The sequence below is a fragment of the Oncorhynchus nerka genome, linkage group LG15, assembly GCF_034236695.1.
Source record: "Oncorhynchus nerka isolate Pitt River linkage group LG15, Oner_Uvic_2.0, whole genome shotgun sequence".
NCBI lineage: Eukaryota > Metazoa > Chordata > Actinopteri > Salmoniformes > Salmonidae > Oncorhynchus > Oncorhynchus nerka.
The window spans coordinates 25,659,314-25,803,492 of record NC_088410.1 but is presented as its reverse complement, the minus strand read 5'-3'; the positions used below and the strand labels follow the sequence as shown (position 1 = coordinate 25,803,492).

Below are 144,179 nucleotides of genomic sequence, written 5' to 3'. Positions count from 1 at the left end.
TTCAGGTGGAGCTAGTCTCCCAGGTAGTGGAGGAGATGTCCCCTATGAGTAATGGGGTTGAGGTGGGGCTAGTCTCCCAGGTAGTGGAGGAGATGTCCACTACGAGTAATGGGGTTCAGGTGGAGCTAGTCTCCCAGGTAGTGGAGGAGATGTCCACCATGAGTAATGGGGTTCAGGTGGAGCTAGTCTCCCAGGTAGTGGAGGAGATGCCCACTATGAGTAATGGGGTTGAGGTGGGGCTAGTCTCCCAGGTAGTGGAGGAGATGCCCGGTACAAGTGATGGGGTTCAGGTGGAGCTAGTCTCCCAGGTAGTGGAGGAGATGCCCACTACGAGTAATGGGGTTCAGGTGGGGCTAATCTCCCAGGTAGTGGAGGAGATGCCCGGTACAAGTGATGGGGTTCAGGTGGAGCTAGTCTCCCAGGTAGTGGAGGAGATGTCCCCTATGAGTAATGGGGTTGAGGTGGGGCTAGTCTCCCAGGTAGTGGAGGAGATGCCCGGTACAAGTGATGGGGTTCAGGTGGAGCTAGTCTCCCAGGTAGTGGACGAGATGTCCACTACGAGTAATGGGGTTCAGGTGGGGCTAATCTCCCAGGAAGTGGAGGAGATGTCCACTACGAGTAATGGGGTTCAGGTGGAGCTAGTCTCCCAGGTAGTGGAGGAGATGTCCACTACGAGTAATGGGGTTCAGGTGGAGCTAATCTCCCAGGAAGTGGAGGAGATGTCCACTACGAGTAATGGGGTTCAGGTGGGGCTAGTCTCCCAGGTAGTGGAGGAGATGTCCACTACGAGTAATGGGGTTCAGGTGGAGCTAGTCTCCCAGGTAGTGAAGGAGATGTCCACTATGAGTAATGGGGTTCAGGTGGAGCTAGTCTCCCAGGTAGTGGAGGAGATGCCCACTATGAGTAATGGGGTCGAGGTGGGGCTAGTCTCCCAGGTAGTGGAGGAGATGCCCGGTACAAGTGATGGGGTTCAGGTGGAGCTAGTCTCCCAGGTAGTGCAGGAGATGTCCACTACGAGTAATGGGGTTCAGGTGGGGCTAATCTCCCAGGAAGTGGAGGAGATGTCCACTATGAGTAATGGGGTTGAGGTGGGGCTAGTCTCCCAGGTAGTGGAGGAGATGCCCACTACGAGTAATGGGGTTCAGGTGGGGCTAATCTCCCAGGTAGTGGAGGAGATGCCCGGTACAAGTGATGGGGTTCAGGTGGAGCTAGTCTCCCAGGTAGTGGAGGAGATGTCCCCTATGAGTAATGGGGTTGAGGTGGGGCTAGTCTCCCAGGTAGTGGAGGAGATGCCCGGTACAAGTGATGGGGTTCAGGTGGAGCTAGTCTCCCAGGTAGTGGACGAGATGTCCACTACGAGTAATGGGGTTCAGGTGGGGCTAATCTCCCAGGAAGTGGAGGAGATGTCCACTACGAGTAATGGGGTTCAGGTGGAGCTAGTCTCCCAGGTAGTGGAGGAGATGTCCACTACGAGTAATGGGGTTCAGGTGGAGCTAATCTCCCAGGAAGTGGAGGAGATGTCCACTACGAGTAATGGGGTTCAGGTGGGGCTAGTCTCCCAGGTAGTGGAGGAGATGTCCACTACGAGTAATGGGGTTCAGGTGGAGCTAGTCTCCCAGGTAGTGAAGGAGATGTCCACTATGAGTAATGGGGTTCAGGTGGAGCTAGTCTCCCAGGTAGTGGAGGAGATGCCCACTATGAGTAATGGGGTCGAGGTGGGGCTAGTCTCCCAGGTAGTGGAGGAGATGCCCGGTACAAGTGATGGGGTTCAGGTGGAGCTAGTCTCCCAGGTAGTGCAGGAGATGTCCACTACGAGTAATGGGGTTCAGGTGGGGCTAATCTCCCAGGAAGTGGAGGAGATGTCCACTACGGGTGATGGGGTTCAGGTGGGGCTAGTCTCCCAGGTAGTGGAGGTGATGTCCACTACGGGTGATGGGGTTCAGGTGGAGCTAATCTCCCAGGTAGTGGAGGAGATGTCCACTACGAGTAATGGGGTTCAGGTGGGGCTAATCTCCCAGGAAGTTGAGGAGATGTCCACTACGGGTGATGGGGTTCAGGTGGGGCTAGTCTCCCAGGTAGTGGAGGTGATGTCCACTACGGGTGATGGGGTTCAGGTGGGGCTAGTCTCCCAGGTAGTGGAGGTGATGTCCACTACGAGTAATGGGGTTCAGGTGGGGCTAATCTCCCAGGAAGTGGAGGAGATGTCCACTACGGGTGATGGGGTTCAGGTGGGGCTAGTCTCCCAGGTAGTGGAGGTGATGTCCACTACGGGTAATGGGGTTCAGGTGGGGCTAGTCTCCCAGGTAGTGGAGGTGATGTCCACTACGGGTGATGGGGTTCAGGTGGAGCTAATCTCCCAGGTAGTGGAGGAGATGTCCACTACGGGTGATGGGGTTCAGGTGGGGCTAGTCTCCCAGGTAGTGGAGGTGATGTCCACTACGGGTGATGGGGTTCAGGTGGAGCTAGTCTCCCAGGTAGTGGAGGTGATGTCCCCTATGAGTAATGGGGTTCAGGTGGAGCTAGTCTCCCAGGTAGTGGAGGTGATGTCCACTACGGGTAATGGGGTTCAGGTGGGGCTAGTCTCCCAGGTAGAGGAGGAGATGTCCACTACGGGTGATGGGGTTCAGGTGGAGCTAGTCTCCCAGGTAGTGGAGGTGATGTCCACTACGGGTGATGGGGTTCAGGTGGGGCTAGTCTCCCAGGTAGAGGAGGAGATGTCCACTACGGGTAATGGGGTTCAGGTGGGGCTAGTCTCCCAGGTAGTGGAGGTGATGTCCACTACAGGTGATGGGGTTCAGGTGGAGCTAATCTCCCAGGTAGTGGAGGAGATGTCCACTATGGGTGATGGGGTTCAGGTGGAGCTAATCTCCCAGGTAGTGGAGGAGATGTCCACTACGGGTGATGGGGTTCAGGTGGGGCTAGTCTCCCAGGTAGTGGAGGAGATGTCCACTATGGGTGATGGGGTTCAGGTGGGGCTAGTCTCCCAGGTAGTGGAGGTGATGTCCACTACGGGTGATGGGGTTCAGGTGGAGCTAGTCTCCCAGGTAGTGGAGGTGATGTCCACTACGGGTGATGGGGTTCAGGTGGAGCTAGTCTCCCAGGTAGTGGAGGAGATGCCCGGTACGAGTGATGGGGTGCAAGTGGGGAGTGTTCAGAGGGATGTAGCTGAGGGGAATCAGTGGTCTGTGGCCTCAGTTGAGGAAGATCAGGAGAAGGATATGGACATCTCTGTTGATATGATAGCAGCTGGTGACGACTCAATTTAGAGGATGTAAATGGGTTCCTGGATCAGACTTTAATGATAAGTTTGTGAGGTCAGTTGTGGTGTTACAGGTGACAGTGTGGTTAGACCAGCTGAGTGAGAAGAAACGGTTCCGCTTGAGGAAATGTGTTACTGCTGTCACGGCAGAAAAAGGTAGTGGGAAACGTGGTCAGGTTCAGAGAACATTAAAACAATGATGATGATCATGCCTCATGGGGTGTTTTTCTCTCATTTCTCTGTGGTTTCTTCTGTTTTTTCCTTTCACTTTTCTATTCGGCAATCAATTACAAGGATCCTCAATCAACGTAGACAAACTGAGCGTGATATATAATCGTACAGTACACAGCAAACTCACTTGGATTACATTGGCTTTGAAGCCTTGCATTTAGTTTTCAAAGTGGGTGACAGAAGCAAAACGGCCACATTTTTACCGAGATGTGCTCGGCATGAAGATTTTGCGTCACAATATTTGCGTTTCAAAGAGTTTAAAGAAGGCAACTTGTAAGGGCCGTTATGATGGAAAATGGTCGGCTTCAGGCCAGAGGATGATGACTTTATGGCTGAACTGATCTACAATTATGGAGTGGGAGGATATCGCCTAGGCAATGACTTCCTCGGTTTGACTCTGCAGTCTAGCCAGGCTGTCAGCAATGCTAAGTGGCTTGGTTGGCCCCTCACTGAGGTTGGAAAGGGCCTCTGGCTGAGGCCCCAGGAGGTTATCGCTTCTACCTTCTACCTAGGTTCATGCTCTACAACATCCGCAGAGTACGACCCTGCCTCACACAGGAAGCAGCGCAGGTCCTAATCCAGGCACTTGTCATCTCCCGTCTGGATTACTGCAACTCGCTGTTGGCTGGGCTCCCTGCCTGTGCCATTAAACCCCTACAACTCATCCAGAACGCCGCAGCCCGTCTGGTGTTCAACCTTCCCAAGTTCTCTCACGTCACCCCGCTCCTCCGCTCTCTCCACTGGCTTCCAGTTGAAGCTCGCATCCGCTACAAGACCATGGTGCTTGCCTACGGAGCTGTGAGGGGAACGGCACCTCAGTACCTCCAGGCTCTGATCAGGCCCTACACCCAAACAAGGGCACTGCGTTCATCCACCTCTGGCCTGCTCGCCTCCCTACCACTGAGGAAGTACAGTTCCCGCGCAGCCCAGTCAAAACTGTTCGCTGCTCTGGCCCCCCAATGGTGGAACAAACTCCCTCACGACGCCAGGACAGCGGAGTCAATCACCACCTTCCGGAGACACCTGAAACCCCACCTCTTTCAGGAATACCTAGGATAGGATAAAGTAATCCTTCTCACCACCCCCCTTAAAAGATTTAGATGCACTATTGTAAAGTGGCTGTTCCACTGGATGTCTTAAGGTGAACGCACCAATTTGTAAGTCGCTCTGGATAAGAGCGTCTGCTAAATGACTTAAATGTAAATGTACCTGGTGGACAAAGAACAGCCTCCCAATGATCCTGTACAGAAGGTGTGTCTAGCAGGGTCTGACCTGCAGAAATCAATACGCTGCTCCTCCCTTCTGGGGATGAAGGTGAAAGAGAGAAATGAGGAGAAGAAGACTGTGCTGATGGGATGCACAGACACTCCGTGTAAACTAGAGATTCACAACATTGTTGGGACTGTAGATCATGGGACAGCCTTCGAGTGGATAGCATTCCAGTGTCCATGTGAGCAGTTGGCAGATCTTGAACCCTTGATGACAAAAATCTGTACTCTCTTGGTTAGCCTGGAAACCCCTGGGAAGGCTATAGTAGAAGTGGTCATTTGGGCTAACTCTCTCTCTCTCTCTCTCTCTCTCTCTCTCTCTCTCTCTCTCTCTCTCTCTCTCTCTCACTCACTCACTCACTCACTCACTCACTCACTCTCACTCACTATCTCTGCTTTATGGGTAAATATGGGTTGTATTTACAATGGTGTTTGTTCTTCACTGGTTGCCCTTTTCTTGTGGCAACAGGTCACACATCTTGCTGCTGTTTTGGCACACTGGTATTTCACCCAAAAGATATGGTAGTTTATCAAAATCGGGTTTGTTTTTCGAATTCTTTGTGGAACTGTGTGATCTGAGGGAAATATGTGTCTCTAATATGGTCATACATTTGGCAGGAGGTTAGGAAATGCAGCTCAGTTTCCACCTAATTTTGTTGGCAGTGTGCACATAGCCTGTCTTCTCTTGAGAGCCAGGTCTGCCTACTGTGACCTTTCTCAATAGCAAGGCTATGCTCACTGAGTCTCTACATAGGCAAAGCTTTCCTTAAGTTTGGATCAGTCACAGTGGTCAGGTATTTTGCCACTGTGTACTCTCTGTTCAAGGCCAAATAACATTCTTGTTTGCTCAGGTTTTCTGTTAATTCTTTCCCAATGTGTCAAGTAATTATCTTTTTGTTTTCTCATGATTTGGTTGGGTCTAATTGTGTTGCTGTCCTGGGGCTCTGTGGGGTCTATTTGTGAACAGAGCCACACGACCAGCTTGCTTAGGGGACTCTTCTCCAGGTTCATCTCTCTGTAGGTGATGGCATTGTTATGGAAGGTTTGGGAATCGATTCCTTTTAGGTGGTTGTAGAATTTAACGTTTTTTTTCTATATTTTGATATTTAGTGGATATCGGCCTAATTCTACTCTGCAGGCCTTATTTGGTGTTTTACGTTATACACTGAGGATATTTTTGCAGAATTCTGTATGCAGAGTCTCAATTTGGTGTTTGTCCCATTTTGTGAATTCTTGGTTGGTGAGCGGACCCCAGACCTCACAACCATAAAGGGCAATGGGTTCTATAACTGATTCAAGTATTTTTTAGCCAGATCCTAATTGGTATGTCACATTTTATGTTCCTTTTGATGGCATAGTAGGCCCTTCTTGCCTTGTCTCTCAGGTCGTTCACAGCTTTGTGGAGGTTACATGCGCTGATGTTTAGGTCAAGGTATGTGTGCTCTAGGACAACGGTGTCTAGATGGAATTTGTATTTGTGGTCCTGGCGACTGGACAATTTTTGGAACACCATTATTTTTGTCTTACTTAGATTTACTGTCAGGGCTCAGGTCTGGCAGAATCTGTGCAGAAGATGTAGGTGCTGCTGTAGACCCTCATTGGTTGGGGACAGAAGCACCAGATCATCAGCAATAGACCCTTTGACCTCAGATTCTAGTAGGGTGAGGCAGGGTGCTGCAGACTGTTCTAGTGCCCTCGCCAATTCGTTGATATATATGTTGAAGAGGGTGGGGCTTAAGCTGCATCCATGTGTCACCCCACTGCCATGTGGGAAGAAATGTGTGTTTTTGCCCATTTTAACCGCACACTTGTTGTTTGTGTACATGGAATTTATAATGTCGTATGTCTATCTATCTCTCTATCTATCTCTCTATCTATCTATCTCTCTCTGCTTCTCTTTCTCTCCCACAGTCTATCTCTCTTACACACACTGTCCTTTAATTCAATTTGATTCAAAGGGCTTTACAGGCATAGGAAACATATGTTTACATTACCATAGCAAGTGAAATGGATAATGAACAAAAGGAAAATAAACCATCAGAAATTAACAGTGAAACATTACCCTCACAAAAGTTTTGAAATAATATAGACATTTCAAATGACATTATTGGCTATGTGCGGTGTTGTAACAATGTGCAAATAGTTGAAGCACGAAAGGGAAAATCAATAAACCGATATAAATAGGTTGGATTTACAGTGGTGTTTGTGCTCTACTGGTTGCCCTTTACTTGTGGCAACAGGTCACAAATCTTGCTGCTGTGCTTGCACACCTAATAGATATGGGAGTTTATCAAAATTGGATTTGTTTTCAAATTCTTTCTGGGTCTGTGTAATCTGAGGGCAATATCTGTCTCTGATATGGTCATACATTTGGCAGGAGGTCAGGGAGTGCAGCTCAGATTCCATCTAATTTGTGCACATAGTCTGTCTTTTCTTGAGAGCCAGCGGTCTCTATCAGCGGCCTCTATCGATAAGAGGCTATGCTCACTGAGTCTACAACTGAGTCTACAACGACACAGGATGAGACCCAGATGCAGACACAGGATGTGACCCAGATGCAGACACAGGATGAGACCTAGATGCAGACACAGGATGAGACCCAGATGCAGACACCGGATGAGACCCAGATGCAGACACCGGATGAGACCCAGATGCAGACACCGGATGAGACCCAGATGCAGACACCGGATGAGACCCAGATGCAGACACCGGATGAGACCCAGATGCAGACACCGGATGAGACCCAGATGCAGACACCGGATGAGACCCAGATGCAGACACCGGATGAGACCCAGATGCAGACACCGGATGAGACCCAGATACAGACACCGGATGTGACCCAGATGCAGACACCGGATGAGACCCAGATGCAGACACCGGATGAGACCCAGATACAGACACCGGATGAGACCCAGATGCAGACACAGGATGAGACCCAGATGCAGACACAGGAAGCAGATGGTTCGAGTCTCAGAGAGGTATTAGATACAGTTGAAGTCGTAAGTTTACATACACTTGGAGAGCCTTTGTTGCTGCCTTATTTTTTAAATGTATTTATTTACCTTTATTTTGACAGGGAGACATGCTGAGACCAAGGTCTCTGTTACAGATGAGCCCTGAATATACATCAATACACTATACATATCAATATTCACATCAATACACTATACATATCAATATTCACATCAATACACTATACATATCAATATTCACATCAATACACTATACATATCAATATTCACATCAATACACTATACATATCAATATACACATCAATACACTATACATATCAATATTCACATCAATACACTATACCTATCAATATACACATCAATACACTATACATGTCAATATACACATCAATACACTATACATATCAATATTCACATCAATACACTATACATATCAATATTCACATCAATACACTATACATATCAATATTCACATCAATACACTATACATATCAATATTCACATCAATACACTATACATATCAATACACACATCAATACACTATACCTATCAATATACACATCAATACACTATACATGTCAATATACACATCAATACACTATACATATCAATATACACACCAATACACTATACCTATCAATATACACATCAATACACTATACATGTCAATATACACATCAATACACTATACATATCAATATTCACATCAATACACTATACATATCAATATTCACATCAATACACTATACATGTCAATATACACATCAATACACTATACATATCAATATTCACATCAATACACTATACATATCAATATTCACATCAATACACTATACATATCAATATTCACATCAATACACTATACATGTCAATATACACATCAATACACTATACATATCAATATTCACATCAATACACTATACATATCAATATTCACATCAATACACTATACATATCAATATTCACATCAATACACTATACATATCAATATTCACATCAATACACTATACATATCAATATTCACATCAATACACTATACATATCAATACACTATACATATCAATATTCACATCAATACACTATACATATCAATATTCACATCAATACACTATACATGTCAATATACACATCAATACACTATACATATCAATATTCACATCAATACACTATACATATCAATATTCACATCAATACACTATACACATCAATATACACATCAATACACTATACATATCAATATTCACATCAATACACTATACATATCAATATTCACATCAATACACTATACATATCAATACACTATACATATCAATATTCACATCAATACACTATACATATCAATATTCACATCAATACACTATACATATCAATATTCACATCAATACACTATACATATCAATACACTATACATATCAATATTCACATCAATACACTATACATGTCAATATTCACATCAATACACTATACATGTCAATATACACATCAATACACTATACATATCAATATTCACATCAATACACTATACATATCAATACACTATACATATCAATATTCACATCAATACACTATACATGTCAATATTCACATCAATACACTATACATATCAATACACTATACATATCAATATTCACATCAATACACTATACATATCAATACACTATACATATCAATATTCACATCAATACACTATACATATCAATATTCACATCAATACACTATACATATCAATATTCACATCAATACACTATACATATCAATATACACATCAATACACTATACATATCAATATACACATCAATACACTATACATATCATCAATCACATCAATACACACAATATCAATACACTATACATATCAATATTCACATCAATACACTATACATATCAATATTCACATCAATACACTATACATATCAATCAATACACATCAATACACTATATCAATACACTATATTCAATATTCACATCAATACACTATACATATCAATATTCACATCAATACACTATACATATCAATATTCACATCAATACACTATACATATCAATATTCACATCAATACACTATACATATCAATATTCACATCAATACACTATACATATCAATATTCACATCAATACACTATACATATCAATATTCACATCAATACACTATACATATCAATATTCACATCAATACACTATACATGTCAATATTCACATCAATACACTATACATGTCAATATACACATCAATACACTATACATATCAATATTCACATCAATACACTATACATATCAATATTCACATCAATACACTATACATATCAATATTCACATACAATATTCACTATACATATCAATATTCACATCAATACACTATACATATCAATATTCACATCAATACACTATACATGTCAATATTCACATCAATACACTATACATGTCAATATACACATCAATACACTATACATATCAATATTCACATCAATACACTATACATATCAATATTCACATCAATACACTATACATATCAATATTCACATCATCACTATACACAATATCACATCAATACACTATACATATCAATATTCACATCAATACACTATACCTATCAATATACACATCAATACACTATACCTATCAATATACACATCAATACACTATACCTATCAATATACACATCAATACACTATACATATCAATATTCACATCAATACACTATACATATCAATACACAAAAGCGAAATACAGTCATAGAAAATAAACACATTGTTCAGTAAAAAAGGTTTTCAATCAGCCTTCTGAATGACCCTAGAGACACCAATTCATCCAGTTTCAGAGCGAGTCTGAGATGATTCCAGTAAGGTGAAAGAAGTAGAATTAACTCTAAAAGTAGATTTAACTCGGTGTCGAGTGAAGGGACATGTCCATACATGTAACATTTGAAGTCAGAAGTTTACATACACGTAGGTTGGAGTCATTAAAACTCATTTTTCAACCACTCCACAAATGTCTTGTTACAAACTATAGTTTTGGAAAGTCGGTTAGGACATCTACTTTGTGCATGACACAAGTCCTTTTTCCAACAATTGTTTACAGACAGATTATTTCACTTATCATTCACTGTATCACAATTCCAGTGGGTCAGAAGTTTACATACACTAAGTTGTGTGCCTTTAAACAGCTTGGAAAATTCCAGAAAATGACGTCATGCTTTAGAAGCTTCTGATAGGCTAATTGACATTATTTGAGTTAATTGGAGGTGTACCTGTGGATGAATTTCAAGGCCTTCCTTCAGACTCAGTGCCTCTTTGCCTGACATCATGGGAAAATCATAAGAAATCAGCCAAGACCTCAGAAAACAATTGTAGACCTCCAGTAGTCTGGTTCATCCTTAGGAGCAATTTCCAAATGCCTGAAGGTACCACATTCATCTGTACAAACAATAGTACGCAAGTATAAACACCATGGGACCACGCAGTCGTCATATCAGTCAGGAAGGAGACGCGTTCTGTCTCCTAGAGATGAACGTACTTTGGTGCGAAAAGTGCAAATCAATCCCAGAACAGCAGCAAAGGACCTTGTGAAGATGCTGGAGGAAACGGGTACATAAGTATCTATATCCACAGTAAAACGAGTCCTATATCGACATAACCTGAAAGGCTGCTCAGCAAGGAAGAAGCCACTGCTCCAAAACAATCATAAAAAAGCCAGACTACGGATTGCAACTGCACATGGGGACAAAGATCGTACTTTTTGGAGAAATATCCTCTGGTCTGATGAAACAAAAATAGAACTGTTTGGTCATAATGACCATCGTTATGTTTGGAGGAAAAAGGGGGCTTGCAAGCCGAAGAACACCATCCCAACTGTGAAGCACGTGGTTGGCAGCATTATGTTGTGTTGGTGCTTTGCTACAGGAGGGACTGATGCACTTCACAAAAGAGATGGCATCATGAGAAGAAAATGATGTGGATATATTGAAGCAACATCTCAAGACATCAGTCAGGAAGCTAAATCTTGGTCGCAAATGGGTCTTCCAAATGGACAATGACCCCACATACTTCCAAAGGTGTGGCAAAATGGCTTAAGGACAACTAAGTCAAGGTATTGGAGTGGCCATCACAAAGCCCTGACCTCAATCCTATAGAACATTTGTGGGCAGAACTGAAAAAGCGTGTGCGAGCAAGGAGGCCTACAAACCTGACTCAGTTACACCAACTCTGTCTGGAGGAATGGGCCAAAATTCACCCAGCTTATTGTGGGAAGCTTGTGGAAGGCTACCCGAAATGTTTGACCCAAGTTAAACAATTTAAAGGCAATGCTCCCAAATACTAATTGAGTATATGTAAACTTCTGACCCACTGGGAATGTGATGAAAGGGAACTGGGAAGACTAAAGAGAAGGAAAAACACGCTGGGACAACTTGACGAACTGGCAACAGACCAACAGAAAACGCAGGTATAAATACACAAGGGATAATGGGGAAAATAGGAGACACCTGGTGGGGGGTGGAGACAAGCACGAGACAGGTGAAACAGATCAGGGTGTGACAGAGTCTGTACATCGTCAAAGCTTTTCTTAATTTTGGGTCAGTCACAGTTGTCAGGTGTTCTGCTACTGTCTACTCTCTGTTTAGTGCCAAAAAGCTTTCCAGTTTGCTCAGTTTTTAGGTGCAGTAATTATCTTTTTGTTTTCTCATGATTTGGTTGGGTCTAATTGTATTGCTGTCCTGGGGCTTTGTGGGGTCTGTTTTTGTTTGTGAGTCCCAGTACCTCTTTCTCTATCTCCCTCTCTCTTGCTCTTCCTGTCTGTAACTCCACTCACAAGGACAGAACAAGCTGCTCCTTCCATGTCACTGTGATACTGTAGATATCTCCCCAAACAAAAATATATTCCTACCACCCCTCCTCTGATTCTAAAATTGGTCTAATGCCCAAGTCTTCTCCCTTACAAAATATGTTGTTGGTTTTAGAAGGCAAGAGGTGGAGCAACAGAAAGTGATAGTGAGTGAGCAAAAGAAAGGGAGAAGGAAAGAGAGAGCGAGTTGTCTAGACACCCTACTCTTCTCGAAACTCTTCACCATATGTCACGTTATGTACAGAACATCCTAACCCTAATCATGGAGCAGGGGATGCATCCCAAATGACACCGTATTCCCTATATTGTGCACTTCTTTTGACCAGAGCCCCATGGGCCTGTGTAGTGAATAGGGTGCCAATTGGGAGTCCGCCTCCTTCCTCCTAGCTCGCCAGTGTTTACCCAATCTGTTTAATCAGGAAGTGACTACCCACGGATTGGAACTGGGGATGGGGACAGGAGTACAGGTTCAAATTCATTTGACACACTGTAGCAAAATGTTTTGCAACAGGAAATTAAAACGAGCATTTCTTATTGGACTAGTTCAGGTAAAGACCTCCCATTTGTCTGTTTTTTGTTGTTGTTGAAACATTTGATGCATAATGAACCAGACCCAGAAGAACAGGAGTACAGAGTACCTTCTAGAGCTGCCAAATGAAGCAGTGTATATGTGTGTGTTAATGTACGATGTGTACTAGACCTACTAGAGCTGCCAAATGAGCCAGCAGAATCAGGCTAATCTATATGAGCTGCGCTTACAATGCTACGGGTGAGGGTTCCCCTTACATTCTCGCCCATTTTTGTTCTCTTGCTATATTTTCTCTATCGTATCTCTCTCTCTCTCTCTCTCTACCCATCTCTTTCTTTCTCTACCTCAGTCTCTCTCTTATCCTCCTTCACCATCCATCTTTCTCTCTATTTTACTCTCCCCTTCCATCGTTGTCTTTCTCTCCAAAATAGACTTTGAAATGTGTCTTTCAAATCTGAGGACAAGTGTCTCCTGTCGCCTGATTCACCATAGAACATTGTTGATTCCACCCCCCTTTCAGGACAAGACAGACAGGTAGGACTATCTGTCTGTTTGATGCTGCTAGGTGTAAATTGCAGGAAATTACATTTACCGCCATTCCCCCACGAGTATTGACAATACCTCTCCCTTTATTCAAATACCGCTTTTATGTTTGACTTCGTCCCAAATGGCCACCTATTCACTATATGGTGTTCTAGGGCCCACAGGGTTCTGGTCAAAAGTAGTGCACTATATAGGCAATAGGGTGCCATTTGGGATGCTACCCTGTAAATTGAGTGGGGGGAGGAAGGGAGGAAAGAAAAATGGTATAAAAACTGAATGCTCACACCGCATGAATGATAATTGTGTTTCTGTGGGTTGCTTGGTTACCGTTCACATGAAATTGGAGGTTGTGGAGAATTGTGATTCCGCTGTGGGTTTCCTTGCGCTGCTGTGCGTGAGCCGGCGCAAACACACTCCAGGAAATAGCACCATCACTTTGATATCATTTTTGAAAACAGTTTATGGGAGAAAGAGAGTTTGCAGAGAGGCAGAATAGGCTGTCTGACCTGTCTGTGCAGACAGATCAGACATTCTTCAACTGTTGTTTAGTCATTTCGTGGAGAAAGCTGGCGTGCCAAAACTTGGATCACATTTTCAGTAGCATAAAGACACATGGATATTTATGATAATATATTCTGTGCTCTTTCATGTCAGTCCAGAGAACAAACTAAAGGACCCAATGTACCATCCAGACAATGCATTTGTTATTGGCATTGACATACATATACACACACACACACACACACACACTTCTGTTAATGACTGGCATCCTTTAACGAAGTACGACTCGCATCGCACCTCATTTGCACATTCTAACCTTCACCCATAGACCCAATACATCTCCTCTCTCAGTATTTCTGCCAGGAAGATCAATAATTTAGGAGAGGCGAGGGAGATGAGAACAGGGGGGGAGGAGGGGAGAGATAAAGAGGAGGGGAGAGATAAAGGGAGGAGAGGAGAGGGGAGGAGGAGGAGAAGAGGACAGGACAGCCCAGGCGACGGAGAGGAGGGGAGAGATAAAGGGAGGAGAGGAGAGGGGAGGAGGAGAAGAGGACAGGACAGCCCAGGCGACGGAGAGGAGGGGAGAGATAAAGGGAGGAGAGGAGAGGGGAGGAGGAGAAGAGGACAGGACAGCCCAGGCGACGGAGAGGAGGGGAGAGATAAAGGGAGGAGAGGAGAGGGGAGGAGGAGAAGAGTAAAGAAGAGGAGATGTAACATTCTAAATGTTCTGTCTGGTACAGTGATCTAATGACCAGTGGTATTTTCTAATAGGCACAATACACCTATTCCCCCCCCAAAAGTATTTGCCTATTTGAGGTCAAGTAGTCCACCTACCGAATGTGATGAAAATGTATGGTAATCATAATTAACTTAAGTTAATGAGAACTACTTATTGACATATTCACATTCAACTTCCCTCATCTCTTTTGTCTAATTGTGTGCCTGTTTTTTTTATATATATGTGTGTGTGTGTGTGTGTGTGTGTGTGTGTGTGTGTGTGTGTGTGTGTGTGTGTGTGTGTGTGTGTGTGTGTGTGTGTGTGTGTGTGTGTGTGAGAGAGAATGAGTGCATGCCTGCGTCCCCGTGTTTGGGTATAAGACCAGTATTGCTGGATGATTGAACCCAATTGATGAGGCCAAGAGCCTTTGCTGCATAACATTACTGGGGACTCGGGGTGGTTTGGGTCGTGGGTAGATTCCAGTGGAGGCTGGTGGGAGGAGCTATAGAGGGGCGGGCTCATTGAAATGGCTGGAATGGAATCAACGGAACGGTATCAAACATATTGAAACCACATGTTTGACTCCATTACATTTATTCCACTCCAATGAGCCCGTCCTCCTATATTTCTTCCCACCTGCCTCCACTGGTAGATCCTTGGCATGGGAATAAGGTATTGCTGGATTCCCACGTGACTAACCTAACAGCCTTTGTAGCCTAGCTAGCATTATTGTGCCTTGGTTGTGCTGGAATCCCAGGTGACTAACCTAACAGCCTTTGCAGCCTAGCTAGCATTACTGTGCCTTGGTTGTGCTGGATTCCCAGGTGACTAACCTAACAGCCTTTGCAGCCTAGCTAGCATTACTGTGCCTTGGTTGTGCTGGATTCCCAGGTGACTAACCTAACAGCCTTTGCAGCCTAGCTAGCATTACTGTGCCTTGGTTGTGCTGGTGGTGGTGGTGGGAAGTACATTCTGGACATAAGAATAGTAATATTGGATGATGCATATTGGTTTATCCCACTATATGGCTCTGGTCTTGGGGTATCACTTCTTCCTATTGGAACATCTTTCATGACTATCGGAGCTCTGCTGCTTGCATCATAATCCATTTCTCAGAAAAAATTGAAATGACAAAATACTGTTCTTGGAAATAGTGACAAGATACACTATGTGAATATAAAAAACGATGTCCTAATGCAACCTGCCAGCCCATATGGAAAAGCGAATTTAACAGGATTCTTATGTTTTCCTGAAACTTGTACATATGGCAGCAAATACACATGCAAGATTCATAGAATGTTCTAGTAATATATACTTATATGAGTAGATAAAATGTATACTTTACAAAATGCTGCGTGTATTATAAAAAAACATACAAGCTAAGCCTTCTGAGGTCTCACATACATGGGACACTGTCTGATACATTGAAGAAAGGAGAGGAGGAGGAGGAGGAGGAGCCAGAAAAAGGAGGAGAAGAGGGAGAAGAGGAGGAATGACTTTCATAGCAGTAGTGAATCTATTTCTATTTAGTGGATATCTCTCAACAATCATTCTCATGAAAGCACATTGGTCAGCAACAATGACAAATATCAAGGCTAAGCAGGGCTAGGTTAGGGAGACCGTAGATAAATGAACTGTCCAGTAGAAGGTGTTGCCCAGCTTTAACCATGGAAACTCATATCTGAAAATGTACACTGAGTGTACAAAACATTAGGAACACCTGCTCTTTCCATGACATAGACTGACCAGGTGAATCCAGGTGAAAACTATGATCCCTTATAAATGTCACTTGTTAAATCCACTTCAGTCAGTATATATGAAGGGGGGGAGACAGGTTAAAGGATTTTTAAGCCTTGAGACGATTGAGACATGGATTGTGTATGTGAGCCATTCAGAGGGTGAAGGAGCAAGACAAACGATTTAAGGGCCTTTGAACAGGGTATGGTAGTAGGTGCCAGGCACACCGGGTTGAGTGTATCAAGAACTGAAATACTGCTGGTTATTTCACGCTCAACTGTTTCCTGTGTGTATCAAGATGGTCCACCTCCCAAAAGACATCCAGCCAACTTCACACAACTGTGAGAAGCATTGGAGTCAACAGAGGCCAGCATCCCTGAGGAAGGCTTTCGACACCTTGTAGAGTCCATGCCCTGACGAACTGAGGCTGTTCTGAGGACAAACTCAATGTGTTCCTAATGTTTTGTACACTCAGTGTATATACAAATATTGGAATGTTCTTATAGTTTTTTATATGTTAAATTATAAAAACAATGTTAAACCTATAACGCATTTATTTTGTAGAATTGACATTGTCAGAACATACAATTGTATTATAATATTCATAGATGACTCATGTAATTAATATATTTTGTCTCAAATATGTCATACCATGTTCATGTAGGAAATTCACCACAATCGTGTAATCAATTGTGTTTAAGGCATATAAGTTAACACATAATCAACTACACCCCTGACAATCAGCGCCTTCGGAAAGTATTCAGACCCCTTGACTTTTTCCACATTTTGATACATTACAGCCTTATTCTGAAATGGATTAAATAAAACAATTTCCTCACCAATCTATACACAATACAATCTACACACAATACAATCTATACACAATACAATCTATACACAATACAATCTATACACAATACAATCTACACACAATACAATCTACAATCTATACACAATACAATCAATACAATCTACACAATACAATCTACACACAATACAATCTATACACAATACAATCTATACACAATACAATCAAATCTATACACAATATCTACACAATACAATCTATACACAATACAATCTATACACAATACAATCTATACACAATACAATCTATACACAATACAATCTATACACAATACAATCTACACACAATACAATCTACACACAATACAATCTATACACAATACAATCTATACACAATACAATCTATACACAATACAATCTATACACAATACAATCTCTACAATCTATACACAATACAATCTATACACAATACAATCTACACAATACAATCTATACACAATACAATCTATACACAATACAATCTACAATCACAATACAATCTATACACAATACAATCTATACACAATACAATCTATCACAATACAATCTATACACAATACAATCTATACACAATACAATCTATACACAATACAATCTACACAACACACAATACAATCTACACACAATACACACAATCTATACACAATACAATCTATACACAATACAATCTACACACAATACAATCTACACACAATACAATCTACACACAATACAATCTATACACAATACAATCTATACACAATACAATCTACACACAATACAATCTATACACAATACAATCTATACACAATACAATCTATACACAATACAATCTATACACAATACAATCTACACAATACAATCTATACACAATACAATCTACACACAATACAATCTACACACAATACAATCTACACACAATACAATCTATACACAATACAATCTACACACAATACAATCTATACACAATACAATCTACACACAATACAATCTATACACAATACAATCTATACACAATACAATCTATACACAATACAATCTACACAATACAATCTATACACAATACAATCTACACACAATACAATCTATACACAATACAACACACTACAACACACAATACAATCTATACACAATACAATCTATACACACAATACACAATACAATCTATACACAATACAATCTATACACAATACAATCTATCTACACACAATACAATCTATACACAATACAATCTATACACAATACAATCTATACACAATACAATCTATACACAATACAATCTCAATATCTACACAATACAATCTACACACAATACAATCTATACACAATACAATCTATACACAATACAATCACACAATACAATCTACACACAATCTATACACAATCTACACACAATACAATCTATACACACATACAATCTATACACAATACAATCTATACACAATACAATCTATACACAATACAATCTATACACAATACAATCTATACACAATACAATCTATACACAATACAATCTATACACAATACAATCTACAATCTATACACAATACAATCACACAATATCTACACAATACAATACAATCTATACACAATACAATCTATACACAATACAATCTATACACAATACATCTATACACAATACAATCTATACATAATAATCTATACACAATACAATCTATACACAATACAATCTATACACAATACAATCTCTATACATCTATACAATCTATACACAATAATCTACACACAATACAATCTACACACAATACAATCTATACACAATACAATCTACACACAATACAATCTATACACAATACACTATACACAATACAATCTACACACAATACAATCTATACACAATACAATCTATACACAATACAATCTATACACAATACAATCTCATAACAATCTACACAATACAATACACACAATCTACAATACAATCTACACACAATACAATCTATACACACACAATACAATCTACACACAATACAATCTATACACAATACAATCTATACACAATACAATCTATACACAATACAATCTACACACAATACAATCTACACACAATACAATCTACACACAATACAATCTATACACAATACAATCTATACACAATACAATCTATACACAATACAATCTACACACAATACAATCTACACACAATACAATCTATACACAATACAATCTACACACAATACCCCATAAAGACAAAGCGAAAACAGGTTTTTGAAAATGTTGGCAAATGTATTAAATCCAAAAACCAGAAATACCTGATTTACATAAGTATTCAGACAATTTGCTATGGGACTCGAAATTGAGCTCAGGTGCATCCTGTTTCCATTGATCATCCTTGAGCCATTTCTACAACTTGATTGAAGTCCACCTGTGGCAAATTCCATTGATTGGACATGATTTGGAAATGCACACACCTGTCTATATAATGTCCCACAGTTGACAGTGCATGTCAGAGCAAAAACCAAGCCGTGAGGTCGAATGAATTGTCCTTGGAGCTCCGAGACAGGATTGTATCGAGGCACAGATCTGGGGAAGGGTACCAAAATATTTCTGCAGCATTGAAGGTCCTCATGAACACAGTTGCCTCCATCATTCTTAAATGGAAGAAGTTTGGAACCACCAAGACTCTTCCTAGAGCAGGCCACCCGGCCAAACTGAGCAATCGGGAGAGTAAGGCCTTGGTCAGGGGGGTGACCAAGAACCCGACGGTTACTCTGACAGAGCTCCAGAGTTCCTCTGTGGAGATGGGAGAACCTTCCAGAAGGACAACCATCTCTGCAACACTCCACCAATCACACCTTTTATGGTAGAGTGGCCAGACAGAAGCCACTACTCAGTAAAAGGCACATGACAGCCCGCTTGGAGTTTGCCAAAAGGCACCTAAAGACTCAACAAGATTCTCTGGTCTGATGAAACCAAGATTGAACTCTTTGGCCTGAATGCCAAACGACACGTCTGGGGAAACCTGGCACCATCCCGACGGTGAAGCATGATGGTGGCAGCATCATGCTGTGGGAATGTTTTCCAGTGGCAGGGACTGGGAGACTTATCAGGATTGAGGCAAAGATGAACTGAGCAAAGTACAGAGCGATCCTTGATGAAAACCTGCTCCTGGGTTCTCAGGACCTCAGACTGGACTGAAGGTTCACCTTCCAACAGGACAACGACCCTAAGCACACAGCCAAGACAACGCAGGAGTGGCTTCGGGACAAGTCTCTGAATGTCCTTGAGTGGCCTAGCCAGAGCCTGGACTTGGACCAGATCGAATGTCTCTGGAGAGACCTGATAATAGCTATGCAGCAACGCTCTCCATTCAACCTGACAGAGCTTGAGAGGATCTGCAGAGAAGAATGGGAGAAACTCCCCAAATACAGGGTCTGAATACTTTCTGAAGGCACTGTATCAGGAAAACCATTCAACATCTTACCAGATACTTATTAGATTTTTGTACAAATCCTCTCCTGCAATACAAGGCTCTAATTTGATTTTCAGGATTCGTTTCCTTAAAATCTATAGTATATGATCAAATGCAGCTGGTCATCGGGGTCCATAGATACACATATAACAACTAATAAACAATGCAAAAAAAATGACAGATGATAAAATTCCACCAGGTGGGTCCATATTTAATAACCACACCACGAGATCAAATGACCAACCAGGTCCACACATTTTACATCAACTGATAAACAATGAAAATGTAATAGTAGATTATCTAATGCCAACAACAGTGAACGAGTGACCTTTCAACCCTCTCTAGCATTAGTGGAGGAGGATGCTAAAGGTGGATGAAGTCCAAGAGTCTGACAAAGTCCCAGCGCAAATCAGCCGCTGATGTCTGAATCATCTGTCACCTCTCCTTATAATGTACCCTTCCCTTTACTGAACATAATGGCTGGAAGGCTTAGCTGAATATAACACAACTATTACACACACACACACTGTCATCTCATATCTCAAGTATGGAACATACTGTACATAAGAGAGAGAGAGAGAAATATGTGTACATGCCTGCGTGTGTGTTCACACACGTGTTCTGTATGCAAGGTGCACGTATGCGCTTGCATGTGTGTGTGTGTGTGTGTGTGTACTAGCGAACCTAATGGAGGTCGTAGCACCTGGGTGATTACACCCCTCCAAGTATCCCTCTCATGGGTAATTTGGAGCTGCGTGTTCTAGAACACGCTGACAGACAGGAAACGTAACCATGACAAATAAGGCATTTCTCCAAGTTGTAATGTGGGGATAATGGGCCTGCTACAGGTCCACTCCATTATGGATGGATGGTTGGTTCTCCCCCTCAGTGTTGTGTGTTGATATGAATCACCATAATGGCTGTTGTTTTAGACTGATGAATTAGACTTGGCGTTTTAATGGATTATGTACAAGTTCAGTGAGTGTACGTGTGTTTGGTTGTCAGGCTGAATTTAAGATGGAAATGAGTATTTTTGTGTCCTGTAGAGTCGAGGACTTGTATGAGTCATTGTAATAGATGTTGTTTTCAACAAGATGTATGTGTTCGACACGTGACAGACTGAAATTCCTATTATTTAACATACACTGCTCAAAAAAATAAAGGGAACACTAAAATAACACATCCTAGATCTGAATGAATGAATGAAATATTCTTATTAAATACTTTTTTCTTTACATAGTTCAATGTGCTGACAACAAAATCACACAAAAATGATCAATGGAAATCAAATTTATCAACCCATGGAGGTCTGGATTTGGAGTCACACTCAAAATTAAAGTGGAAAACCACACTACAGGCTGATCCAACTTTGATGTAATGTCCTTAAAACAAGTCCAAATGAGGCTCAGTAGTGTGTGTGGCCTCCACGTGCCTGTATGACCTCTCTACAACGCCTGGGCATGCTCCTGATGAGGTGGCGGATGGTCTCCTGAGGGATCTCCTCCCAGACCTGGACTAAAGCATCCGCCAACTCCTGGACAGTCTGTGGTGCAACGTGGCGTTGGTGGATGGAGCAAGACATGATGTCCCAGATGTGCTCAATTGGATTCAGGTCTGGGGAACGGGCGGGCCAGTCCATAGCATCAATGCCTTCCTCTTGCAGGAACTGCTGACACACTCCAGCCACATGAGGTCTAGCATTGTCGTGCATTAGGAGGAACCCAGGGCCAACCGCACCAGCGTATGGTCTCACAAGGGCTCATCTCGGTACCTAATGGCAGTCAGGCTACCTCTGGCAAGCACATGGAGGGCTGTGCGGCCCCCCAAAGAAATGCCACCCCACACCATGACTGACCCACCGCCAAACCGGTCATGCTGGAGGATGTTGCAGGCAGCAAAACGTTCTCCACGGCGTCTCCAGACTCTGTCATGTCTGTCACATGTGCTCAGTGTGAACCTGCTTTCATCTGTGAAGAGCACAGGGCGCCAGTGGCAAATTTGCCAATCCTGGTGTTCTCTGGCAAATGCCAAACGTCCTGCACAACCCCCACCTGTGGACGTCGGGCCCTCATACCACCCTCATGGAGTTTGTTTCTGACCGTTTGAGCAGACACATGCACATTTGTGGCCTGCTGGAGGTCATTTTGCAGGGCTCTGGCAGTGCTCCTCCTGCTCCTCCTTGCACAAAGGCGGAGGTAGCGGTCCTGCTGCTGGGTTGTTGCCCTCCTACGGCCTCCTCCACGTCTCCTGATGTACTGGCCTGTCACCTGGTAGTGCCTCCATGCTCTGGACTACGCTGACAGACACAGCAAACCTTCTTGCCACAGCTTGCATTGATGTGCCATCCTGGATGAGCTGCACTACCTGAGCCACTTGTGTGGGTTGTAGACTCCGTCTCATGCTACCACTAGAGTGAAAGCACCACCAGCATTCAAATGTGACCAAAACATCAGCCAGGAAGCATAGGAACTGAGAAGTGGTCTGTGGTTACCACCTGCAGAACCACTCCTTTATTGGCGGTGTCTTGCTAATTGCCTATAATTTCCACCTGTTGTCTATTCCATTTGCACAACAGCATGTGAAATGTATTGTCAATCAGTGTTGCTTCCTAAGTGGACAGTTTGATTTCACAGAAGTGTGATTGACTTGGAGTTACATTGTGTTGTTTAAGTGTTCCCTTTACTTTTTGGAGCAGTGTAGTTGTATGAAGCACTGTTAAGAACGACTGTTGTTTTGGACTCAACCAACAGTCAACGAATCATATTCCTGAACTTTACAGTCGTCACATTGAAGTTGAGAATGAAACCCCTAGAACTTTATGCCGTTGTAGAGTTCAGTGACTGTACGTTTTGTCACGTTCCTTTTTCACATTCCTGTCACGTACACAAAAAACATAGTATGTCACAGCTGTGTTCAAATCCAAGGGTTCCTTCATCTTGGAGCTGTGGAGCATCTTACTCATTTGAAATAATTATGCAAAAATGTAACGTAGAGAGTATGCAAATATAATGTATCCACTGAGTAAAATGTGACAAATTTCAACCCTGTTAGCACACTCAGTACCATGTTTTCATGAAATTCAGAGTAAACTGACATGTACAGCTAATCTCTCTACGTATTAAGCCCTTTACACACACACACACACACACACACACACACACACACACACACACACACACACACACACACACACACACACACACACACACACACACACACACACACACACACACACACACACACACACACACACACACACACACACACACACGTGGGTGTGCATAATCACACACCTTCCTTTGGGATCCCTTTTAGTCCAGTATGATTCCTTCCAAGTATACTGTGTTCGGGTTGTGGTGTGGGTCTGGCTTGCTATTGGTCTGGAGATAGCTGAATAGGCCAATCGGTGACGTGCAGAGGTTGTCTCAGTGGGGGCAGGTTCATCCTGTAGACATGGTTTATTGTTACTGGCACTGCTGTCGGTTCTTTGCGGCGTGCTCTTTTCCCGTTAAACCCCCTAGAGTCTAAGGGCCCGGGGCTGGGTTTCTAATAAGCTAACATATGTAATTGTTTTAAGATGGTCATACCAAGGAATTTTTTGAATTTTAGGACCCAACTAAAATAATAATTTGATGAAACATTACATTTGGCTTTCCTGCTATTAGCCCATAACAACACATTGAATAACATAGTCAAAAAATACATGAAAAGGAAGCATATTTTGAAGTGTCTGTCCTATATCTGAGAGCTATAAGAAAGCTCAGGAAATTATTACATATATTTTTACCCATATTTAACTCTTTTTTTGGCACTAAAGTACCTCCATACTTCCAATCCTTTTTAAAAACTGGTACAGGGTCACTTCAGACGAAGCTTGTGAAACTTGTAAGCATCGTAGAGCAAAATCTGACATGTACGTGTTCGTGAGAGTCTCCTCTTTCTACAGTGGGGTAATTAGTTTGTAGCGCGTACGGTTTGGTCGCTACAGACATTTACATGAGAAGACAGACTTCCGGGATGTCTCCTGGTGTAGCTCTACCAGCTTCCACCGCAGATGGAGGGCTGACGGTCTGCGGACAGTAGGCCATGCAGAAACAGATATCTCTATCTAAAACGGATGGATTTTGATGAGGATTACATGTATTATGCTAATTAGATTAGAGTCAATCGACTCTAGGAGGTAGTTCTCTTCTTTGAGTTCCATTAGTGATTTTAGTCCTCCGCACACACACACACACACACACACACACACACACACACACACACACACACACACACACACACACACACACACACACACACACACACACACACACACACACACACACACACACACACACACACACACACACACACACACAGCCCACCCTGTCCTCATATGACACATACAGTTGAAGTCGGAAGTTTACATACACGTAGGTTGGAGTCATTAAAACTCGTTTTTCAACCACTCCACACATTTCTTGTTAACAAACTATAGTTTTGGCAAGTCGGTTAGGACATCTATTTTGTGCATGACACAAGTGATTGTTCCAACAATTGTTTACAGACAGATTATTTCACTTATAATTCACTGTATGACAATTCCAGTGGGTCGGAAGATTACATACACTAAGTTGACTGTGCCGTGCTTCTACACCTGCATTGCTTGCAGTTTGGAGTTTTAGGCTGGGTTTCTGTACAGCACTTTGAGATGATGTACGAAGGGCTATATAAATACATTTGATTTGATTTGATTTGATTTAAACAGCTTGGAAAATTCCAGAAAATAATTCCATGGCTTTAGAAGCTTCTGATAGGCAAGTTGACATAATTTGAGTCAATTGGAGGTGTACCTGTGGATGCATTTCAAGGCCTACCTACACAGTGCCTCCTTGCATGACATCATGGGAAAATCAAAATAAATCAGCCACGGCCTCAGAAAAAAAATTGGAGACCTCCACAAGTCTGGTTCATCCTTGGAAGCAATTTCCAAACACCTGAAGGTACCACTTTCATCTGTACAAACAATAGTACGCAAGTATAAACACCATGGGACCAACGCAGCCGTCACACCGGTCAGGAAGGAGACGCGTTCTGTCTCCTAAAGATGAATGGACTTTGGTGCGAAAAGTGCAAATCAATCCCAGAACAACAGCAAAGGACCTTGTGAAAATGCTGGAGGAAACGGGTACAAAATCATCTATATCCACAATAAAACTAGTCCTATATCGATATAACCTGAAAGGATGCTCAGCATGGAGGAAGCCAGACTATGGTTTTCAACTGCATATGTGGACAAAGATTGTACTTTTTGGAGAAATGTCCTCTGGTCTGATTAAACAAAAATAGAACTGTTTGGCCATAATGACCATCATTATGTTTGGACGAAAAAGGGGGAGGCTTGCAAGCCGAAGAACACCATCCCAACCGTGAAGCACAGGGGTGACAGCATCATGTTATGGGGGTGCTTTGCTGCAGGAGAGACTGGTGCACTTCACAAAAGAGATGACATCATGAGAAATGAAAACTATGTGAATATATTGAAGCAGCATCTCAAGACATCAGTCAGAAAGTTAAAGCTTGGTGGCAAATGGGTCTTCCAAATGGACAATGACCCCAAGCATACTTCCAAAGGTGTGGCAAAATGGCTTAAGGACAACAAAGTCAAGGTATTGGTGTGGCCATCACAAAGCCCTGACCTCAAGCCTATAGAAAATTTGTGGGCAGAACTGAAAACGTGTGTGCGAGCAAGGAGGCCTACAAACCTGACTCAGTTACACCAGCTCTGTCAGGAGGAATGGGCCAAAATCCACCCAACTTATTGTGGGAAGCTTGTGGAAGGCTACCCAAAATGTTTGACCCAACTTAAACAATTTAAAGGCAATGCTACCAAATACTAATTGAGTGTATGTAAACTTCTGACCCACTGGGAATGTGATGAAACAAATAAAAGCTGAAATAAATCATTCTCTCTACTATTATTCTGACATTTCACATTCTTAAAATAAAGTGGTGATTCTAACTGACCTAAAATAGGGAATTTTTACTAGGATTAAATGCAGGAATTGTGAAAAACTGAGTTTAAATGTATTTGGCTAAGGTGTATGTAAACTTCTGACTTCAACTGTACATAGTTGATAAGGTTGGCATGATAAACCTAAACCTATCCGGATATAGAGCAGGATCTGTAGCACTTTGTGATGATTAAATTGACTGAACAAGCAGTAATAAATCAACACACACAACTGTGTGAACGACTGCCCATGCTTGGCTTATAGTGGTCTATGAAGTGTGACCATACACACACACACACACACACACACACATACACACACACACACATACACACAGTGTTGGCAAATAGTGTGAAGCGTGGCACTGTACTAAGAGTTCTTGCATGTGTCAACATTGAATGCAATGTTAAATTGTGTGTGTGTGTGTGTGTGTGTGTGTGTGTGTGTGTGTGTGTGTGTGTGTGTGTGTGTGTGTGTGTGTGTGTGTGTGTGTGTGTGTGTGTGTGTGTGTGTGTGTGTGTGTGTGTGTGTGTGTGTGAAGAAGAAGCAACCAGATCAATGCGAAAAAAAATGAATGTATATATTTTATTTTACCTTTATTTCACCAGGTTCATTGAGATTAAACAAATGTTTTCCAAGAGAGACCTGGCCAAAAGAACCGCACACAAAGTTTCAGTCGTTTACAACGTAAAACACAAAGCACTACAGTTGAAAAACATCAGTTTACACATTGAACAGGCACATATGGTTTGGGAGGAGGGTTCAAATAAGGGTCAAAACATTGACAGCACACTAAATCATTTCCCATAATAGATTTCACCCTAAATAAACTATATGACCAAAAGTATGTGGACAACTGCTCACTGAACATCTCATTCCAAAATCATGGGCATTAATATGGAGTTGTCCCCCCTTGCTGCTATAACAGCCTCCACTCTTCTGGGAATGCTTTCCACTAGATGTTGAAATATTGCTGTGGGGATTTGCTTCCATTCAGCCACAATAACGTTAGTAAGGTCAAGCACTGATGTTGGGCGATTAGGCCTGGCTCGCAGACGGCGTTCCAATTCATTCCAAAGGGCTTTGTGCAGGCCAGTCAAATTCTTCCACATCAGTTTTGTCAAACCATTTCTGTATGGACTGCGTTTTGTGCACGGGGGCATTGTCATGCTGAAACAGGAAAGAGCCTTCTCCAAACTGTTGCCACAAAGTTAGAATCATAGAATCGTCTAGAATGTCATTGTATGCTGTAGCGTTAAGATTTTACTGGAATTAAGGGGGATAGCCAAACCATGAAAAACATCCCCAGACCATTATCCCTCCTCCACCAAACTTTACAGTTGGCACTATGCATTAGGGCAGGTAGCGTTCTCCTGGCATCCGCCAAACCCAGATTCGTCCGTCGGACGGCCAGATGGGGAAGCGTGATACATCACTCAAGAGAACACGTTTCCACTGCTCCAGAGTCTAATGGCGGTGAGCTTTACACCACTCTAGCTAACGTTTGGAATTACGCATGGTGATCTTATGCTTGTGTGCGGTTCTCGGCCATGGAAACCCATTTCATGAAGCTCCCGACTAACAGTTATTGTGCTGATTTTGCTTCAGAGGCAGTTTGGAACTCGGTACTGAGTGTTGCAACCGAGGACAGACTATTTTAAGTCCCTATGCGCTTCAGCAGTTGGCGTTCCCATTCTGTGAGCTTGTTTGGCCTACCACTTCACGGCTGAGCCGTTGTTGCTCCTAGACGTTTCAACTTCACAATAACAGCACTTACAATTGACTGGGGCAGCTCTAATAGGGCAACATTTTAACGAACTGACTTGTTGGAAAGATGGCATCCCATGACTGTGCCACGTTGAAAGTCACTGAGCTCTACAGTACGGGCCATTCTACTGACAATGTTTGTCTATGGCATAACATGGCTGTGTGCTCGATTTTATACACCCATCAGCAACGGGTGTGGCTGAAATAGCCAAATCCACACATTTGAATGGGGTCCACATCCATCTAGCCTGTTTTTGAGAAATGTCATCATCGAATATTGTAAGTTCTTTCATTATCTGCTTATATTCCCCTTTATTTGTCCCACGATTCTGACTCGGTGTACAGGGAGAATACTGTACGAACGGCCCATGTTCTGAATTCTGACACTGTACATTTCAAAAGGGCTGAACAAATAGTTGTATTGACTATGTCAATCGAAATGACGGATTACCTCTTATCCGCTCGTTGTCCCATTATGCCATAGTTTGTACATCTCAATTGTCAGTAGAAACCACATTTGTTTAACCTCTTTGTTAGGCAAGTAAGCCATATCAGCTATGTTTTAAAAAAAGGCAGTAAATGAGGCTGAATGAACTGTTTCGCTGATAGCCAGGTGTAGCAGTAGCTGAAAAGAAAGCTCTGCTGCTGGGACAGCTTTATGTCGGACCTAACAGCTTGTGGGCACTTTGACACCGTTATAGTGCAATTCATGTATTGTTTAGTGTTGCATTTGTTTGCCCCACCAAGATTTACACACACACAGACACATGGTGTTGGCAAATAGTGTGATGGGTGGCTGTCTAACGTGAGAATAGGAGCAGGGAAGGGGATACCTAGTCAGTTGCACAACTGAATCCATTCAACTGAAATGGGTCTTCATTTACCTGACTGACTAATTCTGTTGTTTCAGCACTGTACTAAGAGTTCTTGCATGTGTCAACAGTGAATGCAATGTTAAATATTGATTGTGTGTGTGTGTGTGTGTGTGTGTGTGTGTGTGTGTGTGTGTGTGTGTGTGTGTGTGTGTGTGTGTGTGTGTGTGTGTGTGTGTGTATGTTATTGAGAAAGAGCAAACAGAACAATGCACAAAAAAAATATATATATAATTGATTATTTTACCAGGTTCATTGAGATTAAACAAATGTTTTCCAAGAGAGACCTGGCCAAAAAAGCAACACAAAGTTTCCGTAACTTACAACGTAAAACACAAAGCACTACAGTTGAAAAACATCAGTTTACACATTGAACAGGCACATGTGGTTTGGGAGGAGGGTTCAAATAAGGGTCAAAACATTGACAGCCCACTAAATCATTTCCCATAATAGATTTGACCCTAGCTGTAAAATCATTTGAGGAGACGATCTCCTGTGCTTTCAGGTCTTTTTGTAGCTCGTTCCAAGTAGAGGGGGCAGAGAGAGCTACTGGGATGCTTTTTTACCTAGCTGTACGGGCCTTCGATACATTCCTGTGAGCGTAGGAGATAATTGCCGTTAGCCTGCTGGACAATGTAGATTCACAGGTAAAATGGGAGCTGTCTCAGTATGGCCTTGTAAATGAAAACATACCAATGACATAGTCTCTGTCTCCCTGAAGAGCTAAGGAAGGCCAGCCACTGTCACATAGAGGGTACAGTGATGAGTGAGGGTTTTGGTGTTCGTGATAAACCTCAGTGCTCCATGATACACAGTGTCAAGCACACGTAATGATGCAACAGGGGCATACATGTACAAGGTATCACCATAGTCGGATACAAGCAAGAAGGTAGAGGAAGCAAGTCTCTTTCTCGCTTCAAGTGAAAAACGTGACTTACTTTGAAAAATGTAAAACTTCTTATCTTCTTTTATTAGCACCAGCTAAATGTTCAAATTCACTATTTCTCATTAGCATTACAAATGGTTCCCCTTCCTTTCTGACAGCAACACACACACATATATATATACACACACAGGCATACGTATACGGCATACGGTACGTTTAGTGTAAATGACGTTGGAATGTTGGTACTGTAGGAGTGTATGACCTTTATAAAAGCGAGAACAAAACCTTCTGTGGCCAACGATAATGGCTGCATCCCAAACAGCACCCAATATTGTGCCTGGAGGCCCTATGGGCCCTGGTCAAATGTAGGGTACTAAAAATGAAATGGGGTGCCATTTGGGTCATAGATCATGTGTTTTAATGTCTTCATGCTCAAATACCAGTGTGGGTGTGACAAAAAAAACTGTAAAATCCTCCAATGTTGGTTCGGGTCGTCCATGACCAACCGAATGGCTTAAGAGTAATTACATCAAAAATTACATTTTCTTTAAAAAAGTAACATTTATTTTTCAAAAAGGAACATTGTTTGCATCCCAAATTGCAACCTTTCCCTATATAGTGCACTACTTTTGACCAGGTCCCATAGGGAATAGAAAAACATTTGGCACGCAGACATTGAAATGCAATGCAGCTATGACTGTAACGTTATTACTCTCTGACGTGTGTGTGTGTGTGTGTGTGTGTGTGTGTGTGTGTGTGTGTGTGTGTGTGTGTGTGTGTGTGTGTGTGTGTGTGTGTGTGTGTGTGTGTGTGTGTGTGTGTGTGTGTGTGTGTGTGTGTGTGTGTGTGTGTGTGTGTGTGTGTGTCAGTGGAGGCTCCTCAGAGGAGGAAGGGGAGGACCATCCTCCTCAGTGAATTTCATAAAAATAAAAATAGTGAAACATCATCATTATTATCCTTTTTAGATAAAACTATACGAAATATATTTACGTCTTACACAGTAATTATGACAACTTCCGAAGAATTTCCTCCAACCTATCAGAGCTCTTGTAGCATAAACTGACATGTTGTCCACTCAAGCAAAGGATCAGAGAATAAATCTAGTGCTCAGACCATAAGCTACAACTAACTAGCACTGCAGTTTATAAAATGTGGTGAGTAGTCGACTCAAAGAGCGAGAAAGACAATAGTTGAACAGTTTTGAACAAATGTATTTATTTAAAAATGAATGAGAAGCAGGAGAGAGAGCTAGCTTTATGTCGTTGTATTTATTTCACTTTCACTTAGCTAGAGAATGCAGCTAGCTAGTTTAGCCTACTCAAACACCTGGCTCAACCCGAAAGGGATGCTATGTTAGCTAGCTAGCTATGGCTATCTAACATCGGCATTCTTCCAAGTTAAGGTCATCTTTCGGTTTTATTCATTTATTGCCAGCAGGGCCCGCCGGTGTAACCGCTAAACTGCTTGCTGACTACACTGTACTGCATGATTGTAGTGAGTTTACTAATGTGTTAGTTCCAATAGCTATGTTCACTAATATGATGTTAGTTAATTAGGTGACAACAATGTAGGCTGTGTGTAGCGGTTAGCGGTTATGATATAAAGTGAACCATGTCTGCGTGTGATCAGGGGTGTATTCATTCCGCCAATTCGGTTGGAAACTGATATTTTGGAACTGTTGGGCTAATAATTACACGCTAGATGCATGCAAGTGTGTGCAAGGTGTTATTGAATGTGTCACTGTCTGTCACTTTGATTACTCAAATGTTTCTCTCGACCTGTGCACCTACGTCGTAAACTTTCATTCATATGCTAGGTTGTAGCAACCTCATGATGGGTATAGAGAAACTGTATCCTGTAGTAGCCTAAACCTATCGATGTTTACATTGAGGTGGGTTAATGGAATATGACTGACAGTCATCCAATATGCTGTAATGGAAATAAGGCCAGGCTCATAAAAACACAGACCGCAATTAGTGTACTGTATGTATGTGTGTGTGAGTGTGTGTGCACTGTTGTTAAGACAATATTAATTTAGTCACCCCCTTATGGGACAATGAGAATGGAGTTGAATAGAAAAACATCCAACCAATGCATTTCAGCGTTACTTAAGCTTCATGTTCTAGTATTCATCAAGTTCCCTTAACATTTCACATGTGGAAAATCACACGATTACACATGAACTTTCACATGTGAAATCATGTGAAAACGTTCATTTGGAACACTTCATATGTGATCACATCTATTAACACGTACAGTTCCATGTTATCACGTTGGTTTACATGTTGTCACATTATCATATAGACATTACATAAGACCACGTGATCACATGAAAACATGTGTTTTTGGAACACTTCACATGTGATCAAGTGAAATTCAAAATGTTTTTTCTGTAAGGGTTGTTTCCCCTCTCTCTTCTCTTTCTCTCTCTGTCGCTCTGTCTCTCTCACTCTCGCTCTCTTTTTCTCATGCTCCCTCTCTCTCACGCTCTACACTCACTCTCTCAACCTGTGACGCTGTGTGTGTGTGTTTACGTGCATCTGTATGTGTGTGTGAGAGAGAGAGAGAGAGAGAGAGAGAGAGAGAGAGAGAGAGAGAGAGACAAAAGAGAGAGAGACAAAAAGAGAGAGAGACAGAGAGAGAGAGAGAGAGAGAGAGAGAGAGAGAGAGAGAGAGAATATATATATATATATATATTAAGACACACACCACAGGAGGTTGATGGCACTTTATTTTAATAATGTGTTTTTAGGGGGTGGATCAGCTTTAATATTGCAGATAGATTTAATTGTCTCCGTCATTTCCAATCCCCCATATACTCTACCGGTCAAAAGTTTTAGAACACCTACTCATTCAAGTGTATTTTTTTATTTGTACTATTTTCTACATTGTAGAATAATAGTGAAAACATCAAAACTATGGAATAACACATATGGAATCATGTAGTAACCAAAGAAGTGTTAAATAAATCCAAATATATTTATATTTGAGATTCTTCAAAGTAGCCTCCCTTTGCCTTAATGACAGCTTTGCACACTCTTGGCATTCTCTCAGCCAGCTTCATGAGGTGGTCACCTGGAATGCATTTCAATTAACAGGTGTGCCTGAAAAGTTAATTTGTGGAAGTTCTTTCTTTTTTAATGCGTTTGAGTCAATCAGTTGTGTTGTGACAAGGTAGTGGTGGTATACAGAAGATATCTCTATTTGGTAAAAGATCAAGTCCATATTATGGCAAGAACAGCTAAAAAAAACAAAGAGAAACGACAGTCCATCATTACTTTAAGTTAAGACATGAAGGTCAGTCAATACGGAAAATGTCAAGAACTTTGAAAGTTTCTTCAAGTGCAGTCACAAAAACCATCAAGCGCTATGATGAAACTGGGTCTCATGAGGAACGCCACAGGAAAGGAAGACCCAGAGTTACCTCTGCTGCAGAGGATAAGTTCATTAGAGTTACCAGCCTCAGAAATTGCAGCCCAAATAAATGCTTCACAGAGTTCAAGTAACAGGCACATCTCAACATCAACTGTTCAGAGGAGACTGTGTGAATTAGGCCTAGGTGATCGAATTCCTGCAAAGAAACCACTACTAAAGGACACCAATAAGAAGAGGAGACTTGCTTGGGCCAAGAAACACGAGCAATGGACATCCATCAATTCTTTAATTTTTTTAGTAGATTTTTCACCCCTTTTTTCTCCCCAATTTCGTGGTATCCAATTGGTAGTAGTTACAGTCTTGTCTCGTCGCTGCAACTCCCATACGGACTCGGGAGAGGCGAAGGTCGAGAGCCACGCATCCTCCGAAGCACAACCCAACCAAGCCGCACTGCTTCTTGACACAATGCCCATCCAACCCGGAAGCCAGCCGCACCAATGTGTCGAAGGAAACACCGTACATCTGGCGACCGCGTCAGCGTGCACTGCGCCCAGCCCGCCACAGGAGTCGCTAATGCGCGATGAGACAAGGATATCCCTGCCGGCCAACCTCTCCCTAACCCAGACGACGCTGGGCCAGTTGTGCGCCGCCCGTGGGCCTCCCGGTCGCGGCCGGCTGTGACCTGGGCTCGAACCCAGAATCTCTAGTGGCACAGCTAGCACTGTGATGTAGTGCCTTAGACCACTGCACCACTCTGGAGGCGACCGGTGGAAATTTGTCCTTGGGTCTGGAGTCCAAATTGGAGATTTTTGGTTCCAACAGCCGTGTCTTTGTGAGACGCGGTGTGGGTGAATTGATGATCTCCGCATGTGTATTTCCCACTGTAAAGCATGGAGGAGGAGGTGTGATGGTGTGGGGGTGCTTTGCTGGTGACACTGTCTGTGATTTATTTAGAATTCAAGGCACACTTTACCAGCATGGCTACCACAGCATTCTGCAGCGATACACCATCCCATCTGGTTTGGGCTTATTGGGACTATGATTTGTTTTTCAACACGACAATGACCTAACACACCTCCAGGCTGTGTAAGAACTATTTTACCAAGAAGGAGAGTGATGGAGTGCTGCATCAGATGACCTGGCCTCCACAATCCCCCGACCTCAACCAAATTGAGATAGTTTGGGATGAGTCGGACCGTAGAGTCAAGGAAAAGCAGCCAACAAGTGCTCAGCATATGTGGGAACTCCTTCAAGACTGTTGGAAAAGCATTCCATGTGAAGCTGGTTGAGAGAATGCCAAGAGTGTGCAAAGTTGTCATCAAGGCAAAGGGTGGCTATTTGAAGAATCTCAAATATAAAATATATTTTGATTTGTTTAATAACATTTACTACATGATTCCATATATGTTATTTCATCGTTTTAATGTCTTCACTATTATTCTACAATGTAGAAAATAGTAAAAGATAAAGAAAAACCCTTGAATGAGTAGGTGTTCTAAAACCTTTGACCGGTAGTGTATAAATATAGTGTATATATCATGTTAAAAATATAGATACAGATATATTATAATTTATTTATATATATTTTCCTTTATTATTTCCCCCTAACACTACCACTCCTTCCGTAATTGGAGTAAACTAATGAACAACAACACTTAGGCTTCTACTTCCAGTTTATACGTACTATATGCATTTTACAGACACAGTATATTTTACATTAGTTATTTTTTGTTTGTTTTTAGTCCCATCCTTCAGCTCCACTCAACCCCTCTGATCTATTTCTGACCACCATCCAGTTGTGATTTCTATTTGCCATATAACTTTCCAACTGTGCCGTTTCACAAAAGTTCTCTCTATTCTCATAGTTTCCACAAATTATAAATGAAAGAAAAAAAACATTTCTGCTTAGAGTATTATTATGTTATTGATCGATTGACTCTGACTTTTCAGATCACCCTATCTCCAGAGTTAACTCCAGGTACGTGTTGCAATTCTTCATCTGTTCCTGGACCTGCAACCAACAACCAGCTACGTATGGACAGTATCAAAACAGATCGAAGGATTCTGTCTCGTTGCAGCAAAATCTGCAGAGCTGGGATTGTTGTATCCCCCATATATACGGTATACCATTCTATTGGTTGCCATATCTTTTTATAATAATTTATATTGAAAAAAGGAAAACTCTAAATTGATTTGGTTGGTGGCACCTTCATTGAGGAGGACGGGCTCGTGGTGATGGCTGGAGTAGAATAGGTGGAATGGTATCAGATACATTAACCCTGTGTTTTCCATGTGTTTGATGTCATTCCATTGTCCTCCCCTCAGCAGCCTCCTGTGGCACACACACACACTGTGTACATCATCTAAATAATTGTATTTCCTGGAAAAAAGCGACTGACCATGTTTCACGTTGATACCAGTCACATACCAGGCTGTGTGTCATTGCTGTTACAGGATGAAAGGAAAACACACAATATAAATGTCATTGCTGTTATGAGTACACCAGACAGACATGTAATATAAGATTGATCTTAAATTACTTCACTGATCCACAAAAGGGTAAATGTAGACAAGAATATTTAAAAAATCACAAAACATAAAGGAATATGATGTAAAATTGAGCATTAGTATAATTTTTATCGTACACAAATGTTCATATCTATCAAAGAAAGAGGATATAAACAGTGAGGGGTGTTGTATTTGTGCTGGTTTTTGGAGTGCTGCTTTGTGCTGCGCTACATGAGAGAGCACGAAAGAGATGCTTCCCAAACGGCACCCTATCCCCCACATAGTGCACTTCTTTTGACCAGAGCCCTATTGGCCATTTGGGACATAATCTAAGAGAGGTGGTTACTGGTACATGTTATTTAATGCACCTCAGAGAGCTAGAAGAACAATGCGGATGTTAAACCTACATGACGAGCAAATATTTAAACTGGGAATGAGCCTTGTCGCGTGGCACTTAAAACGAAAAACAGGTGCATTAGTAAATATACATTTGTTACAAGACTGTGTGTCTCTCTCTCTCTCTCTCTGTGTGTGTGTGCCTCTCTCTCTCTCTCTCTCTGTGTGAGTGTGTGCCTCTCTCTCTCTCTCTGTGTGTGTGTGTGTGTGTGCCTCTCTCTCTCTCTCTCTCTCTCTCTCTCTGTGTGTGTGTGTGCCTCTCTCTCTCTCTCTCTCTCTCTCTCTGTGTGTGTGTGTGTGTGTCTCTCTCTCTCTCTCTCTCTCTCTCTCTCTCTGTGTGTGTGTGTGCCTCTCTCTCTCTCTCTCTCTCTCTCTCTCTCTCTGTGTGTGTTTATACTGTACGTTTATTTGATCTGGAAAATGGGTGGCAAATAGGTTCAGTTGGACGCTTTTATCAATCTTTAGATTGAATTAGCAATGACAGTTGGCTACTGTTTAATAGGACCTAATCCACATCAAATAATAATCAATTGTCATAAACCAGAGATGATCATATGCTGTAAAATAGTTGATCCACAGTAACTACGTAGTCTATTGCCTCAACTCCAAGACTACTAGACAACCCTAATGAAACAATCTCTCACTTTTCTTTCAAAAGCTTTGTTCTGTTCTTCAGATAGACTTGTTCACAGTGTCATTTGATTATTCTATTCCACTTGATAGCTCAACTTTGATCCAGAACCATCCATTATTATTAGCCAGGCTGCATCACATCCGGCTGGAATTGTAATCCCATAGGGCGGCGTACAACTGGCCCAGTGTCGTCCGGGTTTGGCCGGGGTAGGCCGTCATTGTAAAATAAATAAGAATTTGTCCTTAACTGACTTGTCTAGTTAAATAAAGGATAAAATAAAATCTTCAAATACTTCTGACAGCTAGTGGAAAACTGTATTCCATCCCACTGTATTCCATCTGTATTCCATCTGTATTCCATCCCACTGTATTCCATCTGTATTCCATCTGTATTCCATCCCACTGTATTCCATCTGTATTCCATCCCACTGTATTCCATCCCACTGTATTCCATCCCACTGTATTCCATCTGTATTCCATCCCACTGTATTCCATCTGTATTCCATCTATATTCCATCCCACTGTATTCCATCCCACTGTATTCAATCTGTATTCCATCCCACTGTATTCCATCTGTACTCCATCTGTATTCCATCCCACTGTATTCCATCCCACTGTATTCCATCTGTATTCCATCCCACTGTATTCCATCTGTATTCCATCCCACTGTATTCCATCTGTATTCCATCCCACTGTATTCCATCTGAATTCCATCCCACTGTATTCCATCTGAATTCCATCCCACTGTATTCCATCTGTATTCCATCCCACTGTATTCCATCCCACTGTATTCCATCTGTATTCCATCCCACTGTATTCCATCTGTATTCCATCTGTATTCCATCCCACTGTATTCCATCCCACTGTATTCCATCTGTATTCCATCCCACTGTATTCCATCTGTATTCCATCCCACTTGTGAGCCCATGTATTTATTTACTATTTGGGAAGAAAAGGCTTTTAAACTATGCCGATGTATTGGTTGCATGGCAGCACAGGTCATAGTAAAGAGAAGCTCTTGTAGAGAGTCTGCAGGGAGTCACTTTGTTTGTATCTCTCTTTGAGCAACACATTGTTAATCAATACAGGTGTGTGTGTGTGTGTGTGTGTGTGTGTGTGTGTGTGTGTGTGTGTGTGTGTGAGAGAGAGAGAGAGAGAAACAAAGAGTGCATTTTAGAAATAAGCCTTGGCCCCTGAAGCAACTCCATGCTCTCTCTCTCCTCTCCTCTACCGCTCCAACCACATCTGCCCTCTATCCTCTTATCCTTCCATCCTCTCACCCCTCCCTCAATCCCTTCCCACAGGGAAAGACAAATGGGAAGCTTTTAAATACATCTTCTACATCAACAATCGCTGAGAAAAAGGCAGAAATATGCCTCATGTTTTTGATTTACAAAGAAGCCTTATATCCTTAGAGCTTATGGTTAGTGGATGGGTGGGTGGATGGGTGGATGGAAGGATGGGTGGGTGGATAGATGGGTGGGTGGGTGGATGGATGGAAGGATGGATGGATGGGTGGGTGGGTGGGTGGGTGGAAGGATGGGTGGGTGGATGGAAGGATGGGTGGGTGGGTCGGTGGATGGAAGGATGGGTGGGTGGGTGGATGGAAGGATGGGTGGGTGGGTGGGTGGGTGGATGGAAGGGTGGGTGGGTGGGTGGGTGGGTGGGTGGGTGGGTGGGTGGGTGGGTGGAAGGATGGGTGGGTGGGTGGGTCGGTGGATGGAAGGAAGGAAGGGTGGGTGGGTGGGTGGGTGGGTCGGTGGATGGAAGGATGGGTGGGGGTGGGTGGGTGGGTGGGTGGGTGGGGAGACGGATGGGTCAAATCAAATCAGATTTTATTGGTCACAAACACATGGTTAGCAGCTGTTAATGCATGTGTAGCGAAATGCTTGTGCTTCTAGTTAGTGGAAGGATGGATGGATGGATGGATGGATGGATGGGTGGGTGGGTGGGTGGATGGGTGGGTGAGTGGGTGGGTGGATGGGGGAATATAAAAAATAAGACACAGAGCAGGTCAAATGCTAATTATTTGACACAACGGTTGTGTTACAACTGGTATTGTTGTGTCTGACAACGGAGAGCTTCACTGCACAAAAGCGATTACACAACCATTGATTCTTGACAACCTTTGTTTACGTAAAATTGTGCAGACAAACTCTCTGCTGTATTAAAACAGTTGTGTCAAATGTGTTGTATGTCAGTTGTACAACCTGAGTGTGTACGGGGCCATATACAGGGAGAGGAGTGAGAGAATCAGTTGTCCGTATGAGTTGCTCCGTGGAATGCTGATGAAGTAATCATTTGATCCTTCTTTCCTCACAACAGGCAGATCTGTCCATCCGAGCAGCGGCAGGAAAAGTGGAGAGGAGAGCTTAGGGGATGGAAACCATCTGCTCTGCTCTCTAAACTCTCTCTTGCTCTCTCGTTCTCTTTCTCTCTCTTTCTCTGCTCACATGTTGGTAGTTTTGTTTGTTTCATGGGGAATTACTCAGACCATGGGGGATTTTCTCAGCAAAGTAGTGAGATCGAATCTTTCACGAAATGAAAAATGACCCCAGAAAGCAGCAGATAGTCCGTGGTAATTCCATTTGTCATGAACTACTATGTGGTACAGTATGATGTCCAGTCAGATGCCTCATTTAAACATTCACACACTTTTAGTTCTCTTATAACTGGAGTATTTTCCTGATCTCATGTCTCATGGGTCAAGGAAAAGTGCTGATCCCATATTGATATATATAAACAGAAACATTACCCCATAGCCCACTTTAAGGATGTGATCTTAGAGAGAGGAACGTTTTCCTGGATGTGTCATCCCCCAGTGATTGGTCCAGAGTGTGTGTGTGTGTTATCTCTCTGACCCACTCAGCATGGAGCCAGATGGAGCCTGTCCAGAGTTCCTAGTAGTCTATCCTCAGGGTCCCTGGGGGGCCAACATAACAAACAGCCAGCTTATTCTGGTCCCTCTTACAAACAAACCCCTCTCCCTCTTCTCCCCCCCCCCAGTCGTTCTCCAGCTCCACCATCCCTCCCTCCATTGCTCTCACATCTGGGGACCTCTCCTCCCCCCTGCTAAGTGGCTAAGTGGGAACTCTCAGCTGAAAACAACACGTAGCAGCCTGAGATGTAGTAAGTAAAGTAAGTAGCCTCGCTTGAGAACGGCCCATAGGGCAGGAGCCAGAACGGCCCATAGGGCAGGAGCCAGAACAGCCCATAGGGCAGGAGCCAGAACGGCCCATAAGGGCAGGAGCCAGAACGGCCGATAGGGCAGGAGCCAGAACGGCCCATAGGGCAGGAGCCAGAACGGCCCATAGGGCAGGAGCCAGAACGGCCCATTGGGCAGGAGCCAGAACGGCCCATAGGAAAGGAGCCAGAACAGCCCATTGGTCAGGAACTTATCTCTTGTTGTAACTTGAGGCAATTTGATGTATAAGTACACCCCCTGGACAGGACACAGATTGGCCTGATTTGGCATGGGATCAAACTCTACCCAGTCCCCTTCTGTCTCACACTCATACCTTTATTGTCTTCTTTTCACAGTCCTATCGTCCAATAAAACCACACAAACATGGAAGAGAGAGTGGGACTCAAGGCTGTACTGTAGGCTATACAGGCCTGCCACCGTCGTCACCGGCTGGTGTCGGCGCGGCAGCGCTTGAGGAGATAAGCGATAACGAGTATTTGTTCTTTCAGGAGCTCCTCATCCTTGGAGAGACACACACACCCAGAAGGTAATGCAACAGGAAAAGATTACAGATGTGCTTCAAATGGTTGAAATTAGAGGCAGTCAGGCAACCGACAGAGGTTCAATTGCCGGCATCCTTCTTAGGTTTGCAGAGACTCCCGGAGGAGGATGTCTCACCGCGCCATCATTACATCAGGGTTATTGCAAGGTGTGGAAGGAGATGGTTATGATCATTACCAGCATGTGATTGAGATTCATTGAACCAATAAGGAGAAGCCTAGACAGTGATAATTGTTGTTTTGCTCTAATCTCCAACATAGATGGTCTACGAGATGTTTGTAATGTGTGATTACTTGGACTAACGGTGGCAGGTTTTGTCGAGTTTATCGAAGGACAGACAAACGGCTCGTTCTACAGGGACAGACAGGAAATACAAAAGAACATGTCTGAGGAATCGTCAATATCCCGATTGTTGTTTTGTCCTCATCGCCAACATAGACGGTAGAACATTACATGATGTTATGTTTGGTTGTGGGCTTGGAAACATATTGATAAACAGATTATCGATGAACAACCGAACAGCTCTTTTTCTCAGTGACAGCCAGGAGAAAATGAGTGTAAAAAAACAGACCCATTTTTTGTATAGTTGTGGCAGCAGAGGGTAGAGACCAGACAGACTCAGTTATTAGCTATTTGCTGTAAAAGCCCAAACAAAGCAATAAAGGTGGGGAGTGGGGACTGCCTGGCAGCATGGCATCTTCAGGACTGTGAGTTATCCCATCTGGATGAGGCCCTCTGGCTGTATTTGATTGAGCAGAGATTACTGTGTTTACTCTGGGGGATGCTGTGTGTGCGCGTGTGCGCATGTGTGCTCTGTGGATGGTCTGCGAGTCATAAAACAGTTGTAATTGAATGAGTGAGAGACTGGAGCCCCCCCTTCAGACAGATAGGTAGTAAATCACAGGCTGTGACAGGAAGGTTATCCTCTAGTATCTTCCTCCTACACTGTGGTGCTGTGAACAGGCCCATGAAGACATCTCTGACAGGCTCGGGCCCAACCTGCACTCAAGGCTCTATCCCAACTGACATACAGGTAGTGAGTCGGACTATGACAGTAAGGCTATCTTCCTCCTACTATATATTGACCTAGACTAGGGGCCTGAATTGCATTCTAGGAAGCACCCCAAATAACACCCTATTCCCTATATAATGCACCCTATTCCCTATATAATGCACCCTATTCCCCATAACGTGCACAAAAAATACAGTGTCAGTTGAAATGGAGCAATGTTGTAAAACTTCTTTTTTTTTTTTTTAAGTTTACCAAAGATGAGTGAAAATATCTAATTTGTTGAATAATACATTCATCATGACACGCTTGGCCCTCTTCAATATCTGTTTGCCACTTCACAATATCTGTTTCATTCATGTCATCCCATTAAGAGCTTTCTGCTCCTGGCTGATTGTTGTCCATCACACACATTAACACACACATCCCTCCCTCAGGTGCATCAGGTTCCAGCTACAACAAGATACTCATAGAAAAATGCAGTTGTATAAAAAAATCTGCATTTATGAATCACCGGCATGATTTTTTTCTAGATGACGCATTGCGATGACAGAGGGAAGTGGTGTGTGTGTGTGTGTGTGTGTGCCTCCAATACTTTCCACAGGCCATTGGGTTCTAATAGGATAAGAAGGCATTCCATTAATTTCTAGCATTCTCTTTTAGTAGGTACCAGTAATGAAAAAGCCCATAGAGAATGTGGAGAGAGAATGACAGGAGAGATTTGTATAATATAATATAATATAATATAATGCTTTATGGGCTGGAGACCAGAGACGGACTGGGACCAGAAATTGGCCTGGGCATTTCTAACACACCGGTTTTCCTCAAGGCCCCCAAACTAGCCCATTGTTTTCTTCAAGGCCCCCATAATGGCCCATTGTTTTCTTCAAGGCCCCCACACTGGCCCATTATTTTCTTCAAGGCCCCCATAATGGCCCATGGTTTTCTTCAAGGCCCCCATAATGGCCCATGGTTTTCTTCAAGGCCCCCAGTATTAGCCAAATAATTATAATTCTGCTCAAGAAAAAACTAGACAGGCCCACTCAGCTAACAATGGACCAGCCCATCTGGCATTTGCCAAACAGCCCTACGGCCGGTCTGTTTCTGCTGGAGACTGGAGCGCTAGGCTGGTGTATAGATTCATTATAAAACGGACAGAGAGGAAGAGTTACCGTGGTAAATTTGCCGACTGTGTCTGAATAGGACAGAGACGGACTGTTTCAACTGTGTCAGGAAAGGCGAGTTGTGTGTGTGTGTGTGTGTGTGTGTGTATGTAACAGGAGATTGAGATGAGTTATGATCACAATGCATCTCAGTAGGAAGTATAAGAGACGTATCTTTGATAGGAAACTTTCCTCTAACAACATAACAGATACAGAATCAAGGTGTCGGGTTCCAATATGAAAGATAACACCATTACATTCAACCCCAATAAAATGACACAGAGATGCTTTCTGTGGGTATCTGTTCCAGCCCGGTAGCACACGGTACAAGTCAGTATTCTACGTCCATCCATCTGAGGACGTCAAGAGATTACGTGGAAATCAGCCACTAGGGGCAACAGTGAGCGCTGTTACCTTCAAGTAGGTTTTAGTTTTGCTAGGGTGTTGTGGACGGGGATAGCCAGGAATTTCATCACAATGCAAGCACACACACACACACCTGTTGGCTGTGAACCTGAATCTCTTTGCGTTTGGTTTGAATTATGTGAAGGAATTCTTTGGCAATACAATCTCTGCCTGAGAGTTTACAGTTATGTGAATGTTAGTCTAGCCCTAGCTATAAATGTTAGTCTAGCCCTAGTTATGAATGTTAGTCTAGCCCTAGCTATAAATGTTAGTCTAGCCCTAGCTATAAATGTTAGTCTAGCCCTAGCTATAAATGTTAGTCTAGCCCTAGCTATAAATGTTAGTCTAGCCCTAGCTATAAATGTTAGTCTAGCCCTAGCTATGAATGTTAGTCTAGCCCTGGCTATAAATGTTAGTCTAGCCCTAGCTATAAATGTTAGTCTAGCCCTAGTTATGTTAGTCTAGCCCTAGCTATGAATGTTAGTCTAGCCCTAGTTATGTTAGTCTAGCCCTAGCTATGAATGTTAGTCTAGCCCTTGCTATGAATGTTAGTCTAGCCCTAGCTATAAATGTTAGTCTAGCCCTAGCTATAAATGTTAGTCTAGCCCTAGCTATGAATGTTAGTCTAGCCCTTGCTATGAATGTTAGTCTAGCCCTAGCTATAAATGTTAGTCTAGCCCTAGCTATAAATGTTAGTCTAGCCCTAGCTATGAATGTTAGTCTAGCCCTAGCTATAAATGTTAGTCTATCCCTAGCTATGAATGTTAGTCTAGTGCATGTTGCGTTGAATGACACTGCATGTTACGAGCCTGATCAAGGTTTTGCATCCGTCTAGCTAGTATCTATAAGGTTCTTCCGAGGATCTCTTGGGGGGGATTGTCATCACCACAGCAGCCTTACTACCACAGCCTGACGGGGACGTCTACCTGAGACTCCAAGCCAAACTCTACAGGGTCAACCCTCTGGATCCTTCATCTGCGGCCCTCTGCTTCATCGATTCCATTCTCATTGACTTCCTGAATCCTCATTATCACATCCATTCTGTTTCCACAATAAATGTTCTAAACTGGTCCTTTAACTAATGAATAGTCATTTCCTCTGTCTTGCTAACTCTGCCAGCAGTCCTCAGCCTTATCATAAGTTGTCAGCTGCTGTCTTCATTTCCCACCATAGTAGATGCCTGATACACAATAGTCTGCCTTTTGGGTTGTTAGTCTAGCCCTAGCTAGGAATGTTAGTCTAATCCTAGCTAGGAATGTTAGTCTAACCCTAGCTATGAATGTTAGTCTTATCCTAGCAAGGAATGTTAGTCTAGCCCTAGCTAGGAATGTTAGTCTAATCCTAGCTAGGAATGTTGGTCTAGCCCTAGCTAGGACTGTTAGTCTAGCCCTAGCTAGGAATGTTAGTCTAGCCCTAGCTAGGAATGTTAGTCCAGCCCTAGCTAGGAATGTTAGTCCAGCCCTAGCTAGGAATGTTAGTCCAGCCCTAGCTATGAATGTTAGTCTAGCCCTAGCTATGAATGTTAGTCTAGACCTAGCTAGGAATGTTAGTTTAACCCTAGCTATGAATGTTAGTCTTATCCTAGCAAGGAATGTTAGTCTAGCCCTAGCTAGGAATGTTATTCTAATACTAGCTAGGAATGTTAGTATAGCCCTAGCTAGAAATGTTAGTCTAGCCCTAGCTAGGAATGTTAGTCTAGCCCTAGCTAGGAATGTTAGTCTAACCCAAGCTAATAATGTTCATCTAGACTTAGCTATAAGTGTTAGTTTAGCCCTAGCTATGAATATCAGTGTCACGACCGTCGTATGGAATGGACCAAGGTGCAGCGTGGTGAGCGTACATTTTCCTTTATTTGCAAATGTCGCCAACAAAACAATAATTCAACAAAAACGACCGTGAAACTCCGTAAGGCTTTACATGCACAAACAAAGACAACTACCCACAACTACCAAAAGGAAAAAAGTATGATTCCCAATCAGAGACAACCATAGACATCTGTCCCTGATTGAGAACCATACCCAGACAAAACATAGAAACAAACAACATAGAATGCCCACCCCACATCACATCCTGACCTAACCAAACAGAGAAATAAAATGGCTCTCTAAGGTCAGGGCGTGACAGTCAGTCTAACCCTAATGATGAATTAAGGTCAGTAGTTATGTTTGGCAACACTGCTTCCTGTCAATGTATTTGTTCAGTCACATTGGTAATCAGAGATCCTTTACCACCTACTGTTCACCACCTCTGTGTTCATCATAAGACAACCATATCAGGGGCCCGTATCCACAATGTCTCAGAGTAGGAGTGCTGATCTAGGATCAGTTTTGGTTTCTGGATCAAAATGTCAGTTTATGTTTAATGCCATTACAGACTGCCAAATTTGAGAGTTCTTAGGTCTAATCTCCATCACACGCCCACAAGCTGTCCATCATCACCCACTCAATGTGACTTCAGATTAGAATAATAATATCTCTCCCTGAATATGAATTTGAGAACACAGTGAAGCTCTGTCCCTCCTTTACACCAGTCTTTATACTGTATGCCCTCACACAGTGAGGAAGGAACACCCGGAACACTGGATCAGAGGGCACCAATAGGAATGGGTCTTAATATAACTGTTATAATCATCTATCATTATTATATCAGAATTAAACCCTATAATATAATATACTCTACAGTAATATCCATGATTGACGTTTGTTCATGGGAAGAATCTCCTTTATGATTCTCTGTGTGTGTGTGTGTGTGTGTGTGTGTGTCTTTGCTGCATTCTGTTAAAGCCTCATTAATGCAACTGTGAGCGACTGTGTAACGGTTTTCTTCTATCTCCTCCTCGGAAGAGGAGGTGTAGCAAGGATCGGACCAAAATGCAGCGTGGCTATTGCAATCCATGTTTATTAAATAATAAAGAAACACGAACTTTACAAACTCAACAAAACAATAAACGTAATGAAAACCGAAACAGCCTAAACTGGTGTAAACTAACACAGAATCAGGACATCAAGACACTAAGGACAATCACCCACAATACAACCAAAGAATATGGCTGCATAAATATGGTTCCCAATCAGAGACAACGATAACCACCTGCCTCTGATTGAGAACCACTCCAGACAGCCATATACTTTCCTAGAACACCCTACTAAGCTACAATCCCACTAACATACACACCAAAACCCCCAGACAAAACACACCACAATACAAAAACTCCATGCCACACCCTGACCTGACCCAATACATGAAGAAAAACACAAAATACTTAGACCAGGGCGTGACAGAACCCCCCCCCCCCTAAGGTGCGGACTCCCGAACGCACCTCAAAACAAATAGGGAGGGTCCGGGTGGGCGTCTGTCCATGGTGGCGGTTCCGGCGCGGGACGTGGACCCCACTCAATAAATGTCTTAGTCCCCTCTCCTCGCGTCCCTGGATAGTCCACCCTCGCCGCCGACCATGGCCTAGTAGTCCTCACCCAGAACCCCACTGGACTGAGGAGCAGATCGGGACTGAAGGACAGCTCGGGACTGAGGCAGCTCGGGAGTGAGAGAAAGCTCGGGAGTGAGAGAAAGCTCGGGAGTGAGAGGAAGCTCGGGAGTGAGAGGAAGCTCGGGAGTGAGAGGAAGCTCGGGAGTGAGAGGAAGCTCGGGCAGGTAGATAGATCTACCAGATCCTGGCTGGCTGGTGGTCTCAGCAGATCCTGGCTGACTGGCAGATCCTGGCTGACCGGTGCCACCGGCAGATCCTGGCTGACCGGTGCCACCGGCAGATCCTGGCTGACCGGCGCCTCCGGCAGATCCTGGCTGACCGGCAGATCCGGCAGATCCTGGCTGACCGGCAGATCCGGAAGAGTCTGGCTGACCGGCAGATCCGGAAGAGTCTGGCTGACCGGCAGATCCGGAAGAGTCTGGCTGACCGGCAGATCCGGAAGAGTCTGGCTGACCGGCAGATCCGGAAGAGTCTGGCTGACCGGCAGATCCGGAAGAGTCTGGCTGACCGGCAGATCCGGAAGAGTCTGGCTGACCGGCAGATCCGGAAGAGTCTGGCAGATCTGGAAGAGTCTGGCTGACTGGCAGATCTGGAAGAGTCTGGCTGACTGGCAGATCTGGAAGAGTCTGGCTGACTGGCAGATCTGGAAGAGTCTGGCAGATCTGGAAGAGTCTGGCAGATCTGGAAGAGATCTGGAAGAGTCTGGCAGATCTGGAAGAGTCTGGCTGACTGGCAGATCTGGAAGAGTCTGGCTGACTGGCAGATCTGGAAGAGTCTGGCTGACTGGCAGATCTGGAAGAGTCTGGCTGACTGGCAGATCTGGAAGAGTCTGGCTGACTGGCAGATCTGGAAGAGTCTGGCTGACTGGCAGATCTGGAAGAGTCTGGTTGACTGGCAGATCTGGAAGGGTCTGGTTGACTGGCAGATCTGGAAGGGTCTGGCAGACTGGCGGCGCTGGGCAGACTGGGAGCACTGGCGACGCTGGGCAGACTGACAGCGCTGAGCAGACTGGCGGCGCTGGGCAGACTGGGAGCACTGGCGGCGCTGGGCAGACTGGGAGCACTGGCGGCGCTGGGCAGACTGGGAGCACTGGCGGCGCTGGGCAGACTGGCGGCGCTGGGCAGACTGGCGGCGCTGGGCATACTGGCGGCGCTGGGCAGACTGGCGGCACTGGGCAGACTGGGAGCACTGGCGGCGCTGGGCAGACTGGAGACTCCGGCAGCGCAGGAGAAGAGAAAGGCTCCGACAGCGCTAAACAGGCGGGAGGCTCCGGCAGAGCAGGAGAGGAGACAGGCTCTGGCCGTGCTAAACAGGCGGGAGGCTCCGGCAGCGCAGGAGAGGAGACAGGCTCTGGCCGCGCTAAACAGGCGGGAGGCTCCGGCAGCGCAGGAGAGGAGACAGGCTCTGGCCTCGCTAAACAGGCGGGAGACTCCGGCAGCGCAGGAGAGGAGACAGGCTCTGGCTGCGCTAAACAGGCGGGAGGCTCCGACAGCGCAGGAGAGGAGACAGGCTCTGGCCGCGCTAAACAGGCGGGAGACTCCGGCAGCGCAGGAGAGGAGACAGGCTCTGGCTGCGCTAAACAGGCGGGAGGCTCCGACAGCGCAGGAGAGGAGACAGGCTCTGGCCGCGCTAAACAGGCGGGAGGCTCCGGCAGCGCAGGAGAGGAGACAGGCTCTGGCTGCGCTAAACAGGCGAGGCGCACTGAAGGCCTGGTGCGTGGTGCTGGAACCGGTGGTACTGGATCGAGGACACGCACAGGAAGCCTGGTGCGGGGAGCTGCTACCGGAGGACTAGAGTGTGGAGGTGGCACAGGATGGGCTAGACCGTGAAGGCGTACTGGAGATCTTGAGAGCAGTGTTGGCACAGGACGTGTAAGGCTAGGGATGTGCACAGGAGGCCTGGTGCGTGAGGCTGGCACCAACTTCACCAGCCGACTAACACGCACCTCAGGACGAGTATGGAGCGCTAACCCAGGTGCCATCAAATCCCCGACACGTTCCGTCGGTCGAATTCCATGCAAAAAGCACCAACACAGCAACTCCCTCATTTCTCTCTCCTCCAATTTCCCCATTAACTCCTTCACAGTCTCTGTTTCGCTCACCTCCAACACCGGCTCTGGTTCTGGTCTCCTCCTTGGCTCCTCACGATAAACAGGGAGAGTTGGCTCAGGTCTGACTCCTGACTCTGCCACACTCTCCCTTAGCCCCCCCCCAAGAAATTTTTGGGGCCGATTCTCAGGCTTACGTCCGCGTCGCCGTGCTGCCTCCTCATATCTGCGCCTCTCAGCTTTCACCGCCTCCAGTTCCTCCTTGGGGCGGCGATATTCTCCAGCCTGAGCCCAGGGTCCTTCTCCGTTTAGGATTTCCTCCCATGTCCAGAAATCCTTATAGCGCTTCTCTTCTTTGGGCTGCTCCTGCCTGTTGACACGCTGCTTGGTCCGTTTGTGGTGGGTGATTCTGTAACGGTTTTCTTCTATCTCCTCCTCGGAAGAGGAGGTGTAGCAAGGATCGGACCAAAATGCAGCGTGGCTATTGCAATCCATGTTTATTAAATAATAAAGAAACACGAACTTTACAAACTCAACAAAACAATAAACGTAATGAAAACCGAAACAGCCTAAACTGGTGTAAACTAACACAGACTCATGACATCAAGACACTAAGGACAATCACCCACAATACAACCAAAGAATATGGCTGCCTAAATATGGTTCCCAATCAGAGACAACGATAACCACCTGCCTCTGATTGAGAACCACTCCAGACAGCCATAGACTTTCCTAGAACACCCTACTAAGCTACAATCCCACTAACATACACACCAAAACCCCCAGACAAAACACACCACAATACAAAAACTCCATGCCACACCCTGGCCTGACCCAATACATGAAGAAAAACACAAAATACTTAGACCAGGGCGTGACAGACTGAAAACATCAATTTTATGTCTCTTATCAGAGTGAACAGGAAATCTTCCTGTTTCCATCGACGACACAGAGAGAGAGGAGAGAAAAAACGTCTGAGTATGTGTGTCTGTTTAGAGTTTGTGTCTGTGTGTGTATGAATGTGTGCATGTGCTCCTGTGTGTGTTTCAGAATGGCAGGAAGGCTCAATAATCAAATCCCCAAATGTCCTCTGTTTGTCTGTGAGAGGATGAGAGATAATTGTGTTGGGTAATAATGAGCTCTGGAAAATAGATTGTCCACCCAAATAGTTTCCCGGGAAATCTGTGTTTAGGGAATTTGGCATCATGGTAACAATACACCCAGCCTAATACAGTACTATCCATAGAAATATAGATCTATTCATTTGATAGTACCATTATATTTCTATGGTACTATCATATACAGGTAACTGACAACATAAAGGAAACACCAACATGAAGTGTCTTAATAGGGAGTTGGGCCACGACAAGCTGCCAGAACAGCTTCAATGCACCTTGGCATAGATTCTAGAAGTGTCTGGAACTCTTGGAGGGATGCGACACCATTCTCCCACGAGAAATTCCATCCTTTAGTGGAAAAGACTGTCTCAGGTGCTGCTCCAGAATCTCCCATAAGTGTTCAATTGGGTTGAGATCTGGTGACTGACTGACACACACGCACACACACACACACACACACACACACACACACACACACACACACACACACACACACACACACACACACACACACACACACACACACACACGTACACACGTTACACACGTACACACGTACACACATACACACATACACCCACACATACTTTATACTCCCTATGCTACAGTAATGGGCAACTGGGCATTTTTATACATGACTCTAAGCATGATGGGATGTTAATTGCTTAATTAACTCAGAAAACCACACCTGTGTGGAAGCACCTGTTTTCAATATACGTTGTATCCCTCGTTTACTCAAGTGTTTCCATTATTTTGGCATTTCCCTGCATTTATCATAGAGATTATTAAGGTTATTATTAAGGTTAACCATAAACTGGTGTTGGCATATATTCATCATGTGTTGGACATACAGCCCAATCCATTACCAAATAGATTATTCCAGTTGAAGTGAACAATAGCTTTATGTGTTCACCCAGACTAGAATACAGTAGCTACCATCATTATAAATAAGAATTTGTTCTTAACTGACGGGCCTAGTTACATAAAGGTTAAATTAACAAGAAAATATATAATGTAGTTGTCATGGAGATTATTATTAAGGTTACCATGACCTATTGTTGGTATGTCCAACCTCTATGCTACAATCTCAGTGTACGAACAGTACTAATTGCAAATAGATTGTTGCCGTTATTAAGCTCACATATTTAATAATAGGTATTAAGTTAGGCCTACTGGAAGTTAATAACAGGTTTTAAATCCGATGAATCATCAACATTTTGGGGGGCATTCTACTGCCACGTAGACTACATTCTCATTGTGGAAAACACAGGTAGCCAAATACATTCATGTATCTCTTTCTCTCTCTCTCTGTCCTTTTTGATTTATTCTTTAAAAAAATTTTTTTACAATTCGTCCGTTTAAAAAAAATCCTTGTTCCATTTACAGTTGAAGTCGGAAGTTTACATGCGCCGTCGCCAAATACACAATTCCTGACATTTAATCCGAGTAAAAATTCCCCGTCTTAGGTCAGTTAGGATCACCACTTTATTTTATCAATGTGAAATGTCAGAATAATAGTAGAGAGAATGATTTTATTTCAGCTTTTAATTCTTTCATCACATTCCCAGTGGGTCAGAAGTTCACATACACTCAATTAGTATTTGGTAGCATTGCCTTTAAATTGTTTAACTTGGGTCAAACATTTCGGGTAGCCTTCCACAAGCTTCCCACAATAAGTTTGTTGAATTTTGGCCCATTCCTCCTGACAGAGCTGGTGCAACTTGAGTCAGGTTTGTAGGCCTCCTTGCTCACACACGCGCTTTCAGTTCTGCCCACAAATTTTCTATGGGATTGAGGTCAGGGCTTTGTGATGGCTACTCCAATACATTGACTTTGTTGTCCTTAAGCCATTTTTCCACAACTTTGGAAGTATGCTTGGGGTCATTGTCCATTTGGAAGACCCATTTGTAACCAAGCTTTAACTTCCTGACTGATGTCCTGATGTTGCTTCAATAAAACCACATAGTTTTCATTTCTCATGATGTCATCTATTTTGTGAAGTGCAGCAGTCCCTCCTGCAGCAAAGCACCCCCACAACATGATGCTGCCACCCCGTGCTTCATGGTTGGGATGATGTTCTTTGGCTTTCGTACCCCTTTTTCCTCCAAACATAACGATGGTCATTATGGCCAAACAGTTCTATTTTTGCTTCATCAGACAAGAGGACATTTCTCCAAAAAGTACGATCTTTGTCCCCGTGTGCCGTTGCAAACCGTAGTCTGACTTTTTTTTATGGCGGTTTTGGAGCAATGGCTTCTTCCTTGCTGAGCGGCCTCTCAGGTTATGTCAACATAGGACCTGTTTTACTGTGGATATAGATACTTTTGTACCTGTTTCCTCCAGCATGTTCACAAGGTCCTTTGCTGTTGTTCTGGGATTGATTTGCACTTTTCGCACCGAAGTACGTCTCTAGGAGACAGAACGTGTCTCCTTCCTGAGCGCTATGACAGCTGCGTGGTCCCGTGATGTTTATACGTGTGTACTATTGTTTGTACAGATGAACGTGGTATCTTCAGGCATTTGGAAATTGCTCCCAAGGATGAACCAGACTTGTGGAGGTCTACAATTTTGGCAGATTTCTTTTGATTTTCCCATGATGTCAAGCAGAGAGGCACTGAGTTTGAAGGTAGGCCTTGAAATGCATCCACAGGTACACATCCAATTGACTCCAATGATATCAATTAGCCTATCAGAAGCTTCTAAAGCCATGACATAATTTTCTGGAATTTTCCAAGCTGTTTAAAGGCACAGTCAACTTAGTGTATGTAAACTTCTGACCACTGGAATTGTGATACAGTGAATTATAAGTGAAATAATCTGTCTGTAAGCAATTGTTGGAAAAACTACTTCATGCATGTGTCATGTGTCATGCACAAAGTAGATGTCCTAACCGACTTGCCAAAACTATTGTTTGCTAACCTAAGTGTATGTAATCTTGCGACTTCAACTGTACCTGAAAATTCTACTCTGTGTACTTTTGATGTTACCAGTCTATATACTAACATCCCCCATCAGGGCAGCCAAGAGGCCCTCATGTTCTACCTCAATGTAATTTCCCCTAATGCTCTACCCAGCACCAATTGTATGGTGGACTTGGCTGAACTGGTACCTCCAACTATCTTCTCTTCAGAGGAGACTTCTTCCTCCAGACCAAAGGGACAACAATGGGGAGCACTATGGCTCCTATTTATACTAACCTGTATCTAGGTATGTATGAAAAACAGGTGGTGCTGAATCCAGACCGTAACCCTTTTCTCTCCAATATTCTCCTAATTTGTAGATATTTGGATGACATTTTTGTGATCTATACAGGCACCCAGGAAGAACTTTTGGAATTCCATGCTTACCTAAACTCTATGAATGAACACCTTCCCTTCAGCATTAACTATGACCTATCGAAATCAGTTTTCCAGATGTGATGGTTATTCAGGACAAAACCTCCCTCTCTGCAGATCTCTATAGGAAACCTATGGACAGAATTACCCTACTTAGTGGTGACAGCTTTCATCCACGTCCACTTATTCAAAATCTCACTATCAGTCAATTCATGCTTTATCCAATACTCACCATTGGAGAAGGCATTTAAGGACATTATGAGGAAGCACTGGTACATTATTGATACCGACCCACAATTGAAACCCATTTTAAATATCCCCAACGTATGGTTTTTAAAAGACCCCCAAGCGTGAGAGATATTGTGGTTAAATCTGATTACCCACGAGAGGAAAGGGAAACGTTTTTGGACAAGGTTCCAGAGGGTAATCACAAATGTGGCCGATGTGCTCAATACAGCTTCACGTACAAATGCAACTCATTCACCCCCCCCCCAAAGATTTAAGATTAAGGGCCTGATTACTTGCATGTCCACCAGTGTTATTTACATGTTGAAATGTCCTTGTGGTCTGTCTTACATAGGGAAAACCCATAGAAGCCTTAAGACACAGATCAGTGAGCACCTCAGCAACATATGGACAGGTGAGACAACAATCTGGTTGCTGCTCATTTTGTACAAGCTGGACTTCCTATTAGTTCTCTGTGATACATTGAAATAGAAATGGTCAAGATGTCACACAGGGGAGGGGACACTGAGAGGAAACTTCTTCAAAGGGAATCTTTCTGGATTCACAGGCTGAACACACTGTCTCCTCTTGGCCTTAATGACGAGTTTGACTTGAAACCGTTTTTATAGTTTCAATATGTCTAAACTGTGTTAAAAAAAATCCCAATTGAATATTGTATGTATGTATATTCCTGTAAATATTGATCACATTCCCTGTGTACGATCATATATTTTAATATATTGAATGTTAATAATGGGAAACTATGTTATCATTTCTTTTACTTCCTGTTTCAGGAAGTGATGTCACTGAGTACTGCCCCTATATATAGGACCTTCCACCCCCACCTGGGTTATGGATGCCTGATGAAGACCTAGGGGTCGAAACGTTGTTGTTAATAAATATCACCTGGGAGCATGAGTAGCAGTGTGCAGCGTTTTCCTTCCTGTTGTCCATTAGTTTGCCTACAACTCCAGTACCTGAGGAAAGTACCTGGATGTGCGTATGTTTTTCAGCTTTGTACAATTCATCATCACACCAATGCCCATAATCCTATTTCCCTATTCTGCCCCGATTATATTGTTTGGTATGTTTGGGTAGGAACCTTGAAAAAGCTGATGTTTTTTGCTGAAAGTGCATTGGAGGTCAGAATATTACGCAGGTGTGTTGGATTCATCATCATTTCCCTCCTCCACTATACGGTATTATGACATCACCAGTGAGGCAGTCAGGTCAAATGTGATTCCAGCTCCACAGCATCTCCTCCTAACTTCAATTGATATGTCTGAGATGGCAGGAAAGAGGGTGACATTGATTCCTTTATTTTGATTGGTTGGGCCCTCTTGGTGACAAATGAGCACTCAGGTTTGTTGATCTATCACCATGAGGGATGTGTGTGCGTTTGTGTGTGCGTTTGTGTGTGTGTGTGTGTGTGTGTGTGTAGGGAGGGCTGTAGACTTACCAGCAGGTCTGTTAGTTGAGCTCATATGAGGTTCTTGTTATGTGGCCCAAGTGAACGAACACAGAGCGTGGTGGTTTGTTTGGAGTAAAAAATCTACAAAAAAAGTCTATGGTCTGTTTCTCTGCCTGAAAATGAGGGAACATAGCCAATATCTTCACACAGACAATATTGGCATTTAAAAATCATGCTATGCTCCTCTATGAGCTAGGTATAGACTAACATTCTTAGCTAGGGCTAAACTAACATAACTAAGGCTAGACTAACATTCATAGCTAGGGTTAGACTAACATTCATAGCCAGGGCTAGACTAACATTCACAGCTAGGTCTAAGCTAACATTCATAGCTAGGGTTAGACTAACATTCATTTGATGTCTTCTTTAAATGTGAGCTCAGTAGTTAGAAAGAGTGAGAGAGAGTGTGTGTTTGTTTGTGAGTGTTCTGCCCATGACCAGTCTATCAGGTTCTGGTTTGATGAGCCAGCTAGATCCACATCCTGGGTTTAATGATGCGTGAGGCGGCGGTACGTGGAACTCTAAATGATATGTTACTCTGCAACATAGATGAGACCTGCTCTCATAACTGCCTAACTACCAGTGTGTGTGTGTGTGTGTCAGTCTGAACAGACTGGGAATTAACATTGTTCCTTTGATTACAGCTGCTAGGCTATGTTCAAAATGGAACGCTATCCTTATACAGTGTGCTACTTCTGAAATGACACACTATATTCTCTGTCCTCACACTGAAGCAGTGTCTTTCAGCTCTTTCGTAAAACAATGATCAGTCTCACTTCTTTCTCCCGATCCCATTGTCTGTGTTCTCTCCCTAGCCATGAACTTAATGCATTATTATTATTTTCATCAGAAGTAACACTGCTCTGTGTGTGTGTGTGTGTGTGTGTGTGTGTGTGTGTGTGTGTGTGTGTGTGTGACCACGTATACTATTGTGATGCTGTCATCTCAGAGTTGACCTTCATATAAGAGTTCAGAAACCATGACAATGGTCATTGAGAGATGTTTATTCTTTAACATAACTATGGTAAACCTTTCTCCCAGTTGCAGCTTGATATCATATGAAATGGTCGTGTGTTTCAATAACAAGGAATACAACACACCAAGGTGGCTCAGAAAGAGACAATTATTTCAACATCATATCAACATATCATAAAATACTACATATAGTATCATACTCCTGGCCACGTTTATCCAATATTGTGATTCAAACATTCACAAAACTGTAGAAAAACATTGGTTGAATGTTGGATGAACGTGGCTGGAATGTCTGTATTCACAGGATAGTTTGTTTCCAAGCTGTGGTGTGGCGTAGTGCTGCCGACCTTTTGGAAAAACAACATTTTGATGCTTTTACTGCACGTACTGTAGTGGGTTTTAGTCTTTCCCCCAAAAGCCTTTGCAACATAAAACATGTAGATGTTTTGTCACAGGTAGGTACATTATTTGTTTAAAGCCACGGATCCGACCATGCACGATAACAATTTATATTTAAAAAAAACAACATATAAACAACCAAAAAGTCCCAAGTCTAATCATACCATTCTTCGTTTATCCCTGCAGAGAATCTTTTTAAAAGATCTTCGGAAGTCATTGTTGAAGATTGTATAGATAATGGGATTGGCTGAACTGTTACAGTAGCCGAACCAGAAGAAGAATTTAAACAGTGTGTCAGGTATGTAACACGAGTCACAGAGCGCCGTCAGAGTGTAGGTAAAGAAGAAGGGGAACCAGCAAACGACAAAAACTCCAATAACCACAGCCAAGACGAAGGTGAAACGTTTCTCCCTGTTCTGTCTCCCCTTCCATCGACTCCCCTTAGAGCTCTGTCTCACCACCAGTTTAGGCAGCGCCGGGTGGTCCACTCCTGGTTTGATCTGGCTCAGTTTGGTTTTAGCCGTGCGTTTCTTCTTCTTGATAGAACAGGGGTTGTTGACCTGGTGGTCAGACGACGAGGAGTCCTCCATGTCCACGCCGTTTATCTCCCCTTCTTTCTCGTCCTCTCCTCTGTGTTCATCCCCCTCTCTGTCTCCTTGCTCTCCGTTGAGCGTCTCGTGACAAGCGTGTTGGTCACCTCCGACTCCCCCATCTCCGTTCTCCTTCTTGCCCGTCACCGGCGACACTGCGGCCGCCATTTTGGGTTTCCGGTCGCCCGGTGGTACCCGCGTCCGTTTCTTAGCGATCTGATAGATCCGGATGTAAACGAGGATCATGATGATGCAGGGCACGAAGAACGAGCCGATACTGGACGAGATCATGTACCACTTGTCTTCGTTGATCTTACACACCGGCCCCTCCTCTTTATCGCTCTCCTTCTCCATGCTGATGAGGGGCGGGAACGAGATCACCGCGGCGATGACCCACACGATGACAATGATGCACTTGATCCTGCGCGGTGTCCGTTTCAGGTTGTACTCGATGGCCTTGGTGATTGACCAGTACCTGTCCAGACTAATGGCGCACAGATGGGCGATGGATGCCGTACAGAAGAGAACGTCTAGTGCAAGGTAGATCTCGCACCAGACTTTACCAAAGTACCAGTAGCCCATGAGTTCGTTGGCCAGGGAGAAGGGAATGACCAGGGTTGCAACCAAAATGTCAGCCGACGCCAACGAAACCAGGAAGAGGTTCTGAGGGGCCTTCAGGGCCCGGCTAGTAAACACAGCGATGACCACTAAGACGTTGCCGAAGACTGTCAATAGGATGAGCATCCCGACCAGGATTGTTAGGGGCAACGAGATCTGGAGGCTATAGGGCGGACCCCAAAGGATGGTCTCATTGGTCATGTTGCTCATGATGGTCGTGCTTGTAAGTGTCTCATTGGTCACGTTCGTCATGTTATCCCACCCCGCCATTGATTCTCCTTAGATCCTTACAATCATGTAAGGTCAGCAAATGTCGTCCAGGAGACCATGTAGTTTGCAACTGGAAGACTGGAAAGTGAGGGTGTGGGACTCTTCAGTGTTTTTGTTTTTGTTATGTTTCGCTCCATTGCATGTTGGTCGATCAAGAACAGTTTAGGTTGAATACAGCTGATTGTCACTTCATCTGAAAAATAGGAGGTGCAGAAGTAAGAATTTTAGCAGGAACTGGAGATGCCTTAACTGTCAATTTACACAAATACAACATAACTCTCTAGTTATACTTTCCAAGAATATAGCAAGTACACACTAAATATAACTCTTACCTCAAGCATTGTGCTGTGTCACTTGGGTCCTTTTGAGTGGCCGACAATAGAATGGACAGTGAGCAACTTCTTCATGCAGGTCAGTTACCCAAATCAGCTGGCTTCTCACGCATCTCTTCTGTGTTCCATGGACGAGCGCGAGCTAAGGTTTCACAGTCAGTTTTCCTCTGCACAGCTCTGTATCTAAGTCTGTCTCACTAGCGGAGAGCTAATAGAGCCGTAATCACGTTATCCTGTGGCTGCTGCTCCTGCTGCCGCTCTCGGTTCTATCAGTGGAGACTATCGCCCTACTATGCTACTGTTGGCCGCTCCAAACTCAGTTCCGCCACGCCCTCTATTTATAACCCCAACCTCCCAGAACTGCGTTGCTATAGCAGCACCCGGAGCCTACACCACGTGGAAATTAAACACGGGCTTTTTATTTACTTGGCGCGCGCCAACTCCATTCCGTTCACGAACCAACCCATTTTAAGCACCATTTATTGTCACACCAACCATTCTAAAACTGTTAAAACGATATAGAAAAAAACGAAAGGGGCTGGGGTTCATAGTCAATGGTAAGATAATTATAGGCTAGGCCTACTAAGCAGTAAACTATTGACCAGTTAACATTGGCTTTAGCCTAAGCTTAATAGTTAGCCAATAGGGTAAAATAACCAATGTCAGCCCATGTGATGATCATTGATGGATCAACATTGATGGGACGACCGTGAAATGTGAGTTACAGATCTGTCATTTTCATTGAAAGCAAGTCTAAGACGCGACAGATCTGTTCCATGTGCGCTACTTCTATGCTTCCTGTTCTTACGTTTAGTTTTCGTGTATTTTATTTTCGGTTTTGCACACCCGCTTTAAACAACTGAAAAAACAATATTTGTGGTTATTGAAAACATATTTCATAGCAGTTTAGACGATACAATTGCTTGTTTTGTCACAAACTGAAATTAGGCTATAAGGATTTTAGCAACCAGGAAATGGCAGAGCGATTTCTGCATATTGTAACATATGTCATTGAGACAGACCGCATTGGATCAACTTGAAGAGTGATAACACCAAGAGGTAAGCTTTGCCCAATGTTTCCATTTTAGAACAGGTGCTTTCAATAACATAGCCTTTTATCAGTATAAAGCTTTTCTATCATATCATGTGTAGTTGGGGAGTGGAGGAAGGTGTTGTTAGTGTGATATCATATGACAGCGGAATCCTGTGTTTTGAGTAAACATCACTGCTAGTGATCATGCGTCAGCGTGCGGATGGAGCGCGAGGACACAGTGACACCTGTCGTCTTCTGAAAAAGCTTCCCGCGCCCGGCGTCGGTCTCTCTGATTCGCTTTGGAAGAAATAGCCTGAGGCGCGCCATCATCACTGATGTTATGTGACATTCAGGATTGTAAAACCTACCGTTAAGTATCGAATGATACCACATAGTACTCTATGCTTTTACTGAAAACAATATGAACTATTATGCGTTTTAACTTTAACCTTTTCTAATAAGACCATAGGTGCTTCCAACTTCTGTTCTCCCATAAAACATTTTTCAAAATGTAAAAGCGTCACATATTTGACATAATTTAAATCGGTTAAGAAAGGATTATCCTAGGTAAATCTTTAGGCAAGGTATTTGGTTAATGCACTAAATTGTAATGTACTCCGATGCAACATCATCATCACGTGCTCAAGTGCAGTCCAAATTTGGACTTCCAGTTCAGATGACACATGAAGTATTGTGATACTTTACCAGATACTTTCTCCATTTTCTCGTGGTGGCTTAAATGGCAAACGACAAGACAGAAGAGAAAAAAACGTACCTCACTTGTAATATGTCTAATGTAATGTATTCTGAAACCCCAGTCAAAAACCTCAATCTGACTAGAATTCAAATACATTTAGAAGTTGAAGGGTGAAAGTAATTGATGTTGACTGGAGTCGAGATGTGAGGGACCATGTTTTCAATGATCCAGTAGGGGACGCTCTTGTATTGGGACAGGCAGAGCCTTTTTCGCCTCTCTGGGTACAGGTGCAATAGAATGGAACGTGTCGAGATTGAGAAGTACAATTTCCAGTTTTATTACAGACCATATCCATCTACTTATTCATAATTCATCAACTGTAATATTGAATCAAAGTCAGACGTACCCATCCATATAAATAGAAAGTGTAATTTATGTATATATCGTTTTTATTTAGACAGTTTGGAAACAGAGTGGGAGGCAGGGAAGCATCAGTACAGAAGAATGAGTGGATGTGAGATTGAACAGTGGGGAGTTGTACATGTGCCATGAATGTCACCACTCGACTACAGCTCTACACAAAGTTAGTCATTCAGATATTCTACGTGCCTGTTATTGCTCTTCGATTGCGGTTTAGACCTTTCATTGGTCAGTCTGACGTAACCTTACTGTATGTATGCATCCCAAATGGCACGCTTTTCCCAATATAGTGCACTACTTTTGACCGTAACCCTAGGGACCCTAGTCAAAAGTAGTGCAGTGCATTGTATAGGGTGCCATTTGGGATAAACGGTCATGTGCCATAAGTGAAATAAGAGGAAAATATTGAACTAATGTAAGACTGTATTGAAACAGAAAGACACTACCAGTCTATGAATTTGTTATCGCTTTATCCAATTGGACAATATAGGGGCAGTCTCCCACACACTAATTAAGCCTAATTGAGTTAGCTTTTAGTCCATGACCAGGCTTAATCTTTGGCGGGGAAACTGATATAGTGGTCAGTTATATTTAGTCATTTGAAAGAACAACACATCCATACAACATCATTTATACATTCAAGACAGGGTAACCCTTTTCTTTATATTGAACAAGTAACAAACTGCACATTACATTTACATTTACATTTAAGTCATTTAGCAGACGCTCTTATCCAGAGCGACTTACAAATTGACATTACAATTCATTGGATTAAAAGTACATTTATCAGGGTTTTTTCAGAGCTTAAATTCCACAATTTGACAAATAGTGGGAAAACCTCAAATAGAAAATGAAAACCAAAGCATTGTGCAGGCATAACGGGAGTAATATACAAACATCAGAACATTCTGAAATGATGAAGTTTGTACACTCGAATGACAACAAATCACGTTTTTCTAGGTACAAAAGAGACATTTGAGAGAGAACAGCCCAGTCCTGAACATATGAAAAAAGGCACAATATTGCCTCTTTTTCAGATATGGGAAACATTTCAACTGCTTTTTCTGGGGGGGGGGTTGGTTAACTGACTAACATGATAATAAAGCAATTCCATTTTAAATGAAGTCAAATTCCAATTTCCCTCAATGCTCCTCTATGTAATTTCAGCAAACATCAGGAATGAACTGAATTGAAATGGATCCCTGCTGACTAACATACTTGTAAGTCGCTCTGGATAAGAGCGTCTGCTAAATGACTTAAATGTAAATGTTCAACGGTCTCCAGCTGATACTGCTGTCTATAAGAGACAGAGATATTGAATGCACTTCACTACCAAAGATATATACTGAACTCATTTTTACCTTTAGCAAAAGGGCCAGACAATGTAGCTAGTACCGGACAATGTAGATAATGCTTCTAGAATCTACGTAGCCCAAAAACATTCTGGGCCTAGACGGTATAGCAACAATCCAAAGCCTATATGAGTTTAGTTTTTAATTTAGCTTCAGGCAACAAGTTTGGGCACCCTACGTATCAAGTGTTCCAGAGTAGGTGTGCTGCTGATGTAGGATCCGTTTCACCCTTTACATCATACTGAATAAGATTACATGGACAGGTGGGACCCTGGGCCAGTGTTCAAAAAGCATCTCACAGTAGGAGTGCTGATATAGGATCAGGTCTCCACCTGTCCATATAATCTTATTCAATATGATCTAAAGGATGAAACGGACCCTACATCAGCACTCTTACTTTGAGACAGACACTTGGGCTGCGTTTAGACAGGAAGCCCAATTCTGATCTTTTCACTAATTGGTCTTTTGACCAATCAGAGTAGTTTTGAAAAAGAGCTGATGTGAAAACAACTTGTGTGATTGGTCAAAAGACCAATTACTGGGAAAAAAGATCAGAATTGGGCTGCCTGTGTAAACAGTCTAAGTGCCATTCTCTTCTGTATGATTGGGATTTTGAAATTGTGCCATTGCTGTGCTTGTGCAAATCATTGCTGAAAGGTCATATACTGTGCAGGACTCTTGGCTTAAATGCTGCTTCATGTGTTTTGAAAATAAATACAAATTCAGTTACAGAGAAGAAAAAAAATAACAAAGACAAAAATAGGAATTACTTGAGGACATAGGCAGCTCTGTTCTGCTCTCTCAATGTGACCGGCAAACAACCATGTTCATTTTGCAGTACTGTTTGGTGAAAGCAACAAAACAAAAAAAATTACAAGTCACTTTTTTTTTTCAATTTTTCAATGTTTATAGGTTTATTAATTAAAAAGATGTATGTACATGCAGAACGTCAAACATTGCAGTTTGTCACCCATTTTGCAAACTTGAGTCTGAATAATCTTCTTTACAATGGGTCGGCTTTGATTAAAAATTGTGTCATTTACAACCAAGCAAACAAATCCTTTTTCTAATTTCATTTGCCAAGTAATATTTAGTAAAGGCATGTCTCGCGGTACTAAACAGTAGGCTGTTAAGGTAAAATAAATATGTCATGTCACCATTTTTCCAATTCTCTTACATACGCTACTTGGACCATGGTGGCCACCGTAGTCAGGTAGTCACGTCTGCATATACTGTACTCATATTGGTAGACAGAAAAGAGAACCTTTAAAAAAGAACGTGGTGTTCTGGAACATAGTCGATCAATCTCATTTCTGACCATTAAACAGTCAACTCACTTGTTATGTATAGGCCTAGGGCCAGGAGTTATTCCTAACCCTGCTGTGACCTGAGAAGGGGGGGGGGGGGTCCTGGGCCATATAGAATATTAGCCTTAGTTTTTCCTGGTCAGGTGACTGGTCACATAAAAGGTTGGGGAAACATTTTCCCCGATTTTATATCAAACTGATGTTCTGTTTTACGTGAGTAAAAAGAGCCAAGTGACTGAAGGTCTGACTGGGTGAAAGTTGAGGGAGAGGTGATGCTTGGTGCACGACTTAAGGCAAATGAATGTTGGTTTTTGCTCCAACCCCCGTTGTAACTAACCTGATTCAGTTTATCAACCAGCTAATTATTAGAATCAGGTGCGTTAGTTTAGGGTTGGAGCTAAAACCTACAAGACAGTAGCACTCCAGGAGCAGGGTTGGAGACCACTGGTATAGGGATTGTTTGGGGTGGCCTGTAGCTAGCATGGAATCTGAACTGAATAGTGTTGTTTCACTATTGCTCACTAGTGTTGCAGAATAATGAAACTGAACACAGAATTCAGTTTGGAGAGTGCTTATGTGAACTGTCAATCATCAGGTCAGGTTAAAATATGCACAGAGCAAGAAAGGACAGAAAATGAAAATGATCTACTACAGCCACAGACACAAAGAAGGGTTAATAACAAAAATGTTTAACGGTTAAGGCTGCTTGATAAAGAATAGGTAGGTAAAGCATTGCTGGCTGCACAATGTTTCAAATACTGTGAAATGTACAAAAAAAATCTACAGGAAACATTTTTGCAGATACCAAATAGTAGCAACATTAGCTGGTCTTCTATATACAACGACTCGCCACACCAACGTAGTTCCAACCCAGACAAAAAAAAACATGTCAAATTATTTTTCAACATGCTTGGTTTCCTACACAAATAGTCAGGCAAGAAAAAGGATTGAGACACAAAATACATTTTGCTAAAATAAAAAAATGGCCATGATTATTACACTTTCTATGACCCAAAATCAGACGATTGAAAAATAAACACCACCTAGTTGTCTCCAAATCATTAGGATGCATCAGAACAATACCTCTTCGTCATCAACCTCAGATACAACAATCCAAAATATGACCACCCCCAAACCTAGACTGTCACACATTTTTTTTCCAAAAAGCGCATTTAAACTTACATTCCTTGTTTTGATAAATGCTTTTCTGAATAATGACGATTATGTCTCAGGTTCTCTAGACATACGTCCCCTCACCTTGCAAATGGCACATAGATACAAATATGAACAAAAACAGACTCAACATTATAGGGGATAACAGCGTTTCTCTCGCTGCATACACTAATGCACATCTCACTGAAGACATTTTCACAATGATTCCATTTTGTTTATAGCTAAAACATACACAACCAATCCCCCAAAACAATTTACATTTTTTTTTTCATTTCTTCCGAAGCTTTTTTAAAATATAAAACCAGGAATGCAATGCCTCTGGTGGTGTTCTTTGAGCGTGAACGAGAAGAAAGCCCTTTTTACATGTTTTTGTCTTTTCAAAAAAGTATTGTGTTGTAACTGCGTCGTTATAGGCTCAAATATGCACCTTGGTTTTTCCTTGTTGTACATCGGTCCAAACAATTTGATCTGTTTGAAAACCACCAGACCTCGTGTGACCCCAAACTCAGAGGTCAAGGGCAGAGGTCAATCTTCCCAGCCAGGCTACTGTACGAGTCTTGTATATGGATGTTGATTTTGTTTAGGATAGATCTCACTTTTCCCGCCCCATCAATCGTTTACAGCATATTTTTCAAGCAGCAACAGGTTCTGCTGGTAGGATTAGAAGCAGCAATACATTTTGTCTGGGTGTGTGCTCTGCCCAGGCCTCGTTTTTCTTAGCAGTCCACAACCCACATCGAAACTGTAATCGTAAGCTGCTGCCAAAAAACTAGACCCACACTTGATTGAAAATAAATACTAAAAGATGATTGAGTACAAAGCTTGGACGCAACACATTCATTTCCAAAACCAAAAAAGCTTTTGGTTTGATCTACCTTAGTTGGGATTTTAATGTACAGTCACGTGATATAATACTAACCCAATACAGTGTCAAAAAAATTATAGTAACAGAAAATGATTTACATTTTACAATGTGGATCTCAATGAATTGCAATAATTTGACAAAACATTTTTGCTTGTAGTACATATGAGCAAGATATGGGGTACTTTAATACATTTTGAAACATATCAATAAGACCCTTATTGGACATACACAGTTCAAGCTAATATTTTCCATCAAGATTGATAGGACGAAAGCCAAAACGTTTGAATTCGACGCTCCACATACTTACTAGTTTAGATTTATTTTGAGCTTGTCATCTCATCCTTAATATTCATTTGACACCATTATAAAATATACATGATAAACTGTTCAGAGATAAAATACTTCTTCACTGTGAAACAAAAATGCCCCAGTTCAACGTAACCATGGAGATAAGGATATTGTCATTGTTAAGAGGATGATGCCAATGTCATTTAGAAAGTGCATAAGAACAGCATCATTGCTGGGACAGTGTGGGACAACAAAAAAAAGGAAGCCAAGTAACAAACTTTCAGATCTCGTGAAGAGGCGTATTAAAAAAGCAGTCAAAGAAACTGGATGTAAAATGACAACAATGGGTTTTGATTCGTGTTTTTGGCATACCTTAACGACCGTAACCATGGCAACGTTAGTCATTAGCTATATTGACACCTTTCCTTCAACGTTCCTGATATGTTGTTGTTGGTCAATCGTTTCCACGTTGTATGACAGCCCCAACACTGAAGACATAGCAAAAAAGTAAACATTACAATGACTCAATTGCACTCAAGGCAACAATCAGTATTTATAGAATATATAAAAATCACTACAGATCACCTGTCTTTTTATAGTTTAACTATTTTTGTTATTTTTTCTCAAAGCAAAAACAAATCTAATATCTTAAAACATGAGGGCAACATTACTGCCTATTTTGGAAAGGTTTGAGTCAAACTTGTTAAGTCCATTTTTTAAAGCATTAAAGATTTCACATTTATTTTATATATTACTAGCTTACTGTTTAAAGATGACTGCTTATTTTTTAAATGTAAAACCTCCGAACGCCATTGATTCAAATGTATACTTTACCGCTTTATTACATAGAATCATTGTCATCCAACTATGATAGAACTAATATAAAACAAATGGAAAAAGTAATACCATAATTCTAGAAAGAATTTGTTTTACTAAATGATACCTTTGTATAATGGACAATTGTGTTTAGAGCGTCAGAAAAACCAGTGGACCTTCCCGGGCATATAGGCACTGTTTTTTTACGTATTAATGTGAAATTAAAAACATTAGACCTTTGTTCTTTAACCTCAAACCTCACGATAACAAATCTTTAGTCGAGTGGTAAAAATATATACACATATCAAAAAGAAAAAGACATGACAAAATGAACATTGATAATGGCAGCAGCAGTAAAAATTACAGTTTCAAAGATTTTTGCATACAATAGTTGTATCCTAAGCTCTCCTAATATACATACCTAATTACTGTAAATATGTTGGCATTGGGAATCTGGTTTCTATGTTAAAAGAATCATAGCCACTTTAGCTCACTGTTACTCAATATACATGATCCGGTTTGGCAAAAGGTGGTAGAGATATTAAAGGGCAATTCCACCACTTGTTAATCTCCTATTCATTACCTCCAGCACTATACCAGTGTCTTCATATGCATGAAAACAGATTATGTATCATATGGTGCTGGAATTAATGAATATAATGTAAAAAAAAAAAAAAGTTATGTAATGACCCTTTAAGTTGTCTTACATGATTCGGGAATAAAATATTGGAGAAGTTGGCCTTCTAAATGGCTATGATTCCTCAACAGGAACGCTGGAGCACAGTCTCAATATAAATGTACTTGTTTAGTTTTTTTCCGCATATAGATAGATAATGTATGAACCGAAAATGTTTTCCTCTTTTTGTACATTTAGTTTGTTTTTGTTATGATGTATTTGTAAATATTTTTTTTACAGTGTATGACACACGTAGTTGGATAGGTAAGTGATTGGGTGGGCTTCGGCCTTCAGAATATGGGCGTGGTCTATCCAATTATGGGCGTGGTCCGTTGTCAGATCATGGGCCCTGCGTGGGCCTGGTATATCTGCCATCAAATCAGCTCTCAGACCATGGCCTCCTTCTGGGCCCTCAGACCACAATCTTGGCCTCCGGGCCCTATCAGACCATGGCCCGGTAGGGCCCCTGCATCTTGAGGAACTGGATAATGAAGGAGGGGCCCCCAGCGACGATCTGCGGGGGCAGATGGCTGAGAGGACAGTTCTCGATGCTCATGATGGACAGCTTGCTGCACAGGGCCAGCTCAAACGGGAGGCTGTGCAGGTTGGGGTTGTCATTGAGGTACAGCTCCTCCAAGTTCTCCAGTGTACCTAGGATGGAAAGAAAGGATAGAGAGAGGGATGAAGGGAGATAGGAGGGGTGGAGGATACAGGAGTGTTATATTCTACCTGGAGGCACAGACAGATCAGGTACTTACAGTAATTATTGCTGGGGCTAAAATATGCTAATTAAACTGTTTAGCTGAAGTTACGTTTTATATGTAATATATAAATATATGCCATCTAGCAGACGCTTTTATCCAAAGCGACTTAGTCATAGTCGTATATAGACTTATTTTTCTACTGTATGTTTGTTTTACTCCATGTGTAACTCTGTTGTTGTTCGTGTCTAACTACTTTGCTTTATCTTGGCCAGGTCGCAATTGTAAATGAGAACTTGTACTCAACTTGCCTACCTGGTTAAATAATGTTAAATAATGGTTTCACCTACCTGGTGAAATAAATGCGTGCATACATTTTAAGTATGGGTGGTCCCGAGAATCTAACCACCACCCTGGCGTTACAAGCACCATGGTCTACCAACTGACCTACAAAGGACCACATGTAGTTCTCTCTCTCTTCTGTATCCAAATGAAAGCTTGTGACCTCCTCCAATAAGCTCCTTGTTTCTCAATGACATTTGGAGTTCAGGTGAGGATGGAAGGAATCAAGGAAGTACTGTTGAGATTCACTCCTAGTCTTAGTTGTTTGTAGCCTGGGTACCAGTCTTTCTGTATATTTGGCAAATGACAGAGTACAACGAGTGGCCTCAGCAGAAACAGACCGGTACCCAGTGGTATGAGGTAAAATGTACTTACCGATCTCCTCTGGCAGGTGCTGCAGCAGGTTCTCTCCCAGACCCAGGTGGGTCAGGTTGGTGAGGTGACCGATCCCACGGGGCAACGTGGTCAGCTGATTATTGGTCAACACTAGTTTCTGATAGGATACAAGCCAAAATGGAATGTCAATATCACATGATGAAAACAGCTTAGCTGTCTTAACGTTGGTGAATAAATTATTCTATCTGAGCTCCATCGTTAAAACCCTGGATATAAAAAATGGTTTATTTAAAAAGTCCAATGCAGCAGATCAATATCAAATTGTTTTCAATAAATTAAAATAGATTATTATCCAAGAGCAATTTCTCCAGCAAAAAATGTGCTAGGAGTGTCGGAGTGGTCTGAGTGGGGAGGGGACAAGTGAAAGATTGCTCTTATTGGTTTGGGACTCTTTCTTATTGGTCTATTAACTCATTTACCACTTGGTGATGTCAGGCCAAAACTCCAATCCACCAAAACAGGCTTACAGTCTTTTCAAACAGCTCTTACACTAAGAGCATTATCATAATTTTTTACAATTTCACAGTATTATTCCAACCTTAGTGTGGAAATACAAAAGTATGTGGACACCTGTGCATCAAACATCTCATTCCAAAATCATGGGCCTTAATATGGAGTTGGTATCCCCTTTGCTGCTAGAACAGCCTCCACTCTTCTGGAAAGGCTTTCCACTAGATGTTGGGACTGGCTTCCATTCAGCCACAAGAGCATTAGTGAGGTCAGGCACTGATGCTGGCCGATTAAGCCTGGCTCACAGTCGGCGTCCCAATTCATCCCAAAGGTGTTCGATGGAGACTGCCAGATGGTGAAGCATGATTCATCGCTCCAGAGAATGCGTTTCCACTGCTCCAGAGTCCAATGGCGGCGAGCTTTACACCACTCCAGACGCGTGGCATTTTGCATGGTGATTTTAGGCTTGTGTGCGGCTGCTTGGCCATGGAAAGCCATTTCATGAAACTCCTGACCGACAGTTGTGCTGACGCTGCTTCCAGAGGTAGTTTGGAACTCTAGTGAGTGTTGCAACTGAAGACAGATGATTTTTACACTCTATACGCTTCAGTACTCGGCGGTCCCATTCTGTGAGCTTGTGTGATCTACCACTTCACAACTGAGCCGTTGTTGCTCCTAGACATTTTCGCTTCACAATAACATCACTTACAGTTGACCGTAGCAGCTCTAGAAGGACAGAAATTTTACGAAATGACTTGTTGGAAAGGTGGCATCCTATAACGGTGCCACGTTGAAAGTCAGAGCTCTATACTAAGGCCATTCTACTGCCAATGTTGTGCTATGGAGATTACATGGCTGTGTGCTCAATTTTCTACACCAGTCATCAACAGGTGTGGCTGAAATAGCCAAATCCACTCATTTGAAGGGGTCCATGTATTTCTGTATATACAGTGCCTTCGGAAAGTATTCAGACCTGGACTTTTCACATTTTGTTAGATTCAATTGTTTTTCCCCCCTCAATCTACACACGATACCCCATAATGACAAAGCAAAAACAGGTTTTTAGAAAATAACACATTTACATAAGTATTCAGACCCTTTACTCAGTACTTTGTTGAAGGACCTTTGGCAGTAATTACAGCTTTGAGTCTTCTTGGGTATGACGCTACAAGCTTGGGAGTTTCTCTCAGTCTTCTCTGTAGATCCTCTCAATCTCTGTCAGGTTGGATGGGGAGCGTTGCTGCACAGCTGTTTTCAGGTCTCTCCAGATGTTCGATCGGGTTCAAGTCCGGGCTCTGGCTGGGTTACTCAAGAACATTCAAGAGACTTGTCCCGATGCCACTCCTGTGTCATCTTGGCTGTGTGCTTAGGGTCGTTGTCTTGTTGGAAGGTGAACCATCGCCCCAGTCGGAGGTCCTGAGCGCTCTGGACCAGGTTTTCATTAAGGATCTCTATGTTCGTCTTTGCCTCGATCCCAACCAGTCTCCCAGCCCCTGCAGCTGAAAAACATCCCCACAGCAGGATGCTGCCACCACCATGCTTCACCATAGGGATGGTGCCAGGTTTCCCCAGATCTGTGCCTCGACACAATCCTGTCTCTGAGCTCTTCGGACAATTCCTTCAACCTCATGGCTTGGTTTTCGCTCTGACATGCACTGTCAACTGTGGGGGCTTATATACACCTTTCCCAATCATGTCCAATCAATTGAATTTACCACAGGTGAACAATCAAGTTGTAGTTTATTTTTATTTTACCTTTATTTAACTAGGCAAGTCAGTTAGGAACAAATTCTTGTTTACAATAACGGCTTACCACGGCCACACCCTAACAACACTGGGCCAATTGTGCGCCGCCCTTTGGGACTCCCAATCACGGCCGGTTGTGATACAGCCTGGAATCGAACCAGGGTCTGTTGTGACATCTCTAGCACTGAGATGCAGTGTCTTAGACCACTGCACCACTCAGGAGTAGTAATATCAAGGACGATCAATTGAAACCGGATGTACATGAGCTCAATTTCGAGTCTCATAGCAAAGGGTCTGAATACTTCCGTAAAAAAACTTTCACTTTGTCATTGTGGGGTATTGTGTCTAGATTGATGAGGGGAAAAAAACGATTTAATCAATTTCAGAATAAAGCTGTAAAGTAACAATGTGGAAAAAGTCAAGGGGTCTGAACTTTCCGAAGGCACTATAAAGTATATATAAATCTCTGTTTTGAATGCATAGGGCCTTTAAAAGTAGAAGAAAGATTACATCACAGCACTACGGTATCACTACATCTGTCAGTGGTCTTTGAATGGTTTATAACTCAACACATTTTAGTTAAAGGTAGGCCTAAATGCTTACGTGACAGTGTAGGGAAATAACGGAATAGTATCAAACCTGTAAATCTTTCAGGTAAGCGATTTCATTCGGGAGCGATTCCAGCTTGTTCTCCTCCAAGTCGAGCTCCCGTAGTTTCCTCAGGTTGCCAATACCATGTGGCAACTTCTTGAGAAGATTGTTAGACAATATCAAGACCTGTGAAAAAAAACAAGATGTTTCAGAACACTGAAGCGAACGGTCACAACCTGTAGCTTGTGTTACAGACCTATAAATCACTAAATAGTTGATCACCTACTGGATGCTGAAATGAGTGATAGTCATTTAGATTTTCTGGTCCGTTTGAATAATGTATGAATTGATGACGGCATCAGAAAAGTAGTACGTCCACATTTCTCAGGAAAGATCCCATCTGGGAATTCTATCTAGGCCTCACCTCAAGCGAAACGAGACCGCAGATGTCCTCAGGGATTTTTGTCAGCTGATTGGTGGCCAGGTTGAGCTCCACCATACTGGTCCACGTGCCAAAGTCTAGAGGCAGAGACGTCAACTGGTTGTCCTGAAAAAAAAAAAACAATGACATTGACAACAATTCCAGAACCAGAACAGAAAGACGACATGATGAGCAACACCTTATTGAACAATGTCACCTCTTTACCTGAGCCACCACCATCACCAACAATTGTCAACCTTAAAGGGATAGTTCGGGATTTTGGCAATGAGGCCCTTTATCTACTGTTAAAGTCAGAAGAAAGAGACGTTGTCCTGCCTACATAATGTCTGGGACTATCGTCTTGGTCCACTTTACTAGAAGTCATCAAAACAGAGGGAAGGAGATGACAACACATAACAATGGACAGCATCCTTACCTTCATGTTGAGTTTGCTGAGGACTTTGGCCCTGGAGAAGATTCCAAAGGGGATCTTGTTGATGCGGTTGTGCTCCATGTTGAGAGAGTAGATGGTGGAGAACTGGGAGGGTCCTCCCACCGGGTAGGACTGGAAACAGTTCCTCGCCAGGGTTAGACTGGTCAGATTCACCAGACTAGACAGGAGACCCTGGGATAGAGAGAAGGAGGTAGATAGATATGCTATATCCCTAACAATACCATTAAATGCAGCAATCAATAAAAGCACCACTCACTTCTGGTAACACGGAGATGTTGTTGTTTTCTAGGTTGAGCTCTTCCAGTTCTCTGCACTTGGCTAACGACCTGGGGATGGCTGACAACCGGTTGTACCGCAGACCCAAGCGGTTTATGCTTGCCAAGTTACCTGCAACGAGAGATGGTTAAATACGAAAATGACAATCAACAAAGTCAGATATTAGATATCATGTTAAGCATTTCAAGTGTATGTATGTATTGGCTGGTGCAATCAAATTTTCCCTCTGGGGGATCAATAAAGTACCATCTTATATTAAATACCAGCACTTGCAGTTCCTAAAACTGTAGATTATACAATTAGTGACAATTCTCAAATGTTTTATCGTCACAATGTACAGTTAAGAATGTGCACTGTGCAGCTGTGTCAGTATTGGTATCCTGTAGGCAGAGTATAGGCAGATGATTGCATTGAGGAGAGAACATTTCTGACTGCTGAGGTCCCGGTCAGTCTCACCTATAGTTTCTGGTAGGTCCAGTAGCTCGTTGTGCTGTAGGTCCAGGTTTGTGATCTGGGTGCAGTTGCCGATCTCCTTGGGTAGATGTTCCAGCTGGTTATGAGCTACGTCCAGGGTGATGAGGTTACAGAGCTCCCCTGCAGAGAGGCAGGGCCAATACAACAGTCAACACACAAACGTGACTAATCTGGACAAGAAGCGCAATCAGAGTTATTAAAAGACTGGTTTAGCTGATGGCTTTAGCTTATTGACAACACTGCAGCTATGTCTTCTGTAATGCCGGGTTTACACGAGACGACTTTCAAAATCCTAACGTCGCTGAGCTGCTCACGCTTAACCAACGTCTTTCCTGTAGTTTTTTTGGTCTGGCTAACGTAGTGGTGAGCACACTAAACCATGTGGCTCAGACAAGCCTCAAACGTTTTCAGTCAGACAATCACGCTTGCCATACAGAGTTGAAATGTCTAGCCAATACATTTGGAATTGAATAACACTGGTAGTGAACTTCAGAGCTGTAACGATTTGATACTTTGGCTTTGGTTAAAGGCAAGTACAAACGCATACTAGTAGTAGTCATCACTCCTGCTGGAGAGTCCACACATTCTGGGTGATGTGATGCATCATCATCATCTCCCTGACGAGCTCACGTTGGCTATTGCTGATCACTGTTCTCAAAACTTGTCATTGCACCTCTCACACTACAAGAGCATTGGAGATTTAGAAAATATTTGGACGTCTGAAAGACGGGATCGGTAGCCCTCAGATTGCGTCACTGAACTGAGCGTCGGTGACGGCCGTGCGCCCCAAGTACGCAACGACATGGAGATTTTGTCTCCGATCTCAAAAACGTGTCTGGGACAGCTAAAATCAGGGCCAAAAGTGTGTGTACGCCCCCGGCTTATGTTAGGCAAAAATGACGACGCATCGTCATCACCCAATCTGCCAGCCTCAACTCCCTCCTCCTCAACACTCATCTGTTTGATCTGGTTCTCATGGATGACTCTCCTCCCACTCCTTCCCCCATTCACATTTCCCTCCCTCCCTCCCCACACTCACCACTCTCTCCCATTTCCCTCACCCCAACCCCCCATTTCCCTCCCTCCTCCTCCCTCATTCACCTATCTCGGCAGGCAGCTGTTTGATCTTGTTCTCATGGATGACTCTCCTCCCACTCCTTCCCCCATTCACATTTCCCTCCCTCCCTCCCCACACTCACCACTCTCTCCCATTTCCCTCACCCCAACCCCCCATTTCCCTCCCTCCTCCTCCCTCATTCACCTATCTCGGCAGGCAGCTGTTTGATCTTGTTCTCACGGATGCTGAGCATGGTCAACTTCGCCAGGTTCCGGATGTCCCTCTCCACCGCCGTGATCCGGTTGAACCTCAGGTACAGTGTGGTCAGTGACGTCACCCGGTAAACCACCGCCGGTATCTCCCTCAGTTTGTTATGCCTCAGGTCCAGCATCCTCAACTTCTTCAGGGAGTCCAAGGACTCTGGGAGGCTGGTTAAAGAGTTCTCACTCAGGGCTAAGGTGACCAGGCCAGACAGGCAGCCCACTTCTGAGGGGAGGCTCTGGAGCTTGTTGCTGTACAGGTAGAGCTCTGCCAGCTGGGTGAGTTCCTTGATGGAGGTGGGTAACATGTGGATGGAACGCTTGGACAGGTCCAGACGCATGGAGTTCTCCTCACGGCACTTGTTGAGCTCTTTGATCACCTGGGAATGGGAAAGTTGTGTGTCCATGTTATTGAAGACATGTTATGGGTTTCCAAAACTCAGTCTTGTGGACCCACGGTTAGTTTGCCTTAGCACTACACAGCGGATTTAAATAAATCGACTCATCGACAAGCTTTGATTATTTGAATGAATGGTGCAGTGCTAGAATAAAAAAAGATGTGGCCCCCTTGGGGTCCCCAGGACTGAGTTTGAGAAACACTTGTGTGATGTAGAATAATAATAATAACATTTTTTTCTGGATCAAATTGGGCTTAGGTGGTGGGTGTGGCCATGGTGTGGACGCCAACCAATTTTTTTTTACATTTCTACACAATTTGCCATGTAGCGGAGACGAAAATATGCAATTTTAAACCTAATTTCCTGCAATTCTACACATTTTGCCATGGCTTATGCTATCGGAGTGACTCAAACATTAATTTTAGACATTTGTAATAATATCTATAGATATTTGTTCTCAAAGATGATCTTATTGAAAATGAATATTGGTCTATTATCTTTTATACATATTTTACATCTGTATCCGAAAGCTACACAACGCCATACATGTGGTCTGCGGTTGAGAGGCCTGTTGGACGTACTGCCAAATTCGCTAAAATGACATTGGATGTGGCTTATGTTAGAGAGATTAACATAAAAATTCTCTGGCAACAGCGCTGGTGAACATTCCTGCAGTCAGCATGCCAACTGCAAGCCCCCTCAACTTGAGACAACCATGGCATTGAGTGACAAAACTGCACATTTTAGAGTGGCCTTTTATTGTACCCAGCACAAGGTGCACCTGTGTAATGACCATGCTGTTGAGTCGGCTTCTTGATATGCCCCACTTGTCAGGTGGATGGATTATCTTGACAAAGGAGAAATGCTCACTAACAGGGATGTAAACAAATGTGTGCACAAAATTTGAGAGAAATAATATTTTGGTGCTGTGGAACATTTCTGGGATCTTAATTTTTTCCCAGCTGATGAAACATGGGGCCAACACTACATGTTGCATTTTATATATATATATATATATATATATATATAAAATATTTATTTATATTTTTTGAATATATAAGACAGATTGTTCAGCAGTCGGATGGCATGCACTGCTATAAGTCACTTTGTGTTAAAGTGTCTTCTAAATGGCATATATTACAGGTTTGTTACTGCAAATAAAAGTCCTGGGCGGGCCGCCCAAGTGGCTTTTTTTTTGGGCTGCCCATGTCCAAACAGTACCCCCCCCCCCCCCCAAAAAACATTTTAAAAAACAAATTTTCAACCACAAATAATGTGTACGTTATGATACATTAGGCTGTGTGTTTTGTGATAAAGTGTCTTCATCTCACCTCGGCGTTGCTGGACTTCTTGCGTGTCCCCGGCGCCGGGTTGGGCCTCTTTATCGTGTTGTCCACGGAGAAGGCGACGGCAGGCGACGCGGAACCTGCATCCTTCTTTCCTTCTTTGGCGTCTTTCCCTTTGGCCTTGGGATCCTTGCCGCCTAAACCAGCCAGAGCCTTGGCCTCTTTTTCCTTTTCTTTCCCTCCTGTCGGACCTCCTTTCAGGTCCTTCTCTTTCCAGTCTTTGTCTTTGTTCCCTAAAGTACTACTCATGGCGTCGCCGTGATTGTCGGTCCCCCTGCGGAGTCTCTCATGGGACCGCAACTCCCCAACTGTCACTCTCCTTGGTTTGTTTGGAGTTTTCCCTCAAAAAAGCAGTCAACCGACAAGTAGGCGTGGAGAGGGATAAGAGTAGGAGACGACCTTTATAAACACACCAGCTGATACATACCTGTGTGGGCCTATACATTTACTTCACAAATCAATCCCTGTGATCCAAGCGGTTTCGTTTCTCAGAACGCCATAGGGGAGTAAATCCTTTGAAGCTGTGACTTGACAGGAGTGGTGATGGCAGCCATGGGCCACCTAGTTGTTTGAACTGCAGACGATTCCCCTCAGTTCGGTTTGAAGCCAGTTCAGACTAGAAAGGTCATCGAGGTTCTCATCATCCTTTGGGTTTTTTGAATGCTGTTGAATAAAACATAGACAATGAGTCAAAAGGCTGTTCAACGTGATCATATTTGAAATGACGAGTCAAAATCACATTTGATATCTTAGTGAATAGCCGTAAAAAATAACTATTTTAAAAAATGAGGCAGGTGGATGATATTTTAGGCCGATATTCAATATCATTAAAGGGGCAATCAGCAGTTGCTACATTCATTTTTGGACTAATGATATGTACCCATTGATTCTTGATGAATATACACTTATAAATGCCTCATGATCTTAATTCAACTGTCACACCCCAACAGAACCCGAAACATAAGCTTGTTTCAATCCAATGTTAAAACAAAGTAAAATGTAAACAAACACTATATAGCCTCAAAACATGGTTAAAACGAATGTTGATATCATGGATGACTAATCCTTGCATCCAAAGTTCTGTCTATGAATTTGAGAGTGAGTCAATGTCTCCAGCCCCATGCCTCAGGTTTTTACCTAACCAGGGGTGGGGAGTACGCATTACTATTGTTTCTACTACTGATTGCCACTTTAAAATGTGAACATTTTGATAACAGAATTTCCCCAGAGAGCCATGTACGCATTCATGTATCAATTTAAAAAATCAAACAATACATTTTACTTTGTTTTTACCAATCTAACTACAAAACATAATGGTAATAATTTTATTTGAATGGTAAATCTCTTGTAAATGAAGATGGCATACGCCTACTCACAATACAGGTAAATGCATATTCAATAGGGGCGTCGAGTTATTGGGCTAGTTTTGGCTGATCAGTGGAGTCGTACCTTATTTACATAAGTATTCAGACCCTTTGCTCAGGTGCATCCTGTTTACAATGATCAACCTTGAAATGTTTCTACAACTTGATTGGAGTCCACCTGTGGTCAATTCAATTGATTGGACAGGATTTGGAAAGGCACATATAAGGCCCCGCAGTTGACAGTGCATGTCAGAGCAAAAACCAAGCCATGAGGTTGAAGGAATTGTCCGAAGAGCTCAGAGACAGGATTGTGTCGAGGCACAGATCTGGGGAGGGGTACCAAAAAATTTTGCACCATTGAAGGTCCCCAAGAACACAGTGGCCTCGGAGAAGGGCCTTGGTCAGGGAGGTGACCAAGAACCCACACACTGACAGAGCTCCAGAGTTCCTTTGTGGAGATGAGAACATTCCAGAAGGACAACCATCTCTGCAGCATTACACCAATCAAACTTTTATGGTAGAGTGGCAAGACAGAAGCCACTCCTCAGTAAAAAGGCACATGACAGCCCACTTGGAGTTAGCCAAAAGGCACCTAAAGACTCTCAGACCATGACAAACAAGATTCTCTGGTCTGAACCAAGATTGAGCTCTTTGGCTTGAATGCCAAGCGTCACATCTGGAAGAAACCTGGCACCATCCCTACGGTGAAGCATGGTGCTGTCATGCTGTGGGGATGTTTTTCAGCAGCAGGGACTGGGAGACTAGTCAGGATTGAGGGAAAGATGAACGGAGCAAAGTACCAAGAGATCCGTGATGGGGTGAAGGTTCACCTTCCAAAAGGACAACGACCCTAAGCACTCAGCCAAAACAACATAGGAGTGGCTTCGGGACAAGTCTCTGAAAGTCCTTGAGTGGCCCAGCCAGAGCCCGGACTTGAACCCGATCGAAAAACTCTATAGAAGCCAGGAAAACGTTGTGCAAATCTCCATCCAACTTGACAGAGCTTGAGAGGATCTGCAGGGAAGAATGGGAGGATTTTATTTATTTGATAAATTAGCAAAAAATTCTAAAAAACATTTTTTTGTTGCTTTGTCATTATGGGGTATTGTGTGTAGATTGAGGGGGATTTAATTTTAGAATAAGGCTGCATGTGGAAAAAGTGAAGGGGTCCAAATACACAATATATTAGCCTACTAATTAACAACATTTGCATAGAAGCATCACTCCGGCATGTAGGCACTGCTGTTAGTTTGAGGATATGAAATAACATCTATTCAATGTAAATGGGTTTGCTTATGAAACTAGTATTTTTGTCATTTTCTGTGAAAAAATTTTTTTTTCTGCAGTCAGGACAGAACTGTAAACAACTCACCTACCAAGACAAAATTCAAAACAACTCAATTGGCTAGTTCAGCCATCTGTCAAGAAATGGGCGGGTTCTAATTTGTATCCTACATCTACGATTGGATAGCGTGAGGCTGTAACTCCGTTTACTTTCTCATCTCTCTCCATCGATCATATCATTTGGTGCTGTGTACTGCTACTATGACAACTAGCTCAATGGCATTTGCTACCAAGTCATACATGTACATAATATCTAACAAGGACAAGGGAAGGGGGAAATGTCTTGTTGCCGAAAATGGTGCATGTGTAAAAAACAGCTAATGTTAGGAGCTAATAGCCAACGTAGTTAGCAATTTGATATTTTAGGACCATGCTTAGCTAGCTAGAGTAGCTAATATAGCTAGCTAGAGTAGCTAATATAGCTAGCTAGAGTAGCTAATATACCTAGAGTAGCTAATATACCTAGCTAGAGTAGCTAATATACCTAGCTAGAGTAGCTAATATACCTAGCTAGCTAACACCACAGATGACATGGCTAATAATCTTAATCTTTGCTAACAGGTCACATGTGCTTAGCTAGCTTATTTTTTCCCACCTTTATTTAACCAGGTAGACTAGTTTAAAAGAAGTTCTCATTTACAACTGCAACCTGGCCAAGATAAAGCAAAGCAGTGTGACACAAAAGCAGAGTTACACATGGATAAACACAATAGAAAAAAAGTATATATACAGCATGTGCAAATGTGGTAAGGCAATAAATAGACCAAAGTGGCAAAATAATTACAATTGAGCAATTAAACACTGGAGTGATACATGTGCAGAAGATGAATGTGCAAGTAGAGATACTGGGGTGCAAAGGAGCAAAACAAATTCATAATAACTATGAGGTAGTTGGATGGGCTATTTACAGATGGGCTATGTACAGGTGCAGTGATCTGTGAGCTGCTCTGACAGCTGGTGCTTAAAGTTAGTGAGGGCGATATGAGTCTCCAGCTTCATTGATTTTTGCAATTTGTTCCAGTCATTGGCATCAGAGAACTGGAAGGAAAGGCGGCCACAAAAGGAATTGGCTTTGGGGGTGACCAGTGAAATATACCCGCTGAAGCACATGCTACGGGTGGGTGCTGCTATTGTGACCAGTGAGCTGAGATGAGGCGGGGCTTTACCTAGCAAAGACTTATAGATGACCTGGAGCCAGTGGGTTTGGCGGCCAGCCAAAGTGAGGGCCAGCCAATGAGATTATACAGGTCACAGTGGTGGGGAGTATATGGGGCTATGGTGACAAAACGGATGGCCCTGTGATAGACTGCATCCAATTTGCTGAGTAGTGTTGGAGGATATTTTGTAAATGACATCACCCGAAGTCAAGGATCGTCAGTTTTACGAGGGTGTTTGGCAACATGAGTGAAGGATGCTTTGTTGGGAAATAGGAAGCCGATTCTATATTTCATTTTGGATTAGAGATGCTTAATGTGAGTCTGGAAGGAGTGTTTACAGTCTAACCAGACACCTAGGCATTTGTAGATGTCCACATATTCTAAGTCAGAACCGTCCAGAGTAGTGATGCTGGACGGGCTGGTAGCGATTGGTTGAAGATTATGATATCGTTTAGGACCTTGAGCGTGGCTGAGGTGCACCCAGACCAGCTTGGAAACCAGATTGCATAGCGGAGAAGGTACGGTGGGATTCGAAATGGTCGGTGATCTGTTTGTTAACTTGGCTTTCGAAGACCTTAGAAAGGCAGGGTAGGATAGATGTGTCTGTAGCAGTTTGGGTCTGGAGTGTCTCCCCCTTTGAAGAGGGGGATGACCGCGGCAGCTTTCCAATTTATGGGGATCTCAGACGATACGAAGGAGGAGGTTGAACAGGCTAGTAACAGGGGTTGCAACACTTTTGGCTCATACTTTTAGAAAGAGAGGGTCCAGATTGTCTAGCCCAGCAGATTTGTAGGGGTCCAGATTTTGCAGCTCTTTCAGAACATCAGCTATCTGGATTTGGGTGAAGGAGAAATGGGGGAGGCTTGGGCAAGTTGTTGTGGGGGGTGCCGGGCTGTTGACCAGGGTAGGGGTGGAAAGGTGGAAAGCATGGCCAGCCATAGAAAAATGCTTAATGAAATTCTCAATTATCATGGATTTATCAGTGGTGACAGTGTTTCCTAGCCTCAGTGCAGTGGGCAGCTGGGAGGAGGTGCTCTTATTGACCATGGACTTTTTGGAGTTTGTGGTGCAGGATGCACATTTCTGTTTGAAAAAGCTATCCTTTGCTTTCCTAACTGCCTGTGTATATTGGTTCCTAACTTCCCTGAAATCGTGGGGGTTATTCGATGCTTGCTTACTGCATGCATGTCCGGGCACGTCGACACAAGCCTTATTATTAGTGAATTAACTAAAATATTTTATTTTGGTCAGTGTCAATTCATCCATTTCTCAATACTGCACCTTCCTGTTGGAGAATGAGCCAGCTTGCTGCTGTGGTTGATTTTCCCAGCTAGACATTCCTCAGCATTGTGCAATTAGAGCTAGGGCTATCATATCATGGTATTTTTTACAGTACATTTTTTCTGCATTTCCTGCACTTATTTGAGAATTTCCACACTGCCACATAGGGCTGCACAATACAGGCAACAAATCTAAGCCTTATTTTTAACCAAATGTTTCAAATTGTGATTTAGATCAAAAACACTTGGGTGAACTGTTGGAATCATGGAAGTAGAATGTGGGCACTTAGAATACAGTGTTATTTGACATGACAAGAAATGAAAATGCCAGGGAGGAGTTATTGTGACAGGGTAGGTACCAAAGTGTTAGTCAGCATTTCCTAGGGTACCCTATAATCTTTGCTTACATTAAAATGTTCCTTCATGTAGCCAACATAGTCATGCTTAGCCTATTCCTCTTTGATTTAGAAGATACTGTTGCGCAAACAACATGGTGATTTAGGCCTACACCATCACTGTTATCAAGCTGTATTAGCTAGCTTTGCCTCAGTACATTTATTAGCTAGCTAGCGATTAGCGGCTAAAACTTGCTAAGAAAAGACAAACACAGTGTAATTATAGAACGCTTGAGGATTTACATTAAGCACAATGTATCGTCATCAAATGAAACAGCATCGTACATGCAACAATGTTGATGACAACTGCATTGACCATGCAGACTGAACGCAAGAGTCTCATGGTGAAGCAACAACAAATGCGCTCCTTGAATGAAAGGGGACGGGGCTAAGTCAATGTGGGAAGCGGCATGGAATGCGAGAGCGGAGGGGGATGACTCAAGTAGAGGTAACTAGAAATATTTTCATTACACACGCCATATCACATTTACAAACCAAACATACAAATACTGTTATAGAAGGTAAACAAAACAAAAAAAACACTAAACAGTCCATGGATCAATACCGGTATATAGTAAAATACGGTATACTGCCCAGCCCTATGTGCAATGCTCGTGGCTCAGGCTGGCACAGCTTTGCTATGTAGAAGGACTATCAGCTAAGCCGATAGATAGGGGCCGATAGGACGTTATTGGCCTTTTCTATTCTGATACGTCGGCTTGGAAGATTATCGGTCGTTCTCTAAATCCTATCATTTGACAACATTGCAATATTATTTGAGCTAGCTGGCTGTACCAAAACTACAGTATTTTTCCATCACAGCTTGTTCAAATCGAATTATATTTGTCACATGCCCTGAAGACAACAGGTGTAGACTTTACTGCTTTCAACAACAAAAAATAATAATTTAATTTTAAAAAATTGCAAATAAGAAAAGAATGAAATACTGACAATAAAATAACAATAGCGAGGCTATATAAAAGGAGTATGTACATGTAGGTAGAGGTAAAAGTGACTAGGCAGCAGCGTATGTGGAGAGTGTGAAAGTGTGTCTATGTGCGACTGAGTGTATGTGTTGGAGCGTCAGTGTGGTCACTGTGTGGGTAGAGTCCAGTGAGTGTGCATAGAGCCAATGCAATAATGTCTCTACATCTTTTTAAATAGAGAGACAATGTTTTCAGCACTTATTTCCATGACTGATCAAAATCATTTCTGCAGGAGACCAAGGTGAGCAATAAATCACAGTCCCGAATCTACGGTGGACCCCATTTAGTCGACTGGTTGATTGGCTTTTGGTCGACCAAGATTTTTTTAGTCTAGCAGTAGCAAAAAATAAATAAATCATGGTGTACAAGACACCTGTCTGACTGGCACCTGTTTGAGTGGACTGATCCATTGTGGGGGTGGCACAGTCCATCACTAAGACATATGCTACTTAAATTGTATATGGTTATATTATGTAAGAACAAATGGTGCAACACTAATAAAAAATAATATTTTATAACAAATGTGCCTTCTCCTGCGATGGATAGTGTTCGCTGTCCTCAGTTCTGAAACACATCAGCGCGTTGTTGAATTGGCACATTTTCCTAGACCATGTTGCTATGTGCATAATAGAGAAGTTAACCAGCATATTGGTGTTGAGAAGAAAGCTGTGGAGGCAGCAGCGAAGTTAGGAGACAAGAACACAGCCCTTGCCTTAATCATCTAAGAAAAGTGAGGAGAGGAAACCAACTTAAATTAGGTCTATAATCAATAACCTAACTGTTAAATGTGCCTGGCTTTATAAATCATCCATATATACACTACCAGTCAAATGTTTAAACCCTTGAATTACTAGGTGTTCTTTATTTTTAATATTTTCTACATTGTAGAATAGTGAAGACATCAAAACTCTGAAATAACATATGTAGTAGCCAAAAGTGTTAAACGAATCAAAATATATTTGAGATTCTTCAAAATAGCCACCCTTTGCCTTGACAGCTTTGCACACTCTTGGCATTCTCTCAACCAGCTTCATGAGGTAGTCACATGGAATGCATTTCAATTAACAGGTGTGCCTTGCTAAAAGTTCATTTGTGGAATTTCCTTCCTTAACCTCTTGCTTCTACTCGGGACGCTTGCGTCCCAACTAGAGCTCTGGAAATGCAAATGCGCTACGCTAAATGCTAATAGTATTAGTTAAAACTCAAACGTTCATTAAAATACACATGCAGGGTATCGAATTAAAGCTACACTCGTTGTGAATCCAGGCAACAAGTCAGATTTTTAAAATGCTTTTCGGTGAAAGCATGAGAAGCTATTATCTGATAGCATGTAACACCCCAAAAGACCCGCAGGGGACGTAAACAAAATAATTAGCATTTCGGCGTTACACAAACCGCACAATAAAATAGAAAACATTCATTACCTTTCACCATCTTCTTTGTTGGCACTCCTAGATGTCCCATAAACACTATTTGGGTCTTTATTTCGATTAAATCGGTCCATATAAAGCCTAGATATCGTTATATGTAGACTGTGTGATAAACGAAAAAAAACATCGTTTCAAAACGTAACGTCATTTTTTAAAATTCAAAAAGTCGACGATAAACTTTCACAAAACACTTCGAAATACGTTTGTAATGCAACTTTAGGTATTAGTAAACGTCAATAAGCGATAAAATTCATCAGGAGGCGATGTAAAGATCATTAGCTGTCCGTCTGGAAAAATGTCCGGCTAGAAACTCAACGAAAATATCCGGTCCTAGACCTGAGGAAATACGGTGCCCTGCATATGTTTGACCAAGAAAAAACTCGGAAGGGAAATGACAAGACTCTAGACACCGTGTGGAAGCTGTAGGTACTGCAACCTCAGTCAATTAATTGTGGTTCACCTTTATCAATGGGTTCAAGTAGCGCATGGATATATTTTCCCATTTTCAGTGATCAGTTTTTCCTGTGCTTTTCGATGTAAATGCCGTTCTGGTAAAGCCACAGCAGTGATTTAACCAGTTTTATAAACGTCTGAGTGTTTTCTATCCACACAGACTAAGCAAATGCATATACTATATTCCTGGCATGAGTAGCAGGGCGCTGAAATGTTGCGCGATTTTTAACAGAATGTTCAAAAAAGTAGAAGGTAGAAGCAACAGGTTAATGTGTTTGAGCCAATTAGTTGTGTTGTGACAAGGTAGGGGGTATACAGAATATATATTTTACCAAATTGGGCTCAAGTCCATAATATGGCAAGAACAGCTCAAATAAACAAAGAGAAATGACAGTCCATCATTACTTTAAGACATGAAGGTCAGTCAATATGGAACATTTCAAGAACTTTGACAGTTTCTTCAAATGCAGTCACAAAAACCATCAAGAGCTATGAAACAGGCTCTCATGAGGACCGCCACAGGCAAAGAAGACCCAGAGTTACCTTTGCTGCAGAGGATAAGTTCATTACAGTTACCAGCCTCAGAAATTGCAGCCCAAATAAATGCTTTAGAGTTCAAGTAACAGGCACATAACATCAACTGTTCAGATGAGACTGAGTGAATCAGGGCTTCATGGTCAAATTGCTGCAAAGAAACCACTATTAAAGGACACAAATAAGAAGAGGAGACTTGCTTGGGCCAAGAAACACAAGCAATGGACATTAGACCAGTGGAAATATGTCCTTTGGTCTAATGAGTCCAAATGACCTCCATGTCTTTGTGAGACGCAGAGTTAGTGAACGGATTATCTCTGCATGTGTGGTTCCCACCGTGAAGCATGGAGGAGGTAGTGTGATGGTGCTTTGCTGGTGACACTGTCGGTGATTTATTTAGAATGCAAGGCACACTTAACCAGCATGGCTAACTCAGCATTCTGCAGCGATACGCCATCCCATCTGGTTTGCGTTTAGTGGGACTATCATTTGTTTTTCAACAGGACAATGACCCAAAATACACCTCCAGGCTGTGTAAGGGCTATTTGACCAAGAAGGACAGTGCTGCGTCAGATGACCTGGCATCCACAATCACCCGACCTCAACCCAATTGACATGGTTTGGGATGAGTTGGACCGCAGAGTGAAGGAAAAGCAGCCAACATGTGCTCAGCATATGTGGGAACTCCTTCAAGACTGTTGGAAAAGCATTCCATGTGAAGCTGGTTGAGAGAATGCCAAATGTGCAAAGCTGTCATCAAGGCAAAGGGTGGCTACTTTGCAGAATCTCAAATATAAAATACATTTTGATTTGTTCAACACTTTTTTGGTTACTACATGATTCCATGTGTGTTATTTCATAGTTTGTCTTCAATTATTATTCTACAATTTAGAAAATAGTATCATTTTTTAATTTTTTTTATCCCTTGAATGAGTAGGCGTGTCCAAACTTTTGACTGGTACTGTGTATGTATATGTAAAATAAATATGGGATATTTTCCTTCAACCCTACCACCCCTCCCGTAATTGGATTAAACTAATGAACACCACCACTTAGGCTTCTACTTCCAGCTTATACGTACCATACACATTTTACAGACACATTATATGTTACATTAGTTTTGTTCGTCTTTAGTCCCATCCTTCAGCTCCCCTCAACCCCTCCCATCTATCTCTGAACACCATCCAGTTGATTTCTATTTGCTATATGTTTTTTTTTTGTAACATCTATTTAACTAAGCAAGTCAGTTAAGAACAAATTATTATTTACAATGACGGCCTAGGAACAGTGGGTTAACTGCCTTGTTCAGGGGCAGAACAACACATTTTTAGGTTGTCAGCTCAGGGATTCGATCTTGCAACCTTTCAGTTAATGGCCTAAAGCTCTAACCACTAGGCTACCTGCCGCCCCAGGCTGTCAGCCTAAGAGCTGTAGGGCTAAGTGCACCTCCTGTTTACTCTTAATACCATAACTTACTTAGGCCTATATTTCAATAGGCTACAGTACTGCATCAATAAATCATGAATTCCTTCATTATATCACACAGCATACAAGTCATTCATGATTTGAAATGCAATCAACCATTTTAGTTTTAAAATAAAATATAGTGAGCCTTGAATAATTAGCGTAAACAACAAATAAACCATTCCATTTCGGAAATTTCATTCACGAACGTTACAACAAACTCTGGTATGCTTATAATTTAGTGTTGTTTACATTGTTCCAAACAGTCAGAAAATGTTTATTGTAATGTAACCGCCCCTGTTTGGCACACATAATATGCACACACTGCTTGCTCCTTACTTTCTTTTTCTTGATCTCCAGTATTTTCCATAACTAGTCAAACTCATTCCACACATCTGACTTCCCCTTTACCTACTGAGCAACCAGTAAACATTCCCTCATTTTGCTGTAACGTGTTAGAAGTTTGTTATAAGCAATTATTGATGTGATTATGATATGCTATAGGCCAGGCCCCATTGGTGACACGCATGCAATACATACATGTGAAGACAGCAAGGATTGAGGGAATGTTTTTCCTAAACATCGTCCTCCCTCTAGTCATTTGTGTCTTAATTATTTAATTGAACAGTTTGCTTAAAGCATCAGACAAGCTCAGTGCATATCTGATTTGATTAAAGCACATAGGATTGTGTCTATATAATGGAAAAATACACATTATAAAATGTCAACCAAATAATTGGTCAAAAGAACAGACTCGGTTGACCAATATAGAATTTTTTTCTTCTTCTTGGGGACAGCTCTAATCAAAATACATAGAATCACAATACATATCGTATCGGCGCCTAAGTAACGTGATAATATCGTATTGTGAGGTCTCTGGCAATTCCCAGCTCTATTAGTGAATAAGCTAGGCCATAGGCAGATGACATTGTAAGCCAATGAATGTACTACAATAGCTACAAGTGATGTTGAGAAAACCTGGTAAGTAGGTTGGCCTGACTTAACCTAAAGGTCATAAAAGACAAATTGACAACAACTGTCAAGAGCTTCAACATCAAAATGATTTATTTAAAACCAAAGGCTCTTGGTTTCTGTCTTTGTTATGTCCATAGAAATAGATTATCAAGGAAAGGTTTGGAACCTCTAACCCTCATTCTAGTTCTGTGGTTCCATCTCACAGCCTGTAGTACAGTAGTAGCATCATTTGTATGTAGTAATAGGCTACAGTATGAAGCCTAATAAAGTAATCTGTTATGCTCTAGGTATGTGTGTGTGTAGTGTAGAAAAAGAACAGGCTTGGGTACAGATCAGAGCTAAGGGAAAGGTTAGCACTGCTGCTGAGAGTAGGTGTTTGTGTGTGTCTAATCTTTGGGAGGAAGCGGTCTTCAAAGCACAAGACTCATAAAACCTATAGGGGTAAAAAGTGGTCCTGTTGATCCCGTTAATGACAAAGAGAAGCTTAAAGGCCCAATTTCTGCTGTTTTTATATCAAATAAATTCTGTAATAGTTCACAATTAAAAATGGTCAAAAATAACAAATATTGCTTTATTAGCAAAAAAACTACATTATTTTGCTAGGACTGTCAGAGTGGTCTGAGTGGGGAAAACTTGAAACTTGCTGTTATTGGCAGAGGTTTGTAACTCTTTGTTATTCATCTATTAATTCATTTTCCCCTAGTGACGTCATCAGGCAAGCTGAAACTCCACCCATGCAAAACCAAGTGATTAGAAGGTCCTGTGTAGATTGTATTCTCAACCAGCAACTATCAGGAAATAACAATGATCAAATGTGTTCACACTTTTACAGTGTTAGTTTCATCAGCTGTTGTACAATATTATACAAAAACACAGGAAAAACTGAATGTTGACTACACAGGGTCTTTAATATTGCTCTGTAGGTACATGTGCTGCTCTTCTCAGTAACAGTTATGTTCACTCAACAGAGAAGTATCTAGCAGCACGGACATCACTGACTTAGGATAACTGTGAACTCTATATTAGGCTACTAATAAAATGAGAGAAAATAGATGGTGAATATTAAAATACATAAATAACAACGAGACTGTATACTGTGAACTAGTCCTAGAGCAAAGCAGCAATCACTGAATGACCTCTTGACTCAACCCAGATTCTAATGAACTAAGAGAAAGGTGATGGACGTTGAATATCAAAACACATGACTGTATAAAATAATAGTTGGTTGTATCAAAGCAGGCAGCTTCTTTGTATTTTCTTTTGGGTCCCTCAAATAGGGTCGTCACTAGTTGCCACAAAGTCATAAACCCCGTGCCACAAAGTCACTGCTAAACTTAAGACCAAAAAGCACACTTTTGTTTTCATGTAGAGTATTTTTTCGATATAGCCAATTTTGACTTTGTGGCATTGGTAACTTGTGGAAACCCTAAAATAGGGTAAGTAGGCCATCACATCAATCATTTCTTAGATAAAGGCAACTATGCAACACGGCAGTGGGGTCTGGGGTTGCCTGGCGACTCATTCTGAATGTCATTTTGCTGCTCTAACTATCATTCAGTCAGACTGCCATCGTAGAAGTCCTTTCTGCTGACGTTAAAGTGAGGGGCGTTATACAAAACAAATCATCTGCGATTGGATTGTCTCTAACCAATCAGAGTATCAAAAGCAATGACCATTTCTGAAACGCCGCTTTACCCACGTGTTCAGGCTCTGGCCACACCCATCGGTTACTGGGACCAACAAGAACGGTTTGAACGTGTTCGCATTCGAGAAGTCCTCTGGGAGGAGATCAAATCCAGACTCATTGTGGAAAATACATTTTAATGGGCGTGGCGTTTGGCCGGAGAGATGTGGATTGGTCACCAGGCATAGTCTGGGGTGCATCAAGTGTCAAAATCCCAACAATAAGCATGGCAATGGCAAGCAGAGAACTAACCTACTGGCCCTCGCCTAAACAAGCAGTGGGTGTGATGTCAGTGTTTGTTTATTCTTTAAATTCCTCTTCAAAACCATAAAATGTACCCAAAGGTTTGAAACAAACATAAGCTAGTTTAATAATATGCAGGTGACCGAACCGAAGGAGCACTCTCTCTCGCCCCCCCCCCACTCCAGAAAAATTACTTGTGGGCGAAGTCATGCTGTAGAAAAAGCACATAAGGTCAAGGGTCACGGAGCGCAGCAACTTTCCAGTTATTTTTCATCACTGACTGACTAAATGTATCATTCCAGATTCCACTCCATGGAGAGGAACCAAAAGGAGAGGAACCAAGTTTGGGACAAATGACAGGCAGTGCAATAGATGATATACATAAAATGAGAAGGCTGGACACCATTTTCCTCTGATTATTATGATGATGATCCACCACCACCATCATCACTGTAGCTTTCCTCAATTCACGTGCCAATTGTTAAGCCTCTACTTGTATAATGTAGCCTATAGCCAGTTGGTGGACATCTTGGGCAAAGCAAGCAGTCACTACTACCAATCCTGCCAAGTCTTCCCATGTTGTTGCGTCATGTTTGCTCAAGACTGGCCAATTTTCTTCATCTCTGTCCTCTCCCTTTGAGGATTGCATAAGTATACGCATATATCATCATCACTGGAATAAAGTTGGAATAACACACAGGTTTAGGCTTTGATATGATACAATCACTACAATTGTGCAAATACATTTAGCTGCCAGATTTGTGATTGATTGGGGGTTAAGGACTTTGGAACAATCTCCCCATGTCCACTCCTGAATGAATGAATGACAGACAGTTTATGTCTGCTCTCTTTCCCTTGCATATCTTTTTTCATTTTACAAAGCATTTAGCTAACTAGGCAGGCTTAACAACTCTCTCACTGACTGACTATCAAAAGATGATTACAACCAATAGGCCTAATACTACGCAGCTCCTGTAATGTGTGTCTACATTTGACAGTGATGGCAAGAGATGCACTGGTGAGGTGGCAGGCAGCTACATAACCAGCCCACAGCACACGCAGGACGTAACCGTGCCAATGACAAATCCGTGGAAAGAGAGATTATCGATAAAACCGGTGCCACAGTTCGTGGAAGTCAAGTTACGTCCAAGATCACGATTGATATGCGTAAAAACGAGACGCAAGCCAACCTGTGTGTGTATGATACAGCAGCAACCGATGGGGTGGTCCTGCTGTTCTTGTCAGAGCCACATACTAACGTTAAATTGGTTAGTTAGCCAGCCTACGAACTGGATGACATAAACTAGCTAGTTAGCTATTGATTGATTAGGAAAAGTAGCCGCAAATAGCTAGCTATTCTTAATTTAGTGTCACCCTTGTCGTGCTAACAAAATCTGTAAGCAAGCTAGCTAAATCATTTCAACTGGTCATGAAATCAAAAAAACGAAACGTCAACACATCAAGCTAACTTCAGAAGCTAAGTGAGGCTGGCAAACATTTTTTTGCAACCATTCAGTCAAATCGTAGAGCAAACAACTTGGACAACGTCATATCTAGGTACAATTCTGGTAGAGGAAACAAATATCAGTCTCAGTAGCTAGATGGCCTTCTTATTTATAAAAATTAATTGCTAACGTTAACCTCCAAGCTCACATACCCGAGCGTTCTGACTGCGCGGTTCCCGTAGGCCCCACCAAAAGCAGCTGTCAGACTTGGAACACCATCCCGACAATCGCGAGCCTATCACGGGGAAATAAGCAAGCACGCAACCCCACTATCGCGCTGCTCAATCCTGTAGCTACCTTCTTCTGTACTGACACCTAAATAATAACAACTATTATGTTCAAATCGGTAGTTTACAGATTGACACTTGGTCATTCAAGACCGTTTCTCGTCAAGCATTTTCGTAGAGCCCTTTTCTCGCTCTCGTAGTGAAATGAGGAAAAATAAAACATTCTCAAAACAGCGGCCATTCCGAACGAAGCTTGAACAAAAGAGTGCGGTTCTCAGCCTACCGAAAGGCTGCGTCATCAACCAAGCTATGCGGATGACAAAAGGGACATTTAAGAAGCCTACTATAAAAACATCAGCTTGATTTAAAGGTGTATTGAAAGGTATGAAATAATATAACTGTTTTACCTTCAGAGGTGTGACTCTACCATCCCTGCTTCCTCCTCTTTCCTACCACTGCTGTTGCTTGGGTCCCCTCCCTACCACCAAATTGCGTCACACGCACGCATTACCAATGTATCACGAGACTTACTTGAACAGAAAAAGGTGTTTGGGTGAGTGTAAGTAAAAGTGGTGAAAATGTGTAATTTAGCTACCTGGCATATTTATTGTCATCATAAAAGTGTAAAAGTCAGAAAAACCCGGAATATAACTCAGAGCTTTTTCCTGGGAGTGAAATTGAATGTTTGAAGCAAGCATTGCTCGTAGAGTTTAGTATAAATTCGTTTATATTCGTATTCAAACAGTCAGTTCGAATAATAATGCACATCCGAAGAGGTTGGATTAGGTCTGCTCCATGAGCATCTATTTTAGCCACGATCAGAGCTGCCAACTCTCACGCATTAGCGGTGAGACACGCATTTGACCCTCTTCTCATGTTCTCACGGCACAGCTTTTATATCACACGCATTGAAAAGTACTGATTTTATTTGTCTAATTATTCAATTGTATAGACAGCGCGTTCACTTTTCAACTGTGCTCCAAATCGTTTTGAAATCAGGGCATCTGCGCCTGCAATGTAACATCACGAGCAGAGCCTTGTCTTGCCACAGCACTGTGAACAGCGGCACATTGAAGCATATGATTGGCCTAATTATGTAAGAGATCAAGGGGATTGGAGGCATGTTTTAAAGAAACGCCCCTCAAGATTTGAGTGGCGCTAAATAGAGAGACCACGTTCTGTGCTGAGGTGTGTGCACAACGGTGGCGCGCTGTTTTATGTACAATGTCGTCAACAAAATGTGCTTGCTGTTACTGCCTTCCCTATTGCAGAATCCAGATTTTAGACAGCATGTACTAATGTCGATTTAATCCACGTTTGCATTTAGTCCCCTCGTTTGGTGATTGGCATTTAGGTAGACAGACCCACACAGTTTTAGTAGGGAAGTTTGGTATTGTGACCTAATTGGTAACTATAACAAATAATTTGGTCAAACAGATTGTGAACTACGTTTGATTCAAGATGGGGGACAAAACAATATAACAATTATTTGGTTTTGGTGAAGGGGTAGTTTTATGTGATTTTCAGGAGATTGTATTATCTATTTACTTTATTTAGTCTGATCAGTGGAACAATTCTCATTCTTAACATTGGGCTACATTTTCAGCAACACAAACTGTTATTCCCCACACGTATTTTATTATTCTGCTTCTTCCCAATTTTGCCAGTGTATTTAAGTATTTGAAATCTGATATGCTGACCTGTGTCTTTGAAAATGATTTTTTTATTAGAATTTTTATTTTATTTCACCTTTATTTAACCAGGTAAGCTAGTTGAGAACAAGTTCTCATGTACAACTGCGACCTGGCCAAGATAAAGCAAAGCAGTGCGACACAAACAACAACACAGAGTTACTCATGGAAATAAACAAGCGTACAGTCAATAACACAGAAAAAAAAAGTCTATATACAGTGTGTGCAAATGATATGAAGCTATGTATTTTTTCAGCCGTTCATGAACAGTTTTGAATAAGTCATACAAATAAGCATTGGATATTAAATGAACCAGGAATCAAATATCATTTTTGACATTGTAGAATTGTGTGGCGGTTCTAGCTTGTATGGCTCCCTGGGCGAACCCCTGTGCTAACTTGTCATTTTTATTCAGACATTTGGAACAACATAAATAAATAATCATAACATTTAAAACTATATAAATATATACAAAAATAAGACTCATAAATATAAAAAATAAGTAACAAAGACAAATAGAAACTAATTGTAGTTTATAAATAAAAATAAAAAAGAGAATTGAATTATTAAACTATTACCCTATTGCTAACAAAAACACAAATAAAACTAAATGCACCAATCCTATATTACACAAATACACAGATAGAATAACACGCTTATATGTTAGAGAACCTGATTATTACACTATTGAACTTCAAACAAGAAACACACACAACTAAATTGCACAAGTACTTGCATTACTAATTACATTAGTACTGTACAAAGTTAGAGGTGCGCTATTTGATAGATTCCCCGCTTCCCCTTCCTCTGGCTTCCAGTGGGGAGACCTGAGGTCAACCTACCCCGCCCCCTCCCCATCTCATACTTTTGAGTGGGAGAATTTCCCAGGCAGTAGCCTGCCTAGCTCACAAACTAGAATCAGGGCTCCCACTCCGACAAGGTTAATTGACCCACAGTCCCACACGGTGACATGATATCATTGATATGACGTGCAAATGAGTGATAGAAAACCATCGCGCAAATGTCACCATTCTGAATATTTGTTGTTTCTTTGTGGTTTTTTTTATTCATATATATATATATTTTTTTTGTGTGGGCCACCCATGCCGCCCCAGGCAAGATGCTGCCCCGGGCGGCTGCCCATGTCGCCTATGCCTAAATCCGCCACTGGTGTGCATGCTAGGCAGAGATGGTAGGGGTCTCACAACTCATAAACACATCATATCAACTTAATTTACGCCTACGAGTTGAAGGTCCTTGGCATCATCTTACTGTACATAGACAATAGTTTTGTCTATGTAGAGTAAGATGATGCCACTGATATTCAACTAGTAGGCATAAACCACCTGAATATTAATAATCATTCGATTTTTCTTGAAGGTTGGGTGATCTTGAAAAATGTATTGTTATAACAACAACATTTTCAAACACCTAGCACTTGGAAAATATACAGGGTCAGGGGTGGCTAACCCTCTTGGAGAGCAAATGACATTTTCTTCCAGCCTGATTTTAAAGAGAGTTCACCCAAATGACAAAATACAAATGTTTGTGTCCTTACCTTGAAAGCAGTCTATGGACAAGGAGAGTGCAATCTATAATTTGGTTACCCACTGTCATGAACCGTTAATATTAACATTTCCTGTGGAGAGCCTTGGTGTAGTGGTACATGTCCTTGGCACATGTCACATACAACTTTCCACCCGAGAACAGGGATCAATCCCTACTTCCAACCTTCCCACTGTTTCTAGCATTTGCCTGTCTCCCTATCTCATTTCATTATTGTCTGAACAAAGTGTCAAATTACTTAAAAAACATATTTACAAAAAATATTAGCATAAATGTCAAAGTAACAATGTCGTTGAATTCTGAGAGCTTGTTTCATGTTCAAAGCCTCCTGTGGTTTTATTTTCTTACCCCTCCCCAATTGGCCTAAGCCATGTCAAAATACATAGAATTCCAGGAAATTAGCTTTAAAACTAACATTTTACTGGTGGAGGACCCCTAGCTCCCATCTAGGGGTTGTGCCAGGAGGCAATGCAACTCGCATAGCAAATCCCACTCCAAGCTTTCTTTAAAAGTTGGCAGCCCTGCACTGCCTACCTCTACATATGACATATCTTCTCACTCCTTATTTTCTCTCGAGGCTAGATAAGATATGCTTAAATGTTTAAATTAAATTATGTAAAGAAAATTCGTGATTTCTGTCTTGATCACATTTATATGATGTGTAGTGTTTTTTTTTTAGATTTTATGAACTCAATATAAACTTCCAACTCTGCCCACCAGATGGCTGCAATGCGATGCACTGTTTCTAAACCGGGTCGTAAAACCGTAGAAGAAAAAGCCAGCTGACAATCCCGGAAAGGAACAAACATTGGTTTGTTTGGCTTGGCAACCCATTACCCTGAGGTAATGTTATGGTTATAAACCAATTTCGTGACGATAACATCGCGTACCTATATGACTGAAGAAGGATGGATAAATATGTTTTGAATCATCAGTGACTAAATAAATCGTGTAGTAGCTAACTAAGCTCAACAACAGTTGCTAGCCATCTTATCGTGCCTTAATATTTTGTCAGATGCCAACTGTAATTATTCATGCTTTTATTTCAGCTGGACCTAACAATACATAATGCCTGAAGTCAAATCGATATTCAGAGAAGTGTTGCCCAAACAAGGTGAGTAACGACCATTATCAATAAAGACTGTGGTATAAATGAGAAATTTCGTCTATCATGCAACTCAACACAGCCACCCCTTCACTTCTGCAGTGACGTTAGATGCTCTAAAATACCGTAAACACATTCCTTTCAGTAGAAGGAACACTTCGAAACACTGCCAAGTGTTTGCCGACCGATGTTCTGTTCCTTCAGGTTTTTACTCCTACTGAAAATACCTATCTACTGTTGAAACCGGTCACTGACCCCAAAAGATACACCTACACGTAGCCCACCAGATTTGTTTTCTCTTTACCTGAAAACTTAACTACAGTATGTTCAGAGGAAAACTGCACAGTGCTACAAGAGTATACCGTGTTGATTGTATTGATCATAGTATTGAGTCTATTCTATTAAGACAGTCTTGGTAAGTGTACGAGTTGGTTCATTCCTAGGCTTGTGGCATGCAGGAAACCTGGGTGTGTCTTATTTTGTGGAATCATTCTGATAACTAGAAGACAAGCCTGTAACTTCTCGCTCTTGGTTATGCTACCATCCAAAGGGCAGTTGTCCATGGAGGATGTCCCCACCATGGTGCTGTGTAAGCCCAAGCTGATGCCTCTGAAATCAGTCACCCTGGAGAAACTGGAGAAGATGCAACTGGAGGCCCAGGAGGCCATCAAGCAACAGGATCTGGCACTGAAAGAGCAGCAGGAGACACAGTAGACATGCAATGGCAGCCCATGGAGTAGTAGGGTCAGTAGACACAAAATGGACAATAGCCAGAGTAGTTTTATCAAGCAACAGGAACTGAATGAGCCACAATGGAGGACAGTAGCTACACCAGTAGACACAAAATGGACTACAGACAGAAGTTATGGATACAATGGAGGGCAGAGGTTCACACTAGTCACAACCTAATATTGCAATATAGCACAGTTGGCATCAATATCATGGATTATTTTGATTGCTGTGAATGTATAGCCTTGTAATTATGGGAAGTCTTATTTCTGAGAGAAATTGAATTGGAGTTTAGGTAAATAACATTGTTGTGAACATGTTCTTCAAATAAAATATTTATTTCCCCTTTTATGGTGTTTTCTAAATCTAGTACCATGATTCAAGTCATCTTTCATCTACTCACACAAATACATTGACAATAGCAAACGTTTTGTATAGCAATTTATTGAACTTTTGACAATCAGGGAGCAATTAAGACTTGGTACATTTCACAACAGTGTTCCCCAAATATAAAAATAAACATTCTGGACACCATTTTGTTGTGAAATGATCGCAAACTAGTTCCCAATATCTTAACTTTATTTTTTATTAATTGCCTTGAGTAATTAAAAAAAAAAAAAAAAGTCAAGCACAGCATAGAAATAGACTAGTCTGGTACCCAGATCTGTTTGTGCCATCTTGCCCAAATTCCTATGATAGAAGTTGTGTAAAACAGCACAAACAGATCTTGAAACCAGGCTAGAAACAGACAGCAGCTGGTGAGGGAAGGTGTTGCTTCGAACCAACGACCTGTCCCCCCTTTTCATTAAAAAGCTTTATACACAAACCAGTTTAATTCTTGTACAAACACTTTCATCTAGAACAAGAAAGGAGTGGCAGTGAAATAAGAGAAAATATAAAAACAACATGGAATGACTCGTTGAGGTGTGGCACTTTCTGGGTTTTTAGCTTATACATGTATACTCAAACACCTTAAATGGGTGTATCGTCTAACTTTTCTTCAACTAAAGAACAAAGTGTGATTTTACGCATTTTTTTTTTTTAAATGTACATTCTTTCACTGTTAAGGAAAACGATAACTGACATATGGATCATAGTAAAAAAGTAGCTTCAGTTTAGCGGAACATCTCTGGCACAAAATGGCTTCTCAGTAGCTTTCCAATTTGAAGCGACCGCCGTCCCCCTCGCTCACAAATCTCTTCCGGCCCCTGTGAAAATAGCCAAAATCAGTACATCTCCATCAATCTTAAAACATGGATGTGTGTGAGAGAGAAACAAAAATAGCAAATTAAAAAGATACTTACCGACTAGGACAAAGATCCCTCAGCTTTTCACAGATGAAGCCAGCACTGAAACTCTTGTCGACAAACTGCTCTAAGATGAAGTACGCACGAGGGACGTCGATGTTAATTTCAGCTATGTCCATGTAAACTCTTTCATATCCCTGCAAACAAGATAATTATCATGTAAACAGTGACTTTCAATGTAATTCCAATGAAAAAAATGTGTGGAACATTTTATAGATCACATCAATGGTAAACAAGGAGATACAGTTGATTTTTAGGTAAAAAGTATTATATATCCCATTGGTTCTCGACCCACAATAGTTTCAACACCAGGTGGCGCCATATGCACTGCAATAGTAGAATGTTACCACCAGGTGGCGCTCAATCTCACCCTTCTCATTTGGTCCACAGTGATGATGGAGGACACCCACAGAAACTTCAGCAGCTGCAGAACCATTTTGAACGTTTTCTCCCCTTTGGATTCTAGGACCATGACTATGGCCTATTGATAATAGGAAGACAAGATGAATAACTTTTCTTACAATCAACTAAGGAAAATTCAGTATGTCAGTTTGATATTCTCAAGCAAAACAACCCTCCAACAGAGTACTTTTCCAATGCACCTACAGGTAATACGTTCATACAAGACAACATGAAAACTGGGGAAAGAAAAACTACACAACGGATGCCGTGAGTTACCTCATAGACAAACTCATGGTGGAAGTGTGGCACCTCCAGTTCTCTCAGACACCTCTCTGCTTCCTTGTTGTCTCCAGACAGAAGATACTCCTTCAGCAACAGGGTCATCTGATACAAGTAGAGAAAAGGGGATATCCAAAGTCAATGTATGCCCATTGAACACCTGAGGTTCATCGATGACAACAAAAAGGCCCGCTCATAGATAGGGAATAGGAAGAACACATGAAACTAAGACATAGTTCAGCAACGGCTGAGATATTAACGTGAATGTTGGCATGTCCATTACGGCTACTCGGATGTACGTGTCGATATCATGTGATCACTGGAGACATCAGTTAAACTAAAGCAGGTCTTGATGACCTCACCCTTTCATAGTGAAAGCTCAATGAAATTACAATCCAATAACTTAATTTGGAGAACAGCACAGACAGGATTTAAATAGCTGGCAGACATAAAGGACAGAGCATAGAGAACACACCTGACAAGCAGCTCGTTCCGTCCTCTATAAAATGAACAGGTCTCACCTCTCTGACGAGCTGGGTGACAGGTCTCTGACCTCCGCCTGTTCCCCAGAGGTTGTCGATGCGCAGGCCGCCCAGACCCATCTTCAACAGCACCGCCGCCCGGTCCAAGGCCGCCCTATATGGAAAAACACATGGCGACAAGTCAGTGTGGACGCTGTCATCATTCAGTCAATCATCCACCTCTACCTCCCTCGTTCATGGAATTATCCTTCCCTTAGTCATGAATTCTGCTGACCCTGGTTTATACCCTCTCATTCCAAACTCCCATAAACCATCCCTCGGGATGTATTAGATTTCCCTCAAGTTCTCTCAATGAATTCATAGAACGAAGACATTTAATTACGTAAACTCTGCCTAGCAACAAGCCACCAAATAGTCTGTAATCCATGTATGACACTCCCCCAAAAGCTTCACTCATTGGTCTCTGTGAATACGCCCACCAAATTACAAGGCGAAACACAACATAACCCAAGGGGTTCCCAAACTTTTTGGGGCCGGGGGACCCCTTTTATGATAGCAAATTCATCAGGGACCCCTCAATATCAGAACACAACTCCAACTTTAGAGTGTGATAAAAAAATGTTTTATTACGATTGCTGCAGTGCTAAAGAACATTTTAAAAGGCCCACCCCTCTGCATCAGAGAGAACATTTTAAAAGGCCCACCCCTCTGCATCAGAGAGAACATTTTAAAAGGCCCACCCCTCTGCATCAGAGAGAACATTTTAAAAGGCCCACCCCTCTGCATCAGAGAGAACATTTTAAAAGGCCCACCCCTCTGCATCAGAGAGAACATTTTAAAAGGCCCACCCCTCTGCATCAGAGAGAACATTTTAAAAGGCCCACCCCTCTGCATCAGAGAGAACATTTTAAAAGGCCCACCCCTCTGCATCAGAGAGAACATTTTAAAAGGCCCACCCCTCTGCATCAGAGAGAACATCTTCAGAGAGAACATTTTAAAAGGCCCACCCCTCTGCATCAGAGAGAACATTTTAAAAGGCCCACCCCTCTGCATCAGAGAGAACATTTTAAAAGGCCCACCCCTCTGCATCAGAGAGAACATTTTGACATTTTAAAGTTAATTTCCCGAAACTCCACACATTTTCCCACGGAGAAGGCAATTTTACAGTAGAGTTGAAAAACTGGTATGGAGTTGAAAACGGAATCTTTGATGGAGTATTGTAGATCTCTGTGAGCCTCCCAGACCTTGTTGTGCCTATAAGGGTATACTGTAAACCCCCTCAACAACATCTCCATGATCATACCACATAGAAATGTGAGAAGGCGTTTCGTGTTTAATAAAGGACACCAACACATACCTTGCATGGACACAGTCGACTCTCCCCTTGTAGCCGTCTAAGTAGCTCTTGGAGAGGATCTTATCTTTGACAGCCCGGGCAATGAATTGGCCCACGAGCTGAAAGACAAAAAGAAAACACGGTTAACACACACACTGGTCTCCAACACTGTTCTCTCTGGTCCACCCAAAACAACAGAACAGGAAGTTAGCTCTGCCAACAAAGAAATCTAAATAAAGAGGACAGACTGAACTGTTGCCAAATAGCATGCCCATGGGCCTGAAATATCCTGCCTGCAGAATAATGTAATCCATTTGGAAATGAAGAGTCAGGAACACATGCAAGTGTAACTGCACAGCCATAAACCATTATAGTACAATACACACATTTTATAATGAATTACTGCAGAGGCAAATAGACAACAAATCACTTACATTTAGCATCAAAGTAGGTCAATGGAGAGACCAGAGGCTGGATGGATGCATAAACACTTGTTGTTTGGGATGAGGTGACCGTGACAGTGTTTGTTGACATGAGTCAGAGATATGAGAGAGAGCGTGACGGGGAGGAGAAAAGCCAGAGAAAGAGCTGGCCTTGCTGTTCTGGACAGGACAAACTGGACAAAGCCTGTTGCTAACAAGCCATTGTGTCTGTGCAGACAAGAGAGCCCCAAACTCATCTGACCAGAACCAGTCTGGAAAGAGAGGAATGAGAGAGAAAGAGACTGCACAGTCAGGGGGAAGAACAGAGAGGGTGGCCTTGCAGGGAAGTGAGAGAGAGAGAGAGAGAGAGAGAGAGAGAGAGAGGAGGACAGACACGTGAGAGAGAGAGAGGGGGGGGATGATAAATAACCCTTCTATCAGCCTCCTACGCTGAGCTGGCATTTTGTGCCTGGCGCTGCTGAGACAATGAGGCGAGAGATCGCATGTCTGCTCTGTGTGGACGGGGAGAACAGAAAGAAAAGAGCTGAAACTCACCATCGCTTTCTTTCAGACAGTCTTATCTACAGTAAACAGTACCACAGTGTTATTCAGTGGTGTAAAGTACCTAAGTAAAAATACTGTAAGGCACAACTTTAGTTTTGTGCTTTACGACTTTTACTCCACTACATTCCTAAAGAAAATAATGTACTTTTTACTCCATACGTTTCCCCGACACCCAAAAGTACTCGTTACATTTTGAATGCTTAGCAGGACAGGAAAATGGTCCAATTCACACACTTATCAAGAGAACATCCCTGGTCAGCCCTACTGCCTCTGATCTGGAGGACTCATTAAAACACAAATGCTTAATTTGTCAATTATGACTGAGTGCCCCTTGGCTATCAGTAAATATATACAGTACCAGTCAAAAGTTTGCATACATCTACTCATTCAAGGGTTTTCTATATTTGTACTATTTTCTACATTGTAGAATAGTGGAGACATCAAAACTATGAAATAACACATATAGAATCATGTAGTAAGAAAAAAAATAAGTGGTGAACAAATCAAAATATATTTTATATTTGAGATTCTGCAAAGTAGCCCCCCTTTGCCTTGACAACTTTGCACACTCGTGGCATTCTCTCAACCAGCTTCATGAGGTAGTCACATGAATGCATTTCAATTAACAGGTATGCCTTGTTAAAAGTTAATTTGTGGAATTTCTTTCATTCTTAATGCTTTTGAACCAATCAGTTGTGTGGTAGGGACAAGGTAGGGGTGGTATACAGAAGATAGCCCTATTTGGTAAAAGACCAAGGCCATATTATGGCAAGAACAGCTCAGATAAGCAAAGAGAAAACAGTCCATCGTTACTTTAAGACATGAAGGTCAGTCAATAAGGAAAAGGTCAAGAACTTTTAACATTTCTTCATGTGTAGTCATTGTCAATAACAATTTGTTCTTAACTGGGCTTGCCTAGTTAAATAAAATAAATAACCAAGCGCAATGATGAAACTGGCTCTCATGAGGACCGCCACAGGAAAGCACGACCCAGAGTTACCTCTGCTGCAGAGGATAAGTTGATTAGAGTTACCAGCCTCAGAAATTGCAGCCCAAATAAATTAAGTAACAGACAACTGTTCAGAGGAGACTGTGTGAATCAGGCCTTCATGGTCGAATTGATGAAAGGAAACCACTAAAGGACACCAATAAGAAGAGACTTGCTTGGGCCAAGAAACACGAGCAATGGACATTAGACCGGTGGAAACATGTCCTTTGGTCTGATGAGTCCAAATGTGAGATTTTTGGTTCCAACCACCGCATGTGTGGTTCCCACCGTGAAGCATGGAGGAGGAGGTGTGATGGTGCTTTGCTGGTGACGGTCTAATTTATTTAGAATTCAAAGCACACTAAACCAGCATGGCTACCACAGCATTCTGAAGCAATACGCCATCCCACCTGGTTTGCGCTTAGTGGGACTATCATTTGTTTTTCCAACAGGACAATGGCCCAACACACCTCCAGGCTGTGTGAAGGCTATTTGACCAAGAAGGAGCGTGATGGAGTGCTGCATCAGATGACCTGGCCTCCACAATCACCAAACCTCAAACCAATTGAGATGGTTTGGGATGAGGTGGACTGCAGAGTGAATTAAAGCAGCAAAAAAGCACTCCGCATACGAGGGAACTCCTTCAAGACTGTTGGAAAAGCATTCCAAGTGAAGCTGGTTGAGACAATTCTTCAACTGGGCTTGATTGAGCTTGCCTGGCGCAGTGGAATGGAACACACAAAGTGGAAACCTTGTCCACCTGGCACTCTGAGGCAAATGTATTTCAAATACTGTTTGAACCCAGCCCTGTTATGCACACAGGGTACAGTACAACAACATACATCCCACACAGTAGTGACACCAACAAAAAGCATTGTATCTGGGACAAATCATTCACCAAATCTTGTAATGAATAAACTGTCGTGGTAAAAACACATTGATACAACAGCAGCTAAAATGGGGAGAAGTCTGTCCATAATAAAGCGCTGCTCTGCATTCTTAAGAACACTATCAACAAGGCAGGTCCTAGAGGCCCTAGTGTTGTCGCACCTAGACTACTGTTCAGTCTTGTGGTCAGGTGCCACAAAGAGGGACAGGAAAATGACAATTGGCTCAGAACAGGGCAGCACGGCTGGCTCAGAACAGGGCAGCACGGCTGGCTCAGAACAGGGCAGCACGGCTCCCTTAAATGTACACAGAGAGCTAATATTAATAACATGCATGTCAATCTCATGGCTCAAAGTGGAAGAGAGATTGACTTCACTACTTGTTTTTGTAAGAAGTGTTGACAAGCTTGAATGTACCGAGGTGTCTGTTTAAAAACTACTAGCACACAGCTCGGACAGCCATGCATACTAGAGGTCGACCGAGTAATCAGGGCCGATTTCAAGTTAGAACAATCAGTAATCAGCCTTTTTGGACGCCGATTACATTGCAATTCACGAGGAAACTGCATGGAAGGCTGACCACCTGTTACTAGAGTGAGGACCTCAAAAGGACCTTGTGGCTGCAAGAAGCCAAGTTAAGTTGCTAGCTAGCATTAAACTTCTCTTATAAAAAACAATCAAGCAATCTTCACAGAATCACTAGTTAACTTAGTAATATCATCAACCATGTGTAGTTAACTAGCTTGCCCTGCGTTGCATATAATCAATACGGTTCCTGTAAATGTATCATCGAACCACAGCCTACTTCAACTTCGCCAAACGGGTGATGATTTTACAAAAGTGCATTCGTGGAAAAAGCATAATTGTACCCAACTATCAATGCCTTTCTTAAAAGCAATACACAGAAGTATATTTTTTAAACCTGCATATTTAGTTTAAAATTCATGTTAACAGGCAATATTAACTAGGGAAATTGTGTCACTTCTCTTGCGTTCATTGCACGCAGAGTCAGGGTATATGCAACAGTTTGGGCCACCTGGCTCTTTGCGAACTGTGAACTCATTTGCCAGAATTTTACGTAATTATGACATAACATTGAAGGTTGTGGAACGTAAAAGCAATATTTAGACTGGTTGCCACCCGTTAGATAAAATACAGAAAGGTTCCATATTTCATTGAAAGAATAAACGTTTAGTTTTCGAAATGATAGTTTCTGGATTTGACCACATTAATGACCAATGGCTCGTAGTTCTGTGTGTTTATTATAATTAAGTCTATGATTTGATAGAGCAGTCTGACTGAGCGGTGGTAGGTAGCAGCAGGCTCGTAAGCATTCATTCAAACAGCACTTTACTGTGTTTGCCAGCAGCTCTTAGCAATGCATGATGCACAGCGCTGTTTATCACTTCAAGCCTATCAACTCCTGAGATTAGGCTGGCAATACTAAAGTGCCTATTAGAACATCCAATAGTCAAAGGTATATGAAATACAAATGGTATAGAGGGAAATAGTCAACGCATCATAATTCATATAATAACTACAACCTAAAACTTCTTAACTGGGAACATTGAACCTCCAGATTTCATATGTTCTCATGTTCTGACCAAGGAACTTAAAACGGTCGCTTTTTTTACATGGCACATATTGCACTTTTACTTTCTTCTCCAACACTTTTTGCATTATTTAAACACGTTTTATTATTTATTTGAGACTAAATAGATTTTATTTATGTATCAAGTTCAAATAAAAAAGGTTCATTGTTCATTCAGGATTGTTGTAAATATTATTACAAATGAGAAGGAAAAAAAAATGTTGGCTGATTAACTGGTATCGGATTTGTTTTGGTCCTCCAATAAATCGGTCGACCTCTAATGCATCCCCCACAAGGCATTTTACACTGCTGCTACTCTGTTATTGTCTATGCAGTCACTTTAATAACGACCTACATGTACATAATACCTCGACTAACCGGTACCCCCTGTATATAGCCTCGCTATTGTTATTTTACTACCGTTCAATTTTTTGTTACTTTTATTGGCTTACTGGTGCTCTTTCATGCCGTCCCTAGGAGGGGTGCGTCACTTGAGTGGGTTGAGTCACTGACGTGATCTTCCTGTCTGGGTTGGCGCCCCCCCCTTGGGTTGTGCCATGGCGGAGATCTTTGTGGGCTATACTCAGCCTTGTCTCAGGATGGTAAGATGGTGGTTGAAGATATCCCTCTAGTGGTGTGGGGGCTGTGCTTTGGCAAAGTTGGTGGGGTTATATCCTGCCTGTTTGGACCTGTCCGGGGGTATCGTCGGACGGGGCCGCAGTGTCTCCCGACCCCTCTTGTATCAGCCTCCAGTAATTATGCTGCAGTAGTTTATGTGTCGGGGGGCTAGGGTCAGTCTGTTATATCTGGAGTACTTCTCCTGTGTTATCCGGTGTTCTGTGTAAATTTAAGTATGCTCTCTTTCTCTCGGAGGACCTGAGCCCTAGGACCATGCCTCAGGACTACCTGGCATAATGACTCCCTGTCCCCAGTCCACCTGGCCGTGCTGCTGCTCCAGTTTCAACTGTTCTGCATGCGGCTATGGAATCCTGACCTGTTCACCGGACGTGCTACCTGTCCCAGACCTGCTGTTTTCAACTCTCTAGAGACAGCAGGAGTGGTAGAGATACTCTTAATGATCGGCTATGAAAAGCCAACTGACATTTACTCCTGAGGTGCTGACTTGCTGCACCCTCGACAACTACTGTGATTATTATTATTTGACCATGCTGGTGATTTATGAACATCTTGGCCATGTTCTGTTATAATCTCCACCCGGCACAGCCAGAAGAGGACTGGCCACCCATCATAGCCTGGTTCCTCTCTAGGTTTCTTCCTAGGTTTTGGCCTTTCTAGGGAGTTTTTCCTAGCCACCGTGCATTGCTTGCTGTTTGGAGTTTTAGGCTGGGTTTCTGTACAGCACTTTGCGATATCAGCTGATGTACGAAGGGCTTCATAAATACATTTGATTTGGATTTGATTTCTATTCCACATCAGGTAACTGATCTAAGCAGTCGAATCAGACAAAAAAAAAAAAAAAAAAAAAAAAAAAAAAAGGTAAGAATACCTTTTGGAACAGCGGGGACTGTGAAGAGACAAAGGTACAGACCAACGCATATTGTTGTATGGTGGTATTGTTGTATTACACGTGTTGTATTGTAGATGTGTAATATTGTTGTATTATACATGTTGTATTGTAGTGGTGTAATATTGTTGTATGATGGTATTATACATGTTGTATTGTAGTGGTGTAATATTGTTGTATGGTGGTATTATACATGTTGTACTGTAGATGTGTAGTGTGTAATATTGTTGTATGGTGGTATTATACATGTTGTATTGTAGATGTGTAGTGGTGTAATATTGTTGTATGATGGTATTATACATGTTGTATTGTAGATGTGTAGTGGTGTAATATTGTTGTATGATGGTATTATACATGTTGTATTGTAGTGGTGTAATATTGTTGTATGGTGGTATTATACATGTTGTATTGTAGTGGTGTAATATTGTTGTATGGTGGTATTATACATGTTGTGTTGTAGTGGTGTAATATTGTTGTATGGTGGTATTATACATATTAGATTGTAGTGGTGTAATATGGTTGTATTATACATGTTGTATTGTAGTGGTGTAATATTGTTGTATGGTGGTATTATACATGTTGTATTGTAGATGTGTAGTGGTGTAATATTGTTGTATGGTGGTATTATACATGTTGTATTGTAGATGTGTAATATTGTTGTATTATACATGTTGTATTGTAGTGGTGTAATATTGTTGTATGGTGGTATTATACATGTTGTATTGTAGATGTGTAGTGGTGTAATATTGTTGTATGGTGGTATTATACATGTTGTATTGTAGATGTGTAGTGGTGTAATATGGTTGTATTATACATGTTGTATTGTAGATGTGTAGTGGTGTAATATTGTTGTATTACACATGTTGTATTGTAGTGGTGTAATATTGTTGTATGATGGTATTATACATGTTGTATTGTAGTGGTGTAATATTGTTGTATGATGGTATTATACATGTTGTATTGTAGATGTGTAGTGGTGTAATATTGTTGTATGATGGTATTATACATGTTGTATTGTAGTGGTGTAATATTGTTGTATGGTGGTATTATACATGTTGTATTGTAGATGTATAATGGTGTAATATTGTTGTATGGTGGTATTATACATGTTGTATTGTAGTGGTGTAATATTGTTGTATGGTGGTATTATACATGTTGTATTGTAGATGTATAATGGTGTAATATTGTTGTATGGTGGTATTATACATGTTGTATTGTAGATGTGTAGTGGTGTAATATTGTTGTATGGTGGTATTATACATGTTGTATTGTAGATGTGTAGTGGTGTAATATTGTTGTATGGTGGTATTATACATGTTGTATTGTAGATGTGTAGTGGTGTAATATTGTTGTATGGTGTATTATATTGTTGTATTATACATGTTGGATTGTAGATGTGTAGTGGTGTAATATTGTTGTATGGTGGTATTATACATGTTGTATTGTAGTGGTGTAATATTGTTGTATGGTGGTATTATACATGTTGTATTGTAGTGGTGTAATATTGTTGTATGGTGGTATTATACATGTTGTATTGTAGTGGTGTAATATTGTTGTATGGTGGTATTATACATGTTGTATTGTAGTGGTGTAATATTGTTGTATGGTGGTATTATACATGTTGTATTGTAGTGGTGTAATATTGTTGTATAGTGGTATTATACATGTTGTATTGTAGATGTATAATGGTGTAATATTGTATGTATTATACATGTTGTATTGTAGTGGTGTAGTGGTATAATATTGTTGTATGGTGGTATTATACATGTTGTATTGTAGTGGTGTAATATTGTTGTATGGTGATATTATACATGTTGTATTGTAGATGTATAATGGTGTTATATTGTTGTATGGTGGTATTATACATGTTGTATTGTAGTGGTGTAATATTGTTGTATGATGTATTATATGTTGTATTGTAGTGTGTAATATTGTTGTATTATTATACATGTTGTATTGTGTGGTGTAATATTGTTGTATGGTGGTATTATACATGTTGTATTGTAGATGTATAATGGTGTAATATTGTTGTATGGTGGTATTATACATGTTGTATTGTAGTGGTGTAATATTGTTGTTGTGGTATTATACATGTTGTTGTATTGTAGATGTATAATGGTGTAATATTGTTGTATGATGGTATTATACATGTTGTATTGTAGATGTGTAGTGGTGTAATATTGTTGTATGGTGGTATTATACATGTTGGATTGTAGATGTGTAGTGGTGTAATATTGTTGTATGGTGGTATTATACATGTTGTAATATTGTTGTATGGTGGTATTATACATGTTGGATTGTAGATGTGTAGTGGTGTAATATTGTTGTATGGTGGTATTATACATGTTGTTGTATTGTGTGGTGTAATATTGTTGTATGGTGGTATTATACATGTTGTATTGTATTGTAGTGGTGTAATATTGTTGTATGGTGGTATTATACATGTTGTGTTGTAGTGGTGTAATATTGTTGGTGTAATATTGATTGTGGTGGTGGTATTATACATGTTGTATTGTAGTGGTGTAATATTGTTGTATGGTGGTATTATACATGTTGTTGTATTGTAGTGGTGTAATATTGTTGTATGGTGGTATTATACATGTTGTATTGTAGTGGTGTAATATTGTTGTATTATACATGTTGTTGTATGGTGTAATATTGTTGTATTATACATGTTGTATTGTAGATGTGTAGTGGTGTAATATTGTTGTATGGTGGTATTATACATGTTGTATTGTAGATTGTAGTGGTGTAATATTGGTTGTATTATACATGTTGTATTGTAGTGGTGTAATATTATGTATACATGTTGTATTGTAGTGGTGTAATATTGTTGTATGATGGTATTATACATGTTGTATTGTAGTGGTGTAATATTGTTGTATGATGGTATTATACATGTTGTATTGTAGATGTGTAGTGGTGTAATATTGTTGTATGATGGTATTATACATGTTGTATTGTAGTGGTGTAATATTGTTGTATAGTGGTATTATACATGTTGTATTGTAGATGTATAATGGTGTAATATTGTTGTATGGTGGTATTATACATGTTGTATTGTAGTGGTGTAATATTGTTGTATAGTGGTATTATACATGTTGTATTGTAGATGTATAATGGTGTAATATTGTTGTATGATGGTATTATACATGTTGTATTGTAGATGTGTAGTGGTGTAATATTGTTGTATGGTGGTATTATACATGTTGGATTGTAGATGTGTAGTGGTGTAATATTGTTGTATGGTGGTATTATACATGTTGGATTGTAGATGTGTAGTGGTGTAATATTGTTGTATGGTGGTATTATACATGTTGGATTGTAGATGTGTAGTGGTGTAATATTGTTGTATGGTGGTATTATACATGTTGTATTGTAGTGGTGTAATATTGTTGTATGGTGGTATTATACATGTTGTATTGTAGTGGTGTAATATTGTTGTATGGTGGTATTATACATGTTGTATTGTAGTGGTGTAATATTGTTGTATGGTGGTATTATACATGTTGTATTGTAGTGGTGTAATATTGTTGTATGGTGGTATTATACATGTTGTTGTATGGGCATTAATATTGTTGTATGGTGGTATTATACATGTTGTATTGTAGTGGTGTAATATTGTTGTATGGTGGTATTATACATGTTGTATTTAGATGTGTAATGGTGGTATTATACATGTTGTGTTGTGTAGTGGTGTAATATTGTTGTATTATACATGTTGTATTGTAGTGGTGTAATATTGTTGTATGGTGGTATTATACATGTTGTATTGTAGATGTGTAGTGGTGTAATATTGTTGTATGGTGGTATTATACATGTTGTAATATTGTAGATTGTAGTGGTGTAATATTGTTGGTATTATACATGTTGTATTGTAGATGTGTAGTGGTGTAATATTGTTGTATGGTGGTATATTGTTGTATAGTGGTGTAATATTGTTGTATGGTATTATACATGTTGTATTGTAGTGGTGTAATATTGTTGTATGGTGGTATTATACATGTTGTATTGTATGTGTAGTGGTGTAATATTGTTGTATATGGTATTATACATGTTGTTGTATTGTAGTGGTGTAATATTGTTGTATAGTGGTATTATACATGTTGTATTGTAGATGTATAATGGTGTAATATTGTTGTATGGTGGTATTATACATGTTGTAGTGGTGTAATATTGTTGTGGTGTATTATACATATTGTTGTAGATGTGTATTATACATGTTGTATTGTGTAATATTGTATGGTGTATTATACATGTTGTATTGTAGTGGTGTAATATTGTTGTATGTGGTATTATACATGTTGTATTGTAGATGTGTAGTGGTGTAATATTGTTGTATGGTGGTATTATACATGTTGGATTGTAGATGTAGTGGTGTAATATTGTTGTATGGTGGTATTATACATGTTGTATTGTAGATGTGTAGTGGTGTAATATTGTTGTATGGTGGTATTATACATGTTGTATTGTAGATTGTTGTGTATATTGTTGTATGGTGGTATTATACATTGTAGATTGTAGTGGTGTAATATTGTTGTATGGTGGTATTATACATGTTGTATTGTAGTGGTGTAATATTGTTGTATGGTGGTATTATACATGTTGTATTGTAGTGGTGTAATATTGTTGTAGTGGTGTAATATTGTTGTATGGTGGTATTATACATGTTGTATTGTAGTGGTGTAATATTGTTGTATGGTGGTATTATACATGTTGTATTGTAGTGGTGTAATATTATTGTTGTATGGTGGTATTATACATGTTGTATTGTAGTGGTGTAATATTGTTGTATGGTGGTATTATACATGTTGTATTGTAGTGGTGTAATATTGTTGTATGGTGGTATTATACATGTTGTATTGTAGTGGTGTAATATTGTGTATGGTGTATTATATTGTTGTATGTGGTGGTTATATTGTTGTATGGTGGTATTATACATGTTGTATTGTAGTGGTGTAATATTGTTGTATGGTGGTATTATACATGTTGTATTGTAGATGTATAATGGTGTAATATTGTTGTATGGTGGTATTATACATGTTGGTATAATATTGTATTGTAGATGTGTAGTGGTGTAATATTGTTGTATGTATTATACATGTTGTATTGTAGTGGTGTAATATTGTTGTATGGTGGTATTATACATGTTGGATTGTATTGTAGTGGTGTAATATTGTTGTATGGTGGTATTATACTCTGGTTGTGTAGTGTTGTAGTGGTGTAATATTGTTGTATATATTGTTGTATGTAGTGGTATTATATTGTTGTATGGTGTATTAGTGGTATTATAATATTGTAGTGGTTGTTGTATGGTGGTATTATACATGTTGTATTGTAGTGGTGTAATATTGTTGTATGGTGGTATTATACATGTTGTATTGTAGTGGTGTAATAATGGTGTAATATTGTTGTATGGTGGTATTATACATGTTGTATTGTAGATGTATAGTGGTGTAATATTGTTGTATGGTGGTATTATACATGTTGTTGTATTGTAGTGGTGTAATATTGTTGTATGGTGGTATTATATTGTAGTGGTGTAATATTGTTGTATGGTGTAATATTGTTGTATGATGGTATTATACATGTTGTATGTTTGTAGTGTAGTGTGTAATATTGTTGTATGGTGGTATTATACATGTTGTATTGTATTTGTGTAGTGGTGTAATATTGTTGTATGGTGGTATTATACATGTTGTATTGTAGTGGTGTAATATTGTTGTATGGTGGTATTATACATGTTGTATTGTAGATGTGTAATATTGTTGTATGTGTATTATACATGTTGTATTGTAGATGTGTAGTGGTGTAATATTGTTGTATGGTGGTATTATACATTGTTGTTGTATTATACATGTTGTATTGTAGTGGTGTAATATTGTTGTATGGTGGTATTATACATGTTGTATAGTGTATGTTGTATTGATGTGTAATATTGTGGTGTAATATTGTTGTATTGTTGTATTGGTTGTATTGTATTATACATGTTGTTGTATTATACATGTTGTAGATGTGTAGTGCTTATACGTGGTATTACTGTAAATGTTGTGTAATGTTGTATTGTAGTTGTAATATTGTTGTATGGTGGTATTATACATGTTGTATTGTAGATGTGTAGTGGTGTAATATTGTTGTATGGTGGTATTATACATGTTGTATTGTAGATGTGTAGTGGTGTAATATTGTTGTATGGTGGTATTATACATGTTGTATTGTAGATGTGTAGTGGTGTAATGTTATTGTTGTATGGTGGTATTATATTGTTGTATTGTAGTATTATACATGTATTGTAGTGGTGTAATATTGTTGTATGGTGGTATTATACATGTTGTATTGTAGTGGTGTAATATTGTGGTATTATATTGTAGATGTATAATGGTGTAATATTGTAGTGGTGTAATTGTTATTGTTGTATTATACATGGTGTATTATTGTATGGTGGTGTGGATAAGATTGACTTAAATGTAAATGTAAATGTGGTATTATACATGTTGTATTGTAGTGGTGTAATATTGTTGTATGGTGGTATTATACATGTTGTATTGTAGATGTATAATGGTGTATGGTGTATTATATGTTGTATTGTAGTGTGTAATATTATTGTATGGTGGTATTATACATGTTGTATTGTAGATGTGTTGTATGGTGGTGTAATATTGTTGTATGTGGTATTATACATGTTGTATTGTAGTGGTGTAATATTGTTGTATTATACATGTTGTATTGTAGTGGTGTAATATTGTTGTATGGTGGTATACATGTTGTAAATGTAAATGTATAATGGTGTAATATTGTTGTATGGTGGTATTATACATGTTGTATTGTAGTGGTGTAATATTGTTGTATGGTATTATACATGTTGTATTGTAGAGTGGTGTAATATTGTTGTATGGTGGTATTATACATGTTGTATTGTAGATGTGTATTGTTGTGGTGGTAATATTGTTGTATGGTGGTATTATACATGTTGGATTGTAGATGTGTATGTGTGTAATATTGTTGTATGGTGTATTATATTGTTGTATTGTAAGTGGTGTAATATTGTTGTATGGTGGTATTATACATGTTGTAGATTGTAGTGGTGTAATATTGTTGTATGGTGGTATTATACATGTTGTATTGTAGATGTGTAGTGGTGTAATATTGTTGTATGGTGGTATTATACATGTTGTGTGTAATATTGTTGTATGGTGTATTATACATGTTGCTAATTGTAGTAAATGTATTATACATATTGTTGTATTGTATTATACATGTTGATTGTAGATGTATAATGGTGTAATATTGTTGTGGTATTATACATGTTGTATTGTAGTGGTGTAATATTGTTGTATGGTGGTATTATACATGTTGTATTGTAGATGTGGTGTAATATTGTTGTATGGTGGTATTATACATGTTGTATTGTAGATGTATAATGGTGTATTTGTTGTATGGTGGTAATATATTGTTGTTGTAGTTGTAGTGGTGTAATATTGTTGTATTATACATGTGTAATATTGTTGTATTGTAGTGGTGTATACTTATTGTAATGTAATATTGTTGTATTATACATGTTTGTATTGTAGTGGTGTAATATTGTTGTATGGTGGTATTATACATGTTGTATTGTAGATGTGTAATATTGTTGTATGGTGGTATTATACATTGTTGTATTGTAGTGGTGTAATATTGTTGTATGGTGGTATTATACATGTTGTATTGTAGATGTATAATGGTGTAATATTGTTGTATGGTATAATTTGTATTGTTGTGTATAAGTGGTGTAATATTGTTGTATGATGGTATTATACATGTTGTATTGTAGATTGTAGTGGTGTAATATTGTTGTATGGTGGTATTATACATGTTGATTGTAGATGTGTAGTGGTGTAATATTGTTGTATGGTGGTATTATACATGTTGTATTGTAGATGTGTAGTGGTGTAATATTGTTGTATGGTGTAATATTATTGTATGTTATACATGTTGATGTATTGTAGTGTGTAATATTGTTGTATGGTGGTATTATACATGTTGTATTGTAGATGTGTAATGGTGTAATATTGTTGTATGGTGGTATTATACATGTTGTATTGTAGATGTGTAAATGGTGTAATATTGTTGTATGGTGTATTATACATGTTGTATTGTAGTGGTATGTAATATTGTTGTATGTTGGTATTATATGTTGTATTGTAGTGGTGTAAATATTGTTATTATACATGTGGTATTATACATGTTGTATTATACATGTTGTAGATGTGTAGTGGTGTAATATTGTTGTATGGTGGTATTATACATGTTGTATTATAGTGGTGTAATATTGTTGTATGGTGTACAATTGTAGTGGTGTAATATGTGTTGTATGGTGGTATTATACATGTTGTATTGTAGATGTATAAGTGGTGTAATATTGTTGTATGGTGGTATTATACATGTTGTATTGTAGTGGTGTAATATTGTTGTATGGTGGTATTATACATGTTGTATTGTAGTGGTGTAATATTTGTTGTATTGGTGGTATTGTAATATTGTTGTATTATATGTTGTATTGTAGTGGTGTAATATTGTTGTATGGTGGTATTATACATGTTGTATTGTAGTGGTGTAATATTGTTGTATGGTGGTATTATACATGTTGTATTGTAGTGTGTAGTGGTGTAATATTGTTGTATGGTGGTATTATACATGTTGTATTTAGATAGTGGTGTAATATTGTTGTATGGTGGTATTATACATTGTAGATTGTAGTGGTGTAATATTGTTGTATGGTGTATTATAATATTGTAGTGGTGTAATATTGTTGTATGGTGGTATTATACATGTTGTATTGTATGTGGTGTAATATTGTTGTATGGTGGTATTATACATGTTGTATTGTATATGTGTATGGTGTATTATACATTGTTGTATGGTGGTGTTATATTGTTGTATTTACATGTTGTATTGTAGTGGTGTAATATTGTTGTATGGTGGTATTATACATTGTGTTGTAATATATGGTGGTATTATACATGTTGTATTGTAGATGTGGTGTAATATTGTTGTATGGTGGTATTATACATGTTGTATTGTAGATGTATAATGGTGTAATATTGTTGTATGGTGGTATTATACATGTTGTATTGTAGATGTAATATTATGTAATATTGTTGTAAATGTGGTATTATACATGTTGTATTGTAGATGTGTAGTGGTGTAATATTGTTGTATGGTGGTATTATACATGTTGTATTGTAATAGTGGTGTAATTGTATGTGTTGTAATATTATGGTGGTATTATACATGTTGTATTGTAGTGGTGTAATATTGTTGTATGGTGGTATTATACATGTTGTATTGTAGTGGTGTAATATTGTTGTATGGTGGTATTATACATGTTGTATTGTAGATGTGTAGTGGTGTAATATTGTTGTATGGTGGTATTATATTGTTGTATTTGTTGTATTGTAGTGGTGTAATATTGTATGGTGGTATTATACATGTTGTATTGTAGTGGTGTAATATTGTTGTATGGTGGTATTATACATGTTGTATTGTAGTGGTGTAATATTGTTGTATGGTGGTATTATACATGTTGGATTGTAGATGTGTAGTGTGTAATATTGTTGTATGGTGGTATTATACATGTTGGATTGTAGATGTGTAGTGGTGTAATATTGTTGTATGATGGTATTATACATGTTGTATTGTAGATGTGTAGTGGTGTAATATTGTTGTATGGTGATATTATACATGTTGTATTGTGTGTAATATTGTTGTATGGTGGTATTATACATGTTGTATTGTAGTGGTATAATATTGTTGTATGGTGGTATTATACATGTTGTATTGTAGATGTGTAGTGGTGTAATATTGTTGTATGGTGGTATTATACATGTTGGATTGTAGATGTGTAGTGTGTAATATTGTTGTATGGTGGTATTATACATGTTGTATTGTAGATGTATAGTGGTGTAATATTGTTGTATGGTGGTATTATACATGTTGTATTGTAGTGGTGTAATATTATTGTATGGTGGTATTATACATGTTGTATTGTAGATATATAATGGTGTAATATTGTTGTATGGTGGTATTATACATGTTGTATTGTAGTTGTGTAGTGGTGTAATATTGTTGTATGGTGGTATTATACATGTTGTATTGTAGATGTGTAGTGGTGTAATATTGTTGTATGGTGGTATTATACATGTTGTATTATACATGTTGTATTGTAGTGGTGTAATATTGTTGTATTATACATGTTGTATTGTAGTGGTGTAATATTGTTGTATGGTGGTATTATACATGTTGTATTGTAGATGTGGTGTAATATTGTTGTAATAGATGTGTAGGTGTAATATTGTTGTATGGTGGTATTATACATGTTGTATTGTAGATGTGTAGTGGTGTAATATTGTTGTATGGTGGTATTATACATGTTGTATTGTAGATGTGTAGTGGTGTAATATTGTTGTATGGTGGTATTATACATGTTGTAGTGGTGTAATATTGTTGTATGGTGGTATTATACATGTTGTATTGTAGTGGTGTAATATTGTATGTATTATACATGTTGTAAGTGGTGTATTGTTGTATGGTGGTATTATACATGTTGTATTGTAGTGGTGTAATATTGTTGTATGGTGTATTATACATGTTGATTGTAGATTGTAGTGGTGTAATATTGTTGTATGGTGGTATTATACATGTTGTATTGTAGATGTGTAGTGGTGTAATATTGTTGTATGGTGTATTATACATGTATTAGATAGTGGATTGTAATATTGTTGTATGGTGGTATTATACATGTTGTATTGTAGAGTGGTGTAATATTGTTGTATGGTGGTATTATACATGTTGTATTGTAGTGGTGTAATATTGTGTAATATTGTTGTATGTAATATTGGTATTATACATGTTGTATTGTAGATGTATAATGGTGTAATATTGTTGTATAGTGGTATTATACATGTTGTATTGTAGTGGTGTAATATTGTTGTATGGTGGTATTATACATGTTGTATTGTAGATGTATTATGGTGTAATATTGTAGTAATACATTGTTGTATGGTGGTATTATACATGTTGTATTGTAGTGGTGTAATATTGTTGTATTATACATGTTGTATTGTAGTGGTGTAATATACATGTTGTATTGTAGTGGTGTATTATACATGTTGTATTGTAGTGGTGTAATATTATTGTATGGTGGTATTATGTTGTATTGTAGTGGTGTAATATTGTGTATTATACATATTGTATTGTAGTGGTGTAATATTGTGGTATTATACATATTGTAGTGGTGTAATATTGTTGTATTATACATGTTGTATTGTAGTGGTGTAATATTGTAGTATTATACATATTGTAGTGGTGTAATATTGTGGTATTATACATGTTGTATTGTATGTGTAATATTGTTGTATTATACATGTTGTATTGTAGTGGTGGTATTATACATGTTGTTGTAGATGTAGTGGTGTAATATTGTTTATGGTGGTATTATAATAGTGGTGTAATTGTTGTATGGTGGTATTATACATGTTGTATTGTAGTGGTGTAATATTGTTGTATGGTGGTATTATACATGTTGTATTGTAGTGGTGTAATATTGTTGTATGGTGGTATTATACATGTTGTATTGTAGTGGTGTAATATTATTGTATTGTAATATTATTGTATGGTGGTATTATACATGTTGTATTGTAGTGGTGTAATATTGTTGTATGGTGGTATTATACATGTTGTATTGTAGTGGTGTAATATTGTTGTATGGTGGTATTATACATGTTGTATTGTAGTGGTGTAATATTGTTGTATGGTGGTATTATACATGTTGTATTGTAGTGGTGTAATATTGTTGTATGGTGGTATTATACATGTTGTATTGTAGTGGTGTAATATTGTTGTATGGTGGTATTATACATGTTGTATTGTAGATGTATAATGGTGTAATATTGTTGTATGATGGTATTATACATGTTGTATTGTAGTGGTGTAATATTGTTGTATAGTGGTATTATACATGTTGTATTGTAGATGTATAATGGTGTAATATTGTTGTATGGTGGTATTATACATGTTGTATTGTAGATGTATAATGGTGTAATATTGGTGTAATACATGTTGTATTGTAGTGGTGTAATATTGTTGTATTATACATGTTGTATTGTAGTGGTGTAATATTATTGTATGGTGGTCGCTCTGGATAAGAGCGTCTGCTAAATGACTTAAATGTAAATGTAAATGTGGTATTATACATGTTGTATTGTAGTGGTGTAATATTGTTGTATGGTGGTATTATACATGTTGTATTGTAGTGGTGTAATATTGTTGTATGGTGGTATTATACATGTTGTATTGTAGTGGTGTAATATTATTGTATGGTGGTATTATACATGTTGTATTGTAGATGTGTAGTGGTGTAATATTGTTGTATGGTGGTATTATACATGTTGTATTGTAGTGGTGTAATATTGTTGTATTATACATGTTGTATTGTAGTGGTGTAATATTATTGTATGGTGGTATTATACATGTATTGTAGTGGTGTAATATTGTTGTATGGTGGTATTATACATGTTGTATTGTAGATGTGTAGTGGTGTAATATTGTTGTATGGTGGTATTATACATGTTGGATTGTAGATGTGTAGTGTGTAATATTGTTGTATGGTGGTATTATACATGTTGTATTGTAGTGGTGTAATATTGTTGTATGGTGGTATTATACATGTTGTATTGTAGTGGTGTAATATTGTTGTATGGTGGTATTATACATGTTGTATTGTAGATGTATAATGGTGTAATATTTGTATTATACATGTATATAGTGTGTAATATTATGTATGGTGTATTATACATGTTGTATTGTAGTGGTGTAATATTATTGTATGGTGGTATTATACATGTTGTATTGTAGATATATAATGGTGTAATATTGTTGTATGGTGGTATTATACATGTTGTATTGTAGTTGTGTAGTGGTGTAATATTGTTGTATGGGTGTTGTATTATACATGTTGTAATATTGTTGTATTGTATTATACATGTTGTAGTGGTGTAATATTGTTGTATGGTGGTATTATACATGTTGTATTGTAGTATTATACATGTTGTATTGTAGTTGTGTGGTGTAATATTGTTGTATGGTGGTATTATACATGTTGTATTGTAGATGTGTAGTGGTGTAATATTGTTGTATGGTGGTATTATACATGTTGTATTGTAGATGTGTAGTGGTGTAATATTGTTGTATGGTGGTATTATACATGTTGTATTGTAGTTGTATTGTTGTATGATGGTATTATACATGTGTAGTGGTGTAATATTGTTGTATGGTGGTATTATACATGTTGTATTGTAGATGTGTAGTGGTGTAATATTGTATTATACATGTTGTATTGTAGTGGTGTAATATTGTTGTATGGTGTTGTATTATACATGTTGTATTATACATGTTGTATTGTAGTGGTGTAATATTGTTGTATGGTGGTATTATACATGTTGTATTGTAGATGTGTAGTGGTGTAATATTGTTGTATGGTGGTATTATACATGTTGTATTGTAGTGGTGTAATATTGTTGTATAGTGGTATTATACATGTTGTATTGTAGATGTATAATGGTGTAATATTGTTGTATGGTGGTATTATACATGTTGTATTGTAGTGGTGTAATATTGTTGTATTATACATGTTGTATTGTAGTGGTGTAATATTATTGTATGGTGGTCGCTCTGGATAAGAGCGTCTGCTAAATGACTTAAATGTAAATGTAAATGTGGTATTATACATGTTGTATTGTAGATGTGTAGTGGTGTAATATTGTTGTATGGTGGTATTATACATGTTGTATTGTAGTGGTGTAATATTGTTGTATGGTGGTATTATACATATTGTAGTGGTGTAGTGGTGTAATATTATTGTATGGTGGTATTATACATGTTGTATTGTAGTGGTGTAATATTGTTGTATGGTGGTATTATACATGTTGTATTGTAGTGGTGTAATATTATTGTATGGTGGTATTATACATGTTGTATTGTAGATGTGTAGTGGTGTAATATTGTTGTATGGTGGTATTATACATTGTGTTGTATATTGTTGTAGTTGTATTGTAGTGGTGTAATATTATTGTATGGTTATTGTAGTGGTGTAATATTGTTGTATGGTGGTACATGTTGGATTGTAGATGTGTAGTGTGTAATATTGTTGTATGGTGGTATTATACATGTTGGATTGTAGATGTGTAGTGGTGTAATATTGTTGTATGATGGTATTATACATGTTGTATTGTAGATGTGTAGTGGTGTAATATTGTTGTATGGTGATATTATACATGTTGGATTGTAGATGTGTAGTGTGTAATATTGTTGTATGGTGGTATTATACATGTTGTATTGTAGTGGTATAATATTGTTGTATGGTGGTATTATACAATTGTAGTGGTGTAATATGTGTGGTGTATTATAATATTGATTGTAGATGTGTAGTGTATAATATTGTTGTATTGTATTATACATGTTGTATAATATTGTTGTATGGTGGTATTATACATGTTGTATTGTAGTGGTGTAATATTGTTGTATGGTGGTATTATACATGTTGTATTGTAGATATATAATGGTGTAATATTGTTGTATGGTGGTATTATACATGTTGTATTGTAGTTGTGTAGTGGTGTAATATTGTTGTATGGTGGTATTATACATGTTGTATTGTTGTAGTGGTGTAATATTGTTGTATGGTGGTATTATACATGTTGTATTATTGTAGTGGTGTAATATTGTTGTATTATACATTATATTGTTGTATGGTGGTATTATACATGTTGATGTGTAGTGGTGTAATATTGTTGTATGGTGGTATTATACATGTTGTATTGTAGATGTGTAGTGGTGTAATATTGTTGTATGGTGGTATTATACATGTTGTATTGTAGTGGTGTAATATTGTTGTATGGTGGTATTATACATGTTGTATTGTAGTGGTGTAATATTGTTGTATGTGGTATTATACATGTTGTATTGTAGATGTGTAGTGGTGTAATATTGTTGTATGGTGGTATTATACATGTTGTATTGTAGATGTGTAGTGGTGTAATATTGTTGTATGATGGTATTATACATGTTGTATTGTAGATGTGTAGTGGTGTAATATTGTTGTATGGTGGTATTATACATGTTGGATTGTATGTGATGTAATAGTGGTGTATTATACATATTGTAGTGGTATAATATTGTTGTATGGTGGTATTATACATGTTGTATTGTAGATGTGTAGTGGTGTAATATTGTTGTATGGTGGTATTATACATGTTGGATTGTAGATGTGTAGTGTGTAATATTGTTGTATGGTGGTATTATACATGTTGTATTGTAGATGTATAATGGTGTAATATTATTGTATGGTGGTATTATACATGTTGTATTATAGTGGTGTAATATTGTTGTATGGTGGTATTATACATGTTGTATTGTAGTGGTGTAATATTATTGTATGGTGGTATTATACATGTTGTATTGTAGATATATAATGGTGTAATATTGTTGTATGGTGGTATTATACATGTTGTATTGTAGTTGTGTAGTGGTGTAATATTGTTGTATTATACATGTTGTATTGTAGTGGTGTAATATTGTTGTATGGTGGTATTATACATGTTGTATTGTAGTTGTGTAGTGGTGTAATATTGTTGTATGGTGGTATTATACATGTTGTATTGTAGATGTGTAGTGGTGTAATATTGTTGTATGGTGGTATTATACATGTTGTATTGTAGATGTGTAGTGGTGTAATATTGTTGTATGGTGGTATTATACATGTTGTATTGTAGTGGTGTAATATTGTTGTATGATGGTATTATACATGTTGTATTGTAGATGTGTAGTGGTGTAATATTGTTGTATGGTGGTATTATACATGTTGTATTGTAGATGTGTAGTGGTGTAATATTGTTGTATGATGGTATTATACATGTTGTATTGTAGATGTGTAGTGGTGTAATATTGTTGTATGGTGGTATTATACATGTTGGATTGTAGATGTGTAGTGGTGTAATATTGTTGTATGGTGGTATTATACATGTTGTATTGTAGTGGTATAATATTGTTGTATGGTGGTATTATACATGTTGTATTGTAGATGTGTAGTGGTGTAATATTGTTGTATGGTGGTATTATACATGTTGGATTGTAGATGTGTAGTGTGTAATATTGTTGTATGGTGGTATTATACATGTTGTATTGTAGATGTATAATGGTGTAATATTATTGTATGGTGGTATTATACATGTTGTATTATAGTGGTGTAATATTGTTGTATGGTGGTATTATACATGTTGTATTGTAGTGGTGTAATATTATTGTATGGTGGTATTATACATGTTGTATTGTAGATATATAATGGTGTAATATTGTTGTATGGTGGTATTATACATGTTGTATTGTAGTTGTGTAGTGGTGTAATATTGTTGTATGGTGGTATTATACATGTTGTATTGTAGATGTGTAGTGGTGTAATATTGTTGTATGGTGGTATTATACATGTTGTATTATAGTGGTGTAGTGGTGTAATATTGTTGTATTATACATGTTGTATTGTAGTGGTGTAATATTGTTGTATGGTGGTATTATACATGTTGTATTGTAGTTGTGTAGTGGTGTAATATTGTTGTATGGTGGTATTATACATGTTGTATTGTAGATGTGTAGTGGTGTAATATTGTTGTATGGTGGTATTATACATGTTGTATTGTAGATGTGTAGTGGTGTAATATTGTTGTATGGTGGTATTATACATGTTGTATTGTAGTGGTGTAATATTGTTGTATGATGGTATTATACATGTTGTATTGTAGATGTGTAGTGGTGTAATATTGTTGTATGGTGGTATTATACATGTTGTATTGTAGATGTGTAGTGGTGTAATATTGTTGTATGATGGTATTATACATGTTGTATTGTAGATGTGTAGTGGTGTAATATTGTTGTATGGTGATATTATACATGTTGGATTGTAGATGTGTAGTGTGTAATATTGTTGTATGGTGGTATTATACATGTTGTATTGTAGTGGTATAATATTGTTGTATGGTGGTATTATACATGTTGTATTGTAGATGTGTAGTGGTGTAATATTGTTGTATGGTGGTATTATACATGTTGGATTGTAGATGTGTAGTGTGTAATATTGTTGTATGGTGGTATTATACATGTTGTATTGTAGATGTATAATGGTGTAATATTATTGTATGGTGGTATTATACATGTTGTATTATAGTGGTGTAATATTGTTGTATGGTGGTATTATACATGTTGTATTGTAGATATATAGTGGTGTAATATTGTTGTATGGTGGTATTATACATGTTGTATTGTAGTTGTGTAGTGGTGTAATATTGTTGTATGGTGGTATTATACATGTTGTATTGTAGATGTGTAGTGGTGTAATATTGTTGTATGGTGGTATTATACATGTTGTATTATAGTGGTGTAGTGGTGTAATATTGTTGTATTATACATGTTGTATTGTAGTGGTGTAATATTGTTGTATGGTGGTATTATACATGTTGTATTGTAGTTGTGTAGTGGTGTAATATTGTTGTATGGTGGTATTATACATGTTGTATTGTAGATGTGTAGTGGTGTAATATTGTTGTATGGTGGTATTATACATGTTGTATTGTAGATGTGTAGTGGTGTAATATTGTTGTATGGTGGTATTATACATGTTGTATTGTAGTGGTGTAATATTGTTGTAATATTGTTGTATGTAGATGGTATTATACATGTTGTATGGTGGTATTATACATGTTGTATTGTAGATGTGTAGTGGTGTAATATTGTTGTATGGTGGTATTATACATGTTGTATTGTAGTGGTGTAATATTGTTTGGTATTATATTGTATGTGTAGTGGTGTAATATTGTTGTATGGTGGTATTATACATGTTGTATTGTAGTGGTGTAATATTGTTGTATGGTGGTATTATACATGTTGTATTGTAGATGTGTAAGTGGTGTAATATTGTTGTATGGTGGTATTATACATGTTGTATGGTGTAGATGTGTATTGTAGATGTGGTGTAATATTGTTGTATGGTGGTATTATACATGTGTAGTGGTGTAATATTGTTGTATGGTGGTATTATACATGTTGTATTGTATGTGTAGTGGTGTAATATTGTTGTATGGTGGTATTATACATGTTGTATTGTAGATGTGTAGTGGTGTAATATTGTTGTATGGTGGTATTATACATGTTGTATTGTAGTGGTGTAATATTGTTGTATGGTGGTATTATACATGTTGTATTGTAGTGGTGTAATATTGTTGTATGGTGGTATTATACATGTTGTATTGTAGTGGTGTAATATTGTTGTATGGTGGTATTATACATAGTGGTGTAATATTGTTGTATTGTACATGTTGTATTGTAGTGGTGTAATATTGTTGTATGGTGGTATTATACATGTTGTATTATTGTAGTGGTGTAATTATTGTTGTATGGTGGTATTATACATGTTGTATTGTAGATGTATAATGGTGTAATATTGTTGTATGGTGGTATTATACATGTTGTATTGTAGTGGTGTAATATTGTTGTATGGTGGTATTATACATGTTGTATTGTAGTGGTGTAATATTGTTGTATGGTGGTATTATACATGTTGTATGTAGTGTGTAATATTATTGTATGGTGGTATTATACATGTTGTATTGTAGTGGTGTAATATTGTTGTATGGTGGTATTATACATGTTGTATTGTAGATGTATAATGTAATATTGTTGTATGGTGGTATTATACATGTTGTATTGTAGATGTATAATGGTGTAATATTTGTATTATACATATTGTAGTGGTAATATTGTTGTATTATACATGTTGTATTGTAGTGGTGTAATATTATTGTATGGTGGCTCTGGTAATATTGACTTTGTAAATGTAAATGTGGTATTATACATGTTGTATTGTAGATGTGTAGTGGTGTAATATTGTTGTATGGTGGTATTATACATGTTGTATTGTAGTGGTGTAATATTGTTGTATGGTGGTATTATACATGTTGTATTGTAGTGGTGTAATATTATTGTATGGTGGTATTATACATGTATTGTAGTGGTGTAATATTGTTGTATGGTGGTATTATACATGTTGGATTGTAGATGTGTAGTGTGTAATATTGTTGTATGGTGGTATTATACATGTTGGATTGTAGATGTGTAGTGTGTAATATTGTTGTATGGTGATATTATACATGTTGTATTGTAGATGTAGTGGTGTAATATTGTTGTATGGTGGTATTATACATGTTGTATTGTAGTGGTGTAATATTATTGTATGGTGTATTATACATGTTGTATTGTAGATGTATAATGGTATAATATTGTTGTATTGGTATTGTAGATGTATTATGGTGTAATATTGTAGTATTATACATATTGTAGTGGTGTAATATTGTGGTATTATACATGTTGTATTGTAGTGGTGTAATATTGTTGTATTATACATGTTGTATTGTAGTGGTGTAATATTGTTGTATTATACATGTTGTATTGTAGTGGTGTAATATTGTAGTATTATACATATTGTAGTGGTGTAATATTGTGGTATTATACATATTGTAGTGGTGTAATATTGTTGTATTATACATGTTGTATTGTAGTGGTGTAATATTGTAGTATTATACATATTGTAGTGGTGTAATATTGTGGTATTATACATGTTGTATTGTAGTGGTGTAATATTGTTGTATTATACATGTTGTATTGTAGTGGTGTAATATTGTTGTATGGTGGTATTATACATGTTGTATTGTAGATGTGTAGTGGTGTAATATTGTTTATGGTGGTATTATACACGTTGTATTGTAGTGGTGTAATAATGTTGTATGGTGGTATTATACATGTTGTATTGTAGTGGTATAATATTGTTGTATGGTGGTATTATACATGTTGTATTATAGTGGTGTAATATTGTTGTATGGTGGTATTATACATGTTGTATTGTAGTGGTGTAATATTGTTGTATTATACATGTTGTATTGTAGTGGTGTAATATTATTGTATGGTGGTATTATACATGTTGTATTGTAGATGTATAATGGTGTAATATTATTGTATGGTGGTATTATACATGTTGTATTGTAGTGGTGTAATATTATTGTATGGTGGTATTATACATGTTGTATTGTAGTGGTGTAATATTATTGTATGGTGGTATTATACATGTTGTATTGTAGTGGTGTAATATTATTGTATGGTGGTATTATACATGTTGTATTGTAGTGGTGTAATATTATTGTATGGTGGTATTATACATGTTGTATTGTAGATGTATAATGGTGTAATATTGTTGTATAGTGGTATTATACATGTTGTATTGTAGATGTATTATGGTGTAATATTGTAGTATTATACATATTGTAGTGGTGTAATATTGTGGTATTATACATGTTGTATTGTAGTGGTGTAATATTGTTGTATGGTGGTATTATACATGTTGTATTGTAGTGGTGTAATATTATTGTATGGTGGTATTATACATGTATTGTAGTGGTGTAATATTGTTGTATGGTGGTATTATACATGTTGGATTGTAGATGTGTAGTGTGTAATATTGTTGTATGGTGGTATTATACATGTTGGATTGTAGATGTGTAGTGTGTAATATTGTTGTATGGTGGTATTATACATGTTGTATTGTAGATGTGTAGTGGTGTAATATTGTTGTATGGTGGTATTATACATGTTGTATTGTAGTGGTGTAATATTATTGTATGGTGGTATTATACATGTTGTATTGTAGATGTATAATGGTGTAATATTGTTGTATAGTGGTATTATACATGTTGTATTGTAGATGTATTATGGTGTAATATTGTAGTATTATACATATTGTAGTGGTGTAATATTGTGGTATTATACATGTTGTATTGTAGTGGTGTAATATTGTTGTATTATACATGTTGTATTGTAGTGGTGTAATATTGTTGTATTATACATGTTGTATTGTAGTGGTGTAATATTGTAGTATTATACATATTGTAGTGGTGTAATATTGTGGTATTATACATATTGTAGTGGTGTAATATTGTTGTATTATACATGTTGTATTGTAGTGGTGTAATATTGTAGTATTATACATATTGTAGTGGTGTAATATTGTGGTATTATACATGTTGTATTGTAGTGGTGTAATATTGTTGTATTATACATGTTGTATTGTAGTGGTGTAATATTGTTGTATGGTGGTATTATACATGTTGTATTGTAGATGTGTAGTGGTGTAATATTGTTTATGGTGGTATTATACACGTTGTATTGTAGTGGTGTAATAATGTTGTATGGTGGTATTATACATGTTGTATTGTAGTGGTATAATATTGTTGTATGGTGGTATTATACATGTTGTATTATAGTGGTGTAATATTGTTGTATGGTGGTATTATACATGTTGTATTGTAGTGGTGTAATATTGTTGTATTATACATGTTGTATTGTAGTGGTGTAATATTATTGTATGGTGGTATTATACATGTTGTATTGTAGTGGTGTAATATTATTGTATGGTGGTATTATACATGTTGTATTGTAGTGGTGTAATATTATTGTATGGTGGTATTATACATGTTGTATTGTAGTGGTGTAATATTATTGTATGGTGGTATTATACATGTTGTATTGTAGTGGTGTAATATTATTGTATGGTGGTATTATACATGTTGTATTGTAGTGGTGTAATATTGTTGTATGGTGGTATTATACATGTTGTATTGTAGATGTGTAGTGGTGTAATATTGTTGTATGATGGTATTATACATGTTGTATTGTAGTGGTGTAATATTGTTGTATGGTGGTATTATACATGTTGTATTGTAGTGGTGTAATATTGTTGTATGGTGGTATTATACATGTTGTATTGTAGTGGTGTAATATTATTGTATGGTGGTATTATACATGTTGTATTGTAGTGGTGTAATATTGTTGTATTATACATGTTGTATTGTAGTGGTGTAATATTGTTGTATTATACATGTTGTATTGTAGTGGTGTAATAATATTGTATGGTGGTATTATACATGTATTGTAGTGGTGTAATATTGTTGTATGGTGGTATTATACATGTTGGATTGTAGATGTGTAGTGTGTAATATTGTTGTATGGTGGTATTATACATGTTGTATTGTAGATGTGTAGTGGTGTTATATTATTGTATGGTGGTATTATACATGTTGTATTGTAGATGTATTATGGTGTAATATTGTAGTATTATACATATTGTAGTGGTGTAATATTGTGGTATTATACATGTTGTATTGTAGATGTGTAGTGGTGTAATATTATTGTATGGTGGTATTATACATGTTGTATTGTAGATGTGTAGTGGTGTAATATTGTTGTATGGTGGTATTATACATGTTGTATTGTAGATGTGTAGTGGTGTAATATTGTTTATGGTGGTATTATACACGTTGTATTGTAGTGGTGTAATAATGTTGTATGGTGGTATTATACATGTTGTATTGTAGTGGTGTAATATTGTTGTATGGTGGTATTATACATGTTGTATTGTAGATGTGTAGTGGTGTAATATTGTTGTATGGTGGTATTATACATGTTGTATTGTAGATGTGTAGTGGTGTAATATTGTTGTATGATGGTATTATACATGTTGTATTGTAGTGGTGTAATATTGTTGTATGGTGGTATTATACATGTTGTATTGTAGTGGTGTAATATTGTTGTATGGTGGTATTATACATGTTGTATGGTGTAATATTATTGTATGGTGGTATTATACATGTTGTATTGTAGTGGTGTAATATTGTTGTATTATACATGTTGTATTGTAGTGTGTAATATTATATTATACATGTTGTATGTTGTGTAATAATATTGTATGGTGGTATTATACATGTATTGTAGTGGTGTAATATTGTTGTATGGTGGTATTATACATGTTGTATTGTAGATGTGTAGTGTGTAATATTGTTGTATGGTGGTATTATACATGTTGTATTGTAGATGTGTAGTGGTGTTATATTATTGTATGGTGGTATTATAATATTGTTGTATGGTGTAATATTGTGGTATTATACATGTTGTATTGTAGATGTGTAGTGGTGTAATATTGTTGTATGGTGGTATTATACATGTTGTATTGTAGATGTGTAGTGGTGTAATATTGTTGTATGGTGGTATTATACATGTTGTATTGTAGATGTGTAGTGGTGTAATATTGTTTATGGTGGTATTATAATATTTGTTGTATACATGTTGTATTGTAGTGGTGTAATATTGTTGTATGGTGGTATTATACATGTTGTTGTATTGTAGTGGTGTAATATTGTTGTATGGTGGTATTATGTTGTATTATAGTGGTGTAGTGTGTTGTATTATACATGTTGTATTGTAGTGGTGTAATATTGTTGTATGGTGGTATTATACATGTTGTATTGTAGATGTGTAGTGGTGTAATATTGTTGTATGGTGGTATTATACATGTTGTATTATAGTGGTGTAGTGGTGTAATATTGTTGTATTATACATGTTGTATTGTAGTGGTGTAATATTGTTGTATGGTGGTATTATACATGTTGTATTGTAGTGGTGTAATATTATTGTGTGGTGGTATTATACATGTTGTATTGTAGTGGTGTAATATTGTTGTATGGTGGTATTATACATGTTGTATTGTAGATATATAATGGTGTAATATTGTTGTATGGTGGTATTATACATGTTGTATTATAGTGGTGTAGTGGTGTAATATTGTTGTATTATACATGTTGTATTGTAGTGGTGTAATATTATTGTATGGTGGTATTATACATGTTGTATTGTAGTGGTGTAATATTGTTGTATGGTGGTATTATACATGTTGTATTGTAGATGTGTAGTGGTGTAATATTGTTGTATGGTGGTATTATACATGTTGTATTGTAGTGGTGTAATATTGTTGTATGGTGGTATTATACATGTTGTATTGTAGATGTGTAGTGGTGTAATATTGTTGTATGATGGTATTATACATGTTGTATTGTAGTGGTGTAATATTGTTGTATGGTGGTATTATACATGTTGTATTGTAGATGTGTAGTGGTGTAATATTGTTATATGATGTATTGTATTATATGTGATGTAAATGCCTTAATGTGTTTGGACCCCAGGAAGAGTAGCTGCTGCCTTGGCAACAGCTAATGGGGATCCCTAATAAATACCATGTTTGAACAGTGCGTCTTGACTGTACAGTAGATTGGAACGGTCAGATGACTATTGTAACTGTAAAGCTCTTATTTTATGACCCGAATATAGAATTTCCAAACAGAACATATGCGTTCTGTTCTGAGAGACTGGTCCAGTTTGCATGCAGAACAGAACACAGAAGCACAGCACAAGCATAAAAAGACACCACATATACACACTGCAGTGCGCCTGCTAAGTCACTCAAACATTCACAAGGGCACACGGTCCAACACATCGGCCTCCACAGTCAATTAGACATTTTCACAGATACAAACAAACACTTCTATTCTTAGACGGCGCGATATCACACACACTACCTGAGGGGCTCCAGGTGTGTCCAACACCAGGTCAGGCAGCTCCCTTAGTAACTTGTCAAATGAGCTCTCCACGTCGCTACGGCTCAGCACGCGGCCACACAGGTCCGTCAACAGCCTGGACGTCAGCTCTCTGTGGCTGGCCTTGGCCTCCAGGGCCAGGCTCACAGCCAGCATGGGCACCCCGCTAGACATGGAGCCCAGGTTGAGTTCACCCAGGAGCTCCTACGGAGGGGAGAGAGGGGGATGGGTTTTGGTCAGATGGAATAAAGAGTCTGTCATGGAGAGAGACAGAGAGACTTGGCCAAGAAGAGGGAGTGGGCTCATAGGGTCAAATCAGAGAACATAGCTACATCCTTCAGAATGAACTCTGTCTCCTGTCAGATAAAAAGGCAGAAGCAGGTCCAGTGTTTAGGACATTAAAAGCACTAGTTCGCCCTACAGAGAACTGTTGAAATGAACCTACCGCTACTTCATTGGTGTCGCCGTGTTCAAAGTACTCCTGCACGATGGGAGTGAGCATCTTCTCAAAGGCCCCCTCCTCCAGGGGAGGAACCACCGTCTCATACACACAGTTCTCCTGTAGACAATGAAGCCGATCAAGACTGGATACCAAAAAACGTGTATAGTTTACTTAAGGCCCCGAGTTCTTATGAGCAGGTAAAACTCCGGTACAATATGGTTAGGACCCTAACGCAGACGGTCATAGATCCAATAGAAAAATGGTCCAATACCTGAGCTTCGTCATAGTTGGGGTCTTTGACGTCGACCTCCTCCAGGTCGTACACTTCTCCAGGTGGGCCCCACACCCCTTTGCCCCCCGCCCCACCTGACAAAGAACAAAGACAATGCCTGTGATGTTTTCAAAACAGAAACAGTTTCATGGTGCAAAATAGTTTAAATCTGTATGTAGCAAAACGTTAAAAAATATTATAATCTGGCAGTGCGATTTAAAAGATGCAATATGCAGAAATCGCGCCGCCATTTCCTGGTTGCTAAAATAGTTTGCGACAAAACAAGTAACTATAGTGTAGAGAATCATTGTACCATCTAAACCACTGAAGTGTCTTTTACATAGCCCAAAATGTTGTATTTTTAACTGCAAAGACAAAACTTAACAGGAAGCATAGAAATCGCCACATATACTGAACAGAAATATAAAAAGCAACATGCAAAGTGTTGGTCCCATGTTTACCATACGCACAAAAAGCGTATTCTCCCAAATTGTGTGCACAAATTTGCTTATATCCCTATGAGGTGAGCATTTCTCCTTTGCCAATATAATCCATCCACCTGACAGTTGTGGCGTAACAAGAAGCTGATTAAGCAGCATGACCATTACACAGATGCACCTTGTACTGGGGACAATAAAAATCCACTCTAAAATGTGCAGTTGTGTCACACAGAATGCTACAGACGTCTCAGGTTGAGGGAGCGTGCAATTGGGAAGCTGACTGCAAAAATGTCCACCAGATCTCTTGCCAGAGAATTAAATGTTCATTTCTCTACCATAAACCGCCTCCCAATGTCATTTTAGAGAATTTGTCAGTACGTCCAACAGGCCTCACAACGTGTAACCCGTCGCCAGCCCAGGAGCCCCACATCCGGCTTCTTCACCTAAAGGATCATCTGAGACCAGCCACCCGGACAGCTGATGAAACTGAGTAGTATTTGTCTGTAATAAAGTCTTTTTTGTGGGGAAAACACATTCTGATTCACTGGGAAGCCAGGCCCAGCCAGTGGGCCTATGCCCTCCCAGGCCCAACCATGTCTACACCCCTGCCCAGTCATGTAAAATCCATAGATTAGGGCCTAATGATTTATTTAAATTGACTGATGTCCTTATATGAACTGTAACTCCGTAAAATTGTTGTTTATATATTTGTTCAGTATAAAAATAGCCACATCATGCTCCTTTCTTCAGCATGTGAGTTATAAAAAGGTTGCTACTATTGATGCATTGCTCAGATTAAGGTGAAGTCATCCCTAGACATTGGTTTTAGGGTAATTTCCCCCTCTTAGGGTTAAGGTTAGGATTTAGGGAAGGCAAGCTGATCCTGGATCCGAGTCACCCCAGAGCTTTCAAAAACATACTACTATCCAGTAGCCGATATGTGGTCACCTGCAGCGGGTTGACATTACAATGCAGCCTACATTTGAACGGCACACAAACACTGTGCTGACAAAGGGAAGAAGATCAACAGTACAATATACAGCACGGCACACACACAGCAGCGTTCTGTGCTTGAGACAGGATGTCTCCAATACAACTGAAGTGAAACACTGAAAACCACCTTCTCCAGAAAGAGAACATACGTCACAAAATACCACAGGCAGACAGAGACACTACTGATTGCGGAAGCCAATATGAAACATTACAAACAGGAACCGGCCTAACTATACAGGGGTACAGATAAGGGGAGCACAACAACACCCCCTTCCTCGATATGACACTTCCTATATAGTGTGTGTTGTCAGAAAGGATAGCACTTTAAAGGCTCAACTGGTGACAGACCACATATCTAAAAAAAAAAGGGGTCATTCCTCATTAGTAAGTAAGTGTTACACAAAGCCACATCTGTTGGTGGCTCTGTAGAAACAGATTGCCAGTCTATTTAAGAAGAGAGTCATTTCCAAAGCAGCTCAGCTTGTCTAGGCCTACATGTTTTAAACCCCCCACCCTCCTATAAGTCCCACCCAGTGTGTGTGTGTGTGTGTGTTACATTCCGCCTGTATATAGCTCTGCCCCTTTAGAATGTTGTCTGTGCCGTGGCTGATTCCGGAACATGATGTACCTATTACCCTTGTTGCCCTGAGAGATTCCACCCATAGAGTAGTTTCTGTTACCTTACACCACTAACTTTTACAGGAGCCCCTAAACCACAGCGGGACCTAGACTGTGTTCCAAACGGCACCCTATTCCCTTTACTATAGTGAATAGGTTGCCATTTGGGACAGAAGCCCAGGCATTTACATTGACATCATGGCACCGTTCTTTGGTTACATAACTTAAATACGTCTGTGCCAAGACAATACGGCTCCTTCCTATCAGAAAATAACTAACTGTACTTCTGAACTAACTGTGCTTCTGCAAGATGTTATTTTGGCAATGGGGACTGACAAAGGCCAAGAAAGATACTGCGGTTTCATTTTATCAGATAAGAACTGAACCAACCAGTTCAAAAGGTGTCTCAGAGCACAAGTACTGATCTGGGATCAGATTCCCACATAATCATATCCATTAAGATCTAAAAAGGCTAAACTGATCCTTTATCAGCACTCTTACTCTGAAAGGCACTGTCAATATGGGACCAGAGGACGGACAGCTGGGGGTATGGCAAGCTGCTCTGCCTACAGCCCAAATGACACCCTATTCCCTATGTAGTGCACTACTTTTGACCAGGACCCATAGGGATCTGGCTAAAAGTAGTGCACAATATATAGAATAGGGTACCATTTGGGACACACACTTTGACTCTGCTGAGAAGCAGCTTCCTCTCCAGTAGTACATGCATGACAATTCAGCGGTTATGTATAAGGTGATTACAAAGTAGTAAATAGCTTATCACCTTGAAGATTAATATGCATGCAATTATAAGATTTAAAAGGAGTCAATCATGTCATTGGTAAACAAGCCAGGCTAGTTGGAGCTGTTGGCCACAATGGGAAGGGGAAGTGATGTCATCTACAACAAACCGCCATGCTCTTGCCATCTAGGTTACTTTATTGTTATTGCCTAGTTTGCATGTCTTTGGACAAATGCTCAATCTTGTTTCAGTTATCCAAACCTGTTAGACAAAGAGCCATTGGTTAGATATTATAATGGGCTGAATTATGGAGCCTCTATTAGTAATATGATAAAAATATTTTTTTTCTTTATTTTTGACTCCAGGAAGGATCATGCATCACCCACAAATCATCAACAAAGTCAGTCAAGGTCATAGGTCTAGGTCAAAAGTCTAGTAGATGCCAAAAGGAGATAAGAGTTGTGTTAATATAAGTGAGTGGATCAGCCTCACCTGGCCATTTGTTTTTTTACACGCTAATCGGTTTACTACTGGGCTGGCAGTTGGAGAGGCAGGGACAGAGAGAGATCTCTTGGGGACTAGATCATGAGTAGCCTTGATTCCAGCCAACAAGAATATGGTGTGATCTCTGGTCATTCAAGACTAGGACACACGACATTGTAACTCTGTAGGCAATGATGGTCTATTCCTTGAAGCATATTTTTGCTCAAAACACTAACAGACTAACTTGTTGCTCTATAAATGTTAACGTCCCATTACTGGTCTTTGGTAGGCTTCAATGGCCTTACCTTCCCTAGCCGTGACATCACGTTATCACAAGTAGGCCTGTTAACAACACTTCATTACATAACCACAGAAATAGTCACTCCCCCATTCCTTTCTCTGACAGTCCTCTTCTCTTACCTTCCTTTAACATTATATATGTTTTTAACATCGACATAACTCCCCATACCTTTCTCTGACAGTCCTCTTCTCTTACCTTCCTTTAACATTATATATGTTTTTAACATCGACATAACTCCCCATACCTTTCTCTGACAGTCCTCTTCTCTTACCTTCCTTTAACATTATATATGTTTTTAACATCGACATAACTCCCCATACCTTTCTCTGACAGTCCTCTTCTCTTCCCTTCCATTTAACATTATATATGTTTTTAACATCGACATAACTCCCCATACCTTTCTCTGACAGTCCTCTTCTCTTACCTTCCTTGAACATTATATATGTTTTTAACATCGACATAACTACCCCATCCTCCTCTTACCTCTTGAACAGTCCATAACTCCCCATCTTACTCTTCCATTGAACATTATATATGTTTTTAACATCGACATAACTCCCCATACCTTTCTCTGACAGTCCTCTTCTCTTACCTTCCATTGAACATTATATATGTTTTTAACATCGACATAACTCCCCATACCTTTCTCTGACAGTCCTCTTCTCTTACCTTCCTTTAACATTATATATGTTTTTAACATCGACATAACTCCCCATACCTTTCTCTGACAGTCCTCTTCTCTTACCTTCCATTGAACATTATATATGTTTTTAACATCGACATAACTCCCCATACCTTTCTCTGACAGTCCTCTTCTCTTACCTTCCATTGAACATTATATATGTTTTTAACATCGACATAACTCCCCATACCTTTCTCTGACAGTCCTCTTCTCTTACCTTCCATTGAACATTATATGTGTTTTTAACATCGACATAACTCCCCATACCTTTCTTTGGAAGTCCTCTTCCCTTCCCTGCCCGAGACTTCCTGTCCAGCAGTTTGCTCTTGGGGCTGGTGGGGGGTGCGGTGCCATTAGTACCCCGGGAGGAGTCCCCGTTCTCGCTAAACGAGTCCCCTCTCCCAGAGTCTCTAGAAGAAGTCTTCCTCAGCCTCCTCTTCGCTTTGGCTTTGAGACGGGCCTCGTGGATACTGTTAGGTGCTGAAATCCAGTTGCCATTTATTTCGTTCTTGATGTTTTTGGTGATAAGGCCGTTCTCCTCGTCGCCCGATAGGAAAGAGTCACTCAGATCGTCTGCGTCTGTTGGCAGGGGGTGAAAGAGGTGGTGGAAGACAAGGTAAGAAGGCAGTTTGACTGATTTACCAGAACAAACTCTATTTGCAGATGTTATATTTCATGACAGAGGTTATGGATAACTATAAGGTCATTTGATGTTCACAATGCACTAATTGTCTTATAAACAGTTTTAAAGTGATAGTGTGTGTATTTAATATAATGCATTATGTTATTCTTGGCTATATAAAATGTAAGGCCAGCAGAATACAAATCATGATCAGTGGTTACAGAAACCGCTGTAGTCACTGCAAGTTAGAGTCACCAGTAGTCACTGAGCTACTTCCGCATCAAAAGTCCAGACAGACTAGACTGGTAAAGATAACTTACCAAGGGGGTTAGCGTTCAGCCATGCCTCGCAGTCAGTTGCCATTGTTTTAAAAAGTAGATTTGGAGCAGCGGAAATGCGTGCGAATAAAAAAAAAATTATGCAGACACCTAAAATGATAAAATAACGTTTCAATTAATTTTGATGTGCATTAATTTCATTGGCACGTCAACATGTCCAGACAAGCCCCCCACCCCACCCCTGACCTAATTCATGCATTGATAATCTCCAGACTAAATACAAATCGGTCTACAAAATGTTTTTGGAAAGCAGCAAAGCAAATCACTTCTGTCAGTTAATCGCAAGCTCCTGCTGCGACGACGCACCACTACGCAGGCAAAACAATGACCGCATCGATGTGTAGAAATCAATAACGAGATATTACACGGTAAAAATGGTAAGCATTGAAACAACAAGAGTTGAGTACAGCTTAAAGTTGATGCACTCTATATATAATGTATATTTCAGGGATCATTTGTATATTGTCATTAGCTTTGCAGTTATCACAAAGTTGAACGCTGCCTCGATTGTTGTCACTTGGCAGCCCAAGTCCCAAGCGACGGGAAAATGCACGACAACAACAAAGCCAGCTATATTGCAGTAGGTAAAATCATTTATCGTCGAATTAAAAGAGCTGCTCCATAATGTCATACATTAGCTGTCTACCTTTTGCGTATCCAAAGGAAAATCACTGACCGTATCTGCCGTTGAGGCTGCTAGTTGATGTGGGTTTTAAATTCAGTTGTTTTTATGTTGTATACCCAGCAACACTTGGCATAGAATTGTGTTTGAGATATACGATTGGCTGACCTTGCAAACGTGTTGTGAAGAGGGCACCAATCAAAATCCCGGATGAGACCTGGCTTCTCGTATTTTCTGTAGGGTCGACTTCCTAATGATGTAGTGCTGCCCCCTATCGTTGGGGTTGCAGAGTAGCAACAATGCGTTTTTGTAAAACTTTCCACACTATTGCTATAACACTATTGCTATAATAACGTCTTATAATAAGCATTTTTGTGTTGGAGAAAATGTCAAATAACATTCTTTGTTTTATTTGAAACCCAACCAAATAAGCCTAAGTCCTAAATGGTGCAATGTTAGACCCTAAAATAGCTAGAACATTTAGTTCTCAAACTTTTGGGGGCCTGGGACCCCTTTTGTGATAACAAATCCACCAGGGACCCCCTCATAATCAGAACACAACTCGAGTGAGATAAAAATAGCATACATGGAGTACTATGACTGGCAGTGCATGGCCGGATGAACCAAATCTCGGCCCTGGAAGGAACATTTTAAAGGCCCATGTCTTGTCATCAGAAAATACATTTAGCAGTTTTCAAGCTAATTTCCAGCAATTCTGCACATTCAGTTATGGGGCGGGGAGATGTTTTTGTTATTGCAGCTTTAAAGCTAATATCAATCGAATGTATTTATAAAGCCCTTTTTACATCAGCCGATGTCACAAAGTGCTGTACAGAAACCCAGCCTAAAACTCCAAACAGCAAGCAATGCAGATGTAGAAGCATGGTAGCTAGGAAAAATTCCCTAGGAAAGCAGGAACCTAGGAAGAAACTTAGAGAGGAACCAGGCTCTGAGGGGTGGCCAGTCCTCTTCTGGCTGTGCCGGGTGGAGATTATAACAGTACATGGCCAAGATGTTCAAACATTCATAGATGACCAGCAGGGTCAGATAATAATAATCACAGTGGTTGTACAGGGTGCAAAAGGTCAGCACCTCAGGAGTAAATGTCAGTTGGCTTTTCATAGGGGATCATTTAGAGTTCGAGACAGCAGGTGCGGTAGAGAGAGTCGAAAACAGCAGGTCTGGGACAAGGTAGCACGTCCGGTGAACAGGTCAGGGTTCCATAGCAGGCAGAACAGTTGAAACTGGAGCAGTAGCACGACCAGGTGGACTGGGTGACAGCAAGGGTCATTGGGCCAGGTAGTCCTGAGGCATGGTCCTAGGGCTCATGTCCTTAGAGAGAAGAGAAAGACAGAGAGAGAGAGAGAGAGAGAGAGAGAATTAGAGGGAGCATACTTAAATTCATACATGACACCGGATAAGACAGGAGTAATACTCCAGATATAACAGACTGACCCTAGCCCCCCGACACGTAAACTATTGCAGCATAATTACTGGAGGCTGATACAAGAGGGGTCGGGAGACACTCTGGCCCCGTCCGACGATACCCCCGGACAGGGCCAACCAGGCAGGTTATAGCCCCACCCACTTTGCCAAACGCACAGCCCCCACACCACTAGAGGGATATCTTAAACCACCAACTTACTACCCTGAGACAAGGCCGAGTATAGCCCACAAAGATCTCCCCCACGGCACGAACCTGAGGGTGGCGCCAACCCGGACAGGAAGATCACGTCAGTGACTCAACCCACTCAAGTGACGCATCCCTCCTGGGGACGGCATGGAAGAGCACCAGTAAGCCAGTGACTCAGCCCCCGTAATAGGGTTAGAGGCAGAGAATCCCAGTGGAGAGAGGGGAACCGGCCAGGCAGAGACAGCACCGGCGGTTCGTCACTCCAGGGCCTTTCCGTTCACCTTCACACCCCTGGGCCAGACTACACTCAATCATAGCACCTACTGAAGAGATGAGTCTTCAATAAAGACTTAAAGGTCGAGACCGAGTCTACGTCTCTCACATGGGTAGGCAGACCATTCCATAAAAATGAAGCTCTATAGGAGAAAGCACTGCCTCCAGCTGTTTGTTTAGACATTCTAGGGACCGTAGCGTACGTGTAGGTATGTACGGCAGGACCAAATCAGGGACAGTTAGGAGGCCTGCGTCTTGTGACCGTAGCGTACGTGTAGGTATGTACGGCAGGACCCAGGGACAGTTAGGAGGCCTGCGTCTTGTGACCGTAGCGTACGTGTAGGTATGTACGGCAGGACCAAATCAGGGACAGTTAGGAGGCCTGCATCTTGTGACCGTAGCGTACGTGTAGGTATGTACGGCAGGACCAAATCAGAGACAGTTAGGAGGCCTGCGTCTTGTGACCGTAGCGTACGTGTAGGTATGTACGGCAGGACCAAATCAGAGACAGTTAGGAGGCCTGCGTCTTGTGACCGTAGCGTACGTGTAGGTATGTACGGCAGGACCAAATCAGGGACAGTTAGGAGGCCTGCGTCTTGTGACCGTAGCGTACGTGTAGGTATGACGGCAGGACCAAATCAGGGACAGTTAGGAGGCCTGCGTCTTGTGACCGTAGCGTACGTGTAGGTATGTACGGCAGGACCCAGGGACAGTTAGGAGGCCTGCATCTTGTGACCGTAGCGTACGTGTAGGTATGACGGCAGGACCAAATCAGGGACAGTTAGGAGGCCTGCGTCTTGTGACCGTAGCGTACGTGTAGGTATGTACGGCAGGACCAAATCAGGGACAGTTAGGAGGCCTGCGTCTTGTGACCGTAGCGTGCGTGTAGGTATGTACGGCAGGACCCAGGGACAGTTAGGAGGCCTGCGTCTTGTGACCGTAGCGTACGTGTAGGTATGTACGGCAGGACCAAATCAGGGACAGTTAGGAGGCCTGCGTCTTGTGACCGTAGCGTACGTGTAGGTATGTACGGCAGGACCAAATCAGGGACAGTTAGGAGGCCTGCGTTTTGTGACCGTAGCGTACGTGTAGGTATGTACGGCAGGACCAAATCAGGGACAGTTAGGAGGCCTGCATCTTGTGACCGTAGCGTACGTGTAGGTATGTACGGCAGGACCAAATCAGGGACAGTTAGGAGGCCTGCGTCTTGTGACCGTAGCGTACGTGTAGGTATGTACGGCAGGACCCAGGGACAGTTAGGAGGCCTGCGTCTTGTGACCGTAGCGTACGTGTAGGTATGTACGGCAGGACCAAATCAGGGACAGTTAGGAGGCCTGCGTCTTGTGACCGTAGCGTACGTGTAGGTATGTACGGCAGGACCCAGGGACAGTTAGGAGGCCTGCGTCTTGTGACCGTAGCGTACGTGTAGGTATGTACGGCAGGACCCTGGGACAGTTAGGAGGCCTGCGTCTTGGACCGTAGCGTACGTGTAGGTATGTACGGCAGGACCAAATCAGAGACAGTTAGGAGGCCTGCGTCTTGTGACCGTAGCGTACGTGTAGGTATGTACGGCAGGACCAAATCAGAGACAGTTAGGAGGCCTGCGTCTTGTGACCGTAGCGTACGTGTAGGTATGTACGGCAGGACCAAATCAGAGACAGTTAGGAGGCCTGCGTCTTGTGACGTAGCGTACGTGTAGGTATGTACGGCAGGACCAAATCAGAGACAGTTAGGAGGCCTGCGTCTTGTGACCGTAGCGTACGTGTAGGTATGTACGGCAGGACCCAGGGACAGTTAGGAGGCCTGCGTCTTGTGACCGTAGCGTACGTGTAGGTATGTACGGCAGGACCAAATCAGGGACAGTTAGGAGGCCTGCATCTTGTGACCGTAGCGTACGTGTAGGTATGTACGGCAGGACCAAATCAGAGACAGTTAGGAGGCCTGCGTCTTGTGACCGTAGCGTACGTGTAGGTATGTACGGCAGGACCAAATCAGAGACAGTTAGGAGGCCTGCGTCTTGTGACCGTAGCGTACGTGTAGGTATGTACGGCAGGACCAAATCAGGGACAGTTAGGAGGCCTGCGTCTTGTGACCGTAGCGTACGTGTAGGTATGTACGGCAGGACCAAATCAGGGACAGTTAGGAGGCCTGCGTCTTGTGACCGTAGCGTACGTGTAGGTATGTACGGCAGGACCCAGGGACAGTTAGGAGGCCTGCATCTTGTGACCGTAGCGTACGTGTAGGTATGTACGGCAGGACCAAATCAGGGACAGTTAGGAGGCCTGCGTCTTGTGACCGTAGCGTACGTGTAGGTATGTACGGCAGGACCAAATCAGGGACAGTTAGGAGGCCTGCGTCTTGTGACCGTAGCGTACGTGTAGGTATGTACGGCAGGACCCAGGGACAGTTAGGAGGCCTGCGTCTTGTGACCGTAGCGTACGTGTAGGTATGTACGGCAGGACCAAATCAGGGACAGTTAGGAGGCCTGCGTCTTGTGACCGTAGCGTACGTGTAGGTATGTACGGCAGGACCAAATCAGGGACAGTTAGGAGGCCTGCGTTTTGTGACCGTAGCGTACGTGTAGGTATGTACGGCAGGACCAAATCAGGGACAGTTAGGAGGCCTGCATCTTGTGACCGTAGCGTACGTGTAGGTATGTACGGCAGGACCAAATCAGGGACAGTTAGGAGGCCTGCGTCTTGTGACCGTAGCGTACGTGTAGGTATGTACGGCAGGACCCAGGGACAGTTAGGAGGCCTGCGTCTTGTGACCGTAGCGTACGTGTAGGTATGTACGGCAGGACCAAATCAGGGACAGTTAGGAGGCCTGCGTCTTGTGACCGTAGCGTACGTGTAGGTATGTACGGCAGGACCAGGGACAGTTAGGAGGCCTGCGTCTTGTGACCGTAGCGTACGTGTAGGTATGTACGGCAGGACCCTGGGACAGTTAGGAGGCCTGCGTCTTGGACCGTAGCGTACGTGTAGGTATGTACGGCAGGACCAAATCAGAGACAGTTAGGAGGCCTGCGTCTTGTGACCGTAGCGTACGTGTAGGTATGTACGGCAGGACCAAATCAGAGACAGTTAGGAGGCCTGCGTCTTGTGACCGTAGCGTACGTGTAGGTATGTACGGCAGGACCAAATCAGAGACAGTTAGGAGGCCTGCGTCTTGTGACGTAGCGTACGTGTAGGTATGTACGGCAGGACCAAATCAGGGACAGTTAGGAGGCCTGCGTCTTGTGACCGTAGCGTACGTGTAGGTATGTACGGCAAGACCCAGGGACAGTTAGGAGGCCTGCGTTTTGTGACCGTAGCGTACGTGTAGGTATGTACGGCAGGACCAAATCAGGGACAGTTAGGAGGCCTGCGTCTTGTGACCGTAGCGTACGTGTAGGTATGTACGGCAGGACCAAATCGGAAAGATAGGTAGGAGCAAGAGCAGTAAAACCTTGTAATCAGCCATTGCCTTAACAGGAAGCCAGTGTAGAGAGGCTAGCACTGGAGTAATATGAGAACATTGTTGGGTTCTAGTCAAGACTCTAGCAGCCGTGTTTAGTACTAACTGAAGTATCCTGCAATTCTACACATTTCGCCAAAAGGCCGAGATAAAACTTTGTAATTTTGAAGCTTAAATTACAGCACATGTATGTAAAAAAATAATAATAATTGGGGTGGCATACAAGAAGTATTGGGTTGAAATATAATTGGTGAAGTAGGTACTGTGTGTGGAAACCAATATCCGTGTGAGCTTCCCAGGCCCGTGTTGCCCAGGGGTAAGAACATACAGTACCAGTCAAAAGTTTGGACACACCTACTCATTCCAGAGTTTTTCTTTATTTTTACTATTTTCTACTTTGTAGAATAATAGAAGACATCAAAACTATGAAATAACACATGAAATCATGTCGTAACCCAAAAAGTTTTAAACAAAATCTAAAAATATTTTTGTTTCTTCAAAGTAGCCTTTAAAAAGTTTTGCCTTTATGACAGCTTTGCACACTCTTGGCATTCTCTCAACCAGCTTCACCTGGAATGTTTTTCCAGCAGTCTCGAAGGAGTTCCTACATATTCTGAGCACTTGTTGGCAGCTTGCCCTTCACTCTGCGGTCCAATTCATCCCAAACCATCTCAATTGGGTTGAGGTGGGGTGATTGTGGAGGCCAGGTCATCTGATGCAGAACTTCATCACTCTCCTTCTTGCTCAGATAGCCCTTACACAGCCTGGAGGTATGTTGGATCATTCTCCTGTTGAAAAACAAATTATAGTCCCACTCAGCGCAAACCAGATGGGATGTTGTATTTCTACAGAATGCTGTGGTGGCCATGCTGGTTAAGTGTGCATTGAATTCTAAATAAATCACTGACGGTGTCACCAGCAAAGCACCCCCACACCATAACACCTCCTCCTCCATGCTTCATGGTGGGGACCACACATGCAGAAATCATCCGTTAACCTACTCTGCATCTTTTTTTTCATTTTTTTCATTTTACCTTTACTTAAGTAGACAAGTGTTTAACTCGACAAGTGTTTAACTAGGCAGGTATTTAACCAAAGTTTGGAAACAAAAATATCAAATTTGGACTCAAATTTGCTTGTGTTTCTTGGTCCAAGGAAGTCTCGTCTTATTATTGGTGTCCTTTAGAAGTGGTTTCTTTGCAGCAATTCGACCATGAAGGACTGATTCACTCAGTCTCCTCTGAACAGTTGATGTTGAGATGTGTCTGTTACTTGAACTCTGTGAAGCATTTATTTAGGCAGCAATTTCTGAGGCTGGTAACTCTAATTAACTTATCCTCTGCAGCAGAGGTAACTCTGGGTCTTCCTTTCCTGTAGCGGTTCTCATGAGAGCCAGTTAACTCTAATGAACGTATCCTCTGCAGCAGAGGTAACTCTGGGTCTTCCTTTCCTGTAGCGGTTCTCATGAGAGCCAGTTAACTCTAATGAACGTATCCTCTGCAGCAGAGGTAACTCTGGGTCTTCCTTTCCTGTAGCGGTTCTCATGAGAGCCAGTTAACTCTAATGAACGTATCCTCTGCAGCAGAGGTAACTCTGGGTCTTCCTTTCCTGTAGCGGTTCTCATGAGAGACAGTTTCATCATAGCGCTTGATGGTTTTTGCGACTTTCAAAGTTCTTGAAATGTTCTGCATTGACTGACCTTCATGTCTTAAAGTAACGATGAACTGTCGTTTCTCTTTGCCTAACTGAGCTGTTCTTGCCAAAATATGGACTTAGTCT

General features: G+C 40.6%; 3 protein-coding genes, 1 non-coding gene and 1 pseudogene across 5 annotated transcripts; 2 read left to right on the top strand and 3 right to left on the bottom strand.

Moving 5' to 3' along the window:
- Positions 1–3,785: 3,785 nt before the first annotated feature.
- On the top strand, positions 3,786–7,337 carry LOC135559813 (glyoxalase domain-containing protein 4-like; annotated as a pseudogene).
- A 48,943-nt stretch (positions 7,338–56,280) lies between these two features.
- Positions 56,281–58,807, bottom strand: adra2a (adrenoceptor alpha 2A). The gene is made up of 2 exons (XM_029643920.2): positions 58,477–58,807; positions 56,281–58,337 (listed from the first exon to the last, which is right to left on the bottom strand). The coding sequence occupies exon 2, from the start codon at positions 58,142–58,144 to the stop codon at positions 56,825–56,827; it is 1,320 nt and encodes a 439-aa protein (XP_029499780.1). The 5' UTR covers positions 58,145–58,337; positions 58,477–58,807; the 3' UTR covers positions 56,281–56,824.
- Positions 58,808–58,921: 114 nt separating this feature from the next.
- Positions 58,922–96,128, top strand: LOC115115685 (uncharacterized). The gene is made up of 4 exons (XR_010458721.1): positions 58,922–59,535; positions 95,034–95,156; positions 95,363–95,427; positions 95,974–96,128. It is a non-coding gene; the product is annotated as an uncharacterized LOC115115685 (transcript).
- On the bottom strand, positions 65,295–91,550 carry shoc2 (SHOC2 leucine rich repeat scaffold protein). Its single transcript, XM_065001358.1, has 10 exons — positions 91,464–91,550; positions 76,001–76,678; positions 74,216–74,651; positions 72,937–73,074; positions 72,461–72,591; positions 72,187–72,375; positions 71,754–71,876; positions 71,378–71,515; positions 68,522–68,639; positions 65,295–67,754 (listed from the first exon to the last, which is right to left on the bottom strand). Exons 2-10 carry the CDS (start codon positions 76,262–76,264, stop codon positions 67,546–67,548), a joined length of 1,746 nt encoding a protein of 581 aa, XP_064857430.1. The 5' UTR covers positions 76,265–76,678; positions 91,464–91,550; the 3' UTR covers positions 65,295–67,545.
- A 443-nt stretch (positions 96,129–96,571) lies between the features above and the next one.
- pdcd4b (programmed cell death 4b) lies at positions 96,572–137,197 on the bottom strand. 2 transcript variants are annotated; one of them, XM_065001359.1, is made up of 12 exons: positions 137,093–137,197; positions 136,399–136,506; positions 135,724–136,035; positions 131,198–131,292; positions 130,930–131,043; positions 130,467–130,688; positions 99,975–100,072; positions 98,657–98,771; positions 98,133–98,240; positions 97,825–97,935; positions 97,452–97,591; positions 96,572–97,355 (listed from the first exon to the last, which is right to left on the bottom strand). In XM_065001359.1, exons 2-12 carry the CDS (start codon positions 136,439–136,441, stop codon positions 97,295–97,297), a joined length of 1,419 nt encoding a protein of 472 aa, XP_064857431.1. In that variant the 5' UTR covers positions 136,442–136,506; positions 137,093–137,197; the 3' UTR covers positions 96,572–97,294. The 2 variants fall into 2 exon arrangements, with proteins under 2 accessions (XP_064857431.1, XP_064857432.1); XM_065001360.1 differs by having other exon boundaries at positions 137,063–137,159.
- Between the last annotated feature and the right edge of the window lie 6,982 nt (positions 137,198–144,179).

Excerpts from the sequence above, each read along its gene's own strand:
- shoc2 (XM_065001358.1), bottom strand. The coding sequence starts at position 76,264 with ATGAGTAGTACTTTAGGGAACAAAGACAAAGACTGGAAAGAGAAGGAC. Across the intron at positions 73,075-74,215 it reads ACAGCTGCCTGCCGAGATAG|GGGAGCTCTGTAACCTCATC; the intron begins GTGAATGAGGGA and ends GCCTCTCTGCAG. Across the intron at positions 67,755-68,521 it reads GCACCTGCCAGAGGAGATCG|GTACACTGGAGAACTTGGAG; the intron begins GTAAGTACATTT and ends TTTCCATCCTAG.
- adra2a (XM_029643920.2), bottom strand. The coding sequence starts at position 58,144 with ATGGCGGGGTGGGATAACATGACGAACGTGACCAATGAGACACTTACA.
- pdcd4b (XM_065001359.1), bottom strand. The coding sequence starts at position 136,441 with ATGGCAACTGACTGCGAGGCATGGCTGAACGCTAACCCCCTTG. Across the intron at positions 131,044-131,197 it reads CCAACTATGACGAAGCTCAG|GAGAACTGTGTGTATGAGAC; the intron begins GTATTGGACCAT and ends CATTGTCTACAG. Across the intron at positions 100,073-130,466 it reads ACACACCTGGAGCCCCTCAG|CTCGTGGGCCAATTCATTGC; the intron begins GTAGTGTGTGTG and ends TTTGTCTTTCAG.